This window comes from Procambarus clarkii, chromosome 23 (genome assembly GCF_040958095.1).
Source record: "Procambarus clarkii isolate CNS0578487 chromosome 23, FALCON_Pclarkii_2.0, whole genome shotgun sequence".
Lineage (NCBI taxonomy): Eukaryota > Metazoa > Arthropoda > Malacostraca > Decapoda > Cambaridae > Procambarus > Procambarus clarkii.
This window is the reverse complement of record NC_091172.1, coordinates 13,846,990-13,991,168: the sequence shown is the minus strand read 5'-3', so window position 1 is coordinate 13,991,168 and position 144,179 is coordinate 13,846,990. Positions and strand designations below refer to the sequence as shown.

Sequence of the window (144,179 nt, the reverse complement as noted above, 5' to 3'; positions counted from 1 at the left end):
GGCTCGTGGAGGATGTGGGGACGCTTGGGTCCGTCCCGGGGTCCGGCACCTTGTCCTCGGCTGCGCGTTCGTCGGCTGCCTTGTTGAAGCTGTTCACGCCGATTTTGCGGGATCCGGTTTCACTGTTCTATGCTTCCCGTCTCGCGTGTCGGCAGGCGGTGCTGGGTTCCTCCGTGGAATCTGCTTGGGCTCTGGCTCTTAGGCGTTCTTCACCTTTTTGTCCTCTCCTGTTTGGGGAGTCGGCCGTGGCGCAGTTTATTCAGGCTGCGTCGGCGGCTTGTCGTCCGATGTCGGACTTGTTGGTTTTCCGGGGGTCCCGGGGTGGGTCTTCCCGGAAAGGTCGTGCCAGGGCTCGGGGTTCCTCTCGTCGTGGTAGGCCTCTGGTGTCAGGTTTGGGGTTGGCTCCTCCTGCGGACCCTCCCTCGTCTGGTCGGCGCGGTGTTCGCGCTGTGCGGGGTTCTGGGTCTCGTAAGGGTCGCCGGCCCTTTCGCGGTTTGCCCCTTTGACGGGGCGATGGGGGGGCGGCTTGCGCTGTTCGCCCGCGCCTGGTCCCACGATTCGTGGGCCTTTCGGGTCGTGTCTCGCGGCCTGCGGTGGCGTTGGGTGGCCCCTCCCCCCTTTGGGGGGTCGGGGCTGGCGGGGCAGGCTTCTTCCCCTGCGCTCTGTCGAGTCGTCTTGGAGTGGGTACGCTTGGGCGTCGTCGAACCGACGTCGTCCCTCAGATGGGTTTCCCGTCTGTTTCCGGTTCCGAAACGGGACTGCGCGGACCTGCGGTTCATTCTGGACTTGTCCCGTCTGAACCCCTGGGTTCATTGCCCTTCCTTTCGGATGACTACGCTGTCTCAGGTTCGGCTCCTCTTGGAGCCGGGTGCTTGGATGGTGTCCCTGGACCTCCGGGACGCTTATTGGCATGTCCCGATTCATCCGCGGTTCAGGGACTGGCTCGGTTTTGTAGTGGGGCGTCTGAGTTACCGCTTTCGTTGTCTCCCGTTCGGGTTGAACCTGGCACCTCGCGTGTTCACACGCCTTACACGGGTTGTGGTGGCTCGTTTGCGTCTCCTAGGTGTTCGGGTGTTGGCCTACCTCGACGACTGGCTGGTTTGGGCTCCCAGCCAGTCCGCTTGCTTGCTAGCCAGGGATTTGGTTCTTTCCCAGCTCGCCGGGTTCGGGTTCTTGGTGAACTGGAGGAAGTCCCATCTGGTTCCCTCTCAGGTTCGGACTTGGCTGGGTCTCGTGTGGGACTCTCGGACCGCCTCCTTGTCTCTCCCTCCGGAGTCTCTCCTGCGGCTGCGGTCCCGCCTTCGTCTGTTTCTGGAGGGCCCTCGGGTCACCCGGCGGTTGCTCGAGGGGCTGTGCGGGAGCCTGAACTTCGCGATGGTGGTCTACCCGCCGGGTCGGGTTTGGCTTCGACGGCTGTTCTGGTTCCTTCGGGGTTCTCCCTTCCGCCTCTCTCGCGATCGCAGAGTTCGACCCCCGGGGGACTTGCGTCGGTTGCTGCGTCACCGGCTTCCTCTTCGGGTTTTTCGGGGTTCAGTGCCTTGGCGCCTACCCGAGCCCTCGCTCGATGTGTACACGGATGCGTCGTCTCTCGGCTGGGGTTTTGTGACCAGTGCTCACCAGGCCGGCCAGGGGCGTTGGGATCCGTCCTTCCGTCGAGCTCACAGTACGGTGCGGGAGTTCGCGGCAGTGTGGTTTGCTCTGGGGAGGATTCGGGTGGCCCGCGGATCGACGATTCGGCTCCATTCGGACTGCTCTCCGGTGGTTCATTGCCTGAACCGCGGGGGTTCGATGCGGTCCTTGTCTCTTTGGGGTTGGTCGCTTCGGGTGACTCGTCTGCTGAGTTCTCGGGGTTTGGCTCTCCTGGCGGTTCACGTACGGGGCGTGTCCAACGTCTTGGCCGACGCCCTGTCTCGCTTCGTTCCCCTCTCCACGGAGTGGACGGTCGACGACGAGTCCTTCCGTTGGCTTTGCCAGACGTTCGGGCGCCCCGAGGTGGACCTCTTCGCGTCGGCGTGGTCGCGGCGTCTTCCCGTTTATGCGGCGCCCTTCCCCGATTGCGAGGCCGTCGGGATCGATGCCTTTCGGCTCGACTGGTCGAGGTGGGGGTTCCTGTACCTCTTTCCCCCAGTTCGGCTGTTGCTCCAGGTCCTGACTCGCTTAGAGACTTACCAGGGGAGAGTTGTCCTTCTGGCCCCTTGGTGGCCGGCCCAGCCTTGGTTTCAGGCGCTGGTTGCTCGGTGTCCGAACCCGAGGGTTTTCCCGCGGCTCCGCCTCTTTCAGCAGATCGGGCCGGTACGTCACGTAGCTGGTTCGATCTTCTCCTCGAGTCTTCGCGTATGGTTTTTTTGACTCGAGTCTATCATCAGCTCTATGGTGATCAGGTGGCCTCCTTGTTGGTGTCCCACCTGAGGGCTTCTTCTCGGCGGCAGTATGAAGTTTCCTGGCGGTCCTTCCGTTTCTTTTTGCGTCTTCGTCGTGTTAGCTCCTTGTCTGTTCGGGTGGTCTTGTCCTTCCTCTCGTGGTTGTTTCAGGACCGTCATCTTATGCCTAACACTGTCGCTTCGTATCGTGCGGCGCTGGCGGAGCCGCTTCAGCTTGCTTTCGGTATCGATGTTACGTCTGCGCCGTTTCGCAAGCTGTCTCGTGCATTGTTTCACCTCCGGCCTGCTCATGCGTCGCCTGAGCCGTCCTGGTCTTTGGACAGAGTGCTCGCTTTCCTTTCATCTCCTCGTTTCGTTGTGGCCCCTTCGGTCCAGGATTGTTTTTCCAAGGCACTTTTCTTGTTGGCTTTGGCCTCTGGGGGTCGGGTAGGGGAGCTTCATGCTCTCCTCCGGCGCAGGGGTTTCTGCTCTTTTGGTCGTGGTGATAGTTTTGTTCGTTTGCAGCCGTCTCCTTCTTTTCTGGCGAAGAATGAGACTGCTGCGTTCCGGAGGGGTCCATGGGTGGTTGATGCTTGGTTGGTCAGGCCGGGGGTGCATCATGTTTTGTGTCCGGTTGCGGCGCTTCGCCGTTATTTGCGCGCCACAGCTTCTGTGTCCGGGGACGCGCTGTGGGTTGATCCGGTTTCCCTTCTTCCCTGTTCGCGGGTTCGGGTCTCTCAGGTCGTCCGCAGGGTTATTAGGTCTAGCCAGCCTGCGGTCTATCCCCGTGCCCATGACGTTCGTAAGTTTGCGGCTCTTGCTGCCGTCTTTGGGAATATGTCTTGGTCTGATATTCGGGCGCGGGGATTTTGGCGGTCGAGCAGGGTCCTGGCTGCTCGTTACCTTGTGAATGTCCCTGGCCCTCGTCGGGCCTGTGTTGCTTTGGGTCGGCGGTTGCAGCCAGTTGTCTCGGCTTCGAGTTGAGGGGTGAGCGACGACCGCCTCCCGGGTAAGTCCCTCTTTTTCTGTCTGTGGGTAGTTAGCTCCGGGGAGCCGACGGGGCTCCCCCCAGAAAACCAGCGTTGAATGTAATGAAACGCCATTTTCTGGGTGAGTCCCGGAGGCTCCCCGGCATCCCTCCCTCCCTCCGGTCGGCGGTTTTTCGCGTTTTTGACATCCAGCCTCAAGAACTGAGGTGTGGGTAGCCGGCGCGGGGGGTCTGGGGCTCCCCCTTCCCCCTCCCGGGGAGGGGGGAGCTGCGCAGACAGCGGCGCGGCAGTGTGTGACGTCACACTAATTTGCTTGTTTTCGGTTGGGGAGTTCTATCCACTAGTTCGGTATTAGGTAGCAATTTTAACCAGAATAGGGGTTTGTTTTGGGGCGCTTACCTTTCTGGGTGCCTGTTCCGGTCGATGGCAGACATAGAATGCTTCCAACTACACAGGGGCTTCTATAGGCCATTGCTCCCCTTGCCTCTCTGAGGGGGCCCGGTTCTGGCCGTGGTCCCCGGTAGGCCTAAGAACTCCATACACATGACTGATGCCAAAGTCTGACATTAGCATATCAGCCTGGGATAGCTCCGGGGAGCCTCCGGGACTCACCCAGAAAATGGCGTTTCATTACATTCAACGCTGGTTTTTTGCCAGACTTCCCCACCCTATAGCGGGCAATATATGCCACTTACGATTTTTTTTATTATTTTTCCCATGATCAGAGAACACAAATTAACAGGTTTAGAAGAAGAAATAATTTTCTGGGGGGAGCCCCTACGGCTCCCGGAGCTATCCATGGCTGATATGGATACCCTAACTATTTTGCATCAGTCGATGTGGGTGGAGTTCTAGGCCTACCGGGGACCATGAGCCAGAACCTGGCCCCCTCACAGAGGCATGGGGAGCAATGGCCCATAGAAATGCACATGTGATCTGGAGCATTCTATATCTGCCATCAACCGGAACAGGCACCCTGAAAGGTAAGCGCCACAAAAAACCCTATTCTGGTTAACAACGAAAATTGACAAACGAGTGGACAGAACTCCCCAAGAAAAACAAACAAGCATGATGTCACACATGTTTGTTTCCAACGTTGATGATGTTTCCAACAAACTGGAAAAGGTGCAAAGACATGCTACTAAGTGGCTCCCAGAACTGAAGGGCAAGAGCTACGAGGGGAGGTTAGAGGCATTAAATATGCCAAAACTAGAAGACAGAAGAAAAAGAGGTGATATGATCACTACGTACAAAATAGTAACAGGAATTGATAAAATCGATAGGGAAGATTTCCTGAGACCTGGAACTTTAAGAACAAGAGGTCATAGATTTAAACTAGCTAGACACAGATGCCGAAGAAATATAAGAAAATTCACTTTCACAAACAGAGTGGTAGACAGTTGGAACAAGTTAAGTGAGAAGGTGGTGGAGGCCAAGACCGTCAGTAGTTTCAAAGCGTTATATGACAATGAGTGCTGGGAAGACGGGACACCACGAGCATAGCTCTCATCCTGTAACTACACTTAGGTAATTACACAAGCCGCATTGCATGTCTGCGCAGTTCCCCCCTCCCCAGGAGGGGGATGGGGAAGCCCCAGACCCCCGCGCCGGTGATCCCCGCCCCAGTTCCTCGGCTGATGGGATAGTGCATGGTCGTGTGGCTCCAGCTCCGGTTTTGTCTCAGTGCTGTGACTTGTTTTCAGTGCTGCTCTTACAGTGGTCGTGTGAGCTGGGAGTAGTATTCTCAGGTACTCGGGCTGTGCTTAGGGTCACCTTTCCTGAGTGCCCTGTAAGTACCACCCTTGGAGCTTGGGGTTGCCTTCCACAAGTCACCTTGGGTCTACCTCTGTTGGCTTTTCGCTGCTTGGCGTTTGGCCACCCCGAGTGTTTGGGGTTTTTTCTCCCTTGTTTACCCTGGGGTAAGTGGTAGTTATAGCACTGGTGGGGCGCAGGGTACTGCATAGCTAGTTTTCACCTGTAACAGCAGCCAGCTCTGTTCCCTCTTGAGTACGTTGTCTTCTTGTGTGTTTTTTTTCTTTTTCTTTTTGCCTGGTGGGGGGGGTCTGCCATGTGTTCTCCCACCCTCCTTATATTAAGGTCGTTTTGTGTGGTGGCACCCTCTGCTTCACCCTCGTGAGTGGACACGTCACATGGGTTCAGCTTTTAGCAGTTTGTTTGGTAGTTTGGGGCGCCGATTAGCAGTGCCCTGCCTGGGATAACCCTTAGCAGACCCAGTCTAGGGGCCCTGGGAAACCCCCCGGGAGCTTTCGGGTTCGATAGTGGAGATCCTTGCGTCCCCTCTCGCTTTGTGCGAGTTGAGGGTTGCTCTGTCCCTTTGTCTCAGGGTGACTCTCCTTGTTTTTGCCTCCGTCATGCTGCCTGTTAGGTCGGTGACACATTTGACCCCGAGTCCTGCGAGCTTTGTTGCTTGTTCGTGACTCAATTCACCCAGTCTGCTGATGAATTCCCTTGGGTGCAGGCAGCTCGCACATTGCAGGTTAGGTTGTTGCAACGCGCTCGGGTTGTCGCTTCCCCGGACGCCTCGAGGCTGCCCCGTTTTGTGTAGGGACCCAGACTTGGGGGTTTTGGTCGCTTAGGCCTTGGTTCCGTCCACGCCCCCTTGTTTTTCCCTTTCGGTGGTTCATTTTGTTCCCCTCCTCCTGCTTCCGGCCCCAAAGCATCTGAAGGCTTCGGGGTTGGGGCAGGGTTAGAGGTTTCTGAGACTTGAGCAGTTTCGGGGGTTGCCCTGTCCGGGGTAGCTGCGGAGGCATTCGAGTCTGTTCCTCCAGCCGAAGCTCCGGGGTCTGACCAGTGGGCCCCTTCTCTTCCAGCTCTCTCGGCTGCCCCGGCTTTTTCTTGTAAGACTGGGGCTTTAGAGGTCGACTCAGCCCCGGGGCCTGGTGTAGAGGTGATATGAAGTATCATAGACCCCACTCAACCAATTAAGTAAGTGAGAAATTTTTAAAGAATTCTGATAGAGAGATCTATGGGTGCTTCTAGACAGAAAACTATCATCTGAGGACCATATTAAGAACATTGTGCAAGGAGCCTATGCTACACTTTCTAACTTCAAAATTGCTTTTAAATACATGATGGAGAAATACTAAAGAAATTGTTCGTGACTTTTGTTAGATCATAACTAGAATATGCAGTGGTTGTATGGTGCCCATCACATCAACATCAACAAACTGGAAATGTGCAAACTGTTGATGTGCTTCACATCAACAAGCACATCAACAAACTGGAAAATGTGCAAAAAACATGCCACTAAGTAGCTCCCAGAACTGAAGGGCACGAGCTACGAGGAGAGGTTAGAGGCATTAACCCTTGTGTGGCTCCAGGCTATTTAGCATTTGTCACCCACAGGCGCATACCAAAAACAGCATTGAATGTAATGAAACGCCATTTTCTGAGCGAGTCCCGGAGGCTCCCCAAAGCTATCCATGGCTGATATGGATACCCTAACTATTTTGCATCAGTCGATGTGGGTGGAGTTCTAGGCCTACTGGGGACCACGAGCCAGAACCTGGCCCCCTCACAGAGGCACGGGGAGCAATGGCCCATAGAAATGCACATGTGATTTGAAGCATTCTATCTGATTTTGGAGCATTCGACCAGGACAGCCTGCCAGGACAGGAGGTGATATGATCACTATGTACAAAATAGTAACAGGAATTGATAAAATTGGTAGGGAAGATTTCCTGAGACATGGAACTTCAAGAACAAGAGGTCATAGGTTTAAACTAGCTAAACAAAGATGTTGAAGAAATATAAGAAAATTCACTTTCGCAAACAGAGTGGTAGACGGTTGGAACAAGTTAGGTTAGAAGGTGGTGGAGGCCAAGACCGTCAGTAGTTTTAAAGCATTATATGACAGAGTGCTGGGAAGACGGGACACCACGAGCGTAGCTCTCACCCTGTAACTACACTTAGGTAATTACTTGTATATTATTCAATAAGGACAGACTACTTGAAATGGCAGACACATACGGAATCAGACACAGGTGGAAACAAAGTACAGTACTAGTGAATCACAGGAATGTTAGAAACAACTTTGTTAGTAACAGTGTAGTGAAGAGTGGGAGTTAAGAAGTGAGAGAAGTGGTGCAGACAAGAATCCACAGATACAAGGTACAATGTACACAACACAGTTCACCAACAGATTTTAAAACCAATCTAACCATACCCAGCCCAACCCAACCAACCCTAACCTAAGCTAATACATCCTAACCTAACAATATATACAGCTTTGATAATCAGAAAACAAGCTTTGTTGAAATTTCTTGTGCACAATTTGACCATACCCTGCCTCCATACATAAATCAAAATGTAGATATGACAGAACCCAAATAGTACAACAATTTGTGCCCCAGTCAGTTGAAGGTTGAGTGATGGCACCCAAGAGCTGAAGCTCAGTCCCTGCAAGCACAGGTAGGTGAGTGCATACATCAGTCAACATCACACATTAACCATATGCAAATAAAATGGGACTGAAGGAAAAAAATACAGTATATGACTAACAAAATTTTAGAAACAAGATATACGGTATTATTAGAATTTGTGTACAATTAACTTCTGAAATTTGTATAGAGATTTTTGTATCTGCTTTTGTTAATACTCTACATTTACTTAAACTTTAATGTGTGCACTTAAGGCAACATTAAATGAAACTATCATTTGAGCAGGGTATACATTTGTTACAAACAATTCATAATAAAAGTATTTGCATTCTTAATATTATATTCCTTATACTTTCTTCACAGACTCACCTGTAGTATTCAGAAGAACCAGCATTGAGGTTGTCTATGAAGTGTTTTTTTGGAGGACCAGCCACCTTGGCCAAGATGACAACATTTCTGCAGTGAGAAGCTGCCTGTGTTGCCATAGAATACTGTACATTCATTCCAAGAGCAGTCTTCCTTGCCAGTAATGTCATAAATTATCAGCTTTTTTAATACTGTACAATATTTCCAGATGTCAAATTTTTGCTGTAGTATCAGATTTAAATATACCGGGTATTTATATACATATTTTGATTTTTACTTAATTAATAATAATGTTTCTCTTCATCTCAATTTTATAAATGTAATATTATTTTTTTTACTTCACACACACACAGTTATAAGAGATTTCACTTTGGCCTTTAAGGTTTTACGTTCAGTTCAGGATGTTAATGATTTATTTTATCACGGACATGAAATCTGTGTATACATATACTCTAGGCTTGTATCAATATCCTCCACAAGATCGAACTACTGACCCTTCTCAGGGTGCAATCCCATAACAGTTGCCTATCTCCCGGGTACCTATTTACTGGTAGGTGAACAGAGGCATTAGGTAAAACATAACATGCCTAATTATTTCTTTCCCGGCTTGAGATTGAACCTAGGATCTTCAACTGTTAGTCGAGAATATGGCCACTGTGCTATCAAGTCCCTAGGTGTAAAGTGGGGCTGTTAAAATTTATTAATTGCAATCTCATATAATACTCATTTCTAGGAAAGACCTCTAAATATCTCCCTGAGCTTATCACTGATATCACTAAGCCTTTGCCCAACACTCTAGGCTTGTCAGATTGCATTTTGTTGACTACTGAGAGCCAGGTCCAGACTGCTTTCACTAGAACATAAGAACAAAGTTTACTGCAGAAGACCTATTGGCCCATACGAGGCAGCTCCTATTTATAACCACCCAATCCCACTCATATACATGTCCTACCTACGCTTGAAACAATTGAGGGGCCCCACCTCCACCACGTTACACAGTAATTGGTTCCACAAATCAACACCCCTGTTACCAAACCAGTATTTACCCAAGTCTTTTCTAAATCTAAACTTATTAAATTTATACCCATTGTTTTGTGTTCTGTCTTCTGTTGACACTTTTTAACCCTATTAATATCCCCTTTGTTATGCCCATTCATCCACTTGTAAACCACTATCATGTCACGCCTAACTCTTCACCTTTCCAGTGAATGCAATTTAAGCTTTGTTAATCTCTCTTCATATGACAGGTTTCTAATTTGGGGAATTAACTTTGTCATCCTATGCTGAACACGTTCAAGTGAATTTATATCCATTCTATAGTACGGTGACCAAAACTGAACTGCATAATCTAAATGGGGCCTAACCAGAGTAGTTGATAGTGGTAAGGATTGCGATGTTGTGTACCTTGACTTTAGCAAAGCTTTTGATACAGTACCACATGAAAGACTAATTAAAAAGATAGAGGCTCATGGTATTGGGGGTGCTATATTAAATTAATTTAACACTTTCGTGCTCCTGGTAGTCAGGCATAAAACAATGCCCATGTGCTCCTGGCGTTTCGGGCGAGCGAGCGGCAACACTGAAAAGTGTATACTCTTCACGGTTCTGACCTTAATTTTTGATGTACGTGTTTCATTTTGGTATCAATGTGTTTGCAATAGAATGTTCTAGAAGAACATAAGTATAAAATGTCACCAAATTAGGTTTGAGACCAGCATCCAATATAAAACTATGTCGAGCGCTAGCCGTGAGCGCCAAACAGCGATGAAATGTTTCTTCTCTTTTTCAGGTTTGTCAAGTTCTGACTTGTTGTACATTGTTCATTTTGGTATCATCGTGATCGCAATAAAAATCCCTACATGGACATATGCATATAAAAAGCAAATTATGGGCGCGCTCCACCCACAAGTAGGTGGGAAGTCGCCGAACTGTTACCTGTTACCACACGCCCAATGGCACATCGGCTAGGCCCCTACTGAAAAGTGTATACTCTTCAGTGTTCTGACCTTAATTTTGGATGTACGTATTTCATTTTGGAATCAATGTGTTTGCAATAGAATGTTCTAGAGGAACATATGTATAAAATGTCACCCAAGCATGCATTAGACCAGCACCAAATAAAAAACTACGTCGATCGCTAGCCGTGAGCGCCAAACAGAGATGAAATGTTTCTATTTTTTTTCAAGTTTGTCAAGTTCAGACTTGTCAACCAGAGTGCCATGTGGCCTATTAGGGAGAACGGGAATTGCATGGCGCACATTTTGAAACTATCCCCAAGTCGATCGGATAAAAAATGAATTTTAAAGAAATATTTTATTGTTCGACTCGTGAGCGAGTCCAATGCTCGGACTCGAGAGAAAAATTGGTAACACGCTCAAACGCCACGAGAGTGCGAAAATGTCAAGTCTAGCCAACCAGTGGTCTATCCTCGTGCCCATGATGTTAGGAAGTTTGCTACATTGGGTGCTGTGTCTGGCAACATGTTTTGGGCCGATATTCAGGCGCAGGGATTTTGGAGATTGAACAGGGTACTGCCCACCCATTATTGGGTTAACGTTCCTGCTCCTGGACGTTCTTGTGTTGCTTTGGGTCGCAGGTTGCAGCCAGCTATCTCGACTTCACATTGAGGAGTATGTGGAAGCCACTTCCCGGGTAAGTCCCTCTTTTCCTTATCTTTGGGTATGTAGTTCCTGGGAGCTGTAGGGGCTTCCCACAGAAAACCAGCATTGAATGGAATGAAATGCTATTTTCTGGGTGAGCCCCGGAGGCTCCCTGGCAACCCTCCCTCCCTTTGGTCTGTGTTTTTTTGCATTGTTTGATGCTTAGCTTCCGAACTGGAGTGCTAGGTAGCTGGCGAGGGGAGGTCTGGGGCTGTCCCTCCCCTCTCGGGGTGGGAAGGGTTGAGCAGGCAAGAGGCACAGCGGTGGAGTTTGATGTTTGCTTGTTTCCTTGGGATTGGATGGAGTTTTGCCTCTCTTTTCAGTTTTCAGCTGTAGTTTTCTTACCATGTGGGGTTTGGTTTGTTATGTCTACCTTTTTGGGTGCCTAACCCCGATTGATGGCAGATAAGAAAAAATCCCAACCAGAGGAGGGGTTTTCCAGGGCCATTGCTCCCAGGGCAGATTCTGGCTCCTGGTCCCCAGTAGGCTGAATTCCATAGACAAATGTGCCAGCCTAATATATCACACATTAGCCCAATAGCTCCAGAGAGCCTCCTTCCCCGGAGGTTCCCTGGAGCTATCGGGCTAATGTGTGATATATGAAAATGGCATTTCACCCAAAAAATGGCATTTCATTACATTCAAAGCTGGTTTTTTGTTGCACTTTTGCTTTCTGCTTTTTTCCAAGGTTTGTGATTCATCACTGAATGCCTGCTTTCCTTGTCTCATAGAGTGAGCCTGGGCTCCTAGTAGATGACATATGAGTCTCAGAGGTCTGTTGTGTTGGGCTTAAGCTTGCTGGTACCCAAGATAAGCTCAGGAAGTCAGTGACAGTCCACCAGAAATAGGTGTTGCATTACATCTAACATACGATTAATGTCCGTTAACATCATTTATAATACTGTACTGCAGAAATGTGCAGACTGATGAAATATCAAGGTTCTAATACTTTGTGATAATCCAACCTTATGAAGATATGACAAATATTGATAGGAAAAAATGGACTAGAAAAAATTTGACAGTTTCGTGCAAAAGGTCCCAGACCAAATGGGTTGTAGTGGATATGTGGGCCTGCTCCAAGCAACAATCTGTTGGACCATATAAATTGCCATCCACACTTTTGAGGAAATAAACATTCCATTCACCTGGACTGTATGGGTCTTGAACCGTGAATCCCAAGTGTGTGAGGCTATAGCTCTTTTGACTGGGCTATGAGCAGTCTTAAAAAGGAAAGTTTCCAGAAGCAGCATAATGCTGCCAAACTGGAATTTTCAACTTTCCCTGACTACTACTGAAGCCCAGAGGGATTACTGACCTATGCCCACATCATATAAATAACCATCCTATTCCTCTGGATTCAGTAGTAGATTCCTCTGGGAATCCTCTGAGTTCCTCTGGGCTTCAGTAGTAGTCAGATAGTTTCAGTAGTTGAAAATTCCAGTTTGGCAACAGGATGCTGCTTCTGGAAACTTTCCTTTTTAACACTGCTCATAGCCCGGTTGATAGAGCTAAGGCCTCACACGCGTGGGGTCCACAGTTCGAGACCCATACAGTCCAGGTGAATGGAATGTTGGACCATGTTCTCACAAGCCTAGCCTGGCCCCAGGCCAGACTTTAGGAGTAGAAGAACTTCCAGAACCTCCTCCAGGTACAAGACTTTTACATCTATTTTTTGCTTAATACCTGCTGGATAGATCATTACAGGAACAGTATTAGTGATGTAATTTCAGTATTATGCTCAGTATGGCCAATTTTATGACCATTTGATCTTGGCTAAAAAATAACTCATGTTTTGTTGCTGTGTCTGAGAGCAGCAGCAACAAAACACAAAACACTATAATATTTTCCCTATATAATTTAATGCTTTAATACCTTATAGTTTTGAGACACATCTTGTTTTTGTCTGTCTCTATTCAACATATACTGCATTGTATGTATGCATGTATATCTATATATATATATATGTCATACCTAATAGCTACAAATAAATACAAAAATGTTCAATAGTATACTTTGATACAAGTAAATATATACACACACACAGACGTAATTAACTAATATGAGCCTAACGTACGTATTGTATATACATTAGGCTCGTATTGAGATTTCCCATGGTAGAACTACTGACCCCCCAAGGATGCAACTCCACAACAGTTGACTTACACCTGGGTACCTATTTACTTTTAGGTAAACAAAGACATTAGGTGACAGGAAACGTGCCCAACCATTTCTGTCCCACCCGAGATTCAAACCCAGGATTACTGAGAGTCAAGAATGAACCCGACTGTACTACCAAGACCCAACAACCTTTAGGGGTAGTTCACTTCGTGCCAGTTATTTACACATTGTAATTTGTTTCTAAAATTATATAAGAACGTGTTAATAATATAAAATATATACTGTATATTTTATAATACAAGAGTAATAAACAAGTATTCTGTATGCACCTGGACAAGCGCTTTGTCATCTGCAAGATTTATTATCATAATCTTCAAACAAATTTAACAAATTTATTAAAGAATAACCCTCTTGTACTGGTATACATACAAACTATGTTCAGAATGTGTATGTATTCCATGTCAGTGCAGATACAACACTTCACTACACTTGGCCAGACCACACATTGTGTTATGCTCACAGCCAGTACGCAAACACCCTGCAAAATCACACAAACTACACACACACTTCACTCTGCAACATATTGCAATGTGCTTCACTCACATGACACTACACAGCCAGCCTGTAACTACACTTACATAAACATACAGTACAGTACTTTGAAAGTTCATGTTTGCAGAATGGTAGACACTTGAAATAAGTTAAGTGGGAATGTGGTGGATGCCAAAACTGTCAGTAGTGCCAAAGCGTCATATGACAAAGAGTGCTGGGAAGACGGGACATCACGAGTGTAGCTCTCATCATGTAATGACACTTAGGTAATTACCTCAACTCCACCCCACCCCCCATTCCCACATGCACATGCACTTACAGCCAAGTGGACAGTGCTCAAAAGTCATAGTACAAAGGCCAAGTTCAATTCCTGGCCTAAGCAGAAACAAATGGGCAGTGTTTCTTTCACCTGATTCCTCTGTTCATCTAGCAGCATAGGTACCTGGGAGTTAGATAGCTGTTATGGGCTCCATCCTGGAGATGTCTGTGTGTGAGAGAGAGAGAAATATATGTGTATTATAAATGATAGAGAAAAATTAGGTAGAGAATCAGTACATTAGATAACCATTGGTTAGAAAGTGGGGTCCAAGAGCTAACAACACAGTCCTGCAGGCAGAAATTGTAAATACACCCACCCCACCCCTCCACACACCCACCCAACCCTCCCACACACCATCCCCCACACCATCCCCCACCCCCTCCACACACCTTCCCCCACCCCTCCACAGAAGTGAGATAAAAAATATTGGCAGAAAAGGGTATAATTCAGCTCAAGGTCCCAGATATTGTCGCATTAACAGAGACGAAACTTTAAGAAAGTATTTTAATTAAGGTCGTATTCCCAAAGGGCTACTAAGTTTCGAGACATGACAGGAAAACTAGGAAGGGAAGAGGAGTGGCTGTTCTGGTGAAAGAATACCGGAAGGTAAGAGAATTAATAATTGAAAACCCTCAAGATGTTGTCATAATGGCATTGCAGGACCCGGATTCAAGAAGAAGTTATGCAAGCATTTACGAATTTGTACATCTTTTCTCAATCTTTTGCGGCTTTGTTTACAATTATTATTAAACCGGTAATGAGCTCTGAAGCACCAGGAGGCTGTTTATAACAATAACGTCAGTTGCTTGGGAAGTTTTCATGCTTGTAAACTGTTTAATAAATGTAGCCAAAGCCGTCAAATATTGAAAAAAGATGTACTCGTTCGTAAGTACTTGCGTAACTGCTTTATGAATTTGGGTCCAGGTCTGGAAACAGGATGAAAAGCTGGTAATTGTAAATGCCTAAAGTCTACCAGCAAGCAACACACGGACAAAAGAAGAACTGGATGATAAACGAGAGGGCCTCATAATGGTCATGAGAGAAATTATGATAAGAGCAGACAAAGATAAATCCCAATAAGTGGTACTGGGGGACTTTAACTTTAACCACTTAACTGCGCCAACCAAGTATTCTTGGTCGACGGGAAACTGCGCCAACCAAGAAAACTCTTTTTGATTTTTCCGTACCATTCTAAATATGTGCGAGGTTGGTTATGTACGAAATGGTCTCTTAGGACCTCCAGTGAGAGGCAGCCATCTTGGAAAAAATTCCCAGAATGCCCTAGAGCTGCTGGCTGGGTTAGTACTGAGTGAGCCCATGGTTGCTCACGCGCCTCTGGCTCCCAAACACCTGTCTGACACGGTGTTGAAAGATAACGCTCTGTCGGTGAAATTCAAACCTTATTGTTTGAAGAACATAAGGGTCATAATATTGGTGAAGCCTGGCGCAATAAGGACCTAACACAAAGGTCGTTAAAGTGATACAGAACCTATGAGGACGATACAGTGAGCGTATCCAGTTGTAGCTCTGAGCGTCACCCTTGCAATCCTATGCTATCTCCAATTTATTTAGATGATACATAGATGAATCGTTTTCTGCGTTCAGTGATGATGCATCTGATACAAGTAGCATAGATGAACAGTATTAGCGGCTTCCATGATGGTGTTTACCATAGATATTTTTAGGAATACCTGAATCTCTTCCTGACTGACTGACACTCTTTGAGGCTAGCTGAATCTCTTTCTGACTGACGGACACTCTTTGAGGCAAGCTGAATCTCTTCCTGTGTGGGACCATACAAAGCAATCTTTTCAAGACTACCCTACAAATTGATCTTTTCCTATAATCTTTTCAAGACTACCCTACAAATTGATCTTTTCCTATAATCTTTTCAATACTACCTTATGCTTTACAAGCTTGGCTACATACAATCTACCAGTACTAAAGCGAAGGGAGTACGTGAGTGCATTATTTGCAAGCACACAGAATGAAGAAACAGGAAGCAAAAATTTATCTGTACCTGGTGCAACTAGAGCGAAGTCGCACTGTGCACCATGGACTACTTCGTTGATTATTACTCACTTCCGAAGTACTAAATGTGTAATACAATGTGTTACTGTGTAAATAGTGTGTGAAACTGTATATATTGTAATTTTAGTGAATTTTTAACAAGTAATATTGCGACAATAAACATTTATTGTGGACACATTACTGACACATGTATCACAGTTCCATGGAACATTATGAACATTCTACTGCAGGGTTCTACTGCAGGGTTCAGTCCTTGGACCCATACTGTTTCTTATATATGTAAATGATCTTCCAGATGGTATAAAATCATTCCTCTCATTGTTTGCTGGTGATGCAAAAATTATGAGGAGAATTAAGACGGAGGAAAATAGTATGAGGCTACAAGATGACTTAGACAAACTGAATGAATGGTCCAACAAATATCTATTAAGGTTCAACCCGAGTAAATGTAAGGTAATGAAACTAGGCAGTGGAAACAGGAGGCCAGACACAGGATACCGAATGGGGAGGAAATCCTTCATGAAACGGACAGAGAGAAAGCTCTGGGAGTTGATATCACACCAAACCTGTCTCCGGAAGCCCATGTCAAAAGAATAACATCTGCAGCGCATACGAGGCTGGCTAACATCAGAATTGCCTTCAGGAACCTGTGTAAGGAATCATTCAGAACCTTGTATACCACATATGTAAGACAAATCCTGGAATATGGGGCCCCAGCATGGAGCCCGTACCTTGTCAAGCACAAGGCGAAGCTAGAAAAATTTCAGAGGTATGCCACTAGGCTAGTCCCAGAACTAAGAAGCATGAGTAATGAGGAAAGGCTGCGGGAAATGCACCTCACAACACTGGAAGACAGAAGAGTAAGAGGAGACATGATCACTACCTACAAAATTCTCAGAGAAATTGACAGGGTAGATAAAGATAAACTGTTTAACATGGGTGGTACGCGAACAAGGGGACACAGGTGGAAACTGAGTACCCAAATGAGCTGCAGGGACGTTAGAAAGAACTTTTTCAGTGTCAGAGTAGTTAACAGACTCCATACTCAGTTTTAAATGTAGATATAACAGAGCCTAGTAGGCTCAGGAATCTGTACACCAGTTGATTGACAGTTGAGAGGCAGGACCAAAGAGACAGAGCTCAACCCCCACAAGCACAACAAGGTGAGTACTGTATACATATTGTAAGGGACACAAATATGCATCATATACGATAAAAAAACAAATAAAACCGCATTGGAAATACATAGAACAAATAATTGAAAATATATTTGAGGCAACACCCGGTGCTTGAATGGCCCACGCAACCGTGTCTGGGCGAGTCATACACAGGCGACCAGACTCCGATGACGCCACAGCGCACTTTGTCCACGTCCCCACAGCCAAAGTAAGTGGAATTTGGTATATATTTTTCATAAACATGTTCAAGGAAGGGAATTTATCATTTTATGCAGAAAAAAATAATTTTTTGGGAACACTTTATTTCATGTGCACAGGGGGAATTTCACAATAAACTCGGCGCAGCACCATGGTTAAGGCAATAGGAGGACAGGAGGACATTTGGCCAGACAAATTTATAAACCTCATTTTGGAAACATTCATGTATCAAAATGTCAAAACAGGCAACAAGAATAAGGTAAGGGGATGTTCCATCAATACTGGATCTAATATTTATCAGGAAAGAAGAAGAGGTATTTGACATCCAGTATCTTCCTCCCTTGGGAAAGAGTGATCATGTCCTGTTTGACATTAAATATGCTTTGCAATATATTGGGGACTTAGAAACGGTTGATAAACTTGAAATCAAGAGAGGACACTATGTGGAACTTAGAACATTTTTAATGGGTATAATTGGACAGACTTGTTGCTAGGCAAGGAAGTAAATGAGATGTATGCCATATTTTGCAAAACATACGATGAAGGCACACAAACATTCATACCAAAACAGAGATGCAGACATAGGAAACAGGGTTGGTTCAACAGAAATTGCGAGAGGGCCAGAGATCAAAAGACACAAGCATGGAATCATTATAGGAAGAGGCCAAACCTCGAAACATACCAGCGATACGAAGATGCAAGAAACAACTACATATCAGTAAGGAGAGAGGCAAAGAGGAACTTTGAGAACGGTATAGCAGACAGATGTAAATCAGATCCAGGCCTTTTCTATAAATTCATTAAAAGCAAGCTGCAGGTAAAGGATAATATTCAGAGGTTGAAACTGGGGGACGGATACACGGAAAATGAAAAGGAAATGTATGAAACATTAAACAAAAAGTTCCAAAGTGTGTTTGAACAAAATGAGATCTTAAGGGAACCAGACACAATAAGAATTCCGGGGAATAATATAGAGCACATAGAGGTGTCTAGAGACGAAGTGAAACAAATGCTCTTGGAGCTAAGTAAGAACAAAGCAGTTGGCCCAGATGGAGTTTCACTATGGGTTCTGAGAGAATGTGCAGCTGAGCTCAGCATACCACTTCAGCTGAATTTTCAGACATCCTTTATCTTGAGGTGATTTCGGGGCTTAGCGTTCCCGTGGCCCAGTCCTCAACCAGGCCTCTCTTTTTTGTTACACACCCCCATGAAGCAGCCCATAGCAGCTGTCTAACTCCCAGGTACCTATTTACTGCTAGGTAAACAGGTCCATCAGGGGGAAAGAAACTCTGCCCATTTGTTTCTGCCTCCACTGGGGATCGAACCTGGAACCTCAGGACTAAGAATCCGAAGCGCTGTCCACTCAGCTGTCAAGCCTTGTGTACAGGAGTCATAGCAGATATGTGGAAAAAGGCTAGGATAGTTCCAATGTACAAAAGTAGCAGCAGGGAAGACCCCCTCAATTATAGACCTGTATCATTGACAAGTGTCATAGTCAAAATATTGGAAAAAATAATTAAAACTAAATGGGTAGAGCACCTGGAGAGAGAGTGGGCCAGCCAGAGGCTTAGGGCCTGTGTAGGAATATCTTCTGAAAAAAAAAAACTGGAGAGAAATGATATAATATCAGACAGACAGCGTGGTTTTCGATCTGAAAGATCCTGTGTATCGAATTTACTTAGTTTCTATGATCGAGCTACAGAGATTTTACAGGAAAGGGATGGTTGGGTTGACTGCATCTATCTGGACCTAAAAAAGGCTTTTGACAGTTCCACATAAGAGGCTGTTCTGGAAACGAACACATTGGAGGGGTGGCAGGTAAGCTGCTAACATGGATGAACAATTTTCTGACTGATAGAAAAATGAGGGCAGTAATAAGAGGAAGTGTATCGGACTGGAGAAATGCCACAAGCGGAGTACCACAGGGTTCAATTCTTGCACCAGTAATGCTCATTGTCTACATAAACGATCTACCAGATGGAATATAGAATTATATGAACATGTTTGCTGATGATGCTATGATAATAGGAAGGATAAGTAACTTAGATGATTGCAAACGAGGAGTCACAATAACGTGGCTGAAATATAGAGGTGGCACGAGCTATTCGTGCCCGTGCCACCTCTTGGGTGGCTTAACCTTTATCAATGATTATCATCTTTCCCTCATCACAATCGACTTGAAAATGGATCAGGACAGACCAAAATTTTGTCGTCTCTTCACTTTCTAGTGTGTGGTTTGGTCAACTTAGATGATTATAATGCCCTTCAAGAAGACCTGGACAAAATAAGTATATGGAGCACCACTTTGCAAATGGAATTTAATATAAATAAATGCCATGTTATGGAATGTGGAATAGAGCAGACCCCACACAACCTATAAATTATGTGGAAAATCTTTAAAGACTTCTGATAAAGAAAGTGATCTAGGGGTGGTTCTAGATAGAAAATTATCACCTGAGGACTACATAAAGAACGTTGTGCGAGGAGCCTATAACACACTTTCTAACTTCAGATTTGCTTTTAAATACTGTACATGGATGGTAAAATACTAAAGAAATTGTTCACGACTTCTGTTAGGCCAAAGCTAGAATATGCAGCGGTTGTATGATGCCCATATCTTAAGAAGCACACCAACAAACTGAAAAAGAAGCAAAGACATGCTACTAAGTGGCTCCCAGAACTGAAGGGTAAGAGCTACAAGGAGAAGTTATCTTGAGATGATTTTGGGGCTTAGCGTCCCTGCGGCCTGGTCCTTGACCAGGCCTCCTTTTTGTTACACACTCCCCAGGAAGCAGCCCGTAGGAGGTGTCTAACTCCCAGGTACCTGTTTACTGCTAGGTAACAGGGGCATCAGGGTGAAAGAAGCATTTTGCCCATTTGTCTCCGCCTCCACCGGGGATCGAACTCAGAACCTCAGGACTACGAATCCGAAGCACTGTCCACCCACTGTCAGGCACTTAGAGGTTAGAGGCTGTTAGGAGATTAGAGGCATTAAATATGCCAAAACTAGAAGATAGAAGAAAGAGAGGAAATATGATCACTATGTACAAAATAATAATAGGAATTGATAAAATTGATTGGGAAGATTCCTTGAGACTTGAAACTTCAAGAACAAAAGGTCATAGATTTAAACTAACTAAACAGAGATGCCGAAGAAATATAAGAAAAATCACTTTTGCAAACAGAGTGGTAGACGGAACAAGTTAGGTGAGGTGGTGGTGGAGGCCAAAACCGTCTGTAGTTTCAAAGCGTTATATTACTGGTAACAAACTGTGTACTCTTAAGAGTTGTGTGTCCTCGTGGCCATCCTCCTACCACCGTAACCGGCGATGGGAAAGGGCTCTGGCGAGGTTGCGTATTGGCCATACTCGCTTAACTCATGGTCACTTGATGGAGCGCCGCCCTGCTCCTTATTGTCCAAATTGCATTGTTCCTCTTACAGTCGTGCATATCCTTGTTGAATGTCTTGACTTCCGGGACGAGCGTGTGTCTTGTTTTCCGACTGTCCTCCGCGGTCGCTTGTCCCTTGATAGTATTCTTGGTGACTCAGATACTTTTGATATTGTTCGCCTTATGTGTTTCTGTTCTTGTACTGGCATCTTTGGTGATATTTAGCGCCCTCTGATTATCCCGCACATTTGATGGTGCTACATAGCCGTCCCGGTTTGGTGCCTTCTTTTGATAATTACTTACTACTTCAAAGTGTTATATGACAAAGAGTGCTGGGAAGACGGGACTCCACGACCGTAGTTCTCATCCTGTAACTACACTTAGGTAATTACACACAGTAATGCCATCTCTTTCATAAAAAAATCTAACAGATTAGAAAAAAGTTTATGCCATTATTAATTTATCATGTTATTCCTAAATGTTAGTCATTATTCAAGTACTATGAAAATTAGTCTACTAGTCTATGAAACTGTGAAACAGAAAAAAAGTTACATAATTATTATTTATGGATATGCATTTATGATTGAATTTAATGATGTGGTAATGCTACAGTGCTGCTGACCACCTCTACTACTAGTACTGGATGGAGGACCCAGGACTGGGAGAACGCTGTGTTTGGTGTCCATATTTCTAGCAAAATTATTTATTCTGTACTCAGTAATAATAACAAATATTATTGAGTAGACATTCCAGCATCAGAATACTTTCCACAATATATTTATTTATTTGAATTACTGTACAGTATTTATATATACAAGAGTTCTTACAGTCTTGTACAGCCACTAGCATGCATAGCATTTTGGGCAAGTCCTTAATCCTAATTTTCACACACACAAGAGTTCTTACAGTCTTGTACAGCCACTAGCATGCATAGCATTTTGGGCAAGTCCTTAATCCTAATTTTCACACACACATGTTAATAAATGTCATGTTATGGAATGTGGAATAGGAGAATATAGACTCCACACAACCTATATATTATGTGAGAAATCTTTAAAGAATTCTGATAAAGAAAGAGATCTAGGAGTGGTTCTAGATAGAAAACTATCACCTGAGGACCACATAAAGAAAATTGTGCAAGGAGCCTATGCAATGCTTTCTAACTTCAGAATTGCATTTAAATACATGGATGGCGATATACTAAAGAAATTGTTCATGACTTTTGTTAGGCCAAAGCTAGAATATGCAGCTGTTGTGTGGTGCCCATATCTTAAGAAGCACATCAACAAACTGGAAAAGGTGCAAAGACATGCTACTAAGTGGCTCCCAGAACTGAAGGGCAAGAGCTACGAGGAGAGGTTAGAAGCATTAAATATGCCAAAACTAGAAGACAGAAGAAAAAGAGGTGATATGATCACTACGTACAAAATAGTAACAGGAATTGATAAAATCGACAGGGAAGACTTCCTGAGACCTGGAACTTCAAGAACAAGAGGTCATAGATTTAAACTAGCTAAACACAGATGCCGAAGAAATATAAGAAAATTCACCTTCGCAAATAGAGTGGTAGACGGTTGGAACAAGTTAAGTGAGAAGGTGGTGGAGGCCAAGACCGTCAGTAGTTTCAAAGCGTTATATGACAAAGAGTGCTGGGAAGACGGGACACCACGAGCGTAGCTCTCATCCTGTAACTACACTTAGATAATTACACTTAGGTAATTACACACATCCCCAGGAAGCAGCCAGTAGCAGCTGTCTAACTACCAGGTTACCTTTTTACTGCTAGGTGAACAGGTGCATTAGGGTGAAAGAAACTCTGCCAATTTGTTTCCGCCTCCTCCAGGAATCGAACACGGACCCTTAGGATTGTGAATCCCGAGCGCTGTTCACTCAGCCGTCAGGCCCCCAAATATTGTATATTTGTTTACTCTGAGCCATATTTACATGATTTTGGAAAAAGGGGAGTAACCCAAGTTGTTTGTTTTCATCTTACATTAGGCAGTGGCATATCATTTTATTCTGTAGGAGGGCAGATGAGGTTTTGAGGGACAGGGTTTTCAAGCAGTAAATGCCACTTGGAAATCTCAAACCCCCCAGTAAATTCAGAATGGTCCATACAATTTAATTAAATTATATGTTAACTAAATAAATAGTATACTGTATTTTAATTTGCAAGAGAATAGTTTTTATATGTTAAGAAAACTTACCTTGCTTTTCAGAAATAAATGCAACTGCTCACAACACTAAACACAAACTACACCTCACTTTACATGCATAAATCACACAATATTCTAACATACACAGTAAGTCCACTACGGGCTCACCATAGCCCGTGCTACTTGCCCCGCTCCTGTGGCATGTAAGTTACGGGCTCACCATAGCCCGTGCTACTTGGAACTTGTTCCGAGTAGCTGAATCTATAACAACAACAATAATAACATACACAACATCATATTCAGGCTCAACATCACACACATGCTGCCACAAACACCTGACATTGACAAAGTATAATCTGACTCTTAGTTCCATACCTACCCTCAGCCTCCCTCACTACCCTCATCTTATAAAAATCACTTTAACAACACTGTTGAGTATTCATATTGTGTCTAATTCTGTTATGCTTATGCAGTATATTGAGAGTAAGAAAAAAGGAAACCAAAAGAACTTTGATATGCATCCCTTTTTCCTTATATAACATTAAGTTCATTTTGTGCAAATTTGATTTGAACAAGGTTTTCATTAACATCTGTTATGCAAATTGAGGATCTGTTGTGTTGCCGACTTTGAAAAGGACTTGAGACATATCACTTCAGCACAACAAATTATATTCCCAAATTGTCCATATTATGAATATTAATTTTAATTTTAGTTTCAGTTAGAACAAATACAATTTTATAATTTAACATTAGCAGGTCATTAGCAGTTTTAATAATACAGTTATGTATTACAATCTTTATGAAATTTATATTCACTAATCTCTTACCCTATTTTTTTTAAATTAAAGCCCTTGATATACTGTACATGGACATAATCAAACTTTGTATACATTATGTGCAAGTGAGAATGCAAATGGCTGAATAAATATTTAATGAAAAACTGTATTTGTAGTTCATATATTTAATGAAAAGTGATAAACTAACTGAATACAAATGTACGAGTGTCACATTGGAGATATGTCAAGGTGAGAACTTTCACCTTGCAGAAAATGTCTCGCCACTCAAAGTGAAACATTGTTTTATTGTTGGATATTATATTTGTAAATAATGGACATTTTTATCAAAGCATTAATGTACATATGTAGTTGTTAGTAGTTTTGTTTATGATTAACTTTTATGGACATAGTTTTAAGAGTACTAGTTCATGACAGGCAATACTCATAATATATCATATAATGTAAAAAATCAAGGAAATTGTTAATTACCATAATTTTTGGCTGTCATATATGTTAGCCACTTGTTGAACTGTCACTATTTAGATATGAATATTATTCATTCCTGTATGTCACATTCAAGTATTTTGCAATGTACAGTACTTACATTCTCTGGAACAGTTTCAGAAAACTTTACAGTAAATAGCAGCAAAGCAAGCATTGTTTTGCCTAAGCCATAAATTAGCTTGAGAGATAACTGAATGTCATTCTGAATTTCTTTAATTAAGTCAACCACTTAAAGGTGAAAATTTTAGAACATTTTTAGCTCACTCTATCACCCATATTTTTGTTGCGTTTTCACTCATAAAATAATATGTATGCTAATCACTACCTTAAGATGAATTTATTTTGTTTTGCATAAGTGTTCACTTTGTGAAAGAAGTTTAAATAATTTTTATGTATGTCAATAATGAAATAATATTTATTCCAATCCTTTACTCATTCGTTTAAGTCCTGTCCAATACAATACACTATATTGCTCATTAAATTTGTACGAGTCCAAACATGAGAGTTAAATGGTAGTAGTATTCAAGTACTGTTTATATCTAAAAGAAAGAATGTCTGCGTCTATCTATCCAAGGCTGGAGGACAGATGCTTAAATGGTATATTGTGTCATACAACCTCATGCAACTTTACATGGTGATATGTGATTGTACGGCGAGTGTCGTAAGGTGGATGGGGTCAATCTCCATACACTCCACTAATCACTTGAGAATGATTGGCCCATATGGTCTACTGCAGATTATTTAAGGTGCAACCCGTCCTCGGACAAGTCCATTCCATCCATCGGTCGACCCCACAAAGACGCATCCATACATTTTAACATGCTGTACATTCAAAACAGGGATTTTCTCAAATATAAATTAATATTATTATATATTAGCATATTGTGCACATTTAGGCATTGGTTAGGGAAGGTTAGGTGTTTTAAGTTCTGTTGGCGATTATTTGTACTGTATTACAATGTTGTGGTTCCGACAAAAGTCGTCAGTGAACCACTTGTTTTCGAAGTGTTCAGACATCATCAGTTGTGAGTCGTATGTAAACCATTTTTCATTCATAAACAAGGGGTTTGGCAAGTGCATTGAATGGACTTTGGCCTTTGTTTTTGAGGATGGGCTGTAAGGTGCTCCATATTATTCAAAAGCCCCATCCATTCACCCATTTGACACTAGACATATCTCTCAATTGTTTGCCTTATTTGAAAAAAATCGTGAGTCTCTTAGTTTCTGAAGGTAAAGACCATGCAGGACACCCAGGCACTAAAGATGCTGATCACATGAACAGACACAAAGTACCACAAGGGATAAATGTGGCCTTGTGCAAATTTGAAGAATTTTAGGAACTGATGAAAATTGTAAATCAAGATATTAATCAAGATGAAACAGTTTAATGTTAGTTAACATGACAATGAAAATGTTGTAGTGGATTGATTTCTATATTTTTAAGATGCTGCTGATTGATAAATTAGCTCAATTTGGAGCAACAAATTTTCAACTTAAGCGCTAAACTAGGAAATATTGAAACATATTGGTTAGTGACTAGATTAATGCAGAAAATGAGGTTATGCAACAATGGAATTCCATTCCTTAAATTTTTGAGTGTCTGCAAAATCTTATAATGGCAGTATTAACAGTACAGTATTTTCATCAACATATGCATGAGAGTAATTTTTTAGTGATGCGTTACAGTAACTGGGTCCTTTTCATTCAAACTTTCTATCAGGCCTTAGAGCCTCTTCTTACAAGATCCAACCCAAAGTCTTAGGCAAGTTATTAAAAACTGACAGTAATAGTCAATCCAATGGGAATGGATGGTAAAACAACACTAAACAAAACCATCACCACATGTACTTCTTAACTATACTGTATACACTTATTGCAAATTTACAACACGGATAACACTGTAGGTGTCACTTTCACACAGGACACTCCAAAAGAACTTCTGCGATATTCTGTCCCAGGAGTGCGAGTCCACTTTTATTTTCCATTGAACAATATTCAAGGTTTCCTTCCCTGAGCCTTTCTTCTACAGTACTCACGCTGGCGAGTTCACCTTTCTCAGCAATTCATGGGCCAGTTCTCCACAGTATTATCACAGTTTCAAAACACTACCTTGAAACTCCAGCAACACGCTGGCTGGCGTCCTCTGAAGGCTTCACTTCTATCAATCCTTAACTTAGACGGCAGATGGATGCTAATTCCATCAAGTAACACAACTGGACAACCCCGGGATATTTCTGTCCAATCGCCAATAACTCGCTGGTTACTACAGACAATTCATTGTCTCCACTGGCTAGGCCCTACTTGTTCCCAATGAAACAAGTCTTGTGTTCAGGACTGCCCTTGCTGGTCACTCCGGGTGAACTGACACTTGTCGACTAAGGTCACTTGGTCACTTCTGAGGAATAAAAATTGTACAGTATAGTTAAAAGGAAACAGGTGTCAGTAAAAATCACAGCCTTCCACCAGGGAACAGAAAATGAGGTCAGGTATGCTCAACAGATGGCACTGACATTGTCACATGATAATCTTTTCAAATCTAATTACAGTATTAGAGTAGTCTTGTGCTGATGAACCCCCTCCCTTTCCAGCCTGTTGTCGTCGTGAGGGGGCTTGGTGGGCGGCTGACAGGGTGTGATATTCTGTGGGACAGTCCTCTGGCCTTTTAAAGCCTTATGCTCCTGTTGCCATCTTCACTAATTGTGCTCGAAGCTATTTCCTCTTCCTTATGTTTAAATTTCCTCCCCTTCTCCTTTCTAATTGTCATTTCCCACCGACTTTTTTGCCATTCTTGATTATTCTTTTGGACATCATCTGTTTTTGATGCCTGGGTGTTTGGGGAGGCACACTCTCTCACCCGTAGAACTGTGTTACCCGACGTTTTGAGCGAGGGGACGCTTTTATTGTCAATCCTCGCCTTCGTTGCTGAACCCGATCTCGATGGACTGACGGTTCTTAACACTATCGCGCTGCCAACTTAGAGGTCACGCCCCCGGCGTGCGGGGGAGCATGCGGGCAAACGCCCTAGGTGACACTGAAATGTGTATACTCGTTTCAGTTTTCTCACCGCCAGCAAAAGTGGGAAGCAAGCAGGCTGGATGGGTGAAAAACTCCGCTCAAAAGCAGAAAACCCAGGTAGGGGCAAACCGCCCCAGAACTGCTAGCAGGCATCCCACACAGCCCCGGGGCAGAGCCGTCCTCCAAGCCCTCCGCCCTTAAAGAAAAGGATGAGTCTATGCGAAAGGCAGCAAGAAAGGGCCGCTGGTAAGACCCAGAAGCCTTGGCAGGAGGAACAGGCTTGAAAACCTCCGTCCCCAACCCGAACGGGGCAGCCCCCGAAAAGCGCCCGAGTCTCGGACCCAGCTAAACCCCGCCCCCGACCCAGAAACCCGCAGACGGTCCAAAGCCGGGAACAAGGAGGGAAAGGGGCGAACAGCACCTAACCAAAATGGGGCGGCCTTGGGGCATCCGAGTGGGAAACCAACCTAGCGTGTTGCAGCAACCTAACCTAGCTTGCAACACGGATGCTGCCTGTACTCTGAACAGTAATAACATCAGGAGAGTACTGGAGAACAAGCAGAGAATCTCTTTCGCAAGACTCCGGGTCAAGGTGTCAGTGACCCAACAGGCAACATGACGGAGGTAAAAGTGGCGACTGTCACCCGGAGACAAGGGCACAGCAACCAACAATCCCGTATAAGATGGGTTGGAACCCAGAAGACACATTTAATGGTCCACCGAGCCCAGACAGGGGTGTCCAGGGCCCATAGGCTGACTGCTACAGGAAGCCCGGGCAAGGTGTTGCTAACCGGTTAAGAAACCGAAAATAACAAGAGGGTAGATGATAGCACTGAAAACCCCTGCAACGTGTACAATCACGGGGGCCTAGCAGAGGGCCACCAAACACTACCAGTGGAACTATAGCCACACTGGGCAGACCCCCACTAGGCAAATGAAAATAAAAACAAAAGAAAAACCCTGTAAAAGTACACCGTCTCCAGAGGCAACAGGAACCGGTCGCCACTTAGGTGGCAGGTCGCGCAACACCTTGACGCCCTAACTAGCACAATACCAGTCCCTACCCAGGGCCAAACAAGGGCCCCAAGCCCCAGTTGGCCCCAAGGACGATGCAAATGCTGAGCAGCAAGAACCTCTACGGGAATGGTTCCCGAACGCCCCAGGGAAGATAACCCTGTCACGCAGGGGCAGTACTCACAGGGCGCTTAGGGAAGGAAGCCCCTAAGCGCATGTAGCCTTGGCACTGATGAGGCACTCCTGGCCACCGCACAACACAACACACGACAGTGAACGCCACACAAGGCAAACTCCGCCTAGGAAACTGAGGCCAGAGAAGCGTCTATCCCGGTTGACATTAGCTTACGAACTAAAGCTAGGCAGCCGGCGAGGTAGGTCCAGGGCGGGGAGGGCTGCGCAGACGATCGGCACGGCAGTAAAGTGTGATGTTTGCTTGTTTCCTTGGGATTGTAGGGAGTTTCTACCTCTCTGTTCGGTTTTTTGTTTTAGTTTTTTTACCACGTGGGGTTTGTTTTGTTATGCCTACCTTTCTGGGTGCCTAACCCCTGTCGATGGCAGATAAGGGAAAACCCCAACCACAAGAGGGTTTTCCAGGGCCATTGCTCCCTGAAACCTCTCTGAAGGGGCCAGGTTCTGGCGCTGGTCCCTGGTAGGTCTGAACTCCTTAGCTAATGTCCCTTTCTAATATACATTAGCCCGATAAGCTCCAGGGAGCCTCCGGGGCTCGCCCAGAAAATGGCGTTTCATTACATTCAACGCTGTTTTTTTTTGCCCGACTTCCCTGCCCTATTCCGGCCAAAATATGCCACTTACGATTTTTTTATTATTTTTCCCATGATCAGGGAACTCAAATGAACACTTTTATAAAACTTTTTTTTTTTTTTTTTTTTTTTTAAATGCCTGGGGTGTTGAAAGCCAAATTGCCCAGACCAGCTTAGGGGTTAAGGGTTAAAATGTGCCATTTGTACCTAAAATATGTGTAAAGACTTGGCAAACTTTACTTTTATCTGAACATGAAGAGCATCATACAAAGAGGATGGCTAGAAAAGAAGCCGTTAGTAAAATTTGAGAATAATCTATTCATGAAATTACATCTTTCACTTTAAGGGCATCAGTACAACATTCCATAAAAATATTAATATTAATTTATAAACACTATATTAATACTTTTCTCAAGACAGTTTCAGCCCACTGCAAAGACACATGTTTGTCATGTTAAAATCAGCTGCTTATAATAATTATAAACTTTATGTAAATATTTACACAAACTACAATATTTAAAAACTCTGACTTAAGGCCTATTTAAAGTACAATATTTAATATTCAAAGTGGATATGAAAAAGAAACTATCAACAAGTAATGCAGTTATTGTAGCTATCTTCACATATACATTTTTTGAGGCTCATGGCTTGTACATTTGTGTGAATAATGCATGCCTGGCTAGAACCAACACTATCACAGTAGCCAGCTGTTGATACAACAGATATACAAGAGGAGGGAAAGTGTGTTAGTGTCCCAGTTGAAGTCTTAACCCATTACTACAATATTACTCCATTTACATGTCACTTATTCTCTTAATAAAATCTGAAACAAGCTAATCCTAAATACTGTATTAATATAAAAGCAACTGCAATATATTTCATAGGAATGTTAATCTTGTGTATATTTTTTATTTGTAAATTTTAAAAATCTGACTACTGTGTTAATATATGTATTTTTTATTGTATACTAAAACATTTAATTTATTTGTGTGGTTACCTTATCACTGTTTAAAAGTACATCTTTCTTTTGTGTTAATGAGCATACATTCAAGTATACAATGCACAAGATACACATGAGTATGTCATGGACACAAGTGAGATATGCACATATGCATAAAATAGATAATAAATAATTATGATTTTTATTTGTAATTGACTATTCTATGGCAGTGAGGTAGAAACTCCTCTCCAATAACATGCAAGACTCCATCCATAACCTGGTTCAGGTTAATACCATGTCTCCAATTTCTTTTTGAAAATCACAAATTCAAGAGAATACAATTTTCATTATAGCATTTCTTGACTTTTTGTCTTCAAAATTCCTTCCCCATGCCAATTATCAGTCCCCAAAGGCTCTTGATCTATGTAAGAAAATCCGGGCGGATTAAAAGCTTCCATAGGTTGCAACTCCTCACCACTGACTAAAGAATTTGTACTACCCTTTGCCCCCAGGTTCTTTGCACCAATATTATTTGTACTTGAGCTATGGGTGTTGGTGATGCACCAGCCCCGTGTCTGCTCCACCTCCATTGTCACTACCACAAACAACTCTTTGTCTTTGTTTCTTAATTCTTCTCGTAGGTAATTGATTAATTCTTGCTCCTGAAATTAAAAATATTAATGATCAGAAATATAATATTCTTCAAAATAATCAAAATACTGTACCACAGTATTCTGAATACCACAGAATTACACAAAATAATAATGTAAGAATCACTAGGGTATATCGTTTCATAATTTCATCATCGGCCTTGAGGAGTATAATAAAAGGAGAAAAAGTGAATTTATCATTCTCAACAACCTTTAATCCATTTTGGTAAGTCAGTAATTATCACTCACGCTATCCACTACAAATGATTAACTACTGTACTGTAAATTATATTTTCATAAAATAAAACTCACTTTCCCAATTATTTCTGGCGTTTCTAATTTTGAATCCAAGTTATAGTATATGCCTCTTATATTGCGGATAGCAATCCAGTGTTTGCGTCGTAATGGAAGCTGCACAGGTCCAAGGCGATACTCGGATGGTACATTTAGGATGAATCCAACTACTTTATCCAGTACAATGACTTGAGGGTCTCTGAAAAAGTTAATAAAAAATAGATATTATTATTTATTGAGTAGCATTGAATTCCCTGCAGCTATACGAATTACATGCAAACCTGCAGGGGTATTCAACTTTCAATTATCTACTTACCTGTGGTTTCATGGATTCTCATTTGGGACATTTAAATACAAGCATAAACCATACAAATTTTTATATTCACATTAAAATATAAAATTAACATTTTATATTCATGTTAAAAAATAAGGCAGATCATCTCTACTTCGATCAATGTAGATCAAAGGTGAAACATCACCTATCTTCAACAAGTTTTCAAAAAACCAGCGTTGAATATAATGAAACGCCATTTTCTGGGTGAGTCCTGGAGGCTCCCCAGAGCTATCCAAGCTGATATGGATATCCCTAACTTTGGCATCAGTCGATGTGGGTGGAGTTCTAGGCCAACTGGGGACCACGAGCCAGAACCTGGCCCCCCTCTGAGAGGCACGAGGAGCAATGGCCTATAGAAATGCATATGTGATTTTGGAGCATTCTATATCTGCCTTCAACCGGGACAGGCACCCAGAAAGGTAAGCACCCCAAAACAAACCCCTATTCTGGTTAAAAACAATGAAAATAGACAAACGAGTGGACAGAACTCTCTAAATGGAAACGGGCAAACAAGCATGACCTCACACGAGTTGCATTATGTTAATAAATGCCATGTTATGGAATGCGGAATAGGAAAACAGACCTCACACAACCTATATATTACGTGAGAAATCTTTAAAGAATTCTGATAAAGAGATCTAGGGGTGGTTCTAGATAGAAAACTATCACCTGAGGACCACAAAGAATATTTTGCGAGGAGCCTATGCCACGCTTTCTAACTTCAGAATTGTTTTTAAATACATGGATGGCGATATACTAAAGAAATTGTTCACAACTTTTGTTAGGCCAAAGGTAGAATATGCAGCGGTTGTGTGGTGCCCATATCTTAAGAAGCACATCAACAAACTGGAAAAGATGCAAAGACATGCTACTAAGTGGCTCCCAGAACTGAAGGGCAAGAGCTACGAGGAGAGGTTAGAGGCATTAAATATGCCAAAACTAGAAGACAGAAGAAAAAGAGGTGATATGATCACTACATACAAAATAGTAACAGGAATTGAGAAAATCGATAGGGAAGATTTCCCGAGACCTGGAACTTTAAGAACAAGAGGTCATGGATTTAAACTAGCTAAACACAGATGCCGAAGAAATATAAGAAAATTCACTTTTGCAAACAGAGTGGTAGACGGTTGGAACAAGTTAGGTGAGAAGGTGGTGGAGGCCAAGACTGTCAGTAGTTTCAAAGCATTACTGTATATGACAAAGAGTGCTGGGAAGACAGGACACCACGAGCGTAGCTCTCATCCTGTAACTACACTTAGGTAATTACCAAAGATGGTGTGAGACTCTAGTCAAAATCACCAGACTGGAAGACTAGAGGAGAAGACCGAACCAGCCCTGATATGGACTGGACCGATCATTAGAAGAGGCGGAGCCGGGGAAAAAACCCTGGGTTCAGACACCGAGCAAGCAGCGACTGAAACCAAGGCTGGCAAGGAACCAGAAGGAACGTCCGCCAGAGAATCAAGAACCCAAACCCGGCGAGCCGGGAAAGAACCAACCCAGGTGAGCAGATACGCCCCATCCGGGAGGAATCCCCCGGGGACCCCAAAGGGACCAACAAGGCCAATAACGGATGACAACGAGAAGATGCCACTTGCCGAAAGAGCCGAACCGTAGACTGCAAACAGCAAGGACAAAATGGAGACAAAAACCAAAGAGCCAGGGCCGAGGCAGAGGCCAACAAGGAAGTGAGCTCCATGAGCTGACACGCGAGACACAAAGCAAAAAACAGAGACACTGCAACCCGTAGGAGCAGTGCAACCAGCTCCAGCAGGGCAGAACGACGCACGCGACAGAGTAACAGATGAAGAGGACTACCCAGGACATGTACTGCACTAAGGCAAAAATGTACTGTCCGGCAAAGGAACACAAGGAAAAGGTCGTAGCCAGGGCTGTTGTCCTAGCTCCCCGTCTCAACAAAATGAAACAGTAGGGGCAGAAGTGGGTGATTGGAATCTACAGCCACCAGCAGACATTGCAACCCAAAAGCTGGTAGGGACATACAAGAAGATGAAAGCACTCGGTTCCACAACAGAACAATGAGGCTGTCCAATCGCAGGGAACTGAACATGTAGACAGTCCAACCTAGCACCAACACTAGTACTGTACTGTAAGCCAATTAGCACATACCAAGACACACAACAATGTGTAGTATAGAGGTAGGAAATGCAAGGAAAACGGAATGTACACGATCAAGTAATATAAAGACACACTCCAACATATACATTAGAGTGCAGCTAGACACTGAACGACTGCCAAGGAAGGAGTGACCAGAAAGCAAAGACTGAGTCAAGGAATGCGTGTCCATCTGATGTTCCATGGAACCCTTCCCCCACAATCAGGCTTTAGCCTTGGGCTGAGGAGCATTGATATAAGCACATAGGAAGGCCATGTTAAGATGCACGCAAAGTGGTCAATCAACACGCTAAATACAACACCCAACACTCATCCAAAAACCGAGAAGCAGTGCCCAGCTGACAGTGTCACCAGACCATATACTCTTACTTGTAAAGCGTAGACACTATCGTATCACGACAGAGGTGAGCCATGTAATATTCTGGGAGCAACGCTAGTGGATCATGTCCAGAGATGTGTGAACCGTAGAGAGGAAGCAGCACCAGAACTAAAGAACTAAGTGTTTTCCCAATATATATAAAATCCAGAACTTCCCCAGTATCCAGGGGGCTATGACTGGAAAGAAAATGAGCGAGAGCGGCGTAGAACCCGCGATAAAGGACGCAGAGTAGATTGCGTAGATTGGCCGTTTTTTTTGGTTTTATAATAAATTTATTTAAAAAAAAAAAAAAAAAAAAAAAAAAAAAAAAACGGCCAATCTACTCATGAAAAACTCGCCAGACACCAAGCAGAACGCTTTGAAGGAGACCAACGTCGTCTATGCCTTTAAATGCCCACTTGGGGACTGTAAGCCCCAAAGAACTCAGTATATAGGCAAGACAACAACGTCTCTTTCTAGGCAACTAACAATGCATAAGCAACAGGAAGCCATCAAGGAACACATAATCTCTTCTCACAACCAGACCATCACCAGAGAAATCTTAACAAACAACACAGAAATCATCGATAGGTATGGCGATAGCAGGTTCTTAGACATCAGCGAGGCACTACACATCAAAAAAGTCAACACTAGCAATCAACAGCCAATTAATGCACAACTATATTCTACCTACTTCAAGACCCCGAACCAATTTGGAAGCAGCAAGAGGAAGTATGGGCCAATAGACATTCTGCAGTTACTTCCATTCACATATTCACTTACCCAATTTATACCCATTGTTTTGTGTTCTGTCTTGTGTGTGTCATCTCACTCAAAACTTTTGTACCATATCACCTCATCCAATATAGTATAAGTACAAAGAATTTATGTGTAAATTAAGTCTTTGAAAATGTAATACGAATTACGAAACGCGTTCAGGCGTCTGACAATTAAAAAATGAATTTTGGAGAATTGTTATTTTTATTACCACCGACAGTGAAGAAAAACATAAGAAATATTGAGAAGATTTGTGTTAGAATTATTATTCTTACCTTTTCGGTCATATTCAACAACATATGTTTACAAGAAAGACTGCTACCAAAATATACTAATACAGTATATATATACATATACACATACATACACATGAAAATAAAAATAAAGAAAGAAAAAGACAAGCAGCCGACTGGTGGGCAGAAAGCACCACGCCGGCCAGACAAAGAAGGCACCAAGACAGCACAAAAGCTGCACCAAAAGGCCCACCTCGAAAACAAAAACCCCAAAGCCCAAGCGCGACCACAACACGTGCCAAGACGCAAAAAGATCAGCTTGCAAGCCAGGAAGACCCTGGAACTCCAGAAGGCAGAACTGTGTCACATACGAGGTAACAAAGTCCCCTGAACCCACAGAGGGCTTTTCTTCTCAAGAGGAAGAAACCTCCGGAACGAAACTAAAGAACCCTAAGGAACCCGGAATCGAAGCCGGGAGAGCCCAAAACTACCACATTTGTTGGCGGAAATACACCACAGACACGCAAAGCGCAGCACCCACACAGAATCCCCAGGGAAACGGACAAAAGGGACCAAAAACCGAGGGACAAGGTGTGGGAGCAAGCATAAACAGACAGGGATACGTAGCCCAAATATCAGGGGCCCAGACCCAGACAGACAAAGCAAAAACCGGTGAAAAAACCAACACCCAAGCTTTCCCAGAGGAACAGAAGATGGGCAGAACATCCCAGAAAAACAAAGAAAGGCAACAGGAGGATAAAACTCCTGAAAGAGGTGAAAAAACTTATCCAAAATGCAAGCTTGCACACCCAGGCACCAGTAAACAAACTGCAGCACCGCCCTGGTGACCAAGAGGGGCAACTCGCAGAAAAGAAAATGGCCACCAGAACAAGGAGCCGTGACAGACGCAATAGATCCGAAAACACGCCTGCAAATGTGGGAAGGAAGCAGATGAGAGGGACGAAAAACCCCACTCAAAAGCAGAAAACCCAGGCAGGGGCAAACAGCCCGAGAACTGCTAGTGAGCATACCCCACAGCCTCGGGAACCCGCAACAGAGGCCCCGGGGCAGAGTCATCCTCCACATCCTCTGCCCCTAAAGAAAAGGAAGAGTCCAGGGGAAAGGCAGCAAAGAAAGGGCCACTGGTAAGACCCAGAAGCCTTGGCATGAGGAACAGGCTCGAAAACCTCCGTCCCCAACTCGTACAGGGCAGCCCCCAAAACCGCCCGAGTCTCGGCCCCAACTAAACCCCACCCCGACCCCGAAACCCGCAGACGGTCAGGAGCTGGGATCAGGGAGGGAAAGGGGCGAACAGCACCTAACCAAAACAGGGCGACCCCAGGGCATCCAGGTAGGAAATCAACCTAGCGCGTTACAGCAACTTAAACCGAGCTTGCAACGCAGATGGCGCCTGTACTCTGAACAGTAAGAACATCAGGAGAGTACTGGAGAACAAGCAAAGAACACAACTTGCAAGACTCCGGGTCAAGGTGTCAGTGACCCAACAGGCAGCATGACGGAGGTAAAAGTGGTGACTGTCACCCTGAGACAAGGGCACAGCAACCATCAAACCCGCACAAGACGGGTTGGAACCCGGAAGACACATTCAGTGGTCTACCGAGCCCCGACAGGGTTTTCCAGGGCCCATAGGCTGACTGCTATGGGAAGCCTGGGCAAGGTGTTGCTAACCGGTTAACACCCAAGCTAACAAGGGGGGTAGATGCCAACACTGAAAACCCCTGCGACGTGTACAATCACGGGAGCCTAGCAGAAGACCACCAAACACTACCAGTGGAACTATAGCCACACTAGGCAGACCCCCACCAGGCAAATAAAAATAAAAACAAAAGCAAAACCCGACAAAAGTACACCGTCCCCAGAGGCAACAGAACCCAGTCACCGCGTAGGTAGCAGATTGCGCAACACCAAGACGCCCAAACCAGCACAATACCAGTCCCTACCCAAGGCCAAACAAGGGCCCCAAACCCCAACTGGCCCCAAGGGCGAGGCAATGCCGAGCAGTAAAAACCTCTATGGGAATGGTTCCCGAACACCACAGGGAAGATAACCCTGTTACACAGGGGCAGTACTCACAGGGTGCTTAGGAAAGGAAGCCCATCAGTACCGGGGTGCATGCAGCCCCGGTACTGATGAGGAACACCCTGGCCACTGCACAACACAAAACAACAAAGTAGTGAGCGCCATGAAGGCAAACACCGCCTAGGAAACTGAGGCCAGAGAAGCGTCTGTCCTGGTTGACATGAGCTTACAAACTGGAGTGCTTTGCAGCTGGCGCGTTGAGGTCCGGCCCCCCTCCCCCTTTCGGGGAGGGGAGGGCTGTGCGGACGAGCCGCGCAGAAGTAGTGTGTTACGTTTGCTTGTTTCCTTGGGATTGTAGGGAGAGAATCAACTTCTCTGTTTGGTTTTTATTGTCAGTTTCTTACCATGTGGGGTTTGTTTTGTTATGCCTACCTTTCTGGGTACCTAACCCCAGTCGATGGCAGATAAGGAAAACCCCCAACCACAGGGGGGTTTTCCAGGGCCATTGCTCCCTGCAACTTCTCTGAAGGGGCCAGGTTCTGGCTCATGGTCCCAGGTAGGTCTGAAGTCCATAGCTAATGTCCCGGTCTAATATAACATACATTAGCCCCGATAAGCTCCAGAGAGCCGTAGGGGCTCTCCTCAGAAAAAATAACAATAAAGCCATTGCCATCAATAGAAAGAGAATTTTGGTGGAAATGTTTCAGGGCAGTGGAGGCTGTATATATCATTGGAACAAAACTAGGGATAAACTTTGAGGATATCCCAAGAGATTCCTTCAAGCATGCCTGACTTGCAGTAAAATATTGCAAAGGAGAGTGTGCAATACAAACACAAGTGTGGTACCAAAGTCAATATCTATCATGGCAGTCATTTAATGCCGGAACACTGCTGCCAACATTTCGTGCGAGTCAGTAGCTGACTCAGAAGACTCACTACTGACTCACACATGACTCTCACACATGGTCCAAGAAGGACCGAAACATTGTTATTCTCCATCTCCTGATGTGTGGCTTTGTCATATCTTGAGCCATGTTATTGTGATTCATTGTCTGCTACTGCTCACATATAAGCTCTGGTTTGTGGAAGAATAAAAAGATCCCAAGCTGAGGTGCACACCAGAATAATGATGAACTTAGATAGAAGTCAATGAATGTGCCCAGCATATATAGTACAGTTTAGACAGCACTAATGAGCAGCACAAATGTAGTAGTATCTGCTTGCATACCCCAGAAGGTACGCAACAAGACTTTGAGAAAGCTAAGGGCCTTAGTGCACTCTTTAGTTTGCAGATAATAAACATGTAATGCCCAAAAAAGTAGATATCAAATATCAGGCCACTGCCTAACATTTATTGGCTGAACCCCCTTTTCAGGGGGATACTTCAACTCTACCCAATGGGTATCTTAGCTTTCTATAAGTCTCTCACCTGATAACCCCCCCCACCCCATCCACCTTCTTCAGGGGGATGGGGGTATCAGGCAGTGATCACTTTCATGACAGGGTGTCCCATTTTCATCTTGAGTGACCTGTTCTGGCTCGGGTGCCCCAGTGTTGAGCCCCCATTGTTTTCAAGAAGTTGGAGAGACTAGTTGTGCATACAAGTGCTAAGGTGGCCCACCCTCCCCTCAGTTGAAACCTCTTCAGGGGTTGCCTTGCCCATGTGTTATGCTGCGATAGTTGTCCTGAAATTCCCAAGGCAACCCCTGTTGTTTTTTACAGTTGCCATTGTGCCGATAGGGTCTCCTGGGGTGGGGTTATGGTTTTTTCAATGATGCCTCATTGCCTGGATCTCTGGCATCTCATGGGGATCTTGACTCCTTTCCAGGTCCTTCTGATGGCTAGGCCCCTGGGGATGGAGGGGGTGGAATTCACAGTTATTTATGTAATATATAGCTCAGAAACACTTACAAGTAAAAATGACACTTGTTCAAATAAAGGAGGCAAGTTAAATGAATATATTAACCATTAAAATTTTACACCATCCTGAAACTGAAAATTTAAATAAACTGTACTGGGTACATTTATCACTTGCCTAAAATACTTAACATGAGGTAAACAACTCACAACAGAGGTGAAGGCCTCACAGCACAGCCCAAAATACATCACCATCCACTACAAGATACAAGCCTCTGAGGAGCCATGAAATCCAAGGGAATGTGACAGAAGAGAGAGGGAGGTTACAGTGTTGTACCATATGCAACCCGTTCTCGCAAATTCGTAAAGTCAATATTGACTTATTAACTACGTGCATAGGTGATATACTAAACATAATAGATACCCCTAAAAAGATTCATAGAAAACACCGACCTTACCTAACTTTGTTAGTATCTTAAGATAAGCATCTTATTGCTTCGTAATTACAATTATTACTTAACCTATACCTATTATAGGTTAGGTAATAATTGTAATTACGAAGCAATAAGATGTTTATCTTAAGATACTAACAAGGTTAGGTAAGGTCGGTGTTTTCTATGAATCTTTTTAAGGGTATCTATTATGTTAAGTATGTCACCTATGCACATATTTAATAAGTCAATATTGACTTATTAAATTTGCGAGAACGGGTTGACCATATCACACATTACTATTGTAAACACAGGTACTAGACACAATGGCACTACATTTTCACTCTCCCATTCCTGAGTTTACCTGAAGGCCTGCTCCATGGGACAGTCCTCTGTCCTTTTGAAGCCTTATGCTCCTGCTACCGTCTTCACTAATTGTGCTGGATGCCTTTTCCTCTACCACATGTTTCATTTTTCCTCCCCCCCCCCTCTTCTTCTATACGATTGTCATTTCCCGCCAACTTTTTGCCTTCTTGTTTATTCTTTCACATATATTCTTCCATTTTGATGCCGGGTGTTTGGGGAGGCACACTCTCAACTGTAAAACTGTGACACCTGACATTTTGAGCGAGGGGGATGCTATTATTGTGAAGCTTTGCCTTCGTTACTGAACCTTATCTCGACGGACTGACGGTTCTGAAGGTGGCGATTGCAGGGCGTAGACCCACGATGCATTCCTGGGGATAGTATCCAAGACACCCACAGTGTCTTTTCAGGTGTCCTTTCCTCTAATTGTGGCTCCATGGTAGGTATGGGGGCTTATTTGTGGATGAAATTTTTACCTGTTCGTTTATATGCTGATGTCTGACCTCCTTTTAACTTCTCAGGCTCGTGTGGTGGGCGACCAGGCCCTCGAGTCGGACTGTGATGGTAGGCCAGGCTCTGTAACCCCCGCTACATGGGCCCACACCAAGCTGCTTCTCTGACTCTTCTGATTATCCCCCTCTGCTTCCCTACAACCTCTGTGGCAAGAGCCCCATGCCCCCTGTGGTGACCTGGAGTGGCTCCATCTCTCATTGTAACAACTGCACCTTTTACCCCCCCCCCCAACTCCTACTTGGGGTACTCGGCGTCATCACTTCCACAATCACATGCGCACGCTTCCTTCCAGTTCTACCACATTCCAAGCTTTGTTTGGTCCTGCTACATGAACTAAGTATTTTGATCTGAGTCATGTTGATTCTACACATCCTGATGATTTATTTATTCATAAATACCTAGTTGTTTCATTAGATACTTTTGTCACTTTTAACCCCACCTGTACTAGTACACATGTCACTGCAGCCCCTTCTCAGGAAGCAGCTGCCTGCTTAGCCTCGTTGTCATGCATTGGGAAGACCCCTGTTCATATTTCCAAAAATGCCTGGTTAAATGCCAGCATTGGCACAGTTATTCTCCCACATCACGTTGCAACTGGTGAAACAGAACTGAAAGACTGCCACGGGCATATTAAACACACATCCTTGAGGCCCAAGGTCATTCTATCCTCCAGATTGATACATTTACTCGACCCCCCCCCTTGTGGTTGTCGTCATCAGCCTCTTTGCGTATTGAAGATCACTTTTGATATTATTGTAGGTTTCTTCCATCTTCTGTAATTCTTGCTGGTACCAGATGCTCCGTTCAGGAGTACGTCCCCTCTCCTCGCCTCTGCAATAGGTGCACTACAAATTCAAGAAAGCCATCCTCAATTTGAAACATCGCAATCATGTATCTTTTCCCGAGGTGAAATGCCAAGTACGCAATCTTCCCTCTTTCTCTGGCATGTCTTATGCTCCTGTGTTACGTTCCACTTCTCGCCCTCTCCCACTTTCGCAACTGTTTCCAGGCCTTGGACCCAGACACCTCCACCACCACCTCACCTGCTCTTTTGCATTATGAGCAGAGAATCTTCCTCCTGGTTCTCTGTCTGGTGTTTCCTTCCTTCTTTCCTTCAGTCTTCTCTGTCTCCTATACCCTCTTTTCCTTCTCACCCCAATCCTTCTCCTCAGCCCTCCCCTCAATTCCCCCTCAGCCCTCTACACCACACGTCTGTCCAGGCCATTATTCATCCTCCTCCCAGCCATCTTAATGTTGCCCACTCCCATTATCCTTCTCATGTTGAGATTATTGTTCAGTACATTGCTGCTGGTACACCTGTCTCTTTACATCCGAAATGTAATTCTGGCTCCTCCTTTCCTTCCTCCCCGGCGGGTAAGAAGGCATCGCACTCTTCCTCACCTTTCGACCCAGACTCTATCCCCATTTCCCCTCCCATTTCAGTGGCTGAGTCCCCTGTCCCAGATATGGAGGTTCCCCTTGGTCCTCGATTCTCTCTCGGATGCTGCCCTGGTTGAGGTGCGCTCCCCCGTTTCTGTCCCCCTTCTCCAATGCCTCCTCCCACTCAGGACTCAGTCAGTCCTCCTCTGGCCCATCCAACTGCTCCCTTGACTGCAACGTCCTTACTAGATTTACCTATCCCCTGTAACCCCAATTTCAGTGATCCTGATCCTTCTTAGTATACTGTTTTCTTCTTTGTCTTTGTTTCTACATGGTTCCCTGCTTTTGTTCTTTTCAAACGGTGAAAAAGCAGTTTTCACCGCTTTGTGTCTGTCTCCAGGAGCCGATGCTTGGCACTCGTCCTGGTCACTTCCGTGGTTATTCCCCCCCCCCCCCTCCAGCTTTTTTGCTGGGGCCCATAACTCTACTGCTCTCTTGATTCAAATTGATATTCCCTTCATTCCCCTACTTTTTCTGTCGCACATTCAGTGTTCTGCAGCCCGTATCTTTGTGAGTAAATAGTATACAGTCTGTTCCATTTATCTTCCCCCAAATGTCTCACATTCTCTTCCTGATCTTAAACATGTGTTTGACTCCTTACCAGAACCTGTGTTCCTTTTGGGCGATTTTAACTGTCGGCATACCCTCTGGGGCGATGTTTTGACAAACACCCAGGGCCACCTTCTCGACCTATTTGTCCTCTTTTCTTCTGTCCCTTTTGAATTCTGGTGAACCCACTCATGTTGACTCCCACACTCGAACCCTCTCCTGTCTTTATCTTTCTCTTTGCTCATCTTCTCTTTATTTAAATTTCACATGGCAGGTTCTTGATAACCTCCATAACAGTGACCATTTCCCTATCCATATTACCTTATGACACTATTTTAGACGCTGCCTTCTGCTCTATTCCTCACTCTACCTCACGGGGCACGCGAAAGTGCGTTCCCTGGTGGAATGCAGACTGTGCTCAGGCTGTCCGATGTAAGCGTGCAGCCTGGAAGAAATACCAACGCCGGCAGATAGCCGATTCTTTTATTTTGTTTCAGAAGGCGAGTGCAGAGGCCTGTAGAACCATCCATATGGTTAAATATGAGAGTTGAAAATCTTATGTCTCCATCATTACGACCAATACTCATCCACCCCAGATCTGGAAGAAAATCCACAAGATAGCAGGCAAGTTTGTTCCAGATGTCTCATGAGTCCTTCACCTCCATGGTACTATTGTGGCAGATCCAGTGTCAGTCGCAACTAAACAAAGTTCCCACTTCTTGACTGTTAGCTTTGGTTCTCATCTTCCTCCATCTTTCCTTATTCATAAGCACCTTCTTGAATCTTGACCTTAGATTTTCACACTCATCTCTGGCTTTCCTTTCACGATCCCTTCTCTCTCTCTCCAAACTTAAATCTGCCTAGCCCTCTGCGGTTCTATGGCAGAAGCTCAGATGACATTCATTATGAGATACGTCTTCATTATGAGATTTGGTTGTTCTTCCTATTCGGAAACCAGGGTCTCTAGGGACATCCCCTAAGGACTTCTGCCCCATTGCCTTCACGAGCTACATTTGCAATCTCATTGAACGTATGGTCAATGTCCGTCCAATGTGGCCCTTGGAACACTATCACCACCTCTTCCCTTCTCAATTTGGCTTTCACAAGTGCTGCAGCACGACTGATGTCTTGGTGAACTTGGAGGTCTATATTCGTACTTTTTTTTTTGCTGCGAAGACCTCCATTGTTGCTGTCCTTTTTGACCTGGAAAAGGCATACGACACCACCTGGAAGTACTATATTCTGTCCCAACTTTGTTCTTTTGCCCTTCATGGTAATCTCCCTCTCTTCCTACACAGCTTCCTCTCTGGTCGTTCCTTTAGAGCGAGGCTTGATACCACTTTGAAGAGTGGGGTCCCTTGATTGTTTCAAGTGTGGGTTGGACATGTATATGAGTGGGATTGGGTGATTATAAATAGGAGCTGCCTTGTATGAGCCAATAGGCCTTCTACAGTTACCTTTATTCTTATGTTCTTATGTTCTCTCTGCCTCTTTTCGGCAATACGAAGGTGTACCCCAGGGCAATCTTCCAAGCACTACTATTTTTCTTGGTTGCCCTCAATGGTCTTCTTTCCTCCCTTCCTTCTGGCATCTTCTCAGCTCTATGTCCCTTTGCTGTCGAGGTAATGATTCGCTTTTCCTTCAATGGTGGCTTCAACTTGCAATTGATGCCATGTCGTCTTGGATCCAATCATGGCTTCAAGTTCTCTAAACCTAAAATTTGTGCTATGACTTTTACTCAGCAGCAGGTCGTTTTTCAGCCTCCTTTGTCGCTTTATGGTCATTCCCTTTTGTACAAAGATTTTGTTAAGTTTTTTGGGTTAATCTTTGACACTCGTTTGTCTTGTCACCCCATATCTCTTACCTCCGAGTTGAATGCTAAGGCCCTTAACCACTGGACTGCACCAACCGAGAAAACTCGGTCGGTGGGAAACTGCGCCAACCGAGAAAACTCTGATTTTTTTTTTGTATCCATTCAAAATGTGCGCGCGGTTGGTTGTGTACAAAATGGCCTCTTAGGACCTCCAGTGAGAGGCGGCCATCTTGGAAAAAATTCCCAGAATGCTCTAGAGCTGCTGGCTGGGTTAGTACTGAGCGAGAAACCATAGGTGGCGCACACACCTCTGGCTCCCAAACACCTGACCGTCGCGGAGTTGAAAGATCGCGCTCTGTCGGTGAAATTCAAACCTTATTGTTTGAAAAACATAAGGATCATGATATTGGTAAAGCTAGGCGCAATAAGGACCTAACACTAAACACAGATGCCGAAGAAATATAAGAAAATTCACTTCCGCAAACAGAGTGGTAGACGGTTGGAACAAGTTAGGTGGCGGAGGCCAAGACCGTCAGTAGTTTCAAAGCATTATATGACAAAGAGTGCTGGGAAGACAGGACACCACGAGCGTAGCTCTCATCCTGTAACTACACTTAGGTAATTACACTTAGGTAATTACAAAGGTCGGATCCAAGTGATACAGCACCTATGAGGACGATACAGCGAGCGTATCCTTTTGTAGCTCTGAGCGCCACCCTCTCCCACCTATACCATCTCCAATTTATATAGATGATACATAGATGAATCGTATCTTCACTGAACGCAGAAAACATTTGATACAAGTAGCATAGATGTACAGTGTTAGTGGTTTCCATGGTGGTGTTTTCCATAGATAAGTAGCTGAATCTAACAACGTACTGGAGTGAACGATATGGAAGAAATTGCAAAATAGAACCAGTGAAGAGCAGAGGTGCCATAGGCACAATCAGAGAACACTGTATAAACATCAGAGGTCCGCGGTTGTTCAACGTCCTACCAGCGAGCATCAGAAATATTGCTGGAACAACCGTGGACATCTTCAAGAGAAAACTAGATTGTTTTCTTCAAGGAGTGCCGGACCAACCGGGCTGTGGTGGGTATGTGGGCCTGTGGGCCGCTCCAAGCAACAGCCTGGTGGACCAAACTCTCACAAGTCAAGCTTGGCCTCGGGCTGGGCTTGGGGAGTAGAACAACTCCCAGAACCCTATCAAGCAGGTAATCTCTTCCAGACTGACTGACACTCTTTGAGGCTGGCTGAATCTCTTCCAGAATGCCTGAATCTCTCTTAGATTGACGGACACTCTTCGAGGGTGGCTGAATCTCTTTCTGTGTGGGAACTTACAAAACTATCTTTTCAAAACTACCTTACAAATTTATTCTTTCCTATAATCTTTTCAATACTACCTTATGCTTTACAAGCTTGGCTACATACCACCTACAAGTACTAAAGCCAAGGGTGTACGTGAGTGCGTTGTTTGCAAGCACACAAAACGAAGAAACAGTAAGAGAAAATCTATCTGTACCTGGTGCAACGAGACCGAAGTCATGCTGTGTACCATGGACTACTTCGTTGATTATTACTCGCTTCCGAAGTACTGAGTAATTACCTGTGTAGTTACAGGATGAGAGCTACGCTCGTGGTGTCCTGTTGTGTGTAATACAGTGTGTTACTGTGTAAATAGTGTGTGAAACTGTACATATTGTAATTTTAGCGAATTTTTAACAAGTAATATTGGGACAATAAACATTTATTGTGGACACATTACTGACACATGAATCACAGTGCCATGGAACATTATGAACGTTCTACTGTATACATATTGTAAAGGACACAAATATGCATCTTATACGATAAAAAAAAAATAAAACCGCATTGGAAATACATAGAACAAATAATTGAAAATATATTTGTGGCAATATGCGGTGCTTGAATGGCCCGCGCGACCGTGTCCGAGAGCTTCACACACGGGCGACCAGCCCATGACCACGTCACAGCACACCTTGTCCATGTCCCCACTGTAACATACTAGGTTTGTTGTAGGAAATTATTCAGTATAGTTTCTCATAGACATGGGGGTTTTGAAAGTTTGGAGTCAGACGGTACTTGACCTGACAAGCAGAGGAAGGTCATTTCTCCTGGGATTAGCGGTTAAGATTACAAAATGGCCGGCGCCTTTGTCTTAAGCAACGTATAATGAATTATTTTACAGAATTCAGTAATTTAGAGAAATTCAAGTCTTCATTCAAATTGTATTCAATAATTTACCTGTTCAAGGATCAAGAGTATTCTCAATTTTTTTTTTTTTTTTTTTGAGATATATACAAAAGTTGTTACATTCTTGTACAGCCACTAGTGCACATAGCATTTCGGGCAGGTCCCTGGAATACGATCCCCGCCGCGAAGAATCGTTTTTACAACCAAGTACCCATTTTACTGTTGAGTTAAACAGAGGCTACAGTTAAGGATCTGCACCCAGTAAATCCTCCCTGGCCAGGATACGAACCTATGACAAAGCGCTCGCGGAATGCCAGGTGAGAGTCTTACCACTGCACCACGGAGACTGGCACGAATTGTTGGAATAATGAGTGAGTCACTGTCAGTGACGTCACCTCTGACGTCACCGACTCAGTGAGTGACATCAGTAACTTACTGATCCGCATCAGTAAGCCTCTGACACAGATCAATTTGAGCGACCCTGGGTCAAGGGTCACCAAAGTCTTCCATATTTAGTAATTCTCAAAGTTCAAATAGCCATATTGTAATCGGAAATAGCCTTTCCCTAAGATGCATGTACGATTACCATCAGTTTATAAGAGTTCAACCTTCTGGGTTGTTCAGTACAACAGAGATTAGTTGTTCAATTTGAACCCTGCTTAGTAATCTTGGTAAACCTGGCGTAGGAATACCCTCTAGCTCTGACTAGCTGTGAGGAAGGCTAGGGGGTAGGATCAGTGTGGTCTTGGTCAACAACTGGATTAGGTCATCCACCCGCCTCTCCAAAGAGATCAGCCTAACATCAGCTGGTTGTATTAGCAAGGTATAGTTGCTACGTTTTTATATAGGGAAATAGTTCATTTCATGCCTCGATAGGGAGTGTTAAGCTATAGGGAGTGATATTTCATTTAGCTGTTGTTTAGACTTTGCCTTAATAAATAATTAGCTTGTTCTCTGCATTTTAGTTTCCAATTTTTTTGTGTCCATGTCCTTGTCACGTGGTCTCCACGAGTCTGAGTTTTAGTTGGGCCGCAAGCCTAACAAAGTTTTAAGAGTTCATTTATCCCTTTGTTTGCTATAATTCCCACACTTAACATAGATTCATCCCCCCCCTCTTCCAAGTAAATTGGGGATCAAGCCCAAGGTTTTAATGATCGATTAATCGGTCCAGACCCCGATTAATTGACACTTCTGGTTAATGGTCTGGTGGTGGCGGCGTAAAGGGATCCCTTGAGTTTACTAGAAAACCTAGTATGACGTCACGTGGCTGTAAAAGCTTAGCCAATCGAACGGTTAAGACCACGTGGTGTGGGACTCGGCTATAGAGTATGCTCTGGGGTCCTTTGGAATTCGGTTAAGTTTCAGTAAGCATATTCACGGACAGGGTAGAGGAAAGAGTAGAGTCAATACCCAACCCGTGTTACACCACAGCAAAGTAAGTGGACTTTGGTATTTATTTTTATATAGTCATGTTCAGGGAATGCAATTTATCATTTTACAAAGAAAAAAGAATTTTTGGGGAACACTTGATTTCATGCGCACAGGGGGAATTTCACAATAAACTCGGCTCATCACAGTGGTTAACTTACTTTAGGTCTTGCCCCACACTTCTTGGAGAGCTGATAGGCGTACACTCCTCCTTACATTCCTCTCTCGTACTGTTTAAAACTCGATTATGGTTGCGCTGCTTACTCGTCTGCTTCTCTTTCATTCAATCAGTTTATCCGCCTCTGATAAGGTGGATGGGACTGTTGCTCGGTACATTGCTGCTGGTACATCTGTCTCTTTACCTCCGAAACGTAATCCTGATCAACATGACTATCTTCACCGTCTTGATGCTCTGCACCATACTGGGTTACGCCTCAGCTCTGGTGCCTATCATTCGACTTCTACCCTCAGCCTGTATGTTGAAACTGATGTCCTGTCTCTTCAGGACCACCGTGATTGCTACTGTCTTCGCTACCTTGCACAGTCCTTACAACTCCCTCACTCTCGCTTATGCTGTACTTTGACCTTTAGTCCCTCCTGTGGTCCCTGTTCCCCTTCACCACCTATCTCTTTTTGCATGGTTGTCTCGCCTATAAGATTCTCTTTCGGTTAGTATTACCAATATTTTCCTCGTGTTCTTCCGTCCCTTTCCCTGTGGAGGGTTCCCCTCTTCCTAAATTTTGTAAAACCTTGACCCACATGACTAAAGCTGTTACCCCTCCTTCAGTTCTGAAACAAGTTTTCCACGAACACTTTTCTTCCCACTCCCGCTCCATTTCCATCTTCACCGATGGGTTGTTGTTTTTCCTGACCACACCTATGTGTCGCCTGCCTCCAGACTAGCATCTTCAAGGCAGAACTTTATGCTATTTTGTATGCTCTTCATCAACTGCTTTCTCGCTGTCAATCCTTTGTTGTCGTAGTTGACTCTCGCAGTGCCCTCATGGCTCTGGAGTCCTTTAATCCAGTCCATCCTGTAGTAGTCGAGATTCAACATTGGCGGTTTCTTATCTCCAGCAGATTTAAGACAGTGGAGTTTTGCCGGGTTCCCAGCTATATTGGTGTGGCCATAAATAAGCGTGTGAACACTGCCACTAAAGAGGCTATCCGCATTTGTCCCATCTCCCGTAACAGTGTTCTTTATTCCGCAACTTCCACCCAGTTATTCATTCCTCAATCCTTGCCTGTTGGCAGAGTCATTGATCTTCTGTAACTGGTAACAAACTGTGTGCTCTTAAGGGTAGTGTGTCCCCATGGCCTTTCTCCTACCACTGTAACCGGTGGTGGGAAACGGCTCTGGCGAGGTTACGGATTGACCATACACGTTTAACTCTCGGGCACTTAATGGAGCACCGCCCTGCTCCTTATTATCCAAACTGCATTGTCCCTTTTACGGTCATGCATATCCTTGTTGAATGTCCAGACTTCCAGGACATGCATGTCTCTTGCTTCTCGACTGTACCTGGCGGTCACTTGTCCCTCGATAGAATTCTTGGTGAATCGGATACCTTTGATATCATTCGCCTTATGCGCTTTTGTTCTCGTATTGGCATCCTTAGTGATATTTAGTGTTCTATGAATCCCCATCCCCCCCATTTGATGGTGCTACATAGCCTTCCCGGTTTGGTGCCTTCTTTTGATAATTACTTACTTACCTGAGGGCCACTATCTTTACAGTGGCCTCGATAAGGACAGGAAGTCAGTGGCCTGTTAAAGGTCCCCCAATTTGTCCTGATGATTTTATCAAGTTGGATTTTGAAATTCAACAGTGTTTTGGCTTTTATGGCTTTGCCAAGTAGGCAGTGCCAAGAGTTGATAGCCCTTATGAGTGTTAAATTTAGCCTAAATATTCACTGAAAATAAAATTTAATTAATTATAATGTCTAGTATTTTTTATTAATTTAAATATTATTTATTTCCATTTTATTAACTGGAAATGTTTAAGTATGTCAAGTTGTATATGGGAGGGAACATTTGTGTTTATGTAGAGGAGTTTTCCTGCACTTTTAGGTAGTCTAGCCTCAGTCCTACATGACTTATGACTGCTCAGGAGGCCTGTACCTTGTAGTGAGTTGAGGTGTCTTTGTAGGCTGTGCATTGAGGCACCCCACCTCTATTGTCAAATGTTTACCACAGTTTAATCATTTCAGGAGAATAATAAATAAATATGTTTTGCCCACTATGTGCTTTAAATATATGTAATGTACATATTTCAATGGTTTGTTTCATTCCTTAATTTCCAAATGATTGTGTAAGTGTAATGCTTAAAATATTCATATGAATCCCCTCCTTTATTTAAATAGATGCCATTTTATTTGTAAAGTGTTCCCTAACTATAAACATCATAGTTAACTGTAAGAACCTCCCCCCTTCCCCATTCCTTTACATTGGTCGAGTGTTCCTACCTGAGAGTCTTCTGTTCATTACTTTAGTTTACGCAATGTGTGGAATAACTCTAGCTATTTACAAATAAATTATATAAACAGTGATTCAGTACTACATATAAACTTACAATGTAAATATGTACAAATATACTGCATGTAAATCTGCTCCTGGCACAGCTCAAAGAAAATGTCTTGCAATCTACTCCTTTGCTGCTATTCTGATTGGTATTGTCTTTTAAAAACCAGCGTTGAATGTAATGAAACAGCATTCTCTGGGTGAGACCCGGAGACTCCCTACAGCCATCCAGGCTCATATTGCTGAAAATAGACTTTGGCATCAGTCAGTGTGAATGGAGTTCTTAGGTCTACCAGGGACCACAAGCCAGAACTTGCCCCCCACCCCCCCTCAGAGAGGCACGAAGAGCAATGGCCTATAGAAACCCCCCATGTGGTTGGAAGCATTCTATGCCATCAACTGGGTCAGGCACCCAGAAAGGTAAGCATTCCAAAACAAACCCCTATTCTGATTAATAAATTGCTACTGAGAGCCAAACTAGTGGACAGAACTCCCCAAATAAAACGAGAATGACGTCACCACATTGCCATCGTCTGCGCAGCTCCCCCCCTCCCTTCCCAGGAGGGGTAAGGGGAAGCCCCAGACCCCTCGTACCTGCTACCCAAGACCACAGTTCTGAAGCTGGATATAAAAAACATGCGAAAAACTGCTGACCGGACCGAGGGAGGGTTGCCAGGGAGTCTCCGAGTTTCGCCAAGAAAATGGCGTTTCATTACATTTAACGCTGGTTTCCTGTGGGGAGCCTCGTCGGCTCCCCGGAGCTACTTACCAAGAGACAAAACAATGCACAATGCTGCACAATGACAGCCCCTTTCAAAGCTGGAGAAATTGCTGACCTGGAGAAAGTGCAGAAATCCTTTACTGTTAGAATCCACTCAGTAAAACATCTATACTACTGGGACCAACTAAAGAGCCTAAATCTGTATTCTCTTGAGCGCAGGCAGGAGAGATACATAATAATTTACACATGGAAAATATTAGAGGGCTGGTCTCAAAACTGCACACAGAAATAACATTGCATGAGACCAGGAGGCATAGCAGGATGTGCAGAATACCCTCGTTGAAGAGCAGAGATGCAACAGGTACTCTGAGAGAGAACTATAAACATTAGAGGCCCGAGACTGTTCAACACGCTTCCACTACACATAAGGGGCATAACTGGCCGACCCCTCACAGTGTTCAAGAGAGAGCGTGACAAACGCCTCCAAAGGATCAACCAAGCTGTGACTCATACGTCAGGCTGTGTGCAGTCTCGTTCAACAGCCTGGTTAACCAGTTCAGCAACGAGGAAGCCTGGTCGACGACCGGGTCGCGGGGTCGCTAAGCCCCGAAATAACCTCAAGGTAACCATCAGTCAATGTGCACAAAGTTCTTGCCTACTAGGGACCATGAGCCAGAACTGACTCCCCCCCCCCCTCCTCCTCAAGAGAGGCATGAGGAGCAATGGCCTATAGAAACCCCCGTGTGGTTGGGAGCATTCTATGTTTGCCATCGATCTGATCTGGCACCCAGAAAGGTAGGCACCCCAAAACAAACCTCTATTCTGGTGAAACTATTGCTACCAAAAGCTGGAAGAGTGAACAGAACTCCCCAAACTAAAAATTAGCAAACGAGCAGGACACTGGACACCCTCCGAATGTGAACTGTCAGGACAGCCAGACCCCGAGAACTCGGCAGACGAGTCAACCGAAGCGACTAGCCACAAAGAGCCAAGGACCGCATCAAACCCCCGCGGTTCATGTAATGAACCACTGGGGAACAGTCCGAATGGAGCCGGACCATCGATCCGCGAGAGACCCGAATCCTCCGGAGCAACATCCAAACAGCCACAAACTCCCACACCGTGCTGTGAGCCCGACGGAAGGATGAAACCCATCGCCCCTGGCCGGCCTGGTGAGCACTGGTCACAAGACCCCAGCCGAGAGACGACGAATCCGTAAACACATCGAGCGAGGGCTTGGGTAGGTGCCAAGGCATTGAACCCCGAAAAACCCGAAGAGGAAGCCGGTGACACAGCCACCGACGCAAGGCCCCTGGAGGCCAAACCCAGCGGTCGCGAGAGAGACGGAAAGGACGTTCCCGAAGGAACCAGAACAGCTGACAAAGTCACATCCAATCTGGCGGGTAGACCATCATGGCAAAGTTCAGGCTTCTGCACAAACCCTCGAGCAACCACCACGTTACCCGGGAACCCCTCAGAAATAGACGAAGGCGGGATCGCAGATGAAGCAGAGCCGCTAGAGGATGAGACAAGGAAGCAAAGCCACCGGAGGAAGGGATAAGGAAGCAGCCCGAGCGTTCCACACAAGACCAAGCCAAGACCGAACCTGAGAGGGAACCATATGGGACTTCCACCAGTTCACCAAGAACCTGAACTCGGCGAGCTGGGAAAGAAACAAATCCCTGGCGAGCAGACACGAGGACAGGTTGGGAGCCCGAACCAGTCAGTCGTCGAGGTAGGCCAGAATCCGAACACCTAACAGACACAGGCGGGCCACCACGACTCGAGTAAGGCGAGCGAAAACGCGAGGCGCCAGATTCAAGCTAATTGGAAGGCAACAAAAGCAGTAACCTTGACGTCCCACCACAAAACCGAGCCAGTCCCTGAACTGCTGATGAATCGGGACATGCCAATACACGTCCTGGAGGTCCAGGGACACTATCCAAGTACCTGGCTCCAACAGAAGACGGGCCTGGGACATAGTAGTCATCTGAAAGGAGGGGCAATAAACCTCCGGGTTCAGATGAGACAAGTCCAGAATGAACCAGAGGTTTGTGCAGTCCCGTTTCGGAAAAGGAAACAGGCGGGAGATCCACCTGAGGGACGAGGTCATTTCAACTACTCCCAAGCGAACCCATTCCAAGACAACTTGACAGAACGCAGGAGAAGAGGCCTGCACCACCAGCTCCGAACCCCCCAAAGGAGGAGCAGCCACCCTACGCCACCACAGACTGTACGAAACGACCCAAAAGGTCCATGAATCGTCTGACCAGGCGCAAGCATACAGAACGAATCCCCCCTCTCCCCCCCCTACCGCCCCTTCAATGAGATGAACTGCGAAAGGGTCAACACACCTTACGAGAACCCAAATAGCACAAAGTCACAAAGTGCGATCACTACGCCAAACAGAAACAGATGGCACTGAAGGTTGCACCGGCTCCGAATCTGACACCACTGGCTTACCATGAGAAACAGAACCCCTGAGTCCTGGCACGACCCCCCCATAAGCCCCCTCCCCCTGGAGGACCAACAATTCCCACACAGGACGGCAACTAACCAAAGTCGATAAAAATCAAAGACAATCTAAGAGCCAGGGGCCCAAGCAGGATTCCAAGGAAGAAGCAAGCACCGCTCGCCGACACGCGAGCCAAGAAGCAAAAAATTGCAAAACCGCAGGAGCAGCGCAAACAGCTTCAACAGCACAGACAACGCACACGCCACCAAAGGCAACGTACCAGACCCAGAGGTGACTCAAGCTCCTCCGCATCCACCACAAGCCAGGCTGAAGACAGCTCAAGGAGGGAGAAGAACCGCAGGGCCAGCAGGCCCCGCGTATGTAAGTCCACCATGACCAATGCAGCCGAAAGGGAAAGAACCTGCACATCAAGCTGCATAATACCAACATCCCACGGAAGGGCAGGGGCAAACAAACACTCATTAAGATGCTCAAATGCGCAACCCCCCCCAGAGGCAAACACAGGGCAACAAAGACCCCAGTTGAGTCCAAGGGCAGCCAAGTACAGAGCAGTAAAAGACACAGTGGGTGGTAGATCCCGAGGTGACTTGTGTAAGGTAGTACTTACAGGGCACCTCGGGAAGGTGGCCCTAGGCACATGCAGCCCGAGTACTGAAAAATATTACTCCTGGCTTGCAAACCACTAGTAGAGACAGTCCATGCCCAAGGCACAGAAACTGAGACAAATCGCTGGAGCCAGAGGCACAAGACCACGCCAGTAGCACATCAGCCTAAGAACTGCAGGGTGGCTCGCCGACGTGGGGGTCTGAGGCTCCCCCCCTTCCCACTCCCATGGGGGGGGGGGGGGGATTGAGCAGACAGCGGCGCGACAACATGATGACAACAAGCCCGTTTACTAATTTTCATTTGGGGAGTTCTGTCTACTCGTTCAGCTTTCAGTAGCAATAGTTTCACCAGAATAGGAGTTTGTTTTGGGGCACCTACCTTTCTGGGCCAGATCCGGTCGATAGCAGACATAGAATACTCCCAACCACACAGAGGTTTCTATAGGTCATTGCTCCTCGTGCCTCTCTTGAGGGGGCCAGGTTCTGGCTCATGGTCCCTGGTAGGCAAGAACTCTTTGCACATTGACTGATGCCAGAAAGTCATACATATCCATTCAGCCTGGATAGCTCCGGGGAGCCGACAGGGTTCCTCCCCAGAAAAAGAGTGGTATTCAGTATAAAATGTATTTTCAAGTTAATAGTTTTTGGAGTGTGGAACAGATTAATTCAGTTCACATTATTTCTTACGGGAAAATTCGTTTCGACTTACTACCCGTCTCTGGGAACGGATTGAATTCGTAAGTCGAGGCCCCACTGTAATATATATAGGCCTAAGAGGCTTAACAGTATACATTATTTTATATAACAACACTGAACACAAGACTCTGTACAGTAATAAACAAACAAAAAACTCTTTTTCTTTTAAAGTACAGTAGCTGTGTCAATCTTCTACAGTGAAACTATAAAATAAAGAATTTACCAAATGCTCTTGTCAAGAAAATTTGCAACAAATCTATCCACTATATGTTTGTACAATATAATACAGTATATCTATAATGAAAATGATATTATTGTTCACTTACTTTCTCTTATCAAACCAAACTACACCACAGCCCTTTGTAACAAGAGCTGCCATTATTACATTGATGTCATAATTGCCAGTGCCAAGCAGGGATTTGTGTGGATTAAACCAGTTGTCGGGAGACAGAGCATAACAAATGCTGTCCAATTCACTCTTTGCAAATGCCCCACTATCTTGGAAGAGGTTGTTGAGTGAATGAAGAGCACATAGCTCCTTAATCTGAAAAGAATTATATCACAAACTATTATGTAAAAAGATTCATAATCAACATTGTATCTAACATTACTCTATTTCATTTGATATTTGATTAATATTAGTACGGTATTTATTTGCCTGTCAAGTTTTTTGGCCTCTTCCCCCCTTCCCCCTGTAATATAGGCAAAGATTCCAGTGTAAATCTAAATATCTACTGCAGCCGAACCCATCAAGCCCCACTGGACACCAGCCAAACTCCATTTTAAATCTCATATGGTTTTGAGAGGATAATTTTTATACTGACTAATGATAAGATTTCTTTGATTGTACTTACAGTACCTTTTCATTTCACAGAATTTGTCTTGTGTGTTCGTCTACATTTTATCACTTCAGTTAGTCAATATTTGCGCTTGCAGAATTGGTACTGGTACCAGTATTGTATTTTTTAAATGTCATGCAAAGTTCTTTTATATACTCAGTATCTCTTTCATGTACTCTACAGTACTTACAAAAAATGTAGTCCACATATGCATATTGCAGTTAAGCATTATGTGATGGGTGTTTTAGCCAGCTGTGAACAAAGCCTTGGATGGTATCAATATTGCAGCAGTTCTTGTTTCAAAAGCTACGATATCCAAAAGTTATATTCTTTCCTTGTAGTATTTTTTGTAGGATTATCATATGACATTATTGCTACTTACGTTTGTCTATTTCATGATTAAAATCTATTTTAATTTATCCTTTTGTCCACTGAAAATCTGTACAGTACAGTACGGTACGGTGAACCCTTTCAATGTTGAATATCTTAGTTTCCACTACCTAATAGAAACTGGACTAATATCTGCCAATGTACTGAAGTTGACTAATAAATGTGATTTTTTTAAACAATAATCACTGATGAATATAATACATTACAGTACTTGTTTAAATGTCATGGGTTGGGGAAAGAGCAATGATTACCTTGGTAAGTTACCATAAAGAGTCAGAGAAAATATTCACAATTTAAAGAAACACTGCAAAAGATGAAAAAAACCAGCGTTGAATGTAATGAAACGCCATTTTCTGGGTGAGACCCGGAGGCTCCCCGGAGCTTTACCGGCTGATATGCTAATGTCAGACTTTGGCATCAGTCATGTGTATGGAGTTCTAGGGCCTACCGGGGACCACGAGCCAGAACCTGGCCCCCTCAGAGAGGCAAGGGGAGCAATGGCCTATAGAAACCCCCGTGTGGTTGGAAGCATTCTATGTCTGCCATCGACCGGGTCAAGCATCCAGAAAGGTAAGCATTCCAAAACAAACCCCTATTCTGGTGAAAATTGCTACCTAAGCCGAACTAGTGAATAGAACTCTTCAACAGAAAACACGGAAACTAGTATGACGTCATACGTCACCGCGCCGCTGTCTGCGCAGCTCCCCCCTCCCCGGGAGGGGGAAGGGGGAGCCCCAGACCTCCCACGCCGGCTATCCACCCATCAGTTCTGAGGCTGGATGTCAAAACACGCGAAAAACGCCGACCGGAGGGAGGGAGGGTTGCCGGGGAGCCTCCGGGTCTCACCCAGAAAATGGCGTTTCATTACATTCAACGCTGGTTTTCTGGGGGGAGCCCCGTCGGCTCCCCGGAGCTAACTACCCACAGAGGAAGGTCAAAGGGACAAAACCGGGAGGCGGACACCACGCACCCCCCAAGGAGGCGAGACAACCGGCAGCAAACGCCAACCCAAGGCGCCACAGCCCCGAAAATCCCGGGAACAACACGAGAACCACGAGCAGCAAGGCCCCTGCACGAACACCAAAAATCCATGCCCGAAAGACTGCAAGGCCACGTCGCCCAGACGGCAGCGAGAGCAGCGAAGCCACGAACGCCACAGGCATGAGGGAAGAACACAGGCAGCTTAGCCACAAGAACACGGCTGACCACCCGGGACACCATCACCCGCGAACCGGGAAGAACAGAACCGGATCAACGCAAAACGCGCTCCGGACCCAAACGCTGTGGCACGCAAACAACAGCAGAGGGCCGCCACTGAACACAAAAACGACACACCCCCGGCCCGACCAACAAAGCACCAACAAGTAGCCCAACAGGGCGACAAGTAGCCCAACAGGGCGACAAGTACTAGGAGCCGACAGACGTTCCAATAATGCGGGAAGTAGCGAAAAACCTTCCCGTACCCTCGAGAACACAGAAGCCAACACTAGTCCCGAAGGCACACGAAGGCGCAGGCGCACCCGAGATCAAAAGTCACGCAGAACCCCATCGAACGGGGAAACATGACAAAAACACCGTCCCAAAAAGCGGGGGAGGAAACATCCACCCACAGGACGGAACCAACCGACTCAAAGGCCAAGGAACCGAGCCCGGGGAGGGGCCGACGTCCAACAGCACGTACGGCGAGTGGGGAGGAAAAACCCCACTCCGCGTAACCACAAGCCCCGCCTAGAGGGGGATAAAACCCCCCACGGGGTCTAACGGGGCCAAGGCCCCCCAAGTCAGCCCCTCCCCAGCCCCGGGAACCTACACGACAGGCCCCGGGGCCGAGCCGTTCCCCCAAAGCCCCGGCCGTACCAGAAAACCGGGGCAGCCGTGAAAACACTAAGGAAGGGAGCCCACTGGCAGACTCATACAACACGGCTGGAGGAACAGGCCCAAATGCCCCCGTCACTACCCCGGAAGGGGAATTACCCGAGACTGCCCGAGTCTCAACACCACCAAACACCCCGCCCTGAACCTACAGACGGTAAGGAACCGGATGCAGGCAGGAAGGGTGAACCAGGGGAAAAACGAAATACAACGGGGCAGCCCCGGGGCTCCCGGGGAGGAAACCACGAGAACGTTGCCACCACCAAGGCTCAAGTGCAACGCCCCTGCTGCCCGCACCCGCTTTGTTAGCACAACTGGGTAACCGAGCCACAACGAGCAACCAAACTCGCAGGACACCGGGTCGAAGGTGTCACCGACCCCACAGGCAGCAGACGGAGGCAAAACAGAGAGTCACCCAGAGACAAAAGGTGAGAGCAACCCTCAAACTCGCTGGAAGCGAGGGGGGGGGCTCTGGGGTCACATCCATCGGACCCGCGCGCCCCCAGGGGTTTCCCAGGGTCCCGAGCGTTTACTTTAAGAGGACTCGCGCTCAGGTAATCCCAGGCAGGGTACTGCTAACCGGCACCCAAGCTACCAAACAACTTTCTAAGAGCTGAACCCCCGGGACGTGTACACTCACGGGGACCTAGCAGGGGGTACCACCAGAAATACTCAGAACACAAGGGACACAAGGGGCAAGAACGAAGGCAGACCCCCCCACCAGGTATATAAACAAAAGAAAAAGAAAACCCCGCAAGAGGACAGCGTACCCAAGCGGAACAGAGCCGGCCGCTATGATTGGTAAAGACAAGCTGCACAGTACCCCGCGCCCCACCAGTGCAAACACTGCCCCTTACTCTAAGGCGAACAAGGGAGACAGAACACCCGAGCACACAAAGAGCGGCCGAAAACCAAGCGGTAAACGGCCAAGCAGGGGCAGGACCCAAGGAACTTGTGGAAGGTGGCCCCAAGCCCCAAGGGCAGTACTTACAGGGCACCTAGGGAAGGGAACCCTAGGCGCATGCAGCCCGAGTACTGAAGAATCACACCCGGCTCACGCACCACCTAGAAAACAGACACCACACTCTAGGTACAGTGCTGAAACAACCACTGGAGCCGGAGCACATAACCATTGCCTATAGCATCAGCCGAAGAACTGATGGGTGGATAGCCGGCGTGGGAGGTCTGGGGCTCCCCCTTCCCCCTCCCGGGGAGGGGGGAGCTGCGCAGACAGCGGCGCGGTGACGTATGACGTCATACTAGTTTCCGTGTTTTCTGTTGAAGAGTTCTATTCACTAGTTCGGCTTAGGTAGCAATTTTCACCAGAATAGGGGTTTGTTTTGGAATGCTTACCTTTCTGGATGCTTGACCCGGTCGATGGCAGACATAGAATGCTTCCAACCACACGGGGGTTTCTATAGGCCATTGCTCCCCTTGCCTCTCTGAGGGGGCCAGGTTCTGGCTCGTGGTCCCCGGTAGGCCCTAGAACTCCATACACATGACTGATGCCAAAGTCTGACATTAGCATATCAGCCGGTAAAGCTCCGGGGAGCCGACGGGGCTCCCCCCAGAAAAAGAGACAATTGAAGTTACTGAAAGCCTGAAGTAAAATAAATAAAATAATATCAAGTGATACTATAGCAAGATGTAAGAATAAACAAGAAATGACTCCAAAAGAAAATATTTAAGGGTGACAAACACTGTATTGCCTAAAAGTGTGAAAATTAATGTTATTACAATACCTGTTTCTCGTGGTAAATGTCCGGAGTCATGACGACACCAACCTGGTTTTCCTCGCATCTAATCAGTATCTGTATCCACGTACAGCAAGAACAACTCCCCGTCATGGGACCAAAACATTACAATGTTACCTAAAAACAAACAAAAAGTTCTTAAAGAATATTATAAAAAGTTCTTAAGAATATTTAGTTTAATCCCTAAAAATAATAAACTAAAAATCACTAATGTGTTTCTGCTATATACTGTATATTATAACGTAATGCTAAGCTTAGCAGAATACGATAATGATAGATCACACTTAAACTAAACCTTTAACCACCGCACTGCGCAAAGTGCCTTGAGGCGCTAAATCAGTGGTGCGCAGAGCGCCTCAGGGCACTCGTAGGTATAGTGTACAATTCAAAACTGGAGCAGATACCCTAGAATCAGGTGTGATGGCAGGTAACCCAAACTCACGTGACCGATCAAGAACTCCCCAGACTTCAGAGGTATGTGCATCAATTGTAGAACTGCCAATGTTCCAAACCAGGCTGATGGAAACAGTCCATAATGGACATTGGAGGATTGTGAAAATTATTCATCATTTAGCCTAATGTTTCTTACGAGTCATTTGTATTTACCTCATTTTTGCACATGAGGTGAAGAGAGAGGTGACCAGTGGACAGACAAGCAGATGATAGCACACAGAAGCATGGTGGAGCGGTATCAAGGACAGGACATTCGTCCCATGATGATTGTTGTAGACAGAGGAAGGGACCAAGAGGTGATTGAGGATGTTGGTAGTACTGTACTGTACAAGAAATGTTTTAATGAGTGACCGTTCTCGACAGGTTGACGTCCCTTGTGTAACTAGTGGGCCAAGTGCCAACATTATAAGGAATGTTGGCAGCCCTGACGTTGGAAGAGTGAACGCACTCTTCATAAGTGTACAAACAGTCACTGCGGGAATATGCGCGAACCAAGTCATCAGTTAAGACATTGGTATGTATCTCCAGGCTGTACTTGTTAACCAAAATAATCAATATCCTGTATTCCAGATTCCTGTCCCCCTGAGGGACTGCCAGATCGGTACAAGAAACGATTTCTGCATACAGCCACCAGCAGTACCACGGCTCAGGGAGATGTCTGTTCGCGTCAGTTTTTTTATCCTCTTCTGAACCTCGGAGCTTACATTAACCAAGACGCGTAAGGTGATGTTGCTCCTGACAAGCACGTCAGTCAGATCATTGCCAATGTTCTTGGAGTTCACTCTGGTCAAGACATCTCGATTAATACAGTTCCTAAAGCAGGACTTTCTCTTAACATTATTCATCTATCTGCATTAGTCTGGTTGGTTGTATTCAAACATACTACTTTGGTTTATTTTCTTTTTAGAAACCAAACAAAATTCTTTTTTAGTGGGGAGGTGTTACGATATCGACACTGTCGCTGGAGTATGGAGCAGCGATTTACACACCATCTATGGGCCTGCACTCTAACTCCCTGGTATTGGGTGCTACGCAGACAACGCCATCTGTTGATGGTGGCGTAGTATCGGTGAAAGGTCCCGGTCTCCTGCCTCAGTTGGAAGAGGAGTTCGATGATGATGACCTCTGATGGGTGGCGTATCGAGATCAACACCATCTAGGTTGCGACAACAATTTGCAATTTCAATTCCCTGGTGAATAGGTGTTATCCTAAGGTCACCCAGTGTACTGTCCATCTAGTTAATGACATATAATGTTCACAGAGGTGACATAAGGAGGTGATTGTGTCAAGGAGAGCAGTTCACTTTGGGCAGTCCAAGAACTCTCAACTTGGTCCTGTGTGAGGACAAAGCAGCCACCGTCAGTTATTGCAGTGTGTTAGCTGCTAGTTTATGCAGTGTTGGATAGGCCGACGTGCCCAGGATTGACCAGGAAGAGTTACGCAACAACACTGGTGCGTCTGTTGAGAAGTGCTGCTAGCGAGCTGCTAGAGATTTCTGCCAGGGTGCTAGCTACTCCTGTATGTTATTGTTTGAGACCCCAGTCAGCGTGTTGCTGAAACCCTCTGCCAGTGTTTATCTTGAGGTTATCTTGAGATGATTTCGGGGCTTTAGTGTCCCCGCGGCCCGGTCCTCGACCAGGCCTCCACCCCCAGGAAGCAGCCCGTGACAGCTGACTAACACCCAGGTACCTATTTTACTGCTAGGTAACAGGGGCATAGGGTGAAAGAAACTTTGCCCATTGTTTCTCGCCGGCACCCGGGATCGACCCCGGGACCACAGGATCACAAGTTCAGCGTGCTGTCCGCTCGGCCGACCGGCTCTGGAGAGTGGAGGTGGGGTATTGGCACATCATGAAGATACAGTGTGTGTGGACTGGCCCATGTTGCAGAAGATGAACTCGCCAGTGTTTGCCATTAGGAGTGGACGACATATACCTGGAAAGTGGATTCACCGGGATTGATGAACACTGCCGATGTATTGTGTCCTGAATGAAAGAGACATTTTGTAAATACATGTAGTAATACTTTAATATAATATATATAGAAGTAAAGGTGTTACTATATTGGTGAAGGTGTGATTGTGTATTGTTTATGGATGGACAGGAAATACCCAATGGATGGACAGGAAAGAGGCTTGACCCCCAGACCCCGACCCTGTTACCTGCCGCACTTATATCAGCTCGTGGATAGCTTATTCTCCCCCCCCCCTAAAATTCCCCTAAATTCGCCCATGCACAAATATAATGACTGGAGGGGAATGAGACACTATTTCAACTACAGTACTGTCAGAGGTTGACCACTGAGCTAGCTTACACATAGTAGATAAGAGAAAAATAGATATTTTGGCCTTAGAAAATTTCAGAGATGTGCACTGGTGTGCACAAAAATCTCCCTTAGTATAGAAGGTAGGAGGTCAAAATTAGGTGTCTTTAGAAAGCAGATGCCTTCAGCTATCCAGAGAACTAATCATCATTGCTGTAGCATTTCTGGATAAATAGTTACAGGTTTTGCCTGAATCCCGGTCTCATTTCGCTTAGAAACAAGGGACGAAGAAGGGAGAGAGAGGGAGGCACTGTTTCAAGTGTTTAACGGTTTTCCTGCTGGTGACGTGACGTCACCAGCTGGCTCTCTTCCCATTGAGGCCGGCACCACTGGCCTAAGCCAAGCTCGTACCTGATTGGTCGAGCCTAGCACAAAGGGAGCCAGCACCCCAGCCTCTACCCGCCCAAGAGCGGGCATTCTGTCCTCAAGCTCTGTCCTGAGTGGACGAGGTCTTGTCCTGTTCCGGCCAGAACAGGGTAATTTGTCTGTCTACATCAAGCAGCAGCCAGCTTAAGTGGCTCTACATAGCTCTACATTATTGCAGAGCGCTGCTAGAAGTCACATAACGAAGATACGAGAGAGAAGAACTTAATCCCTCACGTGGTACCCCACAGGTGCAACTGGACTGTGTCTAGTTAATCCGGTATCATCGGCTTTTGTATGAGCAGTCTGTCATTTTATTGCTCAGTAAACTGTGAGAAAGGTATCGGGGAATGCGATTCCCAGTGTTTGAGTGAAGATCGTGCCTTAATCTTCAAATTTGTGGGAGTTGTGGGCTCTGTTAAATTTCGTTCACCTTGTGATCACCCCGTGCGTCTGTCATGTGGTCCCCCAAAGATATTTCAGCATGCCTTCAGTCAGCCTTCAGGAAAAATCACGCTAGTGTGTATAACCGGTGTATATTGTGAGTGCGCTTCCCAAAAGTTTATTAGTGTGGAAGCCAAGCCAGTCTCGCCTTTAGCGACCAGTGGCCACATCACTGCACCACCTGCGCTGCCCAAGGCAGAGCCCAAGCTGCGCCCAGCTGCGCCCAGCTGCGCCTCACCGTGTACCCCATAGCCACACCTCAATCCATCCTTGCTCACCTCACTCCGCAGCCTCCTGTGTCTACAATCAACAGCAGAGGAATCAGTGAGTGTGAATGCTAACGAGAGTGTGTGTCATTACCAGTAATTAACTGGAGTACTCAAACCATATTGTTCTTTGTATCATTCGTCCGTGCCAAATTCCTAGTGTTGACCTAGTCAGCCGTACGGTGTTTGTTATCCAAAAGTCCTCCACGGGACCGAGTTCAATTCCTGAGGAAGCACGATAGGTGCTGCCTACTACAGCTATTCTGTGTGATTACTGTAGCTGGACTTTAAGTGTGTTTGTCATCTTACACTACATTACAGTATTACACATTTAGTGACTGTGTGTCCATTGTTGTGTTTTACTGTGTTTAGTGTGGTTTCAATATTATACCACTACTGTGTACTTAACCATGTCCATGCTGTTCTGTTCTTTACTTCCAGGGGACATGCTGTAATTAACAAGTAAGAGTATTGTGTGTATTCCATTATTGTTTTATTGATATGAGTGCCAGTGTGTTGTGTTGTTCAGTGTTGCGGTTATACACTGTATTGTGTTGGTCTCTGTGACCCAGTGTTCTTTGACTTGGTGTCATTATTGTGTATGGTTTGTGTTGGACTCCGTGTCATTACTGTCTACTGTTTGCATTGGTCTACGTGACCCTGCATTGTGTAACTCAGTATTCATTTATCTTGAGAAGTCAGCGTGACTTAGTGTTCATTATTCTTGAAGTCAGTGTATTGATTTAACATAATCAATTATCGTTTGATTAGTACGTGGTGACTAGTAATCGTGTTGACTAATCGGCATTTGTCAAACAATCTCAGCGACTGCCGAACGTTACCGTAATTCTTCATGAGTCAAGTTGAGCTGTCAAGTTGTGACAGAACCTTGAGTGGTTACTCTGGGATTGCTAATTACTGTACCCATAAGCTGTTGTTGACTTCATTGACTTGTTTTGATTTGTTGGACTGTCTGTGTTGACAGTGTGTGTTTACCTCATTTTGACTTGAATGTCTTGGAGACATAGTAACGTAATTGGATTTGCCAAGTCATGTAAACATCTGTAATATTTTTTATTGTAATTGATTAGATCAGTTGTCATCTGTCTGTCATTGTGTTAACATAATTAATTGTGTCACACGGAAGACTGGTCTCAGTAACAGGTCTGTTTGTTGTCATTTTATTGTTTTATTATTGCTTGCTGCAGTTGTGACGAGCTGCAATTGCATCTGGAGTGGTTGCCCACTTTGTTAAGATTAGTTAGCGTTAGTACTGTGAGGGGTCCGCACCGGAAGCCTGTTCTTACGGCTAGCCTAGCTTTGTCAAGCGCCACGACGGACATTAACGTAACTTCAGATTATTCTTGCCATGTATCGCAAGTAATAAGTTTTATGAATAAACTGTTAATTGTTGAACTACAAGTGCCTTTACATTCACACCTTCTAAGACCCTTGTTCCCTGTTCTGACTCTGCCTCTTGCCCTTGAAAGTGACATATACATATTGCCTGGATTACTTGGACTCGAACTATTTCATGGCCATAAACATCAAATACTAAATTATTTGGTGTGAGGAACGAAAGAGTTACTTTTAAAGACTACCATCAATAGTCACAAAAAATTCCACGACCTAGTGGATAGGGAGTGCCAAGGTTCTGGACTCTTGCAGTTGCTCTGTACTTCCCTGTGCAGTCTTAAAGTAATAAGCTGTTCTTACAGCATTTGTCTGATGCTAGTTCAGTGCTTTCTGACTGAGGTCACTTGTTTATATATTGGGACAATAACACATCTGGTGCCTTACATGGTGCTGGGGTCATTGATAGTACCACAAAGTGCCCATCTGGCAAATAGATACTTGTAACCTATTCACCTTCATAAAAGGATAATCTCAACTACATACCAGTAATATGTTATAGGCACAACATACACATACACACATACATACAATTAAGGTTAAAGTAAATGTAATTGGTCCAGTATTCATGACCAAAGTCAGATTAACACAAGTAAATCAAGTAAAAATGGCTCACTCACTCTCCACTTGGGACTCACACCACTTGAAACACATAAGAACTAAAACAGCTGCACCAACTTAACCATAATTACTTAACGAGCTGCTGCGCTCAAGGGAATAAAACCCAACCCCCACCACTCGCATCCCCCATACAACTGACTCATAACCTGCACTAACTGGCTACAGGGGCATTCACCCGTACCAACCCTCCCAAAGCAATAGGTCTTAGTAACTCAAAGCTAACAATATCTCAAACCCACTCTCCTTTACCTAGAAGTAAGTAATTATCAAAGAAGGCACCAAGCTGGGAAGGTTATGTAGCACCATCAAATGTGCGGAATAATCAGAGGGCGCTAAATATTACTGAGGATGCCAATATGAGAACAGAAACGCATAAAGCGAACGATATCGAAAGCATCATATTCACCAAGAATTCTATCAAGGGACAAGTAGCCGTGGGGGACAGTCAGAAAGCAAGACACATGCTCGTCCTGGAAGTCAGGACATTCAACAAGGATATGCACAACTGTAAGAGGGACAATTCACCAGTTCAAAAGTTCAATTCACAATTCAAAAGAGGTTTGTTTTGGGACGCTTACCTTTCTGGTTGCCTGACCCAGTTGATGGCAGACATAGAATGCTTCCAACCACACGGGGGTTTCTATAGGCCATTGCTCCCCTTGCCTCTCTGAGGGGGCCAGGTTCTGGCTCGTGGTCCCCGGTAGGCCCATAGAACTCCATACACATGACTGATGCCAAAGTCTGACATTAGCATATCAGCCTGGATAAGCTCCAGAGAGCCGACGGGGCTCCACCCAGAAAATGGCAGGGCTGAATGAATACTTTAAATCAGTGTTCATACTAGAAAGATTACATGACATCCCATTACCCAAATGGTTGAAAGTGGTGAAGAGAACAAATTAAGGTCTATATCATAATGTGCAACACAATCAGGAAGAGTATTGACAAACTAAAAGACTCTAAAGCCCAAGTGTGCATGAAATTCAATCCAAAGTCATAGAAGAACTGGCAGATGATTGGTAAGTCCCCCATGGAGCAGTGGTAATGCACTCACCCAGTGCTTCACGAACGCTTTAGTCTGGGTTCGTATCCTGGCCAGGAAGGATTGTCAAGATGCCAACCCTTAACTGTAGCCTCTGTTCACCCAGCAGTGAATGGGTACCTGGTTGTTAAGCAATTTGATAGGTCGTATTCCGGAGAACAAGTAAGTTTAAGAACCTGGCCGAAACGCTGTGTTAGCTAGTGGCTTTACAAGAATATAAGAACTCTTGTATATAAAGTGGAACCTAGGCTTACACATGCCTCTCTTTAAGAATTATTCGGTTTACAAGCTCAATTTCTTTGAAAAATTTTAATTGGTTAAGGAGCTTTGCCTCGATTTACAAGCTTGTTGACACATGTATGGGTCAACCAAGCACGTGGTTCCTAGTGGCAGAATGACCCCGCTTCAGTTTACCAGTGGCTTCCGCTTAGTGATGATTGCGCTTGAATTCTTTATAAAGAATTTAATTGTTATTTCAGCTTTTTTACTTTCTAAAAATAAAAGTAATTATTATATACCACACCATGAGTTCCTCGACAATTAGGAAGTGGTGTGCAGTATGGGAAGAAATGCAAAGTTTTGTTGAAACGACTCACCCAAATCAAGCTGCAGTAGGACGTTGCCTCAACCTTTTTAATGACAATGTGATGCCTCACTACAAACAAGTGTTAAAATGTAGGGAAAAACAAGTATCTATGGAGAGGTTATTAGTGAGAAAAACAAGAAGCAATGAGCCACGACTAGGTCCTAGTGGTATGCAGGCAAAACATAGGAGAGAGTACCCCAGAGAAGCCATCACTGCCTGATGTTATAATACTGTAGAAGGGAACTTCTCTTCCAAACACTAACACCTCTTCTCCTCCCACCCTCCTTACTGTTTTCCATACGCCAACAAGTCATCAATTGAGGTAAGCTATAACTTGTACATACTATAGTACAAAATATTTGTGTGTATTATGTATGAAATGTATTCTGAAGTTAATATTTTTGAGTGTGGAACAGATTAATTCAATTTACATTACAGTATTTCTTATGGGAAAATTAGTTTCGGGTTGTGAATTTTCAGTTTACGAGCCATCTCTCAGAACGGACACCTCTATCCAAAGAGTCCCAGTGCACTGTGGTATACACTATAATGAACTTGTAGATCAACTAGCCAAAGCGATGCACAACACGCCTCACATTACCAATCATCCAATTCCTCATGTTGCATGTAAGGAGCCTTCAAAAATACCATCACCCAAGATTTTGTAACAAAATGGAAAACGTCATGCTCACTGTTGTCCTATGGGTCCATTAAAAAGAAATGGGGAAACTTGGAAACACGTCAGATATAAAAGCAGAGAAATTGATGTAACAATGACCAGATTACGGCTGGGACACACACCAAACTGGCAGCACACAGTCCTAAGTACAGAACAGACATTAACAAACTATGCATCGACTGTCAGGTGCCTGAAGCAATTGAACACTATCTCCTTCACTCTTTCCGACATCAGAGTGCCAGAGTAAATTTCAAACGAGTATTTATCGTACTTAAAATACCTTTTACCATCAAGCATATATTAGGAGGAGGTGACCACTCATTACAGAAAAAATATCAAACAGTCAAAGCACTGGCTAAATATCTCAACCAACAAATTGAGCCACATTTAACCCGTGCCACATTTATACCTGGTGCCACCAACAGCTAAACACAAAAAGCAAATGCCCCGTCGCAGCACCAAGGATCAGCTGACACCATAAACACAACATTCTGCCCTACGGTGCAGCAAGTCTTCCTCTAACACACACATCTCTGTTTCAGTCGCCACTCTTCTATCTACAGCACAACGCAACAAACACTTTTGAAACTCCTATCATTCTCAACATTTGTACTGGTGCAGGTATTGGGAGGATAAACCCTTCATGCAAACTGCACCTACTATCAAGAAGAAGAAAAAGAATTCGTAAACGAAGATACAGTACTACTGTATAAATAAATACAGTCTCCGTGGTGTAGTGGTAAGACACTCGCCTGGCGTTCCGCGAGCGCTATGTCATGGGTTCGTATCCTGGCCGGGGAGGATTTACTGGGCGCAATTCCTTAACTGTAGCCTCTGTTTAACGCAACAGTAAAATGTGTACTTGGATGAAAAAACGATTCTTCGCGGCGGGGATCGTATTCCAGGGACCGTAGGATTAAGGACTTGCCCGAAACGCTACGCGTACAAGTGGCTGTACAAGAATGTAACAACTCTTGTATATATCTCAAAAAAAAAAAAAAAAAAAAAAAAAAAAAAAAAAAAAAAAATATATAAAAAATAAATAAAATAAAGATGAACTATGACTATCACTGAAACTTCTTTTCAGAAAATCTCTGGATCAAGGGATAGTTCCTCTATATTGGAAATATTTAAATGTCACTACAATTTTCAAAAGAGGCAGAAAGAGCACAGCAGAAAACTACCATCCAATCAGCTTGACATTACACACTGAAAGCTCATAGAGAGAAGCCTAAGGGAGGGAGGGAATCATTTACCATCTCACAGTGAACAATCTTGTGATATCAACACATGGCCTTGTTAAAAATAGATCCTGCCTTACAAACCTGCTCACATTTTTAGAAACCATAACCAGCTACTCAAAGGACTTCTGGTAAATGTTGAATACACAGACTTTGCTAAAGCTTTTGGCAAGGTACCACATGAACGATTAGGAAGGAAATTACAGGAACAGAATAAATAGTAAAATACTAGAATGGATAAAACATTGATTAAAACAAAGAAACCAAAGGGTTATGCAAAGTGGGAATAAATCTGACTGGAGAAATGTGGTAAGGCAAGTACCACAGGGGTTCATTTTGGGACCTACCCTTTTTGTCATATACATCAATGACACAAATGAGAAAATTACAAACCACATCATCAAATTTGCGGATGACACCAAGAGTTGAGGTAAAGTGCGAAGTGAAGATTATATTGATGCCTTACAAAGATCTTCATAACTACACAAATGGTCAGAAAACTGGCAAATGCTTTTTAATAGAAAAAATGCAAGACCTTACATGTGGGCCTTACCAACCCACATCACAACTACCAAATTAATAACATTACCTTGCAGCAGATTAATGACGAAAAGGACCTTGGAATCAAAATCTATCATTCCTATTCCTAGAGATAATGGACTGGGGGAATTACTACATTCATGACTCACTAGTACTTTACTGTCTCTGTAAATACAGCCTGCTGTGTAGCCTACCAGTTCTCTATGTTCTTACCCCAACCTGCACTCCAGATCACACTAACAAATCCTTGACACCTTCAAGGAAGCCTAAGGTCCCCCCCCCCCTACAGGCTTGGCCTCAGACAAGAAGGCAGTTATTCAACTGTAGAAATCTCTGGTGTGCCCCCACATGGACTGCTGCATTCAACCTCATTTTCAAAAGGCCATAATCTACTTTGAAGAAAGTTCAAACACAGAGCAACAAACATCATCCCAGAATTAAGTCAACTCTCATACCAGGAATGGTCGAGGGCCACAGGACTAACAACACTGCAAAAAAAAAATTACAAATACCTGTACAAATATTTATTCAGGTAAAGTACATACATACAAGGTGAGATACAAAACGTTGATGGATTTATAGATAGAGCTAGTACATACAATGCCTAAAGCCACTATTACGCAAATTACAAAGCTGACCTCAAAGAAAAACATAAAATACTGAACAATTTGGAGGACACTGATCCAGATCACTTCTTCAGATGGTCAAATACAAGGAGAAACAGCTTCAAGATCAATAAGCCATTGAAATTGAAATTGAAATTGAAATAAGTTTATTGAGGTAAAATACACACAAAGGGATGAGGTAGCTCAAGCTATTCTCACCCCATTCATTACAACGTGTTAATACATACATAGACACACATCACAAATAAACATATTACCAAACATTCTGAGAGATAGACATATACATTTCCTCCTTCACAAGTAGTATGTTATCAGACGTACACACAAATACTTTTATGACCTAGGTATACTGTATAGACAATTTGCAAGAGACATGCAGATAATTCAACAAAATATTACAGTCTTGGTGCAAAATTCTTATATCTCTCAAGAATATCATCAACCTTTCCGTTGAAACAAGCCATAATGCAGGACAGTAACCAGGCTTTTTCACCCATAGAACCGCCTACCCGCCGAAGCAGTAAATCCCAAGACAATGCTGCAATTCAAAATCCAGCTGGATAACATCATCAGGAAAAATTTGGGGGATCTTTGACAAGCCACCGGCTTCCTGTCTCCATCGAGATCACTAAAGATATGGTGTCCGTCAGGTAAGTGCACTGGCCTCCATATACTGGAACCAACCAAACGCCTCTATTCCTTTACAAAGGGTCCATGGCAGGAATATAGTGAGGTGTTTACAGTGGTGTTAAATGAGTGTATGGTGTGTGTACCTGGCAGTGGTAGGTCTCCATGGCATGCCAGCAGCCCTCACTGCTCGCCAGCCTCGCCCCCTCCATCAAAACAAACAGGTTCCTCGCAGTCAAAACAAAATCTTTATTTAGTACACTAGGTACACATTAATTTCGCTTTCAATATGTTCCTTTCTAATGATAAATGTTTGAATATTAAAAAACAATAAATTATACAATTAAGAAAAATATAATAAAATGAATAAATAAATTAATAAATAAATGGATATCCAATTCCAAATAGGATGATCGCGGGAAGCAGACGACTATTCTTAGTTTACGTTCATTTATTATGCATCCCATACCTATCCTGTTGGCGGTAGTGTAAAGGGTTACAATGTCACATAAGGGGCTCAGGGACTTAACCCAAATAATCATTTAGCAAAGCAAATTACAGCTGGGCTAATTACTAAGCCGAGATCTCATAAATTCTATGAGATTGGATAATATTGTAAAATAATAGAAAGCTATGTAATGCAATTTTAAATGTGGAAAACTTCTTAAACTGTAACACTGTGGAGTCAGAGGTCCCTCCCTCTAATACCTGCATTCTTACCTCAGTGACAGGCTTCAGTATGTCTTTGTGAATGATGCTACTTCTCCCACCCTATCAATTAAAATTAATGTTCAACAGGGCAGTATATTTGGTCCTCTCTTCTTTCTCATTTATATCAATGACCTTCCAAATGCCTCTCGACAACTCAAGCCTATTTGCTGATGACACAAACTTCCTCTCCAGTCCTAACCCTGTTATTCTGAATGACACTTTTTTTTATTACTGAACTATAAAAAGAGTCCATCTTCGGTTAAATGCTAACAGACTCACCCTTAACACTGATAAACCCTTCTATATTTCGATTGGTAATAAATCCCCAGATCACACAACTTGATAACACAATACAGAAATAACAAAGAAAATAGATATGAATAATATTACCTTCGATGTTAGTAGTACTGTAGTTCACACAGTTCACCCAGTGAGCCAACTCCACGCTGACTTTGTCTCCTGTAGCACAGAGTATCACCTTCACTCGACAGACATCACTCCACAGTGAGCATTTGACTAATAGAATGGAATACGAAATTAATCGTGAAAGAACCAGCGTTGCTGCTCAGGGTCGTAAAAGAAAATTCTATATTAGATACAAGTTACGAAAGTGACGGCGATTGACATCCTGTGTCTAAAGCAAACAGGAAAAGCCACTCCATGACGACCCATCTACCAACAAACACTCCAGCTTCTCCAGCTCTACCAACAAACACTCCAGCTCCTCTGACTAAATCTGCACTGCCAGTCTTCAAGGTCCAGCATACCGAAGGTAAGTCTTCCTACGCCACTAAAGTGGACCTCGAAAAAGAGTACCCCCAGCTCCAGATCAGAGCAAAGCCAAATCTCAGAGGAGAATATATTTTGAGGCCCAAAGACGAGTCAGCCGCAACGATTCTGAAAAATTACACAAAATGTGAGGAACTCAAGCCAGAGGATAAAATAAGAAAAATCATTGTCCTCCACTATCCCTTGCATATGGCCCTTGACCATCTCGAAAAGCTGAACTATGTGGTGTCAGCAGAGAGATACCAGGTAAAAACCACAAAGCAGGAAACCCGACAAGTCCTTCTCACAGTAAGAGGACGGATCCCGGAGAAACTTGACCTTGGAATCTGGGGCGTGTTCCAACACAGGCCGTACACCCCAGAGCCTCTAAGATGCTTCAGATGTCAGAGATTTGGACATCACAAAGATGGCTGCCAACGCCCAGTGAGGTGTGGAGTATGCAGCCAGCCCCACGACACAAAAATATGCATTGATAAACACAAGGCAAACCACCCTGTCCAAGCAAAGTGCCCAAATTGCTCCAAGGCACATCACGCCTGGAACTTGAAATGCCCTGAAAGGCTCAAAAGGCTTCAAACGAACCCCACCACGCCTACAGCGGAGCCGAAGCCCCCCATCAAAACTTATACCAGCTCCCCTGCCCACTAAAACCGCGTGGAGTCTACCTATTCAGGTAGAGGGGACACACGGCCCTTCACCATCGGCCACGGTGAAGGGTGTGAAGGCCTCTGTCCAGGACAAAGGGATAGCTGGGGGCCACAAGAAACATGTTCAAAGCAGTCGCCCGCCCATTGCATCCAGTAAGCCTACTGGGGACAATAAGGGTAAGAGTAACAATTCCAGTGTCAAAGTGTCCACTGAGAAGGGTTAGAAAGAAGCCAGGCCCCAAACCGGCACAGCAGTAAATAGTGCTCCCGCACAACTGGACGCTCTCTGGCCAATGCTCAAAACTTTGCTCACGGAATTGATCGAAAGTCTGCTGTCGATACACGGTATCAAGCAAACTACAGAGACTCGGAAGACAATTGAGCACAAGCTCAAGAACTTCGAAAACAGGAAATATACATTTCTCCGTGGTGTAGTGGTAAGACACTCGCCTGGCGTTCCGCGAGCGCTATGGCATGGGTTCGTATCCTGGCCGGGGAGGATTTACTGGGCGCAATTCCTTAACTGTAGCCTCTGTTTAACGCAACAGTAAAATGTGTACTTGGATGAAAAAACGATTCTTTGCGGCAGGGGATCGTATTCCAGGGACCTGCCCGAAACGCTACGCGTACTAGTGGCTGTACAAGAATGTAACAACTCTTGTATATATCTCAATAAAACAAAAAACAAAAAAAAAAAAACAAAAAAAAAATATAATATCCTCACCTTCAAGAACGCAGGGCAGGAGACACTCCCCTAAAAAAAACAAATAGAGTCCAGCTCGTCTGAAAGCGACCTTGATGAGTCAATTTCAGGTCCACTAAAATCCTCTACACCAATTGCAACTTCCATGGCGTGTTCATCAGACTCCATGGATACCATGGATACCACGGTAATATCAGCAAATTCCAAGAACCTAGAGGTCTAAAGATCCTGCAATGGAATGAGCAAGGGCTGCGCACAAAATTGCAACACTTGCAATGCATAGCAGCAACCAAAGGCATAGACAGCCTGATACTACAGGGGAGCTTGCTTCGAGCCGGATTAGAACCTAAAATCTCAGGCAATCGAGGCTTCTTCCTTCCATGTATCAACGGGCAATCCAGGGGATGTGCAATCTATGTAAAATGGGACCTGAACTCCAAGTCCATAACTAGCCCACCAGATTGTGGAGCAGGGACAGAGGTAATGGGAGTATCCATTGAGCTAAGACACGACAAACTTGGAGTGTTTAATGTGTACAGGTCTCCACATGCTGAAATGGATCTCTCTGTGTTATTTGGACACGCGACTACATCAAACACAATCATTTGTGGAGATTTTAATGCCCATCATCGATTGGCACTGGGCTCGAACACAACAAATGAGGCCGGCATTCACATTGCACAAAACACTAGTCTTAGTGTTTTTCCTGCCCGAAACGCTTTGCGTAATAGTGGCTTTAGGCATTGTATGTACTAGCTCTATCTATAAATCCATCAACTTCTGTATTTCACCTTGTATGTATGTACTTTACCTGAATAAATATTTGTATTTGTATTTGTATTTGTATTATTTACTAGACCAGCTTCCAGAAATCCAAATCCTAAACAAGAATGAACCCACCCACATCCAAGGAGGCAGATTAGACCTAACCTTCGTTTCAGCCTCCCTAAGAGATGCAGCAACATGGTCAGTTGAGCCCACACTCACAAGCGACCACTATGAGGTCCAAATTGATCTTAAGTTAGATCTACCCACCCCACCTCCGCCTCCATCTCAAGCCTGGAACTTTGCTTTAGCAAACTGGGACCGATTTTAAAACTTCATTTTAGAGTGGCATAGAAACTACGATGTTCCCGAAGACATTAATCAGGCAGAACAAGGTTTTGTCAAAACGATTCAAAGTGCAGCCAACCACTCAATCCCACTGAAAAAACAGTCCACCGGACACCATAAAGATCACTGGTACTATTGCGAACGTGTCAAAGAAATCAACCATAGACTCAATAGAACAGGAAAGCTATACAAAAAGCAGCCAAGTGACCGCAACAGGACCTTACTTTGTGAGGTCAAGGAACATGTGCATCGAGAGACCAGACTAATGAAAGAACAAAAGTGGCTGGAATGGTGTTCACACCTGAATGAACACACCTCTCTTGGAGAGATGTGGCAGCAAATCCACCGGGCCAAAGGGAATAAAACACCTAAAGCTCCACACCCCCAAGGATCCTCAACAGGAAGCCGTAGTACTGGCAACCAGGTTTATTTATTTATTTATTTATTTATTTATTTATTTATTTATTTATTTATATACAAGAAGGTACATTCAAGATTACTTAAGTCACAGATATGCCAGAGTAAAGTTGCAAGGACAAGTGTCGGACTACCACTTGCATGAGAATGGGACTCCACAAGGAGGAGTCCTCAGTCCTAGTCTTTTTAAAATCCTTATGGAAAACCTTGTTACCATGACATTTACAGAAGGAGTTAAACTGCTAAGCTATGCTGATGATATAGCATTAGTCATTACAGGTCCTTCACTTCTAAATACAGCACAAGGGGCGTTAGATAAAGTACCATCTGAATGCAGCGTTTTAGGGCTAAAAATATCTGCACAGAAGTCTAAGGCAATGAGACTAGGCGGCAACACTCCAGACAGGCACCTACGGATTCAGGACATTAACCTTCAGTGGGTTACACAATATCAATATCTCGGAGTGTGGATAGATTTTAAAATGACATTCAACAAGCAAATGCAATATCTGAAGAAGAAAGCAAAATCACGACTAAATATAATGAGAGCAATCACAGGGCCCCGTCTAGGAGCGGGACACAAAGTGTTAAGAATGTTTTACATACACGCCGTTCGTTCCCTAGTTGTTTATGCAGCGCCTGCCTTACTCACTCTTTCTCCTGACCAGTAGGCAAAGTTGAGGTTATTCAAAACGATGCATTGCGTATCATAACAGGAGCTCCCAGATGGACTAAAATACTGAACCTAAGACTAGAAACCAAGCTAACGTCGATTGAAATAAGGATAAAAGGGATTACTGCGTGCATGCTGACCAAGATATTGACTAGACCTAGAATCAGTTCACTTAAAGATATAATGACTGGAGCACTAACTCTGGACGGAAGAGCCTCCAATAGCAACAGGTGGACCCATTGTGCGATAAATACCATCAATACATTCGATATACCAAATACAATCACTGAGAGGGGTGTCGAAATACATGCAGACTTTGTTATGCAAGCCCCTTGGGAATCTCCGTCGGTAGACTTTAAGATTATGGTTCTTGAAGGAAAAAAGAACCAGACAAATCCTCACCTGCTACGTAACATTGCACAGATGCAAATAGAAACAAACTTGGCATCTGACAGCGTCACATACTTCACAGATGGATCAGTAGACCAGCAGGGACAAGAAACCGGAGCTGCAGTTAAAGCAGGAAACTCTGTAAATAGTTGGAGACTCTCAAATGGATGTTCGACTTTACAAACAGAGATGCTAGCCATTCAAATGGCTTTGGAACATGCTCTTGCTGAACACCAACAACATGTTATCATACATACAAATTTGAGAACCGCCACTGAAACCTTACAACAAGAACACATATGTGATAACATATGTGTTGATAACATCCATCTGATCACAAATGTCATATCATTAATGCAAACACTCAAACGACAAGGCCGTTGGGTACTTATCAACTAGGTGCCAAGTCATGTGGGAATAATAGGAAATGACATTGCAGACGAAGCTGCAAAACTTGCAACTAAGAGAAGAAATGTAGACTACATACCACAGAGTCTATCACAGATTAAGAAAGTAATTAAAAACAGAGCAATGTAAAACATGTACAGTGACCACAACACAGCAGTTGCAACATCAGGATCTGCGGGTTGGTACAAGAATTCAACCAACTACGAACCATTTAGTTTGATGAAAGGGAGCAGTAGAACAACAGAAGTACACTTACATCGCATCAGGCTTGGATACCCATGTGCATGGGAAATACGCTTACAGGTTCTGGAAGATGAGAGGAAATGTCAACACTGTGGAGAAGTGCCCGACAGACCACTGGAACATTATCTAACACAGTGCACAGTTACAAACCCATTAAGATTTCAACTTAGATTCAACAGAGCAGAAGAAGTTGTTAAACACGTGGGACAAAATCTTACTGAAGCGACCATACGAGTCATAAATACTCATACTCCGCCCAAGTAAAACAGAAACAAGCAACACTTAGTGGGCCAGCCAGAGGCTGAGGGCCCGCGTAGGAATATCCCTGCAAAAAAAAACACCCAAAATTATTTACAACCTCTAATTTCCTCAACACAAATCAGCAATTAGAACAATAACAAACTCAAGCCCCAGACAGCATTCGGGCCCTTTACTTAAATATTTTAATAAGTACCAGAATTTACCTGAGGGCCACTAACACTAGTGGCTTTGACGAGGACAGGATGCCGGCGGCTTGTCAAAGTTCCCCCATTATTAAGGAGGGAAATAGGTTAGATATTTTATTAAGTCATTACACATCCTCTCAAGTGTACTGTATATACATAAAACACTGAACTGCAATGCTAATACCGACTTTAAACGCTTCGTAGAGAGCTGTAACAGAACCCATTGGTGACACACAGGTACGCAGAATTTTGCACAAACCCACACGTAGGTATGCTGAACAGCCTGATTGAAGCGGTAAACGCAGCACTAGACCAGAGCAGCCTATAAAACAGCAGCCGAGACAGGTGAGAGTGCATCTGGTCACCGTGACACCATTTGGTCACCACTTGGTCCGGGAGACATCTCCCGTCATGCAGGGTGCAGTTGCGCCTCCACAGATCTCCAGTATCATCTTTTGATACTGGCAATGGCTCGAAAGGGCCACCACTTACGGGCTATTCATGCCCGTGCCACCTCTTGGGTGGCTTAATCTTCATCAATCATCAATCTTCATCATCTGGTCACCACTTGGTCCGGGAGACATCTCCCGTCACGCAGGGTGCAGTCGCGCCTCCACAGATCTCCAGTATCATCTATTGATACTGGTGATGGCTCAAAAGGGCTACCACTTACGAGCTAATCATGCCCGTGCCACCGTTTAGGTGGTTTCATCTTCATCTTAACACATTCACAAGGGAGACATCTCCCGTCACGCAGGGTGCAGTCGCACCTCCACAGATCTCCAGTATCAGCTCTTGATACTGGTAATGGCTCAAAAGGGCCACCACTTACGGGCTATTCATGCCCGTGCCACCTTTTGGGTGGCTTAATCTTTATCAATCAATCAATCAGGTGAGAGTGCAGACGATTCCCCGCTCAGTCCTCCAACCGGAAGATGATGAGGACGTGAACCCCGACCGCTATCAAGGTATGCCCCCCCCCTCCATCCCCCTTCCCTTCGAGTAAAACAGCAAGGGAACGGAGTGAACCAGAGAACGAGCCCGCAGAGACAGCGGCTGCAGCAGAGGAACGACTCAACGGACAGTCATGTGTCCATCGAGTAGGGAGGAGACCATACAACCGAGATAGATAGAGAAATGGATGGAGATCGTCATCTGAGATAGCAGAAACAGATCCCGAGATAATGGAAGACGAGGCAACAACAGCCTGTAACGGTTCTATTGTTACGTAAAGTATGGTAACAATAAACACAAACACTAAGATAATATATATATTTGGTCGAAAATACAGAAGAACGCAGGTGATACTTCGGCGAGCAATGTTGTGAGTTGAGCGCACTGAGCTTCGGTACAGTATCTCGCAAGTGTTTGTTCTAGACCACACTTGAAAGTAGACTAGTTATTATTCGATTGATTGATTGATAAAGATTAAGCCACCCAAGAGGTTGCACGGGCATGAATAGCCCGTAAGTGGTACAATTTTTTTTTTGTTCAGTAATTCTTTTCAGTATTCTGAGGTCGCATTTAACCATCAAGCTGTTATCGTGGGGGAGGATACTGCTTCACAGTCTTTATGAGGGTGTCCAGCTGCTGGACACCTTTGTTGACCAGGAGAGTGGCTGTGTTGATGGCTTCAGGGTGGCCACTGCAAGATTCAGGGACTCTTAAAGCTCTTCTAAGGTCATTGGTTGCTTCACATTTCAGAAGATAGTGAAGTAATGGCTTTTCTGTGATAGTTTGGCAGAGGATGCACTCTCTCTGTCGGGGTTCACCAATCTCCCAGTTGCATCTGTAACCTAGACGTAGTCTATATAACCTAACTGCTATTTCCCTGTGGATTCCTTTGGGGATGCAGGGATGAGTCACAATAACGTGGCTGAAGTATGCTGACCAGACCACACACTAGAAGTTGAAGGGACGACAACGTTTCGGTCCGTCCTGGACCATTCTCAAGTCGACAGACCGAAACGTCGTCGTCCCTTCAACTTCTAGTGTGTGGTCTGGTCAACATTCCTTTGGGGATATTTAACATTTCTAATTTGGTTGCCTGAAGATACCATCTTGCAGAGGGCGAACCTTCAGCTATTCTCTGGTGTAGGTAGGCTTTGTTGAGGTGTGAGAGTTTTTTGGTGATGATGTTTTTCATGTTCTCTGGGCTGGGCGATGGTCTATACTTTGAGTGGGGAGTCCGTATAAACAACTGGGCCTCTACCCTTCAGACAACTATTTGCCTTGATCCTTGCACTGAAATGTGTACAAGTCTCAAAACTTGATACATTAATTGTAAGTGACTCCTTATCATCCATAAATGCTCTCAACTCTTTAAGACATAACTGTAACATGCTCGTGTCCGAAGCTAGACACAAATACAACAAAATTATTAAGGATGGTAACAGAGTCCATTTCATGTGGTCTCCATCTCATGTTGGCCTCCGAATGCATGATAGAGCTGATAAGTTAGCCAAAGAATCTGCCTTTAAAGGAGCCGTTGAGTGTACCCTTGGATTGTCAATGAGCAATCTGAGAGCAGCAGTACACCGAGAACTTCAACAAGATCTTGTAGATCTGAGGCAAAGTGAAATTGACACCAGTAATTCCATCTATCATCATACTATCATGCAAGAGAAGCCACACATCTATGGATCATCCAATAAAATCAGCAGACTTCTAGATGTTACTACTGCTCGGCTTAGACTCGGTTACAAGTATCTCTGGGAATTCTCATTATCTGCTGATGTAGACCTGACCAAATGTAAACTGTGTCAACAAAATTATTCGCACACCCTCCGTCACTATGTGATGGAGTGCGAAAAGATACGTGAATTTAGAGACAATTCTATAACCAATGTTCCAGCTATGTGTCAATATTTCATTCAAAATGATCTGCTACCAGAAATTTTAGCCAAATATCCCCAGTTTGCTAACTGTAGGTAGTAACTAAGTGATTGTAACCTATCCACCGCTGCCCACTGGATGGGGGCGGTGTGCAGGACAAACATATAAATTTTGACACTAGCTCTCCACATGTCAGTTGCTTAATTTAGAACCTGTACTTGAGGTCGATCTCGAACCCATTGTTGATGTGACGACTTATATTGAATTTTGTAACTAGGTCATCAAGATTGTAACTTGCTTAGCTAAATGAATGTTGGGGTTCAGTCCCTGAGCCCATTATGTGCCTCTGTAACCCTTTCCACTACCGCCCACAAGATGGGTATGGGGTGCATAATAAATGAACTAAACTAAACTAAACTCTGGGCTGATGATTGATTGATGAAGATTAAGCCACCCAAGAGGTGGCACGGGCATGAATAGCCCGTAAGTGGTGGCCCTTTTGAGCCATTACCAGTATCAAGAGCTGATACTGGAGATCTGTGGAGGTGCGAATGCACCCTGCATGATGGGAGATGTCTCCCTTGACATCCCTCCCTTGTGTTAAGATGAAGATGAAGCCACCCAATAGGTGGCACGGGCATGAATTGGTAAGTGGTGGCCCTTTTGAGCCATCACCAGTATCAAGAGCTGATACTGGAGATCTGTGGAGGTGCAACTGCACCCTGCGTGACGGGAGATGTCTCCCGTGTTTTAAACAGATGAAGAAGATGAAGATGAAGCCACCCAAAAGGTGGCACGGGCATGAATAGCTCGTAAGTGGTGGCCCTTTCGAGCCATCACCAGTATTAAGAGCTGATACTGGAGATCTGTGGAGGTGCGAATGCACCCTGCGTGACGGGAGATGTCTCCCGGACCAAGTGGTGACCAGATGGTGATCAAAAACTCTGGGCTGGGTTGAATTGTTTTATGTATCACTGGATGACGAGTTGCCAATTTAGCCATTTCATCAGCTTTCTCATTTAATGGGATGGGATCCAGTTTAAGGTTATGTTGAGTTCTTTGTCTTAAGAACATAAGAACAAAGGTAACTGCAGAAGGCCTATTGGCCCATACGAGGCAGCTCCTATTCTATAACCACCCAATCCCACTCATATACTTGTCCAACCCGTGCTTGAAACAATCGAGGGACCCCACCTCCACAATGTTACGCGGCAATTGGTTCCACAAATCAACAACCCTGTTACTGAACCAGTATTTACCCAAGTCTTTCCTAAATCTAAACTTATCCAATTTATATCCATTGTTTCGTGTTCTGTCCTGTGTTGATACTTTTAATACCCTATTAATATCCCCCCGGTTATGTCCATTCATCCACTTGTAAACTTCTATCATGTCACCCCTAACTCTTCGCCTTTCCAGTGAATGCAACTTAAGCTTTGTTAATCTTTCTTCATATGAAAGATTTCTAATTTGGGGAATTAACTTAGTCATCCTACGCTGGACACGTTCAAGTGAATTTATATCCATTCTATAATATGGCGACCAAAACTGAACTGCATAATCTAAATGGGGCCTAACTAGAGCAAGATATAGCTTGAGAACCACACCAGGTGTCTTGTTACTAACGCTGCGATTAATAAATCCAAGTGTCCGATTTGCCTTATTACGAACATTTATGCATTGATCCTTTTGTTTTAAATTCTTACTAATCATAACTCCCAGATCCCTTTCGCAATCCGACTTCGCAATCACAACACCATCTAGCTCGTATCTTGTAACTCTATCATCATTACCTAACCTCAGAACTTTACATTTATCAGCATTAAACTGCATCTGCCAATCCTTTGACCATTTCAAAACCCTATCTAGATCAACTTGAAGTGATAGTGAGTCCTCCTCCGAATTAATTTCCCTACCGATTTTCGTATCATCGGCAAATTTGCAAATGTTGCTACTCAAACCTGAATCTAAATCATTTATATATATTATAAACAACAGAGGTCCCAGGACAGAGCCTTGAGGCACTCCACTTACAACATTTTCCCACTCTGACTTGATTCCATTTATACTAACTCTCTGTTTCCTTTGGTATAGCCATGCCCTAATCCAGCTTAATATAGCACCCCCAATACCATGAGACTCTATTTTTTTAATCAGTCTTTCATGTGGCACTGTATCAAAAGCTTTGCTAAAGTCAAGGTATACAACATCGCAATCCTTACCACTATCAACTGCCTCAACAATGCTAGAATAAAAAGATAACAAATTTGTTAAACATGAACGGCCATTTATAAAACCATGTTGCGACTCAATTATTAATTTATGTTTTTCAAGATGAAGACGAATTTTATTTGCTATTATAGATTCGAGTAACTTTCCCACAATAGACGTTAGGCTAATTGGTCGATAGTTAGACGCAAGTGATCTATCTCCTTTCTTAAAAACTGGTATCACATTAGCAACTTTCCAAAACTCTGGCACTCTGCCTGACTCTATTGATTTATTAAATATGGTTGACAGTGGGTCACAAAGCTCCTCTTTGCATTCTTTAAGCACCCTAGCAAACACTTCATCCGGCCCTGGGGATTTGTTTGGTTTGAGTTTTACTATTTGTTTAAGAACATCCTCCCTGGTAACTGCTAAACTCGTCAACCTGTCCTCGTCCCCACCCACATAGACTTGTTCGGCTGAAGGCATATTGTTAAGTTCCTCTTTAGTAAATACAGATACAAAATATTTATTAAAAATACTACTCATCTCTTCATCACTATCTGTTATTTGACCTGTCTCAGTTTTTAATGGACCTATCCTTTCCCTAGTCTTAGTACGATATAACTGAAAAAACCCTTTAGGATTTGTCTTTGCTTGCCCTGCTATGCGAACTTCATAGTTTCTTTTTGCTTTCCTTATCTCTTTTTTAACATTTCTAACCAGTTGTACGAATTCCTGTTCTAAAGTGACCTCCCCATTTTTAATCCTTTTGTACCAAGCTCTCTTTTTACCTATAAGGTTCTTCAAATTCTTTGTTATCCACTTTGGGTCATTAGTATACGATCTATTCAATTTGTATGGTATACTACGTTCCTGTGCTTTGTTTAGAATATTCTTAAATAAGTTATATATTGAATCCACATCGAAATCCCCATTTAAGTCACCTATCGCTGGGTTCATGTCTCGCTCCAAGACCGGCCCACACCCCATACCCAAGCCTTTCCAATCAATTTGACCCAAAAAATTTCTTAGGCTATTAAAATCAGCTTTTCGAAAATCTGGCACTTTAACAGAATTTTCTCCTACTGGTCTATTCCATTCTATGCTAAATCTGATTTCTTTGTGATCACTGCTCCCTAGCTCACTCCCTATTTCGATGTCATTAATTTGCGTTTCCCTGTTAGTTAACACTAAATCTAAAATATTATTTTCCCGTGTTGGTTCCTTAATGTGTTGCGTAAGAAAGCAATCGTCAATTAATTCTAGAAAATCTTCTGCTTCACTATTCCCTGTTTTGTTCAACCAGTTTATTCCGCTAAAATTAAAGTCACCCATGACATAAATACTGTCTTTAGTGACTGCTCCAAGATACAAAATGGTGGCAATTATTTCCACTGTTTTGTCCTAATATTTGAAGTGCAGCTTTTGAGTCTGTGTGTATGATTGCATTTTGAGTGTTTTGTGCAATCACATATGCGAATGCCTGTTGTATGGCAAACAGCTCAGTTTGGGTTGATGATACTAGTCCTCCCAGTCTCCAATATACCTGTACGCTGGCCGTGCAAAGAGCAGCGCCAGCACTCTCATATTCTGTGTCCACCGATCCGTCTGTGAAGATGTGGGTGGCTCCTGCTACTGCTATGCTATACATTTGCTCTTCTATTATGCGCCTTAGGATTGTCGGATCATAGGCAGCCTTTTTCATTGGGAGACTTTCTATTACTGTTTTGAAAGTAGGCTCTTCCCACGGTGCGGAAGGAGTGTAATTTGGGTGTGGTTGATCACCCTCTCTATCAAGAATCATGCTTTTTAAATGTAGTCTGTCTGTAAGACTGTAAGGCAGTCTCCGTGGTGTAGTGGTAAGACACTCGCCTGGCGTTCCGCGAGCGCTATGTCATGGGTTCGTATCCTGGCCGGGGAGGATTTACTGGGCGCAAATCCTTAACTGTAGCCTCTGTTTAACGCAACAGTAAAATGTGTACTTGGATGAAAAAACGATTCTTCGCGGCAGGGGATCGTATTCCAGGGACCATAGGATTAAGGACTTGCCCGAAACGCAACGCGTACTAGTGGCTGTACAAGAATGTAACAACTCTTGTATATATCTCAAAAAAAAAAAAAAAAAAAAAAAAATAACGGATAATGACAAGGAGATGAGTAGTATTTTTAACAAATATTTTATATCTGTATTCACTAAAGAAGATTTAATTTACTCAACAATTTACTCAATCCAATTTAACATAAGAACATAAGAACAAAGGTAACTGCAGAAGGCCTATTGGCCCTATTCTATAACCTATAACCTATTCTATTCTTTATCCTATTCTATAACCACCCAATCCCACTCATATACTTGTCCAACCCGTGCTTGAAACAATCGAGGAACCCCACCTCCACAATGTTACGCGGCAATTGGTTCCACAAATCAACAACCCTGTTACTGAACCAGTATTTACCCAAGTCTTTCCTAAATCTAAACTTATCCAATTTATATCCATTGTTTCGTGTTCTGTCCTGTGTTGATACTTTTAATACCCTCTTAATATCCCCCCGGTTATGTCCATTCATCCACTTGTAAACCTCTATCATGTCACCCCTAACTCTTCGCCTTTCCAGTGAATGCAACTTAAGCTTTGTTAATCTTTCTTCATATGAAAGATTTCTAATTTGGGGAATTAACTTAGTCATCCTACGCTGGACACGTTCAAGTGAATTTATATCCATTTTATAATATGGCGACCAAAACTGAACTGCATAATCTAAATGGGGCCTAACTAGAGCAAGATATAGCTTGAGAACCACACCAGGTGTCTTGTTACTAACGCTGCGATTAATAAATCCAAGTGTCCGATTTGCCTTATTTACTCAACAACGTAACATAATCGTACGTTACATATGAAATACGCTCAGATGATAAATAAATAAATAAATAAATGTTTATTTAGGTAAGGTACATACATACATGTAATAAACTGACAGTCTCTGTGGTGTAGTGGTAAGACACTCGCCTGGCGTTCCGCGAGCGCTATGTCATGGGTTCGTATCCTGGCCGGGGAGGATTTACTGGGCGCAATTCCTTAACTGTAGCCTCTTGTTTAACTCAACAGTAAAATGTGTACTTGGATGAAAAAACGATTCTTCGCGGCAGGAGATCGTATTCCAGGGACCTGCCCGAAACGCTACGCGTACTAGTGGCTGTACAAGAATGTAACAACTCTTATATATATATCTCAAAAAAAAAAAAAAAAAACTTAACAATATGCCTTCAGCCGAACAAGTTTATGTGGGTGGGGATGAGGATAGGTTGACTAGTTTAGCAGTTACCAGGGAGGATGTAATTAAACAATTAGAAAAACTAAAACCAATCAAATCCCCAGGGCCGGATGAAGTGTTTGCCAGGGTGCTTAAAGAATGCAAAGAGGAGCTTTCCGAGCCACTGTCTACCATATTTAATAAATCAATAGAGTCAGGCAGAGTGCCAGGGTCATGGAAGGTAGCTAATGTGGTACCAATTTTTAAGAAAGGAGATAGATCACTTGCGTCAAACTATCGGCCAATTAGCCTAACGTCTATTGTGGGAAAGTAACTTGAATCAATAATTGCAAATACAATTCGTCTCCATCTTGAAAAACATAAATTAATAAACGAGTCACAACATGGTTTTACAAATGGCCGTTCATGTGTAACAAATGTGCTATCTTTTTATTCCAGCATAGTTAAGAACATAAGAACAAAGGTAACTGCAGAAGGCCTATTGGCCCATACGAGGCAGCTCCTATCTATAACCACCCAATCCCACTCATATACATGTCCAACCCGCGCTTGAAACAATCGAGGGACCCCACCTCCACCACGTTACGCGTGGTGGAGGTAGTTGAGGCAGTTGATAGTGGTAAGATTTACGATGTTGTGTACCTTGACTTTAGCAAAGCTTTTGATACAGTGCCACATGAATTCAAGTTTAGACACTTGCTTCTTTAATGCCCTTTGGTACACTCTTCAAGTTTAGACACTTACGATTCCCCATGGAGCCGCCACGCTCTCACACAGAGCTCCGTGACTCTGGCCTCACTCAGCTCTCTGCTCTGCTCCAAGCTCCGTGTCAACGTCTACAACACTGCTGTATCCAAGACTACTAAATAAATAAATATGAAACCCACTAAATACTGTGTATCTAATTTACTCAACAACGTAACATAATCGTACGTTACATATGAAATACGCTCAGATGATAAATAAATAAATAAATAAATGTTTATTTAGGTAAGGTACATACATACAAGAGATTTTACAAAGAATGATGGATTTATAGATAGAGCTAGTACATACAATGCCTAAAGCCACTATTACGCAAAGCGTTTCGGGCATGAAAAACTTAAATGACTAAAGCTTAATACTAATTGAGTATAAAGAATAAAATGTGTTGAGAACAAATAAAAAAATAGATAAAAAGGGGAAAACATGGCTGAAAAAGCAGCACAAATACAATTAGGTCGACAAACAGCGTCGTTAAAAAAAAAAAAAACAGACATGGGTTGACAATAGAGGGGTAAGGTAGGTTACAGGGAATTTATTAGGTATAGCTTCGTTTTTATCTTAAACTGGTTGAGAGAGGTACAGTCTTTAACATGGTTGGGAAGGTCATTCCACATTCTGGGCCCCTTGATTTGTAGAGCATTTCTAGTTTGATTAAGTCGTACTCTTGGAATATCAAAACTGTATTTATTTCTGGTGTGGTGCTCATGGGTTTTGTTGCAACCTTCTATGAAGCTTTTGAGGTCAGGATTGGCATTACAGTTCAGCGTTTTATATATGTATTATACACATGAGAGAATGTGCAGTGACTTAATATCTAACATATTCAGAGATTTGAGTAGGGGTACCGAGTTTACGTCTGGGGCCAGGGTTGGATATTGTCCTAATAGCAGTTTTGATGATGATGATGTTCTAATGATGATCTCCTAATGATGTTCTCTCCTACTACTGTATAAGGTCTATACTGAAAACTGAACATACGTTAATAAAAATAGTTAATGCAATAAACTGAAGAAACTCATTGCCATCATATGCAAAATATAAACTAAAGTAATATTATGTGCACTTAGACTTGTTTAATTATAAATCAGCGACTAAAGTCTGAGAACAAATACACAATTTGTATTTAAATTTGCCGCTTAGAGTCAGTTCGTATACTCAGACATCCCATAAGAAAAGCTTTTGTTACTGCCTTCCAGACATGCATTATTTATTAGGTCATTACGGCACAACTAATAGAGATTGAGAGCTAACAGTAAATGAGGATCATGTGAGACAGGAATAAGAGTAAATGTTAGATGAGCGGAGTTAGAGGCGGCAAGAGGTCCATCTGTCACCTCCCCACTCCCTGTTGGGTGTCGTTTTCTATGGCGTGTAGCTGAGGTGTTCATGAAGAGTGTCGGCGCGGCTCGCTCTCGCCAGGTGTCTGTGAGAATTCAAAATTGATGCGATATAAGATGTGTTGGTGCAGTGATGTACGTCGAGAGGAACGTGCATGAGTTAATGAGGCGGGGAGTTGTGTGAGTGACACCATGCCAGCGCTGGGCCACTTGCTGCAAGTGACATAAGAGAAGAGGACGGGAGAGTTTGAACCAGGGAGGGCAGTAGCCTGGCACGAGGGTCGATCATATCTCCTCTCTCCCTCTCCGGCTGAATCACGGCTGCTTCCTCCGTGTTCTTCACTCCACACGATAAGGTTGGAGTCTTTGCTATGGGTAGCTCTAGACGAGGGAGCTACGACTGGGAGCTGGCTAGAGTCGACATGGATGAATATGACACATTGAGGGTGAGTCCCACTACCTGTGTTTGAACGCTGCACAGAAACCTATATAAATAATAACTTTTGAACTCTATAAATTAGCATTAAGGTGACAGTTGTAGAGAGAGCCACAGATGAGTGTAGGAGAATGGTGTAGGTGTAGAGTGTAGGGAGGGGGTGTGGGAGGGGTGGGGAGCACACCCTGGAGTCATTACACTAACCAACACTTGTCTTGCCTCGTGTAATCCTCATTTTCCCCTTTTTTTCTTTATGTTGTCAGAATGTTATAAAGAACAATATTTTGTATTCACGATCTACATTTCCCTCGTTCAGTGTTACCGTAGTCCAGAGGTGATCCATAACATGAATATTAAATTGTCCGGCAAGGTCTTTGGAGAGCCAAGGTAAATGTACACAAAACAATCATGTCTTGTTTTAGACTAAAGCTGCTGTCGGATAAATGAGAATTATTGTTTCACTGAACAATGTCATAACTGCTGTGAGAATCGAACATGGGCCTCTTCAAGCAAGGCTGAAAACTATCTTCAGTATTCACAACTGGATGTCTTTTACTAATTCCTAATACATATTAACAAAACTATTTGGGGAATTCACAGTCTGCAGCAACTTCAAAGTTCAATTCGAGCCATCGCCATCACATGGTTCCAAAACGTGCAGATTTTCGGTTTATAATAATTACCTCGTGGAAAATATTAGAGGGGCTGGTCCCAAACCTGCACATAAATAACAGCACATTAGACTAGAAGGCATGGCAGGATGTGCATACAGAAAAGCAGAGGTGCATTAGGTACTCTGAGAGAGAACTCTATCAACATCAGAGGCCCGAGACTTCAACACACTTCCACTACACACAAGGGGCATAACTGGCCGACCCCTCACAGTGTTCAAGAGAGAACTTGATAAACACTTCGAAAGGATACCTGATCAACCAGGCTGTGAGTAGTCTCGTCCAACAGCCTAAGTCACTGGATTGAAAACAATGTACAGTATACAACAGAACACACAGCAACCAAAGGGCCATTCTATGCCTAATCACAAAAGGGGAGTTTTCAAATTGACCATCTCAGAGTTTCATGAAATTTGGTTTGGTGGTAGAGGACATGAAGTAACTTGCATAAGCAAAATTTTACTGCTCAGTGATGTACGATACTCCTACAGCAGGGTTGCTGTATGAGTGAGAAAAAATATAAAAGATTCTTGACAGGTAGAATGCTTGTTTTGTGCTTGTTTTGAAGCTAAGACAGCATTGTTTGGTGCCACTTTAGTTTGTGGTCTACCTGGTCATTTATACTTTAGCATGCAGTCCACCCCAACTTAACCCATTTCGAGATTACATGAAATACATGCCCATTTTCATGAAAGTAGTATACCTCACATTCAATGAAGTACTAGGACTTGTTTGTAGGAATTACATAATGTATACAACTTTGAGGAAAACTTAAAATCATAATAAGAGTGCCTTCTCTGCAGTGCTGCTTCTGATCATTGAGTGTCGGGAGCAGTTAATGTGTAAGTTCTCCTAGCTACAGTATGTGGGTCAACCTTAGTGAAAATTTATTCAATATGTCTGTCTGGTGTAAACACTCACATTGAGATGTAGGAACCAATCAAAACCACCTGTGATGTTGCATTCAAATTCATGACAGCCTAACCATCAGACTTCATTATAGGTGCATGTCACGAAACCTTTTATTTCTTCCAAAGACAATGTTTTATGTATGATATTTGTTTGCTGCAATTCACTAGTAGTTTCTGAAGAAACTCTTTATTATACATTCATTCCTTGTTTGTTCGTGGTATGAAAGCACGAAGTGTTTTATTTACAGGTACTGGCCTAGCTTCATGTCATTTGTATAGCACCTTCTCATTCTCCATTATTTCTTGTTGATACACATAAATACAAAGTTAATGTTATTTCTTCATCAACTGATGTGCTTGGCTCTTCATCACTAACAGAATCACTCGGTTATTCCTACAGTTGTCACAGATCATTTGTTAACTATTCACATGTGACAGTTATTCTATCATCCGTGATAGCACCTTCCTTAATTGTTTTCTACTACAGTACTGCTGTGCCCTTTAATATAAAATGAATGGCAGCACTGTGCCTGTATATATATTGTCACACTTCATCAAGTTATCTCTGCTGTACTTAGATACATCTGTCCAGATATAGTTTTTCTCTTGCACAGCTTGCCCATGTAAGCTCTAGCAAGACTGAGAAGCAATGATCCCAAATTAAAATCTTAAAAACAAAAACAAAAAAAACTAAATTGGTTAGCAATAAGAGCTAAAGTGGAGCTAAACAATTAAAAGCTGAAGCTTACTCTGTCAACACAAAACTGTCATCCATACATTAGTTTCAATAAGAGTGCAAAGAATTTGATAATAAATTAGGAACTAGATATGAAACAACTGGAGCTAAATGTACACACATACACACAAAATTAAATTTTGCTCAAAAAGAGCTAACTTTGTAATATTGCTGATAGACTATCAAACATGTCAGAGCTTGCCTAATGCATGTTTGGTTCAAGTACAGTAGTGTTTAACTACTACCTATATGTACTATTACACCTATACCTTATACTGTGTTTATTTTTTACTCGTATTCCCAAAGCCATCCCAAAATGAAACTTCTTTTAGAGAGAGAATGCATTTTCCCAATAACATTTTTTCCCTCCAAACTGACACTTATATATTCAAGGTCAAATGTCATATGTGATCTAAAAATGGAAAAATTCAGTATTTAATGTCAAACTATTTTTAATGAAAACAATGTTTCCTTAGCTTCAAAACAAACCCAACATGAAGGCTCTACCTCAATTAGAAGCAAAGCAATTTTTTTTTCTCGACTCTGTAAGCAAATATGTTATACTTTATCACATTGCCAATCCTGCTGTATGAATATCATTCATCACTGAGGGCTAAAATTGTGCATATGTTTGTTACTTCATGTACTATAACATCCTGCCAAATTTCATGTAAATCTGAGATGGTCAGGTTGGAAGCTGGGATGATCTGACATGGAATCACCACAGTTTCATATTATGTGGTGGTCACTGCAGTAGGTTCACAACCAAAAGGTTCTGGGTTTGATTCTCACCTAGGTCCAAAAAAGTTTGGGCATGTTTCGTGTCACCTGATGCCTCTATTCACCTTGCAGTTAATGATACTGTACTTGAGAGTAAGAGGTCAACAGTTGGCCTACAGAGAACTTTGATTAGATTTCCTTACCTTGACAGTGAGGAACCAAACCAGAATGGCCCTCTAGTACATTGTAAAAACTTCACAGCCAACTGGAAAACTTTCATGTTCTCCAACATAAGTTCTTCAAGATTTTATCTTAATTTACAGTATTTATATACTGTATACTAAAGTTCTTACATTCTTGTACAGCCACTAGCATGCATAGCGTTTCGGGCAAGTCCTTTATCCTAATATTTCCCGGAGTACCACCCGCCAAGTAGTTTAGCAACCAGGTACCCATTTTACCGTTGAGTAAACAGAGGCTGCAGTTAAGGATTGGCGCATAGTAAATCCACCCCGGCCAGGATACGAACTCAAGCCAAAGCGCTCGTGAAATGCATTACATTGGAATTTTATATATGGTACTGTTTACCTGATGGCCACTAACACTAGTGGCCATGACGAAGACAGGAAGAAGCTGGCAGCTTATCAAAGGTCCCCCCATTTGTTCTGATGAGTTTTTTCTAGCTTGAGTTTAAAATTCAACAGTTCTTTGGCATCTGTGGGTAGGCGACTCCATGGGTTTATAACCCTTTGGGTGAAAAAATATTTTCTGTTTTCAGTCCCACAATGTGATTTGCTGAACTTGAAACAGTTTTCTTGTTTGTATTACATCTGACCTCTTGAATAAGTTGTTTGGATCAATATCCTCCAAAGTGTTCAGTATTTTAACATTTTGGATGAAATCAGCCCTCTCATGCCTGGTTTGCAGTGTTGTTAGCCTGAGGCCCTCAACCTTTTCTGGTATGAGAGTTGACTTAGTTCTGGAATGGCTTTTGTTGCATATTGTTGAATGTTCTCCAATGCATCCATCTTTCTGAAGATGAGGTCTCCATGCTTGGATTCAGTAATCCAATTGAGGGCACACCAAAGATGTATACAGTTGAATAACAGCCTTGTTTTTCCTTAAAGGCAAAGGTACGCCTGATTATTCCTAAAGTTTAATAACATTTTTTAACGGCTGCTCCTATTTGTTGTGCAACTTTCAGTTAATGATGGATTCTGGAGAGGGTGTCTGGGCATAAACATCAAATCAGACCATATTCCTATCATTATTAAGCTACAAACCACTTCCCTCAGATTTACAGCTCTCCCTAGGCCCAAAATTTATATACTGTACCTTAGATCCTTCTTTGAGAACAATGCAATAATCCAGCTAGAAAGCCAGCCAAACCAAACAGAAGACCAGGCAGCAGCCCTGGTCCACAACCATAATTAGTAGGCTACAGTGAACTTCCCACAACCAGAAACTGTAAACAGTACAAAACTACCATAGAGGTAAAGGGGGGGGGAGACAGGAATACCTACAGGCATCTATCACCCACACTATTAGGAAGGCCTTCAGCAATAGACATCCAGAACCTTGAGAGAGAGGCCACAGGTCTCACTGTGACAAAAAAATTCACAGGGTCACCTGATACGACAAGATAACCAATACAGAAGGGACCTGGTCATTATCTGGAGAAAAAAAAATACAAATTCTGGGTGTTAGAAGGCCCTTATCAATCCATCTTTATTATTTTTTTTATATAAAGTACTGTATATACAAGAGTTCTTGCATTCTTGTACAGCCACTAGCATGAGTAGCATTTCGGCCAAGTCCTTAATCCTATGTTTCCCAGAATACAACCCCGCCAAATCGTTTAACAACCAGGCACCCATTTTACTGTAGGGTAGACAGAGGCTACAGTTAAGAATTGACGCTTGGTAAATCCTTCACGGCAAATCCACCAGGCTATCTAGTGCACATACACAATGACAAAGGCTTCTAAGAAGTCTATCAACACTGAGGACCCCCAAGAAGAGGCCAGCCTCATGTACTTTGTGTGCAAAGAGGTCCTCTTAGCTTCCATCAGTAGAACATCCAGTAACCTACAACAGTGGTTCCCAACCATGTTTTGCCCCCATGTTCTCTTTTCACCATACTGTATGCCAGAATGTTATTCCCCATCTTTCCAAGATTTTCTGACTCGGTTACATTCCAAATAATATCCGTAGTATTTTGAAAATCTTAAGTTTTTATATATTGATACATACATATATATTTACTGTACATTACTTTGTTTATAATTTATTTTAGAAATTTAATAGCAATAGAAAATGTTGGTGGATTTTATAAGTTGAATAAAACTTTCAATAATTTTACATCTTGATTTTATCCTTTACACCACCTCCCACGGGATGGGTATGGGGTGCATAATAAAGAAAGAAATTGATTTTATAACATGAATAAAACTTTGAATATACAGTATCTTGAAAACTTGAATAATTTTTTGTTTATATTCATAACATATTAAGACTAAACTGAAGCATACCTCAATAAACAAAGTTCAATAGAATTACAGGGTATTGTAATTCAGTTTATTCAGATGAAGATTACAATAAATGAAAAACCTGTGACTGATTTTCTCTCCAATGCTTGGATACATGGAGGAGCTTGAAAGGGCACAACAGTCATATTCACTCTCCATTGCTTTGTCATCACTTGAAACAGTTGAAAGGCCCGACTTAAAAAAAGATATGTTAACACAAACTGTTGCTATGCATTGCTAGCATTTCTGCCACTTTTGGGTACGACCCTCACGTCAAGTACCAAATTTCTGTGATTGATTTTTCAGTATACATATCTCTCATTCCTAAATCAAACTTGCATAAATGCTTGGAAAGTCATGACTTAAAAGCTCCTTTGACAAAATTCACAATTTGGGTTAATCCAAAACCTTTCCTGGTGGAGCTGGAAATGTTTTTAAAGCCAGTGTCTCATTATGGCTCATATAATGAATGCCTTTCACTTTCAGAACTTGCTTTTTCACAAGACATAAACTTCAAATCCAGATTTTGTCTCCAACATAGCTGGTGCTCCATCTGTGCAGCACCCACAGACATCCCGGCCGGCTGAGCGGACAGCACGCTGGACACGTGATCCTGTGGTCCCGGGTTCAATCCCGGGCACCGGCGAGAAACGATGTCCAGAGGTTCTTTCACCCTGATGCCCCTGTTACCTAGCAGTAAATAGGTACCTGGGAGTTAGTCAGCTGTCACGGGCTGCTTCCTGGGGGTGGAAGTCTGGTCGAGGACCAGTCCGCGGGGACACTAAGCCCCGAAATCATCTCAAGATAACCTCAAGAAGATCCCATGAAAGATTTTCAGATTCAAATACAGATGAAACCAAATTGAATTTAAAATAAGTAAAATGCTGCAGACTTAATCTCTTGCACATTTTGATCCTTGACGTCAGTAACCATGTTGTTGCAAGTCTTTTCTCCGATCCATTTCCCAACACGATTTCCAAGATTTTGAGAGTGCAAGGTTTGATCAAAGTTTTCCCAATTGTATGGTTTTTCTGCTTTGCTATCTCATTGCTAAGTTCTAGTTTTATTTACATAGTTTTATCTATTGACAACTACAGTAGTTCTATCTAGTTCTGACAGTTCAGTGTCTGCTATGACATAAGAAGCCTCAGTAACCCCACGTGGTTCAATTCTTAGACTGCCCCCTGTCGAAAGCATTCCCATGACATTAAAAAAAAAGCTTTTGTCTTACTTGTGTTAAGGATGAACATTCTGCAAATGTTGCTTCAACTTCATTTGTTTCATAGAATCAGTTAACAGAACTTTCCTGCAAATAACACTTTTGAGGCTTTTCTTCTCTGCTGATGATGATGGATCTGAATCCATTGTTGATGGAAATATACCATTGTGATCCAACTTGCAAACATGATCACTGTAATAACATCAAGCCTGCTTCCAAACACAAGTCCTGCAACTGTACCTGGGAAGAGTCAAAAATTCTCTGACACAATCATAGGGGAAAGGAACTAGATGATCATCAACTGAGCTGTAGTGGATATGTGGGCCTGCAGGCCACTCCAAGCAACGGCCTGTTGGACCAATCAATCACAAGTGAAGCTTGGCCCTGAACCGGGATTGGGGAATAGGGGTGACTCCCAGAACCTCGTCCAGGTAGAATTCAGGTCAACTCCATTATGTTATTCATACATAGAAAAAAAGAGGGGGGGGGGGGGGGAAATAGGAGTTGAGCAAGTCGCCATCACTTCCACCAGCACAATACTGTACTAGTTTATGAAATACACTAGCCTGATTGTTAAAATGAACCAGCCAAGGAAATGGAAAAGCAGATTAGCTAATGCAGCCCAGCACATCTAGCTGGGGCTATATAGATTCAGATAAGCTCCATCCAACAAAAAGCTACATCTCTCGAGTGTTCATACACCCTACATGCCTTAATGATTTTCGTAAATAGGTGCAACATTACAAGAAATAGTAATTCCCATTTAGCATACTGTATTTAGAAGCAAATTCTATGTTTAATTTTAGTTTTGAGATTACCTGGTTTTCGTTAACAAAAATGGTTTCTTTTTCTTTTGAAAATAAGTTTTCAAGGCTTGGGGTGTGAGAAATATGCTAGATGTAGTTAAATCTCTTTGCAGATAGGTTTTCTTGGCAGTTGTCCTTTGTATGACATTGAAATTAAGATTTCGCCGAGTGAAATCAGCCCAGAGAGAGTGGGGAAATATTATACTGTACTGTAGTATGAATGGTGACACTTAATATAGCTCCAATCATGCTGTTGATTATTTTTGTTGATAAATTCCTTATTACAAGAAATAATTGGAGCCTTGGGAAAGTGATTGAGAATATTAAAAACCAAATTGTTTCGCATTTTGAGTTGGCAAGGTTTTCTATCACTCGGGGTATGGCTCTGTTATTTTTTGAAAATGAGGTTTCAGGTTGGGGATGTTAGAAATATGCTAGATGTGGTTAAACGTTTTTTGCAGACATGTTGTTTTGGTAGTTTTCTATTATATTGTAGGTTGAAATTAAAATTTCTTGAAGTGAAATTAGCCCATAGAGCGTTGGAAATATATCCTGGAGGCATCTCCGGTTGCCACGAATCCCTCACTGCAACGAATTGGGGTTTGTCCCACGTAATTTGTTGAATCGAGGTTGTATTGTATGGAATAGTAGCTGATCAGATATAGACACCTATATCCCTAATACCTACAGCACCAACACCCCCATCTCCCTCAACTGTTTGACCATGTAAATACTCACTTTTATTGTATTGTGTTGAGCTTGCCCCACCTCCACTCGTGTCATTTATTTGTCCTTGATGCTAGTGCCCACCTCTCCTTGTTCATCTTTTCCCTTTCTACAATTTCTAGTACAGTATATTCCTCGAGTAACATTCTGTACTTATAAATTAAGAATGTTTTAGAGGATAATTATATATAGCTACTGTAATATGATTTGTTAACATGGTTTTATTGAAAGTGAAATACAGAACTGATATCAGAATCAATTTTTATTCATAGCAACTAGTAGAAATTATTACAATACTGGCTAAAATATACAGGTGTACAGAAGTTAAGCTAACAAATATAGACAAATTATGATACATTTAGCTAACAAATTAGGTTGTTATATACAGTATAAGTAAAACACTGCCGTAGTAATTACAACAGCAGTAGTAAAAAATAACAACAGATTATAAACTGTACAATAACAAAACAGTTAAGTAAATTAGTCGGTAAAATATAATGAATGTAATGAGCAGACAGACCAATGCAACTCGGACAAAATGTATTTTGTTTGTGTATTAGATACAGTATTGTATTAGAAAAGTATTAATTTTAGTGAAAGACTGTATAACCTCAATTCATTGCCTGTTAATGTCCTTCAGTAGAGAAGTGATGGTTACTGTAACTATTATTATTATTTTTTTTTTTTTGCAGGTATGTATCGGATCTTCCTAAAAGTGAGAGGATGTCATGTTTAATATCCCAGTATTGGTAAGTAACTTGATTGGAACTCCAGTATGGTGAAAATCACTTGTGAAAGCTCAGGTATTTGATGAGATATATTTCTCATGAACACTGATGTCAGTGTGAAAACTAATTTTGTATAATTCAATAATATGTAAACTTAAGGCTTTAGCTAAAGAAACTTTAAGCATAACCAAACGTGAGTAGAATTCTGAAATTCGATGATGGTAGTACACTAGCAAGAATAACGAGCATCCCATTAATGGTGGACTAGCGTCGTGCAATTATCCAGGAACAGTGTTTGGAAGCTTGGGTCGTGGGCTAGCATGTGAATGAGCGTGGTGGAGGGGTGCAGTGATCCAGCAGGCGGCAGGGTGTAAGCGAGGACAGGTAGTGGGGATCATCACTCAAGCCACTTCATCCCACCACCACCTCCCAGACTTGATTATTTCACCTGCTCCTGTAGACGACTTTGTGCAGCTAGGCTTATTGCTTCCAGCTGTGTTAGTAGATATTGCTCGTTTATTTAATATGAAGAAGGGTTATACTGTGTGTGCATTTATGTGCAAGAGTATGGATTAGAACTACAGCAATTGCACACAACCATTGGCCGTACTACCCTTACACCAAAATCAGCGGGATGGTGGTGGTGGTGGGGGTTTCTCGTGTTTTTGTAGTGTGGGGTTTAGAGTGATTGTAGTGAGGAGTGGGGCGGGTTCAAATGGACTGGTGGTGCTAGTGGGGTTTACTTACTTTACTACTACTTAAGTGTTTAGGGTTAAGTGTTAAGGGTTTACTACTTAAGTGTAGTTACAGGCTCGTGGTGTCCCATCTTCTCAGTACTGTCATATGATGACCAAACCACACATCAGAAGGTGCAGAAACGACGTTTCGGTCCGTTCTGGACCATTATCGACTTGATAATTTGGGCTGGACGGTATAGCGACTGTCTCGCTTCATGCAGGTCGGCGTTCAGTCCCCGACTGTCAGAGTGGTTGGGCACCATTTCTCCCCCCCCCCCCTCCTATCACAATTACTTATCCTGTACTATATAGCCGGAATGGCTCGGCTCTGTCCCCTGATAATTCCTTCCTTCCTTCCTGCCTTGATAATGTTCCAGGAGGGACTGAAACGTCATCGTTTGTCCATCTTGTGATGTGTGGTTTGGTCATCATATCTTTAGCCTCGGTATTGTGACTCATCTGTCATATGATGCATTGAAACTACTGACGGTTTCGGCATCCACCACCACCTCGCTTACCTCTACCACTCTGCAAAAGTGGACGTTCAAATTTGTTGGCAGCTTTGTTTCCGTAGTTTGAATCTATGGCCTCATGTTGTTGAAGTTGCAATTTTCAAGATTTTTTCTGTGAATTTTGTCGATTCCCGTACTATTTTGTACGTAGTGATCATATCACGTTTTCTTGTCTTCTAGCTTTATTATATTTAATACCTCTAGTTTCTTCTTAGTGTGATGTTGGCGGTGTTGGCAATACAATTTGGTAAACAGTTGAATTTAAGGATTTGGGAGATAAAAGCGACTGAATCAGAATTGAGAATATTTGGATGGTGTGATGGTTAAAGCCCTCGCAAGCAAGAACGACCGTTTACTCTGTGAACCTGAAAATAATTGTGGACCTGGATATAATTGGGGTGACCTGGGAGGTCGTGATCTAGGAAAAGACATTAAACTTCACTACTTATTCTAAGACCAAAATATAAAATCACATAAAATAGTGCTGACATTGGAATAGTATATTATCAACTTGACAAGATGGATAACTGCTGTATTTTACTTCGGGCAGTTAATTGGGCATTTATAATATTGGTTTCTTCGATATTGCTTTCTGTGCTACATCGAAGGCCCAATACTTTTCAACACACTTCCTCAACACATAAGAGAGATAACTCGTCGACCTCTCGGTGTTCAAAAGATAACTTGATTAACAACTTCAAAAGCTGTGATTCATACGTCTGGCTTGCGAATAGCGGTGTCAAACAGCCTGGTTGACCAGACCACCAACCAGGAGGTTGCTTGTTGTTGCTCCAACTTTTTTAACAGCCTTTTATGGGGTACTGTGTCAAAGGCTTTCTGGCAGTCCAGGAACATGCAGTCTGCCCACCCTTCTCTTTCCTGCCTAATTTTTGTTGCCTGGTCAAAGAATTCTATTAAACCTACAAGGCACGGAGGAAATGTAGATGTTTATCTCTCGAAATGTTTGGTAATATGTTTATTGTTTGTGATGTGTGTATATGTATGTATTAACACGATGTACTGAACCGGGTGAGAATAGCTTGAGCTACCTCATCCCTTTGTGTGTATTTTACATCAATAAACTTATTTCAATTACAAGGCACGATTTACCATCTCTGAACCCATGTTGGTGGTGTGTTACAAAGCTATTTCCCTCCAGATGCTCTATGAGCCTTTTCCTCATGATCTTCTCTAACACCTTGCATGGTATACAAGTTAGGGAAACTGGCCTGTAGTTCAGTGCCTCCTGCCTGTCACCCTTCTTGTATATTGGGACTACGTTAGCTGTCTTCCTTTTTTTTTTGGTTGATCTCCTGTTTCCAGTGACCTGTTATACACCATGGAGAGTGGCACACTTAGTGCTTCTGTACCTTCCTTTAGTATCCATGGTGAGATTGTCAGGCCCAACAACCTTTGTCACATCCAGCTCCACCAGACAGCTTTTGACCTCATCACTGGTGAGGTCAAATTCCTTCAATGTTGATTGGTTTGCCTCCTCATTTAGTGCAGAGGCTTCTCCTTGTTCTATTGTGAAGATCTTGTTTTCTTCACACACCTCCTTGTCATTCTCTGAGTATCTGTTCTCCCCTTTTTTCAGTTTCATCACTTGTTTCTTCACTGCTGTTTTCCTCCTGTTGTGGCTGTGGAGCAGCTTTGGTTGGGTCTTGGCTTTACTCGCGATGTTGTTTTCATACTGTCTCTCTGCTTCCCTCCTTACTCTGAGGTACTCATTTCTGGCCCTCTGGTATCTCTCCCTGCTCTCCGATGTTCTGTTATTTCTGTAGTTTCTCCATGTTCTTTTACTCAGTCGCTTCGCTACCTAACATTCCTGGTTGAACATTGGATTTTTATGTTTTTCGTGTTTCTCCTTTTGGACCAGGATAAACCTGTCTGCAGCTTCCTGGCACTTCTGGGTGACATAATCCATCATGTCCTGTACAGTCTTGTCTCTTTAAGTTCTGTTTTCCATGGTATTCCCCTTAGAAAGTACCTTATATCGTCATATTTTCCTCTTCACTAATTTAGTCTTTTCCCTTCTGATCCCATCCTTGGATAGGTTATCCCTACCTCCACCAAGTACTCAAATATCAAGTCGAGTTTAGCTGGTTCATCATTGCCTCTCGCTCTTGTGGGTTCCCTGACGTGCTGGTTCAGGAAGTTCCTTGTTGCCACTTCCAAGAGTTTAGCTCTCTACGTATCTGCACCACCATGTGGGTCCCCCATTCTCCCAGTCTATCTTTCCATGGTTGAAATCGCCCATGATTAAGAGTCTTGAGCTATTCTTGCAGGCAACCGAAGCAGCTCTGTTATATTATTGGTTGCCATGTTGTTCCTATCAAACTCCTGTCTGGGTCTTCTGTCATTTAGGGGAGGGTTGTAAATTACTGCCACTATTATCTAAGGTCCACCCATTGTTCCTGTTATGTATTCTCTGAACCCGTCACAGCCCGGAATTTCCATTTCTTCAAAGCTCCAGTTCTATCTTATCAGTAGGGCCACTTCTCCTCCACCTCTCCTTACACTCTCTTTCCTTGCTATATAGTAGTCCTTTGGAAACACATTTATTATTATTAACATCTTTATTGACAAAATTAATTACAATTTTGCCTAATCTGAGGATTTTGATAATCTTATTAAATTGAGGTTAATGCTAGTATTCACTGTCACGCAGGACAGAGGGTCATACATAAGACAATAGGTCTAAACTGTAGGCTGAAGCACATATATATCATGGTTACAATCAATGTTTTAATGTGCGGATATGTGAAAACAACTTTCTATTGTGCACTGCCACACAAGGGCAGGGATGGGTTCATAAGTGATACAGCTTAGAATATAAATAGAAATTGTTCTTCATTCTTTAAAATGGACAAGCAAATTTTGGGTAAATTGTTAGGATGTCGTCCAGAACACCTGAGTCAATAAAATAGTTACACAGTTGGTGGTACAATAGGCCAGGAGGTCTAAAGTCCTTTACGGTTTCACATTCATCAATATAGTGTTCTAGTGAATGCATTAAAGGTTTATCACAGAGTTTACAATCTGAATATTCTGGTAGTGGCTCAGCCTCACTAACCTGCCAGATGTGTCTATAGCCAAGGCGAATTCGCGCAATTACTACATCACATTGCCTGGTCCGATTACTGTGCTGACCATACAAATACCTATTATTACAGAACTTGTCATAACTTTTAATACTGCAGCTTTCAGGTCTCTGTGCATTTCTTAGTTCTTCTAAATCTGAATTAATTTCTTTAATTTGTATGTTGGAACACAGCGTCTGTTATGACTCCTGACAATTTTGTTTCCATGAGAGAGAGTGTTGAGATGGCCTTAGTGTGTAGCCTGGTTACTGAAATAAACCAGTTTTAGAGTACATCTCGGGTTTGATAATATACCGTATTAACGTAACTAAACGTAAAGAAATGAAACCTAGCCCAGCGTAATGAGACCTAGCCTAACCAAACGTAATGAAACTTAGCCTAACCAAACGTAATGAAACCTAGCCTAACCAAACGTAATGAAACCTAGCCTAACCAAACGTAATGAAACCTAGCCTAACCAAACGTAATGAAACCTAGCCTAACCAAACGTAATGAAACCTAGCCTAACCAAACGTAATAAGACCTAGCCTAACCAAGCGTAATGAAACGTAACCTTGACCTAACATGGATTTGGAATAGATAATAGCACTAATTAAATAGTGGTTGTGAAGCATTTACCTTCAGGGTACCACCACCACCTCCCTGAGGACAGTTTGATATAGACGAATGAAAACTACTACACTTAAATATGACCTTAAGAAGAGTGAACATAATATTTGGTAGGCGTAGGCCTACTGATATTTTTTGTATGCAGTCCGGTGAATGTACAGACACATTGTTGTGGTGGTGGGAGAGTTGGTTATCATTGGTTATCTTGGCGTGTCCTCTCAACGTTATTGTTGAAGCTGATGACAATCATGCGGTGTGTTTCCCAGGGTCACTAGACGGAAGCACTCGGCGTCTCCCTCACCTACTTCCTTGCCTTGTCACTACATCAGTGACGAGCACCAACTATGTACGACATAATTTTAGTCTTACATTTTCTTTCGTGTCAAAGCTTATTAGTATCCTGTGTGAGTTATCGTTATCAGTGTGCCGTCTGTTCTACGGACTCTCGCTACCGTGTGAGACAATTGTTAGCTAGGTTTTAAAGTTTTGGGATCCAAGGCCAAGGTCAATAGTTTTAGGAGCAAGAGTATCAATGTTTTAAACTAACGGGTTGATAAATGTTTCCACAGATGTACGTGAATATGAATGCGATGTTACGATTAGTAGTATGAATAGGGTTTGTATTTTATGGTAGGAGTAGCAGCCTTTCCCTTCTTTCCCCATAGTCTTATTAGGGATATTGTTAATCTGTTTAGTATTAAAATTGATTTTGCTGATTTCTCCCCAACTGGTCTGGACGGTAGAACGACGGTCTCGATTCATGCAGGTCGGCGTTCAGTCCCCGACCGTCCAAGTGCTTGGGCACCATTCCTTCTCTTCCTTGAGCCCCCCCCCCCCGTCCCATCCCAAATCATTAACCTGATCCCTTCCAAGTGCTATATAGTCGTAATGGCTTGGCGCTTTCCCCCCTGATAGTTCCCTTCCTCTGAGATTTGGGGCTGGTTGTCCCGAAAGCTACCGGCCAGGAAGTGTTGAAGCCACTTCTGGCTAGGAAGAAAACAATGGCCTTCATAGTAGGCTATTGTTTTCTGTCTCTTGGCTACTGAGTACTGTGTAATATGAAACGGTGTACACAAGTTATCGACGGCCGGGTGGATGTGTACCTTGTAATAAGGGTAGTGGAATGTTGGAAGTTCCCAAAGTATTTAACTCATAACTTTTGGCTGGTACGCCATTGACTTAAAGTAACGCTAGCACTAGCACATAAAGTACTGTGCTCAGAAAAGTATTTGCTTAGCTTATTACTAAATGTAACTGAAGGTGTATTATGAGTGTAATATATTGTGACCGCGTTCTAGAACGTCACCCCCAGAATACAACAATCAAACGGGCATCCAGGATTACTATACGTAACTCGTACTATTGTGATAAAGCTTTTCGTCGTTCACCGATGCACAAATTCTTTGATGGAGCAAGAGTCTGTTGCTGTTAGTTACAATTCTTGTACCAGAAGAGAGTGAGCGAGTGTACACAGTAGTTTTAGGTAGATTTATGCTAGGAGTCTATTAAAGTGAGGCGCCTTGCGGTAGCAATTTCTCGCGCTTCAGACACTAGTTACACGCCGGTCAAGGTCACGTTCCTTTAAAGGTCACATCAGCCGGTGAGCCAGGTGCATCCTGTGCTTAGGGGGCAGGGTGGGGAACTCTTTCTTCCTGCCAATTCTACCCTTTGTCAACACCAGTGATACATTTTACCGTTTTGTTTTCCAGTTCACCCTCCTGAAGCCTCCTTGTTGTGGTGTTGTCTATTATCCCATTACTCGTCTAGCCATTTGTAATTTGTCCATTTTTATTTTGTTCTAACGTTTGATGTACAGGTATCCAGATCTATCCTTAGTTCTTCCCACTAATTGCCCCGCGCCTCTTCTCTGTCCTCTTGCGTGCTCCTCCCGTTCCTTCCTGCTGCTCCTCGCCCCTTCTACTCCTGTAAGCATGCAACTCCATGTAACTCCTGGGCGCAAGCAGTAAGTAAATTTATTCTCTGTGCGCACTAACGCTGCTGATGAAAGTTCGTATACTTTTCATCTACTATTAACAGATGTCTGACCAGTTTTCCTATTCATATTATTAAACGCTGAGCGGGACTGGCCTAATAATAAAGCATATAACATTTTTTTAGAAACTATATGAAGTCTGCCTCCACCACATCACTGCCCAATGCATTCCATCTGTAAACATCTATGACACTGAAAAAGTTATTTCTAATGCCCCTGTGGCTCATTTGGGTACTAGGTTTCCACCTGTGTCCCCTTGTTCGCATACCACCCGTGTTACAGTATCTTTACCCTGTCAATTTCCCTGAGAATTTTGTAGGTACTGATCATGTCTCCCATTACTCTTCTGTCTGTATGTATTGATATGTAGGTGTTATGACACTTACAAATACAGCTTGACAAGAATCATAAAATCTAGGAGAGGTAAAGAGAACAAAAGGTCATCAATGACATATAGAGGAATATAAAAAAAAAAGAGTACTTTTTCTCCTGTGCAAAAAACTAAAAAAATACATACCGCATTGGGGTCCAAGCACAATGGAGATGGAACTTTCACAGATGACAACAAAGACATGAGTGAAATACTAAGGATACAGTACAGTTGTTTTCAGTGAACCCTTAAACATACTGAAGATCTATAGTCCAAGAGGATATTATACTCATGGATATTATACCAACAACAAATCGTATATTAGATGTCACCCTAACCCCATTAGACTTTGAAGTAGCCATTTACGGTATGCCTACGCATCCTTCACGAGGCCCTTATTCTTGAAATTTCATATTTTTCAGGAATTGTAAAAAAAAATCACATTTCTAATATTAGAAACGGAGCCTAGATACTGGTGTTATCCCCGACATATTTAAAACAATGGCGATAACGCCACTTCACAGAGGAGTAAATAAAGCAAAGGCAAAATTTAAAGACCAATAAATTGATGTTTCAATTTAATACGCATCATAAAAATCTTTGAAAGAGTGCTGAGTAGTAAGATCATGAAACACATGGAATCAGTATTACATAACTCTAGACAACAAAGATTCAGAACAGGGCGCTTCTGCCCCTCTCAATTGGTTAAACAAGACCTTTACAAACGAGATTCCAGACCAGTGATAATTTTAAGACGAAGACAATATTGCTCTCTACGGTGGAATATTGTTTCCAGTTCACCCTCCAGAAGCCTCCTTGTTGTGGTGCTGTCTATTATCCCATTACTCATCTAGCCATTTTAAAATTATCGTGCAAAAGAGCGTACTATTGGATAGTGACAATAATAACAATAACAGTCGCATTCGTAGCTGGAGAAACTGCTGGCCTGCAGAAGATGCAAAAATCTTGTACTGGCAGAATCAACTCAATAAAACATCAAAATTATTGGGACTGCTTAAAATGAGTCCCATGAGTGCAGGTGAGAGGGATAAATAATAATTTACTCTCGGAAAATATTAAAGGGACTATTTCCAAAGCTACACACGGAAAAACACCACACGAGACCAGGAGGCATGGTTAAAAATGTAAAATAGCCCCGTTGAAAAGCAGAGGTGCGATAGGAACACAGACAATTCTATCAACATCAAAGGCCCAAGAATTTTCAACATTCTCCTTCTAACTTGAGGTTATCTTGAGATGATTTCAGGGCTTAGCGTCCCTGCGGCCCGGTTCTCGACCAGGCCTCCTTTTTATTCCCCCCCCCTTCCCCCCCAGGAAGCAGCCCATAACAGCTGTCTAACTCCCCGGTACCTATTTACTGCTAGGTAACAGGGGCATCAGGGTGAAAGAATCATTTTGCCCATTTGTTTCCGCCTCCACTGGGGATCGAACTCTGAACCTCAGGACTACGAATCCGAAGCGCTGTCCACCTAGTTGTTAGGCGCCCCTCCCAGTTGTTAGGCTAAACATAGACTGTTCAACACCATCCCAGCAAGCATTAGAAATATTGCCGGAACGAAGGTGGATGTATTCAAGAGGCACTTGGACAGGTTCTTACAAAAGGTGCCGGACCAAACTGGCTGTGGTGGATATGTGGGCCTGCGGGCCGCTCCAAGCAACAGCCTGTCGGACCAAGTTATCACAAGTCGAGCGTGGCCCCGGCTCGGGAAGTAGAATAACTCCTCAAACCCTCTCCAGGTATGTTCCAGGTAAGGGGCAAAACTAGCCGATCTCTCAAGGAGTTCAATAGAGAACTTGATAAGCACATCCAAAGGGTACTTGATCAACCGGGCTGTGATTAATATGTCAGACTGTGAGCAGCGGCACCAAACAGCTTGGTTAACCAGACAATCAACCAGAAGGGCTGGTCAGAGGTCAAGCTCTGGGACGTTGATCTTTGGAACGTCCTGTTTGGAAAAATCCTTTAGAAAAAAAAGGATTTTCCTGTTTGTCCAAGGTACACAGAATCATAATCATTACAGAGAATCGAATACACACAACCTGCTGTACCAGGGGAATTTTTGTATTAAATTGGACTTGATCGTACTATTAGTAGTAGTAGGCATCCATCAGTCTCGGGAGACTATGGATGCCTACTATTAGTGAACACCAAATTTATATTAAGTTTCTTAAAAACCGGGGAAAGTTTATCAAGTCCCACCGCATAAGGTACCACCATTGAGTTTCTAATATCTGGTTTCGCTTTGGGGACATGATTATAAAACGTACGTTTAGCTTGTCCTAACGAACAATCCGAAAACATCTCACGGTATTGTAAACTCTTCCCAGTTTCATATATTTTATCAATCTCATAAAAAACAACTCACGGCTGCACACTCACAAAGCTCGAAAAAACTTTCCTGAAAATACTGCCTGCTTAACTTTACTATGATGATTCGAATAATAATAAACATACGACCCCATTGGGTCGTATAACAGGAAAATCCTTACAATTGTGTTTGTCCCAACGTGCTTATAGTATTAGAACTGCCCAAACGTCTAGTGCATTGTATCTACACACAAGTTTGTGTAATCACACTATTAGGTGTGATGGAGCGAAAAGCATTACCAATTGCAGTTGTTTTGTGGAACGGAATTTGATTGCGTCTGCCCTAATCAGTGTCCAAATCTTCTCAATGTTAGTACTGGTATGTATAAACTTGACCCATTTTTAAGTTACAATATTGCACAACAGTTTAAGAAAAAACTCTGATAGGGAGGGTTACAATGTCTTATTCAAATATTATATTCATATATTGTGTGTTCAGTGAGGCTTTTTTATCTTTCATACTTATTCTCTGACCGCTTAATCCTTTTGACTATTCTAAGCTAATCTATACCTGTTTCTGGATAATTCTTTCCCTGGGGATGGATGGTCAGGTTCTAGTTGTTGGCTTGTACCCTCCCTTTGTTTCTCTTATTCAGTCTGGTGTGGACAACGGCTTTAATCGGCCGAAACGTTCATCTCCCTTCCCATTTCCCTGGATTTTTCGGATTCCGCGCTAGAGTGGAAAACTCCAGGGCCGAAGTTGGGGCCGTCGAAAAAAGCAAAACGGCGCCTACTTGTGCCTACTTTCACTATCATCATCATTGGTATGATACTTCCAAAAGTATCATCATTGGTATAGCATCTCTAGTTTGAAAGGTTCTTGTTATCCAACCTGTCATTTTTCTTACAGTTGTGACGGTTACTTTGTGTTCTTTAAAGGTAAGGTCTTCCGACATGAGTACCCCCAGATCATTTACATTGCCTTTTTCGTTCTATGGTATGACTTGACTGCGTTTTGTACTTGATTCCCGTTTTTATATTTTGTTCTGTAGCGTAAGAGTTGGAACATATCTTCATTAAATACCATATTGTTTTCTGTAGCCCATTGAAAGACCTGATTTAAATCTGATTGGATGTTTGCTGTCTCCTCTATGGTTTACTCATAAAAATCCTAGTGCCATCTGCAAAGGATGGTACAGTACTATAGAATGTGTCCTTGTCTACGTCCGATATGAGGATGAGACAAAGTACTCATCATGAGTACTTTGTACTTGGGCATGAGTAGCACGAGGAAGGTTTCAACTGTAATTTATCTATGTAGCCCCTGGTTACAGCTTTCCAAATTATCCAAAACATTTTCCTTGTAGAGACGTTATCTTGAGAAGGAATGAGTAGGCGATAATTGTACAAATTTTACAGATGAGGAGTCACAGTAACGTGGGTGAACATTAGGAACAACCCACAAGTTTGAAAATGAAGAATTGACGACGTTTCGGTAATTTATATTGGTTTCGTTTTCAGACTTTGAGTATTGTGAGTATTTTGTACAAACATTTCTGCTTTACAGACATATCGCAAGAACGCTTAAATATACTAAATTTCAGTTGGGAACGTATTATTAGCATTATTATATTTGCACCATTATTAGCATTATTATATTAGCACCATTAGCATTACTATTAGTACCGTATTATCAGGCATGTATTAGCACCATGTCATATACCTGGTGTATACAGTTTCCCCCTTCCCCTTTAATGCCTTTCCTCCTCCCCTCTCTCTACTACCCTTACTGCTCTCTGCCCTTCCACCTTTACTGCTCTTCCTTTTCCTAGAGCTCCGTATTACTCTTGATTTTTTGTAGTTTCTCTGCGTCTTTGATACTTGTCACCGTGTGCTACCAGCCCACTTCTCCCACGTCATGCTCGTTACGGTTTTTCAGGGGAGCGTAATAGTGTGTGCGGGTGTTATTTCACTATTAAAGCTAAGGTGGGTCTGAGATACAGCGATGCTGACTCCTCCCTGTCTGGCCAGTACTCGCTCTGTCTCGGTGCTGCTGCTCCTTGTACTCGTGCTTCTGTAGTGTTGTCTATCGTTCCACTCGTGATCATCAGGTGTGACTCTATTTTGTTTCTGGTAGTTGTCTGCCTTGCTTGCTATACACCGTGTTGTGGTGGGAGAGTTGGGGGAGGAGGAGGAGGGGGAGCACTTCACGTATTTTGACCACCTGCAAGATAGCCGGTGGCTGAGCGGACAGAACACTAGACGCGTAATCCTGTGGTCCCGGGTTCGATCCTGAGCGCCGGCGAGAAACAACGGGCAGAGTTTCTTTCACCCTGATGCCCCTGTTACCTAGCAGTAAATAGGTACCTGGGAGTTAGTCAGCTGTCACGGGCTGCTTCCTGGGGGTGGAGGCCTGGTCGAGGACCGGGCCGCGGGGACACTAAGCCTCGAAATCATCTCAAGATAACCTCAAGATAGTTGTGGAAGTGTGGCCTGAGAAGCTCTCCTTTTGGCCGCGAGAGAGGAGACAGACCCTTAAGTGTTAGGAAAAATAAGTATATACTCTCCGTGAAAGGTATACCTGATCTACTGGGTTGTAGGTCCTCCGTCGGACTGTGAGCTACAAGCACCGACACCCTTTTTGACCAGGCCATCAGAACCCGGGCCACGGGTGCTGTGATCCCCAGACTGATCAAAATGCTTGTCTGTTGGGGTGGCGAGTTGACATTGTAAGTCTAACGCTGAAACTTGTGGGAATAATAGTTATTATGCCAAATAAATTAATAAATATACAAATCAATGAATCTTGCCTACTAATTTCTCCTTCCTTTTCGAGTTGTTTCTTTCCCGGTTGTTTTAGTGCTACTGTCCCATATACCATTGATCCGTGCCTGGTTACCGTCCCCTCCCCCTCCCACCCTCCCCATTACTTGAGAATTCCCGGCAGGCGGGAGCTTGTGAAGGTGCGGTAGCTTGCTGCTGTCGTTGGCTCAGGCTGGAGGAGCCTTGGCGGGGACGACGACGTCGCTCCTCCCCCTTCCCCTCCCCCCTCCCCCCTCCCCCCTTTCCCCTCCCCCCTCCCCCCCTTTCCCCTCCCCCCCCTTTCCCCTCCCCCCCCTTTCCCCTCCCCCCCCTTTCCCCTCCCCCCCCTTTCCCCTCCCCCCCCTTTCCCCTCCCCCCCTTTCCCCTCCCCCCCCTTTCCCCTCCCCCCCCTTTCCCCTCCCCCCCCCTTTCCCCTCCCCCCCCTTTCCCCTCCCCCCCCCTTTCCCCTCCCCCCCCTTTCCCCTCCCCCCCCCTTTCCCCTCCCTCCCCCTTTCCCCTCCCCCCCTTTCCCCTCCCCCTCCCTCTTCATCCTCTCTTAAAGTTTTCTAGAAATCTCTCCCGTGGTTCGGTTAAGTAACGCAAGGCGTTTTGGCTTTGGGTCAATAAAGTGATTCTTTATTCACCCAAAACCCAGTATTGTGATTCTTGGTTTTGCGTCGCTGCATAATACTAAAACGTAATTATTGGGACTATTTTAGTATTGTGTTGATGCAGTAAATACTGCATCAACACTGCTGATACTGTGCGCTTTCATCCAGCGTAAAGTTTATATATTGCTGGGTTTAGGATGCTGCGAGGAGTATTGCTTCAATAGTCTTGAGGTAGAGTCTTCATTTAGGTCTGCTTAAGGTTTTAATTAGTCAATATTTCCTTATCTACTGATATTTATTATTCGACATTGACTATTGTAGAGGGAGTTGTATGAGCTTGGTTGTATTTTGATCTAGATATGGTGACCCCGTTGGTTTAAGAAGTATTTGCGTATATACAAATACACAAGTAATCACACACGCGCTTGCATGCACTCGCACGCACGCGAGAGAGTTCTTCCATTCTTGTACAGCACACATAGCGTTTCGGACAAGTCCTTAATCCTAATATTCCCCAGAATACGACCCGCCAAATCGTTTAACAACCAGGGGCTAGATTCACGAAGCAGTTACGCAAACACTTACGAACCTGTACATCTTTTCTCAATCTTTGGCTGCTTTGTTTACAATTATTAAACAGTTAATGAGCTCCGAAGCACCAGGAGGCTGTTTATAACAACAACAACAGTTGATTGGCAAGTTTTCATGCTTGCAAACTGTTTAATAAATGTAACCAAAGTTGTCAAAGATTGAGGAAAAGATGTACACGTTCGTAAGTACTTGCGTAACTGCTTCGTGAATCTGACCCCAGGTACCCATTATACTGCTGGGTAAACAGAGGCTACAGTTAAGGATTGGCGCCCGGTAAAGACGCCACGGGGACCAAATTTACTTACCAGTCCCCGTTGCATTTTATTAATTACAGTACAGTATTACTTTATCCAATTCTATGTTCTTAACAGTATCCTCTTAATGCTACCATAGGTTAGCTAATACATATTTTATATATTATTTGTCATTGGTAGGAACTATATTTACTATCAAAGTATCTCTGCCCTTGGGAAAGTCTAGTACTGTGTAGACTTGTGTGAAGGTACTTGTAGGTGTGTGAAAATTGAACACCCAACGCACAAATCTGAAAATAAAGGAATTAATGACGTTTCGGTCTGTCCTTGACCGAAACGTCGTGTAACGTCCCTTTATTTTCAAATTTGTAAATTGGGTGTCCAATTTTCAGCCAGGTTATTGTGACTGCATAATACTGTGTAGTAGGCACGGCAGACTGTCACTGTCATCCATATATTATTGAAATGTTGTAATGTTCCTAAGCTAAATAAATAATTTTCGGTGTTATTGGCGGAGAATAAGCTAAGCGGTTATTACGTATACTCGTTCCCCACAGCCTATTCCGGGACACTCGTATATTATAGTGGCTAACTACTAAAATTAGAGTAGATCAAATATTGTCTGGTACCTGGTTGATGGGGTTCTGGGAGTTCTACTCCCCAAGCCCGGCCCGAGGCCAGGCTTGACTTGTGAGAGTTTGGTCCACCAGGCTGTTGCTTGGAGCGGCCCGCAGGCCCACATACCCACCACAGCCCGGTTGGTCCGGCACTCCTTGGAGGAATAAATCTAGTTTCCTCTTGAAGATGTCCACGGTTGTTCCGGCAATATTTCTTATGCTCGCTGGGAGGGTGTTGAACAACCGCGGATACCATGTATACCACTCCGCCCATCATGTCCACTCACCCACCTCTCGCTCTCACTTATCATACTCGCCCTCTCACCTCTGAGCTTACACGCCTTACGGCCTCTCACTTGTTTCCTTCGTCCTGTGATGCTGCACGGCAGTAGTAAACAAACAGCATCACCTGTCCAGCTGGCTGCTGCATGATATAGTCTGTAAGATATGACTGGCCAGATTAAGCATATACTGCAATAACATGTGTAATGGTAATGTATACGAGTCTCGCCCACAGGAAGACCAATATGACGAGCACCGTGATAATGGTGCCACTTGTCAGCCCCGTAAGCAGCCTTTATATTTGCATTTTCTCATCATTTACTTTGTGTGCAAATATAAAACCTTCACAGTCTCTTGGTCGTTTACACTTATTTGGATATTTCGTGATAAGAAACTCGTGGAGTGGAACACGTTTTAGGAAGTTTAATGAGTATCTAGTTTTTATGGAAATATAATTATTGCATGTACACTTCCTTATACCCGCATCTTATGTTTAAATTAGGCGCAGTGTGGTGGTGGGTTGTAAGCGGTCATGGAGGTGGGTGGAGTGGTTGTGGTGTTAGGGTAGGTGGAGTGAGTGTTGGTGTGTGGCCAGAGTTGTGGGGAGTAGTGGAGCCTGTTGGGGAGAGTGGCACGCGGTGATCTGGCCAGGTTATCTGGAGAGGATTTTAGGGCTTAGCGTCCCCGCGGCCCGGTCCTCGACCAGGCCTCCTTTTTGTTACGCATCCTCAGGAAGCAGCTGTAACTCCCAGGTACCTATTTACTGCTAGGTAACAGGGGCATCAGGGTGAGAGAAACTCTGCCCATATGTCTCCGCCTCCACCGGGGATCGAACCCGGAACCTCAGGATTACGAATCCGATGCGCTGTCCACTCAGCTGTCAGGCGAGGAAGTGAATTGTTACTACACAGCTGTAGCGGTGGTAACTGATGATAGTAAAGCTGGCCGCAAGGAAAATGTAGATGTTGGCAGAGATGGATGAGTAAGTTGAATAGCAGGGCAGTGTACGGCGGTCATGTGACTCTTCAAGGTCGCCTGCCACACCACCCGCGGCACCATCCTCCCACTACACTTACACACACACAATGTTACCAAACACGCTCGCCATAATGCAACCTGCGAATAACACCTCCGTAAGGTACCCCCCCCCCCGTAGTCGTCAGTGCTGGATAGGGCTGGGGACTTTCAAGTACCCAGGTTCCTCCCCCCCCCCCACCATTGCCGAACCCCCACCCCACCACATTACACATTATAATATTTAATACACGGTCGGAGGATAGAGTAGCATGTGAGGAAATGAGATGAAGTGTGGCTGATGTTTTAATTAAGGTAAAATTGTCAGTGTGGGAGGAGGCAGACACAATGATGGACACGAGAGATAGTCACAACAGATAGTCACAACCTGCCCTCCTACCTTTATTTGGGCGCGCACCTGGCGGGAGACGCGCCAACTGTTCACAGGTAGACTCCCATAGTTTGGTACATTATACCACCACCGCCCAATGATATTGTCACATTAAATTCACTTTCATTTCCTGAGTAAATTTGTGAACAAAACGCCCTTTGCCTTCTCAGTTTGTTTGCATTGGAATTTAAACCAAAGCTATTTAACTTAATAGTGTAGACACCCAGCCCACACACCTGGAAATAAAGGAAGTGACGCCATTCCGGTCCATCCTGGAGCACTATCACGTTGTGTACAGAGTGGTGGAGAAAGTCAATATGTAAGGTAATGAATGATCCGGAACACCGATACGTCGTGACTTCCTTTATTTTCAGGTGTGTAGGTTAGGCGTCTTAATTTTCAACCACGTTATTGTGACTGACTTCTTAATAGTGTACAATATTCCGGAGAAAAACGAAGTTATCGGTAAGCAAAGCTAAGATGACCGAGCGCTACCTGTATAAACTGGATTGGAGTTTACTTGAAGGCAGCGTTAAGAAACGGCTACATCCCTCTAAATCAGTAATTCTCAACCGGACATCCGTGGAGCTAATATTATGTAGTGAGTGCATTCTAATATTAACAAAATAAAAACTAAGCAAATAAATCTCTTCTATTTTCATTTACATGCAGTTTTAACTGAGAATAATGAATGCATGCCTTGTGATATATGAATGTTTTTGTTGTACCAATAGTTAGTCAATTTTGCTGGCTCGATCTATTTTGTGGTAGGGGTCCACAAGTTAGGACGTGGGGGGGGGGGAATGGGAAATAGGACATAACAAGTTGAGAACCACGGCACTAGATAATCTTGACAACTGACGGTATTTCATCCGGGTGGAGATACTTTTTGTATGATATATTTGAAACCTGCTTCAGGGTCTTGTCAACTTTCCTCGTGTTGAAATTGAAATAAGTTTATTGAGGTAAAATACACACAAAGGGATGAGGTAGCTCAAGCTATTCTCACCCCATTCAGTACAACGTGTTAATATATACATATACACACATCACAAATAAACATATTACCAAACATTCTGAGAGGTAAACATATACATTTCCTCCTTCACAAGTAGTATGGTATCAGACGTACACACAAATACTTTTATGACCTACGTATACTGTATAGACAATTTGCAAGACACCTGCAGATAATTCAACAAAATATTACAATCTTGGTGCAAAATTCTTATATCTCTCAAGAATATCATCAACCTTTCCGTTGTGACACATCCAGGCTATTTGTTCAGGAACAGTCCTTATCTCAGTGTTTCTATATACATTAATCAACGGACAATCAAGAATATAATGGGCAAGGGTGTGAGACCTTAACATACCACATAGTTTACACTTCGTGTCATTACCATGAACATCTATCCCATATTCCCAGTAATATTTGTACCCAAGCCTGAGCCGCATGTACACAGAGTCACTCCAAGCATTTCTCCTTTTACCATAAGTGAAATGGGTGTTTTGACTCACATACATGTAGTGTTGCATGGTTTGACTTCTCTCATACATTATCTCTCTCCTCTCCACTCCCGCCTGTGCCTGAATATTTCTGATTTTGCTTCTTATTTGTCTCATTGTGAATTCTGATTCCTCGTGTTGTTTCTGAATTGAATCCTTTCTCACCCCACCTAATTTGAATGTTGCCGCCGGAGGCGACTAGTTTATTGTGCACCCCAAACTCATCCTGTGAGCGGTAACCCAAAAGAGACTACAGAGGGCACAAAAGGTCTTTATCAGATCACCTTTCCCCCCACCCTACCTCCTCACCCTTCCCCTAGTCCGGTCTTCACTAGATTGTTTGTGACTTGATCATCCGTGATTTACGAGATAGCCTCGTGCGCGCCTTCTGAATTGAATCCTCGGGTATGTATGTGGGGAGAGGTTGTTGTGGCAGGTTGTTGACTATGGTAAGTTTAACTTTGTTTGTTGATTACTTGTTTCGTCTATGTGCAGGGAGCAATGTGTTTATGGAACTAGGAAGACCATTTTGGGAGGTTGGGGGTAGATTTAGAGGTGTTGAGAGGCGTGTTAATATGGTTCAATACAACAATGAGTCGTTGTGTTGATGTTGGTTGTTTGCTGTACTTCCGCGGTAGCAGTCGAGGTGGGTGTGTTACCGGGGAAGGGGATGGCTTCCTTCGTATTCTTGACTCCATTGTTTACAAGGATGGATCAACTTGTAAGCATGTTCATTATTTCGAATGGCCGCTGTAATGAGGCTTATTCTGGTCCCTGTTGGGGCAAATTTCCCTCCTCCACGGCGAACACATTCCAGTAATGTTATAAGACGCGTTACGAATGTAAATATTTACTAATGTTTACCACAAGACTATATTTCGTGAGAGTACGTGACTCCCCGCCTTGCCTGTTATAAGGTGTTAATGAGGCAATTACCAGTATTTAGAGATGTCGGGTAGGAGTATTGTGCTCAAGACTAAATGGTAGACAACGGCAGCACCAACCGCCACTTTATCCGTGTCTTACACACAGCTGGTGGTGGTTCCATCACTTGCCATCCTAGCGAATAGACTGGAATTGTCAAGAGAAATTCACCGTTCTCGATAAGGTTGCTCGGTTATGCCTACCAAAGAATTGCCCCCCCCCCCCCCCTCCCAACTCCTGGCAGAATGTGATGTCCATGTTAGCGGGCTGTGGCAGGTAAGTAAAAACGCGACTTGGGATCACAATGCTTGCTCTTGCTTGCTGCCGCGAAGGCTTTAAGCATGATTCACTCAGGGCTTGTTTATTAACACCATTATTCCGCTGGTTAAACCTATTGGAAATACTTGTAGCGCTGGGGAATGTTCTGTAAAAAGTGGACTAAAGTGGCATGCGTGTAACGAAGGGCGTAGTCAAGATGGTGTCCAGATTCCCTCTAGACTTGCATAATGCCCACCATAAAACTAATCTTTTTCACTCGGCTGTGTATTAGCTTCTCTGCTGGCTTGAGTCTAATTACCTAAGTGTAGTTTAGGTAATTACATGTGTAATGATTAGGTAATTTAGGTAATTACTACCTATATATATATGTAGTTACAGGACAAGAGCTACGCTCGTGGTGTCCCGTCTTCCCAGTACTGTCATATAACGCTTTGAAACTAGTTAGTTTTGGCCTCCACCACCACCACCTCACTTGTTCCAACCGTCTAAACTCTGCAAAAGAAAGTTGTCTAAAAAAAAGTAGACACTTTTGTTTCCTTAGCTTGAATCTGTTTTCGTATTCTTAAAGTTGTTGGTTTCAGGAAGTCCTCTTTGTCAATTTGGTCGATTCCTGTTGTTATTTTGTAAGTGGTGATCATATCACCTCTCTTCTATTTACTAGCTTTGACATATTTAACGCCTCTAGCCTCTCCTCATAACTTGTTTTAGATTTAGCTACTCAGAACGAAGTGTTCATGTAGCACGGGCTATGGTTAGCCAGTAATTGTTTTTTCCTGTTCCGGAAGTTATTTTGTAGCATGCCTTTGTAATCGGTCTCGATAGGTTAGGTGGGTTGCTTAGGTTCGTACATTTCTGGTTAGGCAAAACAATTTCACATTTTACAGATTAGCAAATAGAGACCGAGCTGTCAAACCAGCTAATGTATCCATTACTAGATTGGCGGCCGTGACACTTCTGCCCGCCAGTATGACTGCTACATGTTGGTCCACACGTGTCACCAGGCTCCTCTTAGGCAGTCTCTTAGTTACTATTTGGGATCTTGTTAGATAGTAAATTTCTGGCCACGTTCTTTTATTAGTTTCTGATTTAGACCTTGGCCCATATATATATATATATATATATTTTGGTAGCAGTCTTTCCTGTAGACATATTTTATTAAATATGACCGAAAAAGTAAGATTAATAATTCTAACACGAATTTTCTCAATCTTTCGTACATTATGCTTCACTGCTGGAGGTAAATCAAAAATCACTTCTCCAAAATTCATTTTTATTTCTAGTCTGACGCGACACGGGCGCGTTTCGTAAAACTTATTACATTTTCAAAGACTTCACAAATACACAACTGATTAGAACTTGCATTTCCCTGATTTTATATCTACATTTGAGTGAGGTGGGAAGGGTGATGTGGCATTACATTTGAGTGAGGTGGGAAGGATGATGTGGCATTAGAGGATATTAATAGGGTATTAAAAGTATCAACACAAGACAGAACACGAAAAATCTGTTCTGTCTTTCGTGTTCTGTCTTGTGTTGATACTTTTAATACCCTATTAATATCCTCTAATGCCACATCATCCTTCCCACCTCACTCAAATGTAATGCCACATCACCCTTCCCACCTCACTCAAATGTAGATATAAAATCAGGGAAATGCAAGTTCTAATCAGTTGTGTATTTGTGAAGTCTTTGAAAATGTAATAAGTTTTACGAAACGCGCCCGTGTCGCGTCAGACTAGAAATAAAAATGAATTTTGGAGAAGTGATTTTTGATTTACCTCCAGCAGTGAAGCATAATGTACGAAAGATTGAGAAAATTCGTGTTAGAATTATTAATCTTACTTTTTCGGTCATATTTAATAAAATATATATATATATATATATATATATATATATATATATATATATATATATATATATATATATATATATATATATATATATATATATATATATATGCGAACAAGCCTGAATGGTCCCCAGGACTATATGCGAATGAAAACTCACACCCCGTCACTTCGAGTCACTTCTGGGGTGTGAGTTTTCATTCATATATATATATATATATATATATATATATATATATATATATATATATATATATATATATATATATATATAATATAATATAATATAATATAATATAATATTGTGCTGCGTCTCGGGCTAACCCATGCAGAAATCCAATGTTCTGTACACTTTCTTTTCTGCGCAGGTCAGGTAATACAGTTTGCACCCGGTGTAATTAATATTCTGAGAGGACCCATAGTGTGACGTCACAGTGAAAGGCTTGCGGTAAGAGTTGTTCCCGGCAGACGACGGGGAACGCTGCGGTGATGGAGGGGAGGCATGACCAGCCAGCCAGGCTGGCTGGCCATGTCACCAAAGAGGGCACTGCCACTGGGGGAAGATGGTGGGTATTGTTAATATCACCGGACGAGGGGAAGGGAAGTGAGATACAGGTGGTGGTAAAAGGGATACACAGTGCCAGTAGGTGGGGGTGCCACTGGGAGGAGAATGTAAGTACCGCCACGAGGGGGGACGAGGGCATGACCGTGCCACCTGGCCGGCCGTGCTGGGCATTTTAGTCACCATCTGTGGGAACCGACCTGTGAGATTTATATTTATTTAATTTATATGAATTTATATTTACGTTAATTTATATACTTCGATAGCAATTTGTATAATGATAAGTGGACTGTATTTCTGCAATAATCTCTTAATCTCACAAATCGATCCTCTACACATTAGGGGGGGTTATTAAATTAATATATATGCAGCCAATCAAACTACAGAAATAGACTACATACTATTAAACATTGAAGAGGTTCCTTATCTTATAGTACAGCAGGTTAGTCCACCAGGTATAACTAGGGTGTAGACACCAAATTATCCTCTTTGAGGTAGCTTCCATATCACCCAGTAACTGGTGCACAAATCCTTCCTCGTCTTGACCTGTCAAAAGTGCGCTAGCTGTGAAGCCAGAATCCTATATATGACAAGTATATCAGAGAAAACAGTACATGGAACATGAGGACCTGGCTTAATTACCTTTAGTTTGAGGCTTCCATGTGATCTAACCGGATAACCCTACCCAATGACATTAATGGCCACTAATGATAGATAATGGGTTTCGGATAGACACTTAACTTGAATTTGTAGACAGCGTGTTGATAATGGTACACTTTTAGTTTCCATAACACTACGTCCAAGTAAATTTAACAGGAGCCGAATTTGCTCCCGTGTGAGCCTCTGGTCTAGTATAACAACAATGGCTGCCCTCCTTCCCCACTGACGCCTGGCTTACATTGTCCAGATTTCAGAACGTGATAGAAGGGTCACATTTACTCTACTTTAATATTGATAATTAAGTTAATTTATATAAGATGTTTTTATGATGGTAAAGTCCAAAGACTAATGTATTTAAGAATAATTCCCACCATAATAGGTGGTGAATTATAATAGTATGTGGTGATGATATCCCGTTTTCTATAGACGGTAATTCCACTACAAGTTACGTTTTCTATGGGTAACTTGTTGGTAATACAGCTCTTATCTGTCTGTATGAAATAAAATGGTGTCGGATTTTCCGACATAATTCCCCAGGGGCTGCTCACGGGTCGAAGTCCTCTTTAGAACAGACGAACACCGATACTCCTCCTTCGAATTATTACATTAATTTGATGTTAGTAGTTATTAATCACACATTTGTGTGTCTGTTCGTACAGGACGGATGTCCCGTACTAGAGTTGCAGGGGTTAGAAGTCTAATGCAATTTCATTTCCCTGTCAACTCTTGAAAGGCTAATATTCAAGCCTTATTACATATTATTTAACCCAGAAGACTGAATGTGATCAAGTACTACAGTCAAGTATGATTCAGGGACTGCAGTGAGATCAGTGACATTAGATATAACTTGAAGTTTCTTCAGGTAACTGGTCACTGATATATAAACACTGAGGCCCATGGAATGCATCTTGATTAAATAATAAATGTATCAAATCAGTCATCAGATTTATTGGGGTTTAATTTAGTTAATTGATTCAGAAGATTGAATAGCTCATCATTAAAGTAAAGTATGGTTCTGAGACTGCAGTGGGTTCAGTGACATTGGTCGCAGTGACTTGTAGCTGTTTTAGGCTACTGTTCACTGATTTGCCACTGAGGCCTCATGAACTCTTCTTCAGCTTTAAATGATGATACTAACATCAACCTCTGTTACTATAGTCAGCTGTAATCTCCTTAGTATAATGCTACTGGAGAAATATAATCAGCTGACAAATTTAGATTCTACTTGTATTGTTTATCTGCAGGCATAGGTCTCCTCAGGTTTGATACTGGGCCTGAGAGTAATTTACCTCCTGCAGAGTTTAACATGGTTATGCCCTGATATTTAGTAGGGCTACCGATGAATCGATGACAATAGTCTGTCCCTACAAGGAGACCGAAGTCGGTGAGGTGATCAGACTTAATATTATCTGCCAATTTTATTCCTCTATTTCTCAGGAATTTGGCTGTTGCTCTCAGACCTTGAACTTGTAGGTCTACTGGTATTTTGTCCACCACAATGGCTTGTACTCGACAGACGTACCTGCCTAAACGCACTGATGGTTGTACCACCTGGTAGACTTGAGGTCCTGCATCTGTTACAAACCCTGAGATGTTGAATGACATCTGGGCTACAGGCCTTAATTGTAATTCATCTGCCAATTTTTTAGTGATATATGTTCTCTGGGATCCTTGGTCAAACAACCCACGGGTATGGACCTTGGCCCTCTTATTCAGGATGGTAATTTGGGCAGTAGGCAAAGTCGTATTACCTTTAGACTTTGCCGATTGGACACTCTTTGTTTGTTGCACCTTGCAGTACTGTACTGTGGTGGGAATGCTATCTTCCACCTTGGGGTTTGGAGACGTTGTTTTGGTGTCTCTGCACAATGCTGCATGGTGTCGACCTTTGTTACACCTATTACAGGTGTGTAATTGGGTATCACAGTCGTTGATGTTATGTTTCCTGAGGCACCTCGTGCAATGTTGCAAATCTTTGAGTCGCTCAACACGGGCGTCACTATCAGGAAAATTAGGGCAGTGGTACATTGAATGTTTCTCATTGCAGAACAAACATGTTCCATAGCTTCCTGTACCCTTTGGTGTCACGTTCTTGGGTGACACAGTAACTATAGGCTTGGAGGGTCCCACTGCATATACGCCCACACTGCCACTGTTCCACTTTGGTGTTGAATTATATTGTCTAGATTGATTTGGAGTACCTTTGGTACTCTGTGGTTTACTATTATTGGTTTCTGAGGGTTTACTTGGTGGTTTTAATTTGTCATGTGTTCGTAATTGATGAACTACTGACTTTAAACCTTCAGATATTTCATTCATGGATAAGATGCTTTTATTGTAATGAGCACTCATTTGTCTCAATATGTCCCTAGGTATTTTCTCCTGGACAATTATTTTCAAGACCCACTCAGCCCCGTTTGTATCTGCTGTCAGGCTGAGGGCATTGATCAATGATTCTACCTCCAGCTTGAAGACTTGGAGTGAATCAGCTGAAGCCTCCGGTGGGGGTAAATGCAACAGCTCATGAACTAAATGTGATGTTCTTACTTCTGGATCAGCATAATTATCCTTGAGGAGTTTTACTGCCAGATCATAGCCGTCATTAGTTAATCTCAGATGGGATACTACTGTTTTAGCCTCACCTGATAATTGGCCTTGCAAATAAGAGAATTTACTACTCTTTGGTAAAGATTGTTTTGAGTCGACAAGGTCAACGAATTTGTTCCAAAATTCATCCCAATCTTCCTCGTCTTTTCCTGAGAAAGTGGGTAAATTAATTGGAGGGAGTCGAGCTTCTGCTTGACTCGTATTAGATGCAACTGTTGTTGTTGTTGCTGTTGCCTTGTTCTGGGCAATTAATTTGACATAAGGCTGTAACGTGGCCTGAGTGTGATCTTCATAATTCGCAAGATCAACCATAATGTCGTCTATTTCTGTTTCTGATAAATTGGTGTTGGCAAGTTCAGCCACATATGTTGCTATTTGACATTTGATTTGCTCAAATTTACCTGCAGCTGCTTGATAATAGCTTTCCAGGTCAGCATAATCAACTGTTGATTGTTGTGACAAATCTTCACATTTCTTGATCTGTCTTGTTAAGTGGCCTTTAAGACCTGCAAGGGTTATTTTCATTCTCCCTGCATTATCCATACTGGCTAGTTGGTGAAGCCTTGTGGGGCTTGTACTTGGGCTGCTCATAATACTGAACAAACTCTAATGATAGCCTAGGGTAAATTCTGCACTCACTAGGCAATAATCCTACCTCTACTAGAGGTTAGCACTTAAAATTAATACACATTATATATATACAATCATACACACTAATGATTTGAGTGATAAACCAGTGTCACTGGAAGTACCTTTAGGTTAGCTCTTCTATATCACCCTAGGATGGTAGAGACACTAATTAATCACTCAAAGGTGTAATGATCATAAGTAAATTATTATATATACAACTCAACTCGAGTTGATAAAAATTACACCCAAAATAGGGTCTGGACCATTCATTAATGGTGCTAGGTTAATCAATATAGTACAACTGACTATGGTAATAATGGGACTAGGGTGAACGATAATAGTTCAACTAGTCAATGGTTAATATCCTACCCTGTTGTGGGTTGGCAATTAGTAAATATTATACTATGATCACTAGTGCAATATATATTAAATAATTCTCTATTTTGGAGAAATAATATACACAATTATTGTTAATAGCCTCTTAATTAGCCTCTATGAAACTTCTAATATTATCTAGAAGTATTAAATGTTATTAGTGACCTCGCGAAATAAACTCCACAAAATTCGTGGATAATCTCTCGCGAAATGTAACACCACGAAATCCGTGAACAATCTCGCGAAGACACAGTCACTAATTTGGCTGGTTTCTATATTAGCGCTGTCATTTCACGAAATAACACGCCACCAAATATCTGTGGGTGTGCATGAAACCGCTGATGAGGCAGATCTGAACTGAGCGGGGCTCGTGAACTCGCACGAGGCAACGCCGCCGTCATGACTGCTGGCTTTGTTTAAATCACACTGCACTAGATATTTAATGAATCCACTGGTTTGGTTAACTGGTTCATCCGGTACTAAGATGACCAAATGTGGGTTCATAGGATCAAATAATCCGTCATCCGGTTCGAAGGACCAAATAATGTGGGAACCGACCTGTGAGATTTATATTTATTTAATTTATATGAATTTATATTTACGTTAATTTATATACTTCGATAGCAATTTGTATAATGATAAGTGGACTGTATTTCTGCAATAATCTCTTAATCTCACAAATCGATCCTCTACACATTAGGGGGGGTTATTAAATTAATATATATGCAGCCAATCAAACTACAGAAATAGACTACATACTATTAAACATTGAAGAGGTTCCTTATCTTATAGTACAGCAGGTTAGTCCACCAGGTATAACTAGGGTGTAGACACCAAATTATCCTCTTTGAGGTAGCTTCCATATCACCCAGTAACTGGTGCACAAATCCTTCCTCGTCTTGACCTGTCAAAAGTGCGCTAGCTGTGAAGCCAGAATCCTATATATGACAAGTATATCAGAGAAAACAGTACATGGAACATGAGGACCTGGCTTAATTACCTTTAGTTTGAGGCTTCCATGTGATCTAACCGGATAACCCTACCCAATGACATTAATGGCCACTAATGATAGATAATGGGTTTCGGATAGACACTTAACTTGAATTTGTAGACAGCGTGTTGATAATGGTACACTTTTAGTTTCCATAACACTACGTCCAAGTAAATTTAACAGGAGCCGAATTTGCTCCCGTGTGAGCCTCTGGTCTAGTATAACAACAATGGCTGCCCTCCTTCCCCACTGACGCCTGGCTTACATTGTCCAGATTTCAGAACGTGATAGAAGGGTCACATTTACTCTACTTTAATATTGATAATTAAGTTAATTTATATAAGATGTTTTTATGATGGTAAAGTCCAAAGACTAATGTATTTAAGAATAATTCCCACCATAATAGGTGGTGAATTATAATAGTATGTGGTGATGATATCCCGTTTTCTATAGACGGTAATTCCACTACAAGTTACGTTTTCTATGGGTAACTTGTTGGTAATACAGCTCTTATCTGTCTGTATGAAATAAAATGGTGTCGGATTTTCCGACACCATCTGTTCACTTACATGTGATCTCGTCCTTGTCCTAGGCCCTCTTGTTATTCGTTGCTTGACCTTCCTGTCATCATCATTGTTGTCACAATGCATCATAAACTGTTCTCTATCATCAGTTGTTACCATCACAGTACACGTCGTGCCACCACCTGTTATCACAGTACACGTCTTGTACACACCCACCTCTCACCTGTCTCCACCCCCCCCCCTTCCCCTCCCAAGAAAGCCAGTATGAGCCATTCTCTTTGATAAATTACGTTTGTGATTTTTTTGTGTCCCTTGCTCACCTGTTTTCCCCCGTCAACTTCAACACAAGCACCCCCGTCCCACCTGCCCACTATTTGTCGTATTCATGTTGCCTGGGTCGTGGTTCGCTCAACTTTACTCTTGCCAGGCTCAGAGTGAGTAGTGTTGTTGGTACTGACAGTATTCTGCTGTCAGACGTGGCTAGTCCCGCTAGCGGAGCTGACAGCTTGCTCGCTGTGATGACATTATCTCTTACCTCTTCGGTATGGTTGTCACTGTCATGGTGGTACCGTCACTGTCATGGTGATAAAGTTCCTTATTCGTGAGGTTGCTCATGTGTACACTGGGTCAGGTGTGGTCTTGGCGACCTAGAAAAGTTTAGGTTAGATGACAAATTTTTCATATCGTTTAGACTATCAATAGTACAAAATATTGACATTTTTGATCTGTTTGATTTATGCCTGCATGCATTATCATATTGTGTGTGTTGTGGTGTATTACTGTCCAAAGGCTGCCTGTCAGTATGACAGGAGTATGCAGTGTGCCTATGTGATTACCTGTCATAGTGCCACCTGAACCTGTTAACGCTGCCCTGGCCAGTTTAGGCACTCCAGGTATTAATTTGCCATTTATTTAATATTTAAAGTCTTTTCAATTACTGTATTAATGTTTTTTATGGTTGCAGTCGCGTTTTCAATCAAATTTCTCTGATAATATAAAACTTCCTGTTTTTTAAAAGGTTATTTATAAGAGGCCGTTGCTTGGGTGTAGCTTGTGGTGGTGGTGGTTTAAACTTGTGCTGTAATAGGAAGGCCAGTTGTCTCCGTGTCTCTTGTGTATATTTTAAGATTCATTTGTATTTGTGGTGCAGTATATGGTTGATATTGTCTTGAGGTGTATGTGTAACCACTCCCGTCATCGCAGGTAGTTCCTAGTGTTTAAAGGTGAGCGCCATATCAAAGTTGTGGCAGGTTAAAGAGGACAGTTGAGTGGCCCGGCGGGCGAAACATTGCTCCAGTAAGGGTTTAATTATTGTTGACTCAAATTCATCAACGATGATTCAGCGTAATATAAAATTTCCTCGTGGGGGGGAAAGAGGAGCACATTTCCAACCTCCCGGTTTTAGAAATGCTAAAATAAACAGCTTATCTCATAGACTATTGTTACTTGCATAGGAAATTATATTTTTATAATTGTGAAAAACGGGAAGGAAGGAGGAGAGGGGAGATTTTAAGAGCTTGGGAGGCAGTATTGTTAAGGTGTGTTATTGCGGCGAGGCGTTGAGCAGGTAGTGCCGAGTGGTGACTGTGTTCCAGGCTTAGTTAACATAAACCTGTTAAATGGGAACTCTTGTGCCAGGCATGTTACTCCAGCCCCGGAACTTTATGAACATGTATACCTAGACACTTACTGTGTAAGTACAAGAGCGTATCGTGTGTGGCTGAGGACACCTGTACATGACCTGGCAACATCTTATCACTTGTTTCTCTACATCACGGTCAAGGTGGTAGTTGCGTGTGGAGGGGGTCTTGAGTGCGTGCCTGCGTGCGTACGCACAATAATAAGGCTTTGCTGAAGGTTTTTGTGAATTGGGTTTGTTGCATATAGAGGGTTTTGCAGGTGCAGCGTAGCACCTGGTGGTTGGAGGCAGGAGCACTGCGCGCCTTATACGGGCGTAAGAATGCCCAATTGGCATCACTGCAATTATGCTGCATCCACCATGGCGGTGGTGGTGTTGGCGGACTCTGCCTTGTACTGGACCTCAAGAAGCGAGGCTTTGCCGGTCGCCAGTTCTCAGGGTTCTATTCAGGCATCCCGGCTCACAGTTCAGGTTTTATTGTTTACCGCCTGATCAGTAATGTTTTTGTTAGGTGCTCCCATACCCACAGTCGGTAGAACCCGAGTGACCATGTACCTCCTACAGGACAAGTTCCCTCTTACTCTCTAGTCTTCTTACAATTTCCCCATTATGAATGAGGTGAAGGGTGAGGGAGGGCAGTCAGTGTTAGGAGTGTGTCCACTTAGCTGGCTGGTTCAGTCGTTCTATCTAATACAAGAAATATTACAGAACAACAAATTTAGATTTCCAAGAGGACAAGTTCCTGCATGAAGTTAGGATCAGCCGAGTTGTAATGGTTGTGGGGGCGTACGGGCTGCTGCAACCAGGAACCTTACAGATTATCAGAAGAAAAGCCTGGTCCCCCACTTGGTCTAGGCAAGCAGAACTACTCTCGACATTGACTATAGGGTAAATCATAGATGAAGAGGTAATCTTTTGCTATGGTGGATGGAACCACCACCTCTCGTACATCAGCAAGGAGGATTTATCATCGTAATTTATGTATTTTATGGGATCCCCCAGGCGTTGGTCTCAGACCTGTCGAATTCCACAGTGTGCCATTCTGTTCCCAAGAGGGGCAGGGCAGGTGAGAAACAACCTTTTATTGAGCGCTTGGATTTTACCTGACGTCCAAATGGGACAGCTGGTGTGTTGAGCTGGTAGGACATGCTGCTCAGCTTCGGCTGTGGGCTTACTTTTGGCTGGGCTTGAGCTGATGACGTAATGCTAATGGAAGACTGGTGTGAACAATGATCTCTGAATAAACTGGTATATGCGTGCTCAAGGGGTACATTCATGCCAGGGAAATGTGCCGTCCCAGATATGCTACTGGTTGAATACCATCTCTGGTTTCGTCTTCTCATTGGCCTTCTCAGAGAAAATACCCAGACCATGTTCTGAACTGAACGTTTATGTATCAGTCACCATGCTAAAATAAAAACATTCATAACCTTACCAATGACCGTCGTTCGATAATATTGTTGCACTGCAGAAGACCTATTGGATGATAAAACACCTATTGGGCAATACGAGGCAGCAGCTATTTATAACCACCCAAACGTATTAATATATACTGTACAGTTATCATAACCTGTGGTTTAAGCAACCAACGATCCCACATGTGTTATGTTACCCGGTAATTGGTTCCATAAATCAACCCCCCATGTTTCCAAACAACTAATTACCGAGAACATTTCTGAATCTAATTTTCTCCCCTTCATATTCATTGATTCTATTTCTATTCTGTGTTGATTTACTAAACAAATTATCGTTTCATAAATAGTTTTTGGCAGCTGCATATGCGAACGTACCCAAGTATTTTAATAAAACAAAAAAGTCTTGTTTACTCACTTTAGATTTTTTTCCTTATGGAAGTCGTTGGAATTTGTCAGCGTTGAACGTCACATTGTTTTCTGTTTGCCATTGGCAAGTAAAGTACGGTAGTAAGAGGAAGCACGAGGTCAGTGTAGCAGGATATACTGTACCATTAATGTATAACGACTTACTGTAAATGTATAGCTGTTGAAATTAAAACATTCTCTGTAACTAGCTGACATGTAACTATAAGGTGTGAAGGATAGATGAAATTGTTTATGTAAACAATATGACCTAAGATGAGGTCTGATAGACATTTTGTGGCCTCTGTAATACTTTTGCGCTACCGCTCACAGGATGACTATGGGGTGCACAATAAACTAGCAGCCTCCGGCGGCAACAATCAAAATCAAGGATTTGCTGACTTTGGGCATTCTTCTCCCAGACAGTTTTCCAGCCGGTCCCCTAAAATAAAAGTACCTATAGTAAGTATTTGGTCGAAGGTACCAATATGTAGTGATGGACCAACACAAAGCTGCGTTATTGAATTTGGACAAAAACGAAACTTTGTTAATCGCAACATAAATGCAAGACATAACTTAATATGTAGCAGTGCTCGGCCTAATACATGCTGTCTTGGGCCTAATATAGTACATGTGTCCTATACTTGGCCTAAGAATATTTTAGTTTGGTTTTTAGCTTTATTTTCCCGGTCTCTACGAAGGTGGTTTACTGTTGGCCCATCGTAGCCTGGTGGATAGCGCGCAGGACTCGTAATTCTGTGGCGCGGGTTCGATTCCCGCACGAGGCAGAAACAAATGGGCAAAGTTTCTTTCACCCTGAATGCCCCTGTTACCTAGCAGTAAATAGGTACCTGGGTGTTAGTCAGCTGTCACGGGCCGCTTCCTGGGGGTGGAGGCCTGGTCGAGGACCGGGCCGCGGGGACACTAAAGCCCCGAAATCATCTCAAGATAATCTCAAGATAATCACTATATATTGGTACTGTGGGGCCAAATAGTTACTGTAAGTACTATCATTTCAGGAGGATGGGTTGCAATATTCATACTTAGTATTTTGGTGTTGGCGAAAGGTGGTACGAAACTCCTACATTTTATTTGTAATGCTTTTACTATTTGTGTAATATATTTATTGGTCATTTTGTTTATGCTTGTATCCCGTCTTGTGACCTATGTTCTCTCAAGAATACTTTGTAATAACCCTTCAAGTTTTCTTCTTACGTAATTTGGAAGTATTGGAAGGTGGTGGTATGTTGGAGGGTAGAGGGGGTGGTGATGGTGGGTGTTAGTGGTGGATGGTAGCCATATGTTGGAGGGTAGAGGGGGTGGTGATGGTGGGTGTTAGTGGTGGATGGTAGCCATGTGTTGGTGGGTGTTAGTGGTGGATGGTAGCCATGTGTTGGTGGGTGATAGTGGTGGATGGTAGCCATATGTTGGGGGGTGGAGGGGGTGGTGATGGTGGGTGTTAGTGGTGGATGGTAGCCATGTGTTGGTGGGTGTTAGTGGTGGATGGTAGCCATGTGTTGGTGGGTGATAGTGGTGGATGGTAGCCATATGTTGGGGGGTGGAGGGGGTGGTGATGGTGGGTGTTACAGTGGTGGATGGTAGCCATATGTTGGTGGGTGATAGTGGTGGATGGTAGCCATATGTTGGAGCAGTAGAGGGGTGGTGATGGTGGGTGTTACAGTGGTGGATGGTAGCCATATGTTGGGGGGTAGAGGGGGTGGTGATGGTGGGTGTTACAGTGGTGGATGGTAGCCATATGTTGGTGGGTGATAGTGGTGGATGGTAGCCATATGTTGGAGCAGTAGAGGGGGTGGTGATGGTGGGTGTTACAGTGGTGGATGGTAGCCATATGTTGGTGGGTGATAGTGGTGGATGGTAGCCATATGTTGGAGCAGTAGAGGGGGTGGTGATGGTGGGTGTTACAGTGGTGGATGGTAGCCATATGTTGGTGGGTGATAGTGGTGGATGGTAGCCATATGTTGGTGGGTGATAGTGGTGGATGGTAGCCATATGTTGGAGCAGTAGAGGGGGTGGTGATGGTGGGTGTTAGTGGTGGATGGTAGCCATGTGTTGGTGGGTGTTAGTGGTGGATGGTAGCCATGTGTTGGTGGGTGATAGTGGTGGATGGTAGCCATATGTTGGAGGGTAGAGGGGGTGGTGATGGTGGGTGTTACAGTGGTGATGGTAGCCATGGTTTAGGGCGAGGGTGGAGCACCTGGGCGTGGGCCCGTGTGGGCGAGGCCCGTCCTCTCTCACCATCACAGCCTCGGCAACATGACCACTGCTCACCTTACGCTCCTTGGCTTCCTACTGTAATAATATATATATATATATATATATATATATATATATATATATATATATGTTTATAAACATATAATTTTTATTATATATACATACACACCTGAGGGCACAGTCCTTACACCACTGGTTTTGCTCATTCTTATATCAGATATAGACAACAATTAAGAGTCACAGCTTCGTGTCATCCTTTGTAGATGCTACAAAAATCACCACAATTACTTGTGTAGAAGACATTGAATGATTACTAGTTAATATCGGCAAAGTCTTCCATTAGGAAACGAAAACACTCCAGTCCAGAGATTCCAACAGTGTGCTTCTACTATACAAATCACTTGTGCTGCCCCGCATTGAGTACTGCTCGATACTCTTCCCCTTTCAAAGTAGGAGAGATTTCTGTAATGGAGGGAATAGAGAGAACGTGTACGGAACGTAGAAACACGATAAAGCACTTAAATAATTAGGAAGGTATCAAAGCTTTCAGAATGTACTCATGTACTCTCTGGAAAGGAAATGGTGTCCAAGGCTATTCAGTATCCTTCCAGCAAGCATAAGAAATATTGCCGATTCTAAATAGACACCTTCCTGGAAGACGTGCCGAAGCAACCTATTGAGCCTGGTGTAATAGTGGTATTATTGTACATCAGGCATTGGTGTGGTATATTAGACGTCATTATAGTTTGGTATTTAGCAATACCTGATGATGGTTACAGGACATCCTGGTAGTGTCAAAACTTATAAATAACACAAAACACGAGAGGAAGTAAGTGATAAATGACGAGTATTACAAAGTAAATCGACTACCACAAGCTGAAGCATTTTGATTCCCATTCACAGGATAAGGTTACAGTAGAGGGGCTAAGTTAGGTTAGGCAGTTATGCTTTCAGTAATGTAAAGAAGCACAAATGGTCGCTCTGCAACCCATGCTGTGAAGTACCGCCAGGCTGTTGTTGGTGCATTAGTGTTCGCTCACTTCCCTACCTTATGCCCTACCCAAATACCTCATGGCCACATGAGCTTGTATCAAATAGCGCATTTCCATATGACTTGTTTCCAAATGGAACATTATCCAGGCATTGAGGTAGTTCCGAGGATCAAAAACCACGCTGCCCATTTTCTGACCAGGCCTCGTAATTGGTGGCCTGGTCATCCAGGCCTCCTGCTTGGTCGACCAGGCCTCGTAATTGGTGGCCTGGTTAACCAGGCCTCCTGCTTGGTCGACCAGGCCTCGTAATTGGTGGCCTGGTTAACCAGGCCTCCTGCTTGGTCGACCAGGCCTCGTAATTGGTGGCCTGGTCAACCAGGCCTCGTGCTTGGTGGCCTGGTCGACCAGGCCTCGTGCTTGGTGGCCTGGTCGACCAGGCCTCGTGCTTGGTGACCTGGTCGACCAGGCCTCGTGCTTGGTGGCCTGGTCGACCAGGCCTCGTTCTTGGTGGCCTGGTCGACCAGGCCTCGTTCTTGGTGGCCTGGTCGACCAGGCCTCGTTCTTGGTGGCCTGGTCGACCAGGCCTCGTTCTTGGTGGCCTGGTCGACCAGGCCTCGTTCTTGGTGGCCTGGTCGACCAGGCCTCGTGCTTGGAGGCCTGGTCGACCAGGCCTCGTGCTTGGTGGCCTGGTCGACCAGGCCTCGTTCTTGGTGGCCTGGTCGACCAGGCCTCGTTCTTGGTGGCCTGGTCGACCAGGCCTCGTTCTTGGTGGCCTGGTCGACCAGGCCTCGTGCTTGGAGGCCTGGTCGACCAGGCCTCGTGCTTGGAGGCCTGGTCGACCAGGCCTCGTGCTTGGAGGCCTGGTCGACCAGGCCTCGTGCTTGGAGGCCTGGTCAACCAGGCCTCCTGCTTGGTCGACCAGGCCTCGTGCTTGGTGGCCTGGTCGACCAGGCCTCGTGCTTGGTGGCCTGGTCGACCAGGCCTCGTGCCTGGTGGCCTGGTCGACCAGGCCTCGTGCCTGGTGGCCTGGTCGACCAGGCCTCGTGCCTGGTGGCCTGGTCGACCAGGCCTCGTGCCTGGTGGCCTGGTCGACCAGGCCTCGTGCCTGGTGGCCTGGTCGACCAGGCCTCGTGCTTGGTGGCCTGGTCGACCAGGCCTTGTGCCTGGTGGCCTGGTCGACCAGGCTGTAGACACCGCTGCTCACCGCTAGATGTGTGAATTACAACCCAGTTGATTAGGTGTTCATTAGAGGTGGTTATAAAGTTCCATTTTAAACAACGAGAGTGGCCGACTAGTTATGTATCTGTATATAAATAGCAATTTATTTTAATGTTTGTATTTCTCTGAAGACTTGAAATTATCAAGATTTAATAAGGTTATTGGAAAGTGTATAAGGTATTTAAACGGGAGAACAAATACTGTTGAGCGCTTTTGACGTTACGTTGTAGGCTGGAATATTTTGTTTAAATGAAGGTTAAGTAAGCCTAATGTAAGATGTATGACAGGTGACTGGAGCCTGGCGAGGGTAGGCAGGGAACACTCCTGCCAGTCTCCTGTCACCACCAGCTTAACAACACTGGTGTTGGTGGCCGAACACAATCTCCTGGTGTGTCTAGCCGCACCAACACTACCACCATCAACAATAAAGCTGGTGATAAGGCAGCCTGCCAGACAAGGGACACACCTGGGCTGACATTCCTGCCAGCATAACGTACGCGCACCTGTACAACTACTGTGTCCACTCTCCTGTTGTTAAGGATATCCTCATCCTCTCAGTTTGTCAGTGTGATTACTGCCCCGGTATGATGAACTCTCCAGCGAGATGTTCTCATTGTAAACTCTGAAACCCTTCATATAGTTTACTGAAGGTGCGTAAATCCGGATGTAACTGTGTAAACCCAGATGTACCTGTGTTAATAATAATAGGAAATACCATCCCTTGCTGCCCTCCTGGTCTGGATACATCGTTACCTGCACCAGTTTACATCTTTCAAGGCCAGCTAGCTGCTGCTGCAGCATTGTATTAGCATCCAGATATGGCGATAGTGGTATAGTTATCAGTCTTCCGCCTACCCGATTATGGAACACTTGGTCACTTCCTCGCACCTCAGTCTTCTCATCATCTGTACTTGTTGCACCTCCGCTGGGAAATATTACTCACACGCATAACCACATAATGATACAATGATTGTACAGAATATTGTAACCCTATTAGCCATAGCAAAGGAGCTATGTGTAGGCTATTTATTCATTCGTGGCTTGAAATTTTCCATTGTGCGTATGTAAACATTTATGAATTGGATCCATTGTTTGAAGATCTGTCATTAAACATCTCACTCTATAGATACGAATAATAAAAGCGTTGGAATTTCTTCCTTCTCTTTTACATATCAGTTATATCGCAGCTCGTCCTCTCTCAGAAGAATGTAAATTTATGTTCATATTAAATTTATCTTTTTCTTGCTGTTAACATGACAGTTTCTTGGTGCAGAGCAACCCTAACATGAGCAAGACTTGACATTCTCTGCTCCTAACTCGTCAAGTAATATAATTATTGTTTCAGTCACTTCTTGCACCGTCTCTGCCGACTTTCCATTCTCCTGCCCAGCGTGTAAAAGACTGTGTAGGCAGATTTCTCGAACTTCCTGGTATAATTAGTTAGTTAGCCTTCAAATTGGCGTCTTTTTAATTTTATGCTAAATGATGTCTCGCCTCTAATTGTGACCTACAACTTGGTTCTGCGGCTGTAACACCTGGCCACTCCAGCCGCAGCTGTAACACCTGGTCACTCCAGCCGCAGCTGTAACACCTGGTCACCCCAGCCACAGCTGTAACACCTGGCCACTCCAGCCGCAGCTGTAACACCTGGCCACTCCAGCCGCAGCTGTAACACCTGGTCACTCCAGCCGCAGCTGTAACACCTGGTCACCCCAGCCACAGCTGTAACACCTGGCCACTCCAGCCGCAGCTGTAACACCTGGCCACTCCAGCCGCAGCTGTAACACCTGGTCACTCCAGCCGCAGCTGTAACACCTGGTCACCCCAGCCACAGCTGTAACACCTGGCCACTCCAGCCGCAGCTGTAACACCTGGCCACTCCAGCCGCAGCTGTAACACCTGGTCACTCCAGCCGCAGCTGTAACACCTGGTCACTCCAGCCGCAGCTGTAACACCTGGTCACTCCAGCCACAGCTGTAACACCTGGTCACTCCAGCCGCAGCTGTAACACCTGGTCACTCCAGCCGCAGCTGTAACACCTGGTCACTCCAGCCACAGCTGTAACACCTGGTCACTCCAGCCGCAGCTGTAACACCTGGTCACTCCAGCCACAGCTGTAACACCTGGTCACTCCAGCCGCAGCTGTAACACCTGGTCACTCCAGCCACAGCTGTAACACCTGGTCACTCCAGCCGCAGCTGTAACACCTGGTCACTCCAGCCACAGCTGTAACACCTGGTCACTCCAGCCGCAGCTGTAACACCTGGTCACTCCAGCCGCAGCTGTAACACCTGGTCACTCCAGCCGCAGCTGTAACACCTGGTCACTCCAGCCGCAGCTGTAACACCTGGTCACTCCAGCCGCAGCTGTAACACCTGGTCACTCCAGCCGCAGCTGTAACACCTGGTCACTCCAGCCGCAGCTGTAACACCTGGTCACTCCAGCCGCAGCTGTAACACCTGGTCACTCCAGCCGCAGCTGTAACACCTGGTCACTCCAGCCGCAGCTGTAACACCTGGTCACTCCAGCCACAGCTGTAACACCTGGTCACTCCAGCCACAGCTGTAACACCTGGTCACTCCAGCCGCAGCTGTAACACCTGGTCACTCCAGCCACAGCTGTAACACCTGGTCACTCCAGCCGCAGCTGTAACACCTGGTCACTCCAGCCACAGCTGTAACACCTGGTCACTCCAGCCACAGCTGTAACACCTGGTCACTCCAGCCACAGCTGTAACACCTGGTCACTCCAGCCACAGCTGTAACACCTGGTCACTCCAGCCACAGCTGTAACACCTGGTCACTCCAGCCACAGCTGTAACACCTGGTCACTCCAGCCGCAGCTGTAACACCTGGTCACTCCAGCCACAGCTGTAACACCTGGTCACTCCAGCCGCAGCTGTAACACCTGGTCACTCCAGCCACAGCTGTAACACCTGGTCACTCCAGCCACAGCAGTAAAGATTTCTGGAAGGCCCTGACAAATAGAATTTACAAAAACTATATTATTGACTATATAATTATGATCCGTGTTATGCTATTACTTTCTCTTATGTAAATAATAATATTGACACTGTATAAACTAAGTAAATTATAAATGTTCCATTGACAGATAAACTCTTTGATTTGGCGTATTTTAGATAGTAAACACAGGGTGCCTCTGCAGTGTTTCCGAGGCTTACAGTGTACATACGTTTATATATAGTAACATGTATTTGCAATTAGAGGCCTGTTTGATTGTACCTTTATTAACTCTAGAGTAAAATATATTTCTACTTATTTAAATGGCATCGACATACATGCTTATGTTCACTCCTTTAGAGTCCATAGTGTTTCAGTATTGCCTTTGCGCTTTTCTTTCCATAATTATTTGTCAAGGAAGTAATTATCACAAGGAAGGGGTGATGTGGGTGCATAACATCGCCCTTTTTTGTCATGTTACGCACCCATGAATGTTGGTCCTGTTGACGTTGTTTTAGATTTACTACTCTGAACGAAATGTCCATGTAGCACGGGCTATACTGAGCCCGTCTCTCCTGTTGATGATTGATTGATGAAGGTTAAGCCACCCGAGAGGTGGCACGGACATGAGTAACCCGTAACAGGAGTTTCTCTTAATTTACCTATAGTTGATTCCACAAAATTGTCTACTCCATAAGCCCGACCAAAGACCAGGGTTATCTTGTGATGATCGGTAAGATTGTTGCTTGGAACCGCCCACATACCCATTACAACCTGGTCTGTCAGGCCCATTTATTGGAGGAACTAATAGTTACATCTTGAACTCCTGCACTTGTGTGCTGATTGGTTAAGTTTAAGCCACCCAAGAGGTGACACGGGCGTAAATAGCCCGTAAAGATTGTGTGGTGCTGTGGTGGATGTGTATCTGGAGTGTAACGGTGCTATGTTTACGTGGTGCTAGTGTGACGGATAAGGCGGATGACGGTTCTTTGTCTTGTGATATACTTTTATATTTACTGGTAATGTGGTGTTCCTGTCAGGTGCATCCCCCACCCCCCATGAAGATAAACAAGAAGGTGTTGGTGATGAAAGGTGAGGCCCAGGCTCCTGGTGAGACACGATGGGGTGGGTGTTACTGTCATCACAGGACAAGTGCTTCTTCTGATGAGCTCGGTGTAAATATCTGGCCGTCAGGAAACCCTTGAGATAATCGGAGACGACGGGGCTTTGATAAGCATCCGGAAAGTTTGATAACTGGAGAGGATGCCGGGTTGTATTGTTGATGCCGACACTACAGTCAGGCTGATCTGCTACCCTTTGTTGACGGCACTTCATACACGGGGCCTGTTTGGGGTTTTTTGTTTTCTTTGGAAAAGTATTGAAAAATGTTGGACATTTCATTAGAGAATTAACATTTAGTGTACTTATTGCGCCTCAACTTTTCAACGGGGTTATTGTTTTCACATTGTATCATGTCTGCTGGTCTCGTAAAGAATTATTTGTGTGTTCAAGTTCAAGAATGTTTATTGAGAAAAGAAAAAATACATCTCAAAAGGATAGAGTAGCGTCTATCCCCCTTATTTGTGTATGGATTGTGAAGCTCGCCCACTACACGCCCACACTACACCCACCGGTCGCCTACTTGCTACACTGCCCACACCGTGTGTAGCACCTGCATAATACTCTCCAGTTGAGCCTCCAGCGGTACAGGATCCAGGCCTCACGCCTACACCCGCCCGCCCCCCACCTCCTCGTCACACTAGTCACTCATAGTTTACGGTGTGATTCATTCACTTTCCAGTAAAGCCTTATTAAGGCTTTTCTTGATAACTAAATCTACGGCTTGTATATCACACTTCAGGTAATTTTCTAGAGCAGTTGTATATAACTAGAGATGTATAACTTTTGAGGATGTATAACTTTTGAGGATGTATAACTACATCCACGACATTTCCTGGGATTCCTTCCCGTGTTACAAGGTGCCAGACCCTTGGAGTTGTGGAACACCTAATTTAGGCCTGTTGAAATATATAATACACACGTACGCGCGTGCGTCTGTACGTACTCGCACGCACCTTAATATAATAGTGAAACTTCTAAACTACTGTATCGTAACAAAGTGTATTAGAGCATTTATAGAGACTACACAAGTGTTTTGTGCTGCGTCATTCCTGTACAGAAGTTGATGCAAGAGATATCAGACGTGGAACAAATTGGTGTCATAATAAGACATTTTGAAATCTATTATTATTATGTAGTATTAGTATGTAGTATTAGTAGTATTATTATGTAGTAGGTCATGATAGTAACAAAATTGTATATTTTATAGCGCTGAACTTGAGGTTGAACTGGTAATACAATGTGATTATAGTTAAAATGATAATGGCAATATATGAATAATAATATAAGCTACATCAGTGGTAGTTAATATAGTGGGAGGTAAGTGTTGACTTTGTAGTAAATGTTGGAGAGCAAGTGTTGTGTGGAGGGGCGACCTTCCCCCGGGGTGCCGGGTGGGCGGGGCTCTATGACGGGGAGACGAGGAAGAGGCCCGGCACTTGTGCTCGCCTCCCTCACACACACCTCACTCCAGGCTCCTGTTACTCCAAGTTTGTGTTTACAGCTCCGGAAGTGCAGCTACCGGAACTGTGAGCCAAGTTTCTATCACCTAGCTCCTAGGACGCCCGGACTTTTTTGTTTTGTCATGTTTAGATCCGTATAGCAATGTGGCAATGGTTGCATTATTGATATCAAATACTTGTGTTGGTATACTTTCAAACACGTTGACTTAAAATTAATAAACACAGTGGATATGTTTTGGGTTCAAGAACATTATGAAACATTAATTTTCAAATAATGTTCAGACAATGATTGAGCAACATCAAAAATCTGTTACTATACCGTTTCATAAATCTTGTGTGTTGGCATTGGTAGCTCTCAGATCCCAGTTCGACCCTCCCTTATTATCTAGGTCTTCCGACAGCGAAAAACTATCAGAATTTCGGTTAAGAAGGGATACAAAAAATATAGTTTGCTAAGTGAACAAAAAGTCAATAGCGTACCAAGATTTAGAATCAGAATTGAGCTTTATTTATAACTATACAACTAGTTGCAATTTTGGCTGACTTGGACAAGTGCAAAACAGTGTAAATCATATTCATATTTTTAGATAAATATTTAGCTTGTAATTTGATTGGTATTAATATTGGTAATAAACGCTAGCAGTAATGAAAATAGTGTTAATAGCAGCCATAGTAATATGTGTAGCAATGCCAACGGTAGTAGTTATCAGTAATAACAGTAACTAAATATGAGATTTAAATATAACAAAACTTTATTAATTGACATAAATGTTTTTGTAGAGGTCCTGCGTATATCCTTAAGCTGTCTTAGAGGCCGCACCTAGCTTAAGCTGCACAGTCCCAGTCTCCGCTCTACAGAAAATATGGGAAGTCTCGTGAAAGTATACATAGAAGGATGCTAAGCTAATATAGACTATTGGTTAATGTCATTAGAAAGAACGTCTAAGAAGTAAAAATTGGCCGTCTCCATAAAGGGAGACAACCCGAGTGACCTGTAATGGATCAAAGGGTTTTAATAAAGGAGATTGGAAATGGGATTCTAATAATATTAACATACTAAAAATATTATACTAATATTAATTAACATACTAATAATATTAATTAACATACTAATAATATTAATTAACATACTAATAATATTAATTAACATACTAATATTAAATGCTTTGGAACAAATGCTTTACTGACGAATTTTGTTCGAACCACAACCCTGTTAATGCTTCACCCACGTACTACAAATACAAATAATCGCCTACAGAATCATCGCCCATTAGGATCTCTTGCATTCAGCTCTGGTGTATACCAGCGGCGGCCACCTGACATCGTGGACACTGGTTTTGACCAAGTTAATCTGGGGTTACGCGTCATACACGGACATAACAATGAAGGTAACTGCAAAAGGTGTATTGGCCCATATGAGGCAGCTCCTATTTAAATGTGTTCAACGTTCCCCGCCACGGTGTTCCGTGCAACAACACGGGATGGTGGGAAGAGTTAGCGGGCTGCTGCTGCTGCCTTGAACATGGTGTTAGAATGGGATCATGTGGGTAGTATAATTAGATCGATATCAAATAATAACAATTAAAATGTTTTGTCACATTTCTCATGGTTGTTCCAGCTCCTGCGCCATTAATTAAAAATGAAAATATAAAAACGGAAAACACGTGCAAAATGCAGTCAAGTCATAGAACTTAATATCAATGTAAAGGATTTCTGGTGTAATTTGTCGGAAGATCTTACCTTTAAAGAACACAATACATTACCCATCACAACTGCAAGAAAATGACAGGTTGGATAACAAGAACATTTCACCACCATCTGGTCACCACTTGGTCCTGGAGACATCTCCGTCACGCAGGGTGCAGTCGCGCCTCCACAGATCTCCAGTATCAGCTCTTGATACTGGTAATGGCTCAAAAGGGCCACCACTTACGGGCTATTCATGCCCGTGCCACCTTTTGGGTGGCTTAATCTTCATCAATCAATTCAAGAACATTTCGAACATGAGATTCTATACGGATAATATTTTTCAAGACGCTAGTTCTCTGTAGAGTGGAATACTGTTGAACAACAACGGCGCCTTTTAAAGCTGGAGAAATTGCTGACCTGGAGAGCGTGCAAAGGTTATTTACTGTTAGAATCCACTCAATAACACGTCTAAATTGTTGGGAACGATTAAAATGCTTAAAGCTGTGTTCTCTGGAGCGCATGCGGGAGAGGTACATTAATAATGTATCTCTAATGCATCATGGAAAACATTAGAGGGACTGGTTCCAAATCTGCACACGGAATTACCACCACACGAGACCAGGAGGCATGGCAGGATGTACAGAAAAAAACACTGAAATTGTTCCCCCCTTCCCCATTGAAAAAAAAAAAATTTACCCATAAAAATGTAAAAGTTTACCCATACCCCCATTGAAAAACACGTGCAATAGGTATGCCGGCGGGGTAACATAACTGGCCGGCGTCTCACGGTATTAGAACTGTGTGTTACGCGACCGTCTAGTAATGCTCGAGAATAGCACAATAACCCACTAAATTCCCCACTCAATACATTGACACAGAAAATGAAGATAATGATTGAGGAGACATTATAATCTCCAGTTTATTGAAAAGTCCGTAACATACAATTAAAACAAGTGTATCTGAGCGATTAACTTTTAAGTACACCACGTGGCTCGCTCTGAAGGACACACACACGGTCAAAGAATTATCTATGAAATACAATCGTCCCACGCAACTGGGAAACTAACGATAAAAGGTTATTCACTTCTGACTTAACATGCAACACAATTAAAACCCATGTCCTACTTAATAACAGTAACAACTTAATCTAATAGCCACACCGGCTGGCTGAGATCACAATACCATCCTCCATCTTGTGCCTGGAACAAATTGAGAACGACGCATTGATTGATGAAGATTAAGATCCCCCAAGAGGTGGCACGGGCATGAATAGCGCGTAAAGGAGGCAGGCGCGCACGTGTTTATATCCACCAAACACTGTGTTCCGGCGGGAGTTGTGTTCGGACACCTGTCTACCTAGTAATTACTACTAGGAGATTATTCCTAATTCATTTGCTTAGAAAGGTTAAGCAGATATAAGTTGGTAATTAATGGGACAATAATAATAGCAAAGGAATGAGTCATACTCATTACATTTATACATTATATTACATATATACATATATACATTTACATATATGTCAACATTACATTTATAAGTAGCGTTTGAACATCAAAACGCTTTCTTACAGCGCTGGGTGGTAGGCCTGTGAACAACTGGTTACCTGCCACATGCATGATGAGGCATTAGTCATTTCTCTACCTTACATTGCTAAATGTCCATACTCTTACAATGGGTGGCAAGATGAATATCTAATTACATGCCATAGGTTTCCTTACTGAAACTAATAGGTACATCATTTACAATTAACCTGAGGAGTAAAAACAGCATGGCCGCCGCCGTCATTAGGGCAGCGGTTGATCAGTCCAGCAACCAGGAGGCCTGGTCGACGACCGGGCCGCGGGGACACTAAGCCCCTGAAGCACCTCAAGGTAAGGTAGCGTTCCTTGTACTCGTGAATATAATTCCCACTATGCTAACCTTACATTAGGAGTCTGAAACATACTTGGCCTAAAAATCAATAAGCTATTACTCTATGAATCCAGATTCCTATTAACACATCTCTGGGTCAAGCAATTTCAAACATGAACAAATCCACACGGGCCGTGATGAGGGTTCACACCCGGGATGGTACCCAGACGCTGCCTTAGTCCTCAAATCCACAAACCCTTGTGGATTTGTTCATTTGATACATGACGCTATTATGATTTCTGTGTGAAATTTTAAGCACATTATTGATACATTTCCATTAACTTGCTTCCCATTTCCCGGTGGTTGGTAGTCGCTAATGCCGACTTGAGGTCATAGCGCTTAAGCCGCTTACAAGACCATCTCGCTCCCACTGGCTATGCTCAGGGTGTCTTTATATATATAATCATACAACATACTACCCATATATTATAATATAATCATACTAGTCAATATAAGGCAACGCCTAACATCCTTATTTCCTCTTAATTTCTAATCTACTTCTAATAGAAAGTTACGAGTCAGTTGTTCCTTTAACTCGATCTAACTGATTCGTAATACTCTGTAAGCATCTCCAAAAGATATCTGATCAGCCAGGCTGTGATTAATACGTCAAACTGCGAGCAGCCACATCCAATAGTGTGGTTGACCAGACTACCAATCGGAAGGCCTAGTCAGAGACCGGGCCGTGGGAACGTTGATCAAGTAACAGTCTTGTGAAGGTAGAATGTGAACCTTTTGTCAACCAGAAGCCATACGCTGTACATACAACGGCACTTAAGGTGCAAATGGACAAGTTGCATATCATTAGGAGAACAATGTAAGCGTAGTAGGCAGGTATTTTGGAGGGCGGGGATGAATGTGGGTCCTGGTCACTCATGTGTGGGGCGAGTCAACACAAGCTGTGTGTATCAACGTGGGTAGTGGGTATGGATGCCCACGCCCTTCGTCTCCCACACCTTCAGCGTTCCCTCCCAAGCACCAGCCCCCCCCCCACCATGACAAGATTAGTGCCAGAGCTAAGATAGTTGAGCTACGATTATAAGCTAATGGAACTAAATCTCTCAACCCTAGCGGATGGAAGGAGCAGAGGGGATATAATCAAAACATACAAGATACTGAGTGGAATAGTTAAGGTGGACAAGGACTGCCTCTTCAGACTGAGGGGAAACAAGAGGACACAGGTGGAAGCTGGGAACGTAAATGAGCCGAAGGAATTTAAGGAAATACTCGTGCGGTCTATGGGTAAACAAGTGATTGAAAAATTGTGGAAGCCACCTCCATCCATAACTTAAAGGCCAGATTCAACAAAGAATATAACGTCAAAATAGTTTAATTTTAATGCAAGAGGTACAAGAAGGGCAGTAGGCGGGGCAGAGAGAGCTAAACCACTCCCCGTAGACACTGTCAGGTAAGTACCTGGAGGGTCACCTAGGAGAGCCCGTCCTCTCCAGTGTTCATAACATTACTAAAATTATGTACTAAATTGCCCAAACCTAACCGAGGGTCCGAGAATAAAAAACGAGAAGACCACGTGAACTGCACGCCGGTATGATTTGTTAATGCATCTTGCTCTGACGTTGGGAACTTTTACGTCAAAATACTGTGTGTTGTGCTAGAGGACAGGTTTGTCGTGTAGCGGGGAGGTGGAGGGAGGGGGGGGAAGGGTGGTCCCGGCCGTTGGTCGCTCCACAGGTGTGAGTGAGGGGCCCGTGTTGTGGTTCCTGAAGGACGAGGGAGTGAGCAGTGACGAAACTGAAGACCTTGTGAGGTAAGGTTGACGTGCCCACGCTGGAGGGGGCAGGTGAGCTAAACCTCGTCAACAAGATCAACCTCACGCCTTTCCAAGATTTTCCTTTAGTTATGGCGCACATGTCTTAAGGTAATTAGCGAGTTTGAAGTGTGCAGAGGTGGATAGATAAGATGGGGGAGGGAGGAGAGAGTTGTTGTGAAGTGTGTGTGGCGAGGTGTGGCAATGAGCAAGTGTGGGTCGTGTGCGGGCGTAGGAGAGACTTGCGCGAGTCGGGCAGTTTGGTCGCTCAGTTGTCGCGTGTCCGTGGTGCTGCTCCCGTAACGTGTGCGTTTCTCACTGTGCCTCCGTGTGTGTGGTGTGTGTGTGTGTGTGTGTGTGTGTGTGTGTGTGTGTGTGTGTGTGTGTGTGTGTGTGTGTGTGTTGGGGTGTCCAGGATCTGCCTTCACCACCACGCCCTCTCCCAACTTTAACGCCTAGATTTTCTCACCAGAAAACGAGTTCTAGAATGGAGAAGTGCCACGAATTCCATTAGTGGAGAAAGTAAAATACCGACGATTATTTTTGTTTCATGACGCAGGAGATGGAGTGTGCGTGTGCGGAGGAGTTGTAGTGTACGTGCCACTAACCATTTTTGAGAGCACATTATGGAACAGTAAACCAGAACGCACCTATTTTTGGTTATTGGCATCAGAGGCAGTGACCAGAGGCCAACGTGTATTCTGTGAATTGCCACTGTCGTTTTGTCATCGGTGGCCGGATACGCAAAAACTGGCGTGATAGTGTTGAAAATGGCAGCCAGAAATACATTTGTAAGACATCGTTTAAGGCGGCGCATTGTGGGACTCGTTCTCGTTATGGCACGTCGTATTTTGACGTATACTTTATCTAAGGCCGAAAACTGATGCACAGGAAAATGGTAGCGGCTCGCCAAATTGACAAAATGTCCCGGTTTCTGTTCGTGGGTCCTCAGGTTGGTTAGGTTAGGGCACTTTAGTACGACGGTTTCTTAACGTTGGGAACGCTCACGAGAACGTTAGTTCCATGCCTGTTCAAAAGGGATTATGACGTCACCAGTGCAGATATTATTGAGAGCCAACAGGTGTTGAGTCTCCCCCCCCCCCCCTGGTGAGCACTGTTTTGGTCGAGGGGTGGTGGGGGGGGGGGAGGGGTAGTGAGCATAGTGTGGGGTAGATGTTCCTGGTGTCGTGTGTGAGGCCAGGTTTCTGGTGTCATGTGTGGGGTAGGCCATGTTTCTGGCGTCATGTGTGGGGTAGGCCATGTTTCAGCAGGTTGCGAGGTCCATAAGTGATATGATAACTATTTAACGTCTATAAATTAAAATAACTTGTATATGATAACCTGTGGTCTTTAAATAGCCATAACCACTGGGTGTCGTCCGACGTATGTGGTATTTAATAGCCGTTAGTTAATTAATAGTATTACCTCTTGTTTATATCGGGAGCGGGAATGTGAACATTCACGGCATTTGTCCTTCGATGGAGAGGCCAGACTGAGGCAGGGACACCAGCTCCCTCACGTGCGTCGGCCTCTCTCTG

General features: G+C 43.6%; 2 protein-coding genes across 3 annotated transcripts in view; one reads left to right on the top strand and one right to left on the bottom strand.

Annotated features, from left to right (window-relative positions):
- Positions 1-8,379, top strand: part of PIP5K59B (Phosphatidylinositol 4-phosphate 5-kinase 59B) — a 311,973-nt gene extending 303,594 nt beyond the window's left edge. Inside the window, exon 24 of the mRNA XM_069329652.1 lies at positions 8,113-8,379. Coding sequence (XP_069185753.1) covers positions 8,113-8,124 — 12 coding nt within the window. The 3' untranslated portion in view covers positions 8,125-8,379. The remainder of the gene's footprint in view (positions 1-8,112) is intronic.
- A 20,709-nt stretch (positions 8,380-29,088) lies between these two features.
- LOC123764076 (Josephin domain containing) lies at positions 29,089-70,547 on the bottom strand. Of its 2 annotated transcripts, none has more exons than XM_045751580.2 (5): positions 70,411-70,547; positions 59,029-59,157; positions 54,512-54,729; positions 30,693-30,873; positions 29,089-30,392 (listed from the first exon to the last, which is right to left on the bottom strand). In XM_045751580.2, the coding sequence occupies exons 2-5, from the start codon at positions 59,131-59,133 to the stop codon at positions 30,078-30,080; spliced, it is 819 nt and encodes a 272-aa protein (XP_045607536.1). In that variant the 5' UTR covers positions 59,134-59,157; positions 70,411-70,547; the 3' UTR covers positions 29,089-30,077. The 2 variants fall into 2 exon arrangements, with proteins under 2 accessions (XP_045607536.1, XP_069186003.1); XM_069329902.1 differs by lacking the exon at positions 70,411-70,547 and adding an exon at positions 70,147-70,366.
- Positions 70,548-144,179: the final 73,632 nt, after the last annotated feature.

What these genes read in the sequence shown, in the direction of transcription:
- LOC123764076 (XM_045751580.2), bottom strand. Translation starts at nt 59,133, where the DNA reads ATGACGGGGAGTTGTTCTTGCTGTACGTGGATACAGATACTGATTAGA. An exon ending in ACATTTACCACGAGAAACAG is followed by an intron (nt 54,730 to 59,028) that starts GTATTGTAATAA and finishes AATTCTTTTCAG; the next exon opens with ATTAAGGAGCTATGTGCTCT. An exon ending in CGCCAGAAATAATTGGGAAA is followed by an intron (nt 30,393 to 30,692) that starts GTGAGTTTTATT and finishes TTTTAATTTCAG; the next exon opens with GAGCAAGAATTAATCAATTA.